The sequence below is a fragment of the Trachurus trachurus genome (assembly GCF_905171665.1).
Source record: "Trachurus trachurus genome assembly, chromosome: 21".
NCBI lineage: Eukaryota > Metazoa > Chordata > Actinopteri > Carangiformes > Carangidae > Trachurus > Trachurus trachurus.
Window position 1 is genome coordinate 30,933,098 of NC_139899.1, and position 144,179 is coordinate 31,077,276.

General features: G+C 42.0%; 7 protein-coding genes across 8 annotated transcripts in view; 2 read left to right on the plus strand and 5 right to left on the minus strand.

Annotated features, from left to right (window-relative positions):
• Nucleotides 1-7,355, plus strand: part of kcnh3 (potassium voltage-gated channel, subfamily H (eag-related), member 3) — a gene marked incomplete at its 3' end in the record, with an annotated part of 202,757 nt that extends 195,402 nt beyond the window's left edge. The window contains exons 12-16 of the mRNA XM_083996055.1: nt 348-613; nt 4,977-5,065; nt 5,193-5,245; nt 6,503-6,893; nt 7,324-7,355. Coding sequence (XP_083852181.1) covers nt 348-613; nt 4,977-5,065; nt 5,193-5,245; nt 6,503-6,893; nt 7,324-7,355 — 831 coding nt within the window. The remainder of the gene's footprint in view (nt 1-347; nt 614-4,976; nt 5,066-5,192; nt 5,246-6,502; nt 6,894-7,323) is intronic.
• Nucleotides 7,356-14,949: 7,594 nt separating this feature from the next.
• On the minus strand, nt 14,950-44,036 carry armc8 (armadillo repeat containing 8). The gene is made up of 22 exons (XM_083997048.1): nt 43,940-44,036; nt 39,219-39,295; nt 36,592-36,663; nt 34,078-34,220; nt 32,838-32,935; nt 32,186-32,278; nt 31,482-31,562; nt 30,846-30,921; nt 30,211-30,301; nt 29,750-29,810; nt 29,083-29,283; nt 26,723-26,818; nt 26,540-26,622; nt 25,822-25,903; nt 24,135-24,221; nt 23,903-23,995; nt 21,272-21,421; nt 20,334-20,429; nt 20,110-20,205; nt 19,746-19,818; nt 16,949-17,042; nt 14,950-15,878 (listed from the first exon to the last, which is right to left on the minus strand). The coding sequence occupies exons 1-22, from the start codon at nt 43,982-43,984 to the stop codon at nt 15,845-15,847; spliced, it is 2,022 nt and encodes a 673-aa protein (XP_083853174.1). The 5' UTR covers nt 43,985-44,036; the 3' UTR covers nt 14,950-15,844.
• Nucleotides 44,037-47,474: 3,438 nt separating this feature from the next.
• On the plus strand, nt 47,475-59,501 carry dbr1 (debranching RNA lariats 1). 2 transcript variants are annotated; one of them, XM_083997050.1, is made up of 10 exons: nt 47,475-47,684; nt 48,636-48,760; nt 48,856-48,936; nt 49,555-49,640; nt 50,862-51,086; nt 52,206-52,283; nt 53,441-53,586; nt 55,567-55,771; nt 56,838-57,384; nt 58,647-59,501. In XM_083997050.1, exons 1-10 carry the CDS (start codon nt 47,488-47,490, stop codon nt 58,649-58,651), a joined length of 1,695 nt encoding a protein of 564 aa, XP_083853176.1. In that variant the 5' UTR covers nt 47,475-47,487; the 3' UTR covers nt 58,652-59,501. The 2 variants fall into 2 exon arrangements, with proteins under 2 accessions (XP_083853176.1, XP_083853175.1); XM_083997049.1 differs by lacking the exon at nt 58,647-59,501 and having other exon boundaries at nt 56,838-57,441.
• A 4,708-nt stretch (nt 59,502-64,209) lies between these two features.
• On the minus strand, nt 64,210-72,109 carry rab5b (RAB5B, member RAS oncogene family; the record flags this gene model as incomplete). Its single annotated transcript, XM_083997069.1, has 5 exons — nt 64,210-64,783; nt 67,431-67,524; nt 69,251-69,373; nt 70,271-70,422; nt 71,944-72,109. 5 exons carry the CDS (start codon nt 72,107-72,109, stop codon nt 64,668-64,670), a joined length of 651 nt encoding a protein of 216 aa, XP_083853195.1. The 3' UTR covers nt 64,210-64,667.
• A 6,609-nt stretch (nt 72,110-78,718) lies between these two features.
• Nucleotides 78,719-89,712, minus strand: LOC311004859 (protein NLRC3-like; the record flags this gene model as incomplete). The annotated part of the gene is made up of 8 exons (XM_083997042.1): nt 78,719-79,287; nt 80,006-80,052; nt 85,181-85,354; nt 85,446-85,619; nt 85,733-87,524; nt 87,693-87,921; nt 88,082-88,160; nt 89,642-89,712. 8 exons carry the CDS (start codon nt 89,710-89,712, stop codon nt 78,719-78,721), a joined length of 3,135 nt encoding a protein of 1,044 aa, XP_083853168.1.
• A 21,188-nt stretch (nt 89,713-110,900) lies between these two features.
• On the minus strand, nt 110,901-120,258 carry LOC311004109 (protein NLRC3-like; the record flags this gene model as incomplete). The annotated part of the gene is made up of 7 exons (XM_083996056.1): nt 110,901-111,463; nt 112,713-112,759; nt 116,143-116,316; nt 116,408-116,581; nt 117,710-119,519; nt 119,789-120,017; nt 120,178-120,258. Coding segments are annotated over 7 exons (3,078 nt in total), but the record flags the coding sequence as incomplete, so codon positions are not given.
• A 17,694-nt stretch (nt 120,259-137,952) lies between these two features.
• Nucleotides 137,953-144,179, minus strand: part of LOC311004110 (NLR family CARD domain-containing protein 3-like) — a gene marked incomplete at both ends in the record, with an annotated part of 6,285 nt that continues 58 nt past the window's right edge. Inside the window, 7 exons of the mRNA XM_083996057.1 lie at nt 137,953-138,485; nt 140,635-140,681; nt 141,471-141,644; nt 141,736-141,909; nt 142,022-143,822; nt 143,995-144,024; nt 144,162-144,179. The exon at nt 144,162-144,179 is cut by the window's right edge and continues 58 nt beyond it. Coding sequence (XP_083852183.1) covers nt 137,953-138,485; nt 140,635-140,681; nt 141,471-141,644; nt 141,736-141,909; nt 142,022-143,822; nt 143,995-144,024; nt 144,162-144,179 — 2,777 coding nt within the window. The remainder of the gene's footprint in view (nt 138,486-140,634; nt 140,682-141,470; nt 141,645-141,735; nt 141,910-142,021; nt 143,823-143,994; nt 144,025-144,161) is intronic.

Below are 144,179 nucleotides of genomic sequence, written 5' to 3' on the forward strand. Positions count from 1 at the left end.
TTCACTTGAAATAAGTAGAAAAATCTGCCAGTGAAAGCAAGTTTTTTGTGTAATGTTGTAATAAGAAAGAAAAACTTGCTCCACTGTCAGATTTTTCTACTTATTGCAAGTGAAACTTGAAAGAAGTAAAAAGTGTCTTAAAAACAAGCTGCTTTTTAAATGTGATGAGTCTTATTTTAAGTATAATTAGATTTGTTTTGACTAGAAATGACATTTTGACTAGAAATAAGACAAATATTCTTGGTAAGATTTTGAGTTTTTGCAGTGAATCCTTATTTGTCACTGGCCCATATACAAATAGAAATAAAAAGTCTAATAAAAACTCTCTCTGTCTCTGTGTCTGTCAGGTGGACTGGGAGAGTAACGGCGGCCTGGTGAAGAAGCTGCCGTCGATCCGTGAGGACGAGGAGGGGGACGTGGAGGACCAGAACTCTGTGTCCCGGGCGCCCCGCTCCCCGCTGCGCCTCAGCCGCGGCCTCAACTCCCCGCTGCGCTCGCCGCTGCTCCCGCCACGCCCGTTCCGCGCCCCCGCCTCCTCCGAGCACGCGCGCCCCACCACGCTGCAGATCCCCGTGGTCAGCTTCTGCAGCGCGCCGCCCGAGCTCAGCCCCAGGTAGATAACACACACTATAACTCACATATCTTACCAAGAATATTTGTCTTATTTCTAGTCAAAATGTCATTTCTAGTCAAAACTAATCTCATTATACCTAAAATAAGACTCATCAAATAAAAAGTAGATTGTTTTTAGACACTTTTTACTTCTTTCAAGCAGATTTTCACTTGAAATAAGTAAAACAATTTGATAGTGGAGCAAGTTTTTCTTTCTTATTACATGCACAAAAAACTTAATTTCACTGGCAGATTTTTCTACTTATTTCAATTGAAAATTAGTTTGAAACAAGTGAAAATGATCTAAAAACAAGTTAAATTTTAGTTATAGGAGATAACACACTATAAACACTGCAACAACTCACATATCTCACCAAGAATATTTGTCTTATTTCTAGTCAAAACAAACCACTCATCAAATAAAAAGTAGCTCCTTCCTTCCTTCTTTCCCTTCGTCCTTCCTTCTTTCTTTCTTTCCTTCCTTCCTTCCTTCCTTCCTTCTTTCCCTTCGTCCTTCCTTCCTTTATTTTCTTCCTTCCTTCCTTCCTTCCTTCCTTCCTTCCTTCCTTCGTCCTTCCTTCCTTCCTTCTTCCTTTCTTTTCTTCCTTCCTTCCTTCTTTCCCTTCGTCCTTCCTTCCTTTATTTTCTTCCTTCTTTCCCTTCGTCCTTCCTTCTTTCTTTCTTTCCTTCCTTCCTTCCTTCCTTCCTTCTTTCCCTTCATCCTTCCTTCCTTCTTTCTTTTCTTCTTTCTTTCCCTTCGTCCTTCCTTCCTTGTTTCTTTTTTTCCTTACTTCCCTCCTTCCTTCCTTCCTTCCTTCCTTCCTTCCTTCCTTCCTTCCTTCCTTGCTTGTTTTTAGACACTTTTGACTTATTTCAAGTCCAATCACTCATATCTGTATTACACTGCAAAAACTCAATATCTCACCAAGAATATTTGTCTTATTTCTAGTCAAAATGTAATTTCTAGTCAAAACAAACCTCATTATACCTAAAATAAGCCTCATTACATAAAAAGCAGCTTGTTTTTAGACACTTTTTACTTCTTTCAAGTCTATTTTCACTTGAAATAAGTAGAAAAATCTGATAGTGGAGCAAGTTTTTCTTTCTTATTACAAGCACAAAAAACTTTCACTTTCACTGGCAGATTTTTCTACTTATTTCAAGTGAAAATTAGTTTGAAACAAGTGAAATGATAAGTTAATTTTTAGTTACAGTAGATAAGTAAGGGATAATGTATAGTTCGGAGGTTGTTATGGAGAAATAAACCCCGACAGGTTGTATGGAACCCCGACGCGAAGCGGAGGGGTTTCATTCAACATGAAGGGGTTTATTTCTCCATAACAACCGACCAACTGTACATTATCCCGCTTATTACACGGTTTACGAGTGAAATAATTAATTTGAAACATAATGTTGATCAAAATACGACTTTCATCGATTTAAAATTGCATTTAGCGAATCTGCAAGACGTACCGGTCACTTCCGCTGTTTTGCCGAGCCTCCTCCCGTTCGTGCATGTGAAGCCTTTGATAATCAATCAGTGGATCGATAGATTACCATACACGTGTTAAGATGTGTGTATTGTGTGTAGTCGTATCTGTCATAAACAAGAGATTAACTTTACTGTTTACGGGGTGCGTTTGTGTCGCGGAGCCGCGGTGCCAGCTGCACCGAGAGGAGAGGAGAGCTGACACCGGGTCAGAGGCTCTGATGCAGGTTTGGTTTCCAGCAGAGATGTGGAAGGAGCCTCCACTCTCCTTGTAACAGGTTACCAGTCATTTATCTAACATCGCTATTAGTCCGAAGCTGTTTAATGACGGTAAAAATGAAACACAAGGTAAATATCCTGCATAGTTTCTCTCTTCTGTGCTGCGCTGATCAGAGCGGCGTCCCTAGCAACGGTCTGTTATACTTGACGACGGTCATTATTCAGAAATAACAGACCGCAGAACGCAGCGCTGGACCAATCAGAGAGCAGCATTCAATAGAGCCGTGTAATAACACACTATAAACACTGCAACAACTCACATATCTCACCAAGAGTATTTATCTTATTTCTAGTCAAAACAAACCACTCATCAAATAAAAAGTAGCTCCTTCCTTCCTTCTTTCTTTCCTTCCTTCCTTCCTTCCTTCCTTCCTTCCTTCCTTCCTTCCTTCCTTCCTTCCTTCCTTCCTTCCTTCTTTCTTTCCCTTCGTCCTTCCTTCTTTCTTTCGTTCCTTCCTCCCTTCTTTCCCTTCGTCCTTCCTTCTTTCTTTCCTTCCTTCCTTCCTTCTTTCCCTTCGTCCTTCCTTCTTTCTTTCCTTCCTTCCTTCCTTCTTTCCCTTCGTCCTTGCTTCCTTTCTTTTCTCCCTTCCTTCCCTTCATCCTTCCTTACTTCTTTCTTTTCTTCCTTCTTTCCCTTCGTCCTTCCTTCCTTCTTTCTTTTCTTCCTTTCTTTTCTTCCTTCCTTCCCTTCGTCCTTCCTTCGTTCTTTCTTTTCTTCCTTCTTTCCCTGTCCTTCCTTCCTTCTTTCTTTCCCTTCGTCCTTCCTTCCTTTTCTTCCTTCCTTCCCTTCGTCCTTCCTTCCTTTATTTTCTTCCTTCTTTCCCTTCGTCCTTCCTTCTTTCTTTCTTTCCTTCCTTCCTTCCTTCCTTCTTTCCCTTCATCCTTCCTTCCTTCTTTCTTTTCTTCTTTCTTTCCCTTCGTCCTTCCTTCCTTGTTTCTTTTTTTCCTTACTTCCCTCCTTCCTTCCTTCCTTCCTTCCTTCCTTCCTTCCTTCCTTCCTTCCTTGCTTGTTTTTAGACACTTTTGACTTATTTCAAGTCCAATCACTCATATCTGTATTACACTGCAAAAACTCAATATCTCACCAAGAATATTTGTCTTATTTCTAGTCAAAATGTCATTTCTAGTCAAAACAAACCTCATTATACCTAAAATAAGCCTCATTACATAAAAAGCAGCTTGTTTTTAGACACTTTTTACTTCTTTCAAGTCTATTTTCACTTGAAATAAGTAGAAAAATCTGATAGTGGAGCAAGTTTTTCTTTCTTATTACAAGCACAAAAAACTTTCACTTTCACTGGCAGATTTTTCTACTTATTTCAAGTGAAAATTAGTTTGAAACAAGTGAAATGATAAGTTAATTTTTAGTTACAGTAGATAACACACTATAAACACTGCAACAACTCACATATCTCACCAAGAGCATTTATCTTATTTCTAGTCAAAACAAACCACTCATCAAATAAAAAGTAGCTCCTTCCTTCCTTCTTTCTTTCCTTCCTTCCTTCCTTCCTTCCTTCTTTCTTTCTTTCCCTTCGTCCTTCCTTCTTTCTTTCCTTCCTTCCTTCCTTCTTTCCCTTCGTCCTTCCTTCTTTCTTTCCTTCCTTCCTTCCTTCTTTCCCTTCGTCCTTGCTTCCTTTCTTTTCTCCCTTCCTTCCCTTCATCCTTCCTTACTTCTTTCTTTTCTTCCTTCTTTCCCTTCGTCCTTCCTTCCTTCTTTCTTTTCTTCCTTTCTTTTCTTCCTTCCTTCCCTTCGTCCTTCCTTCGTTCTTTCTTTTCTTCCTTCTTTCCCTGTCCTTCCTTCCTTCTTTCTTTCCCTTCGTCCTTCCTTCCTTTTCTTCCTTCCTTCCCTTCGTCCTTCCTTCCTTGTTTTTTTTCTTCCTTCCTTCACTTTGTCCTTCCTTCCTCCCTTCTTTCTTTCCTTCCTTCCCTCCTTCCTTCCTTCCATACTTGTTTTTTTGCTTCTTTCGATCATATTTTCACGCAAATAAGTAAAAAAAAATCTGATAGTGGAGCAAGTTTTTCTTTCTTATTACAAGCACAAAAAAGTGAAAATGATCTAAAAACAAGTTAATTTTTAGGTGATGAGTCTTATTTAAAGTGAAAAGAGTTTAGTTTTGACTAGAAATGAGACATTTGGACAAGAAATAAGACAAATATTCTTGGAAAGATTTTGAGTTTTTCTGAAGACACAATAATAAACTGTAAAAGCAGTAGGAAGCTGCTGCTGCTGCTCGACAACATAAAGTGTGGCGGCGGTGGCGATGCTGCAGCAGCAACAGCAGAGGTGTCGTCCGGTTGCCGTGGTAACCAGCAGATTACAGTGCAGCTGGATCGCACGGGGCCCGACGGAGGTTTTCACACCGCAGCAGAGTAAACACGTCCATGTGTGTGTGTGTCTCTCTCTGTGTGTGTATAGAGATTAATAACAGTCTATCTGCGGCGCAGCGGAGTGTGAACACAAGCTGCTGATGGATGGAAATACAGCACACACACACACACACACACACACACACACACACAGTTATTACCCTCCCTCCTCCTCCTCTGATTTACATTCTTTTTCCGTCCGTCCTTCTTCTTTCTTCCTGCACAGATTCGTGGACGGCATCGAGACCGACACCAACTCCACCTCGTCACAGAAGTTTGAGTTCAGTCCTGCAGCTCCGCCCTCGCCCTACCCAGGTAACACACACACACACACAGACACACACACAGACACACACACACACACACACACACACACACACAGTAATGTGTTGCCTCTCTGAGAAGAACAGAATCTGATGTGTGTTTGTCGTGTTGTGTTCAGGGACCAGGGAACACTCAGAGATCAAGCAGAGTGTGTCGAAGCTGACTGAGGAGGTGAGTCTGACATGATGATGATGATGATGATTGTTTATTGTTTTGGATCCACATTAGTCTAGACTGAGATGAAGACTCTTCCTCCTGGGGTCCACATTAAATCCAACAGAGACAATTAAAACATTACTGCATCTTCGCCAAAATAAAAGAATCCATGAAGTTGTTCATTTTCAAAGTCCCAGAATGGATAAAAAAAAGAAAGAGAAGAAATGGTTCAAACAAACAAAATCCATTAATAAATCCTCATTTAGTAACATTTTTGCTACTGAGATCCACCAAGATCCACAACCATTTAAAGACAACTAAACAACACACATATTTATACATTTTCCATAACATTTTGATATTCCCACAAGATCTGCACCTACTGTAACCGCTTTGAGAAAAATAAAATAAAATAAATGTATGTTAGGCTATATGCCAACATTTTTTTTCGTGTCTTGCCTCACTCCCGAGTCCATGACCAGCAGATAGACACCATCCTTTCGACTGTGCGTGCAGTAACAAGGGAGATAGAGCCGTATCGCCCGTAATTAGCTTAGCTCAAACACTGGAAGTGTATGGGTAGTGTTAGCCTGGATGGAGTCTATCTGCTGGTCATGGACTCGGGAGTGAGGCAAGACACGGAAAAAAAAAAAGTTGGCGTATCCCTTTAAATTTTCAGATTTTTATCAGATTACTTAAGCAATATAACGGTTACCAATAAAGACAATATGAAAAAGGGATACGCAATCAATTTCATGTAGTTTTATTCAACCCGAAATACATATTATCCAATAAAATACCTCACTGTGGAAGAAATAGTCCCACCTCTCCAGACGTTGGCTCCAAGTAGCTCTGCATCTCGTCTTTTCCTCTGTCACTGCTCAGTCCCCTCTACCATTGTTAAGGGGTGAAAGTTCACCTTAAATGTGAATTCAACTACTTTGGTCCATTTTTTAACATCGTAAAAACACCGACTACGGACTGCAACAGTCCGTTGTCATGGATACATGACAACAACTTCCATTCATACCAGTCATACGTGCCTGAGGCGGAGTGATAGCCTGCGCTGTGATAAGGCTTTAGAATAGTAGCCGTGGTATATGCTCAATATACCACGGTTAACAACCAATCAGATCGCCGGATTTCACCTTTTACGTTTTATAAATAATGATTAACTGTGTGTGTGTGTGTGTGTGTGTGTGTGTGTGTGTGTGTGTGTGTGTGTGTGTGTGTGTGTGTGTGTGTGTGTGTGTGTGTGTGTGTGTGTGTCAGATGACCAGTTTGTCCCGTCAGGTGTCTCAGCTCAGTGTGGAGCTGCAGGAGATGACTCGCCTCCTGAAGCCGCTGCTCCTCCTCCAGTCTCCTCCTCCTCCTCCTCCTCCTCAGCAGCAGCAGCAGCAGCAGCCAATCCTGATGAGCGTGATGACTCCGCCCCCCAGCGGTGACGTCATCACTCACCTGTTGTCATCATCGCCCCCCCCTCCTCCCCCACAGAGACCTGATGACGTCGTCCAGCCGTCCCTGTTGGACAGCGGAGACGCCGACGCCGCCGACCGGCCCGGCGGCCCCCCCCTCCCCCCCCCCCCCTCCCCCACACGCCCCACTCACCCGTCTCCCCCGGCGACCACAGCCCCCCCCGCCCCCCCCTCCTCCTCCTCCTCCAGTAACGGCATCTTCCTCCCCTCCTCCTCCCTTCCCTCCTCGCCTCCTCTCTCCTTCCCCATGTCTCTCTCCTCCGCCTCCTCCCTCTGCCACGGCCCCCACCCCAGCCGAGGCCTCCTCCCCCTTCTCCTCCCCCCACCTCCTCCTCCTCCTCCTCCTCCTCCCCCCTGCTCCTCCTCCCACTGCTCAGCTCCCCCGTCTCTCTCCTCCTCCCCCGGCGACTCCCATCACCATCACCACCATCACCACAACCACAACAACCACAACCATCACCACCACCACCAACAACGAGGGCTGAGGCTCTTCTCCTCCTCCTCCCCCCTCGCCCCTCCCCTCCTCCTCCCCCACCACCACCACCCGTCCATCACCACCTCCTCCTCCTGCTCCTCCTCCTCTCTGCCCGTGTCTCTGGACGTTGTCGGTGCACGGAGACGTGGAGCAGTGGGTGGGGAAGACGTCTTGACTCCCCCCCCCACCTGGTGCAGCAGCAGCAGCAGCAGTCGGCCGGTGGAGCTGGAGATGCAGGAGTGGAGGAGGGGGGGGAGAGGGGAGGAGGTGGAGGAGGAGGTGGGGGAGGGAGGGGGGAGTTCGTCCACAGAGCACATCAGCTTCATCGACGAGGAGGAGCCGACGGCGTTATGAAGCTGCACTGCAAAAACTCAAAGTCTTACCAAGAATAATTTGTCTTATTTCTAGTCAAAATGTCATTTCTAGTCAAAACTAATCTCATTCTACTTAAAGGGGACATATTATGCTCATTCCTGCTTCTTGACATGGTACCTTGATGTCTGAAAGTAATGTTAGTAACATGCTTTGGTCAGAAAAACCAAAAGATGTTGATGACAGAAAATGTTGACGTAATTGTCAAAACTTACATTTAAGGGGTTAGGAGGCACTCCAGATACGCAAATACACATACTAAAGCAATGAAAAAGTGAGTTTTGCATAATAGGCCTATGTCCCCTTTAAAATAAGACTTATCATTAAAAAGTAACTTGTTTTTAGACACTTTTTCCTTCTTTCAAGCATATTGTCACTTGAAATAAGTAGAAAAATCTGACAGTGGAGCAAATTTTCTACTTATTTCATGTGAAAATTAGTTTGAAACAAGTAAAAAATATCTAAAAACAAGTTCATTTCTAGGTGATGAGTCTTATTTTAAGTGGAAAGAGGTTACTGTAGTTTTGACTAAAATTGAGACATTTTGACAAGAAATAAGACAAATATTCTTGGAAAGATTTTGAGTTTTTGCAGTGTGACGGAGATGGAGACGGAGCGAGAGGACGCTGAGACCCGGGGGGAGGGGGGGATGAGACAGACACACCTGGACACATCTGGAGGAGGAGACGCAGCCGTCAGCAGAACTACAACAGCACAACTTGTCTTACAGTATCAACTCCTCCTCCTCCTCCTCTGTGACATGTCGTTTACCCAGAATGCACTGGGGCTGGGAATGTACAAACTCCTGGTTCAGTCTCAGTCACGTCACATCAGGTCACTTCGCCTGCTGAGCTGGTGGAGACTGAAACACACACACACAGAGACACACACGGATCATCAACGCTTTTCTTTTCTTTTTTAAAGGGACAGTTCAACATTAATTAGTTCCTCCTCTCACCATAATCCCTATAGTCACAGCAGTAGGTTCATCACCTTTAATTATCGGTGCATGTTGTTTTGAGATCAGCGGGGCAGAGCCGTGAGCTGCTCAGTGAACGGTACAGGTCCCCTGTCCCTCATCAAACTCATCAAATACACAATCCAACAACTCCACAACGCTCTGGTGGACAAGTTGTGACCTGCACATTCACCATTCTAGGAATGTAACATTATGACACATGAAGCAAATACAGTGGAAACCGCTTATAATGATCATGGATATAGTAATCAACCGCTTATATGGATCAAAAGATTTGGGATAGAATTATTTCTATACAAATGCGGTTTAAATAATTTGTTTATAGTAATCAAGAAATCCACTTATAGTGTTTTTGGTAATTTTATGAATGAAAACATGTGCAAAAACAATTTTAATTGTACTGTACGTGTATTTATTTTATTTCTTACTCCCATGATTCCTTGCTGGACGTCTGCTTCTGCTGCTAGCTAACGTGCTAGCTAACGTGTGTGCAGTTTATGTTCAGTAAAAAATAAGAAATAAGTGACCTGATCTGCACTACGGACAGACAGTAGGCCGACTGTTTTTTACTAAACTGCACAACAACGTTAAAGGCGACTGCCTATTTATAATTTTAACCAGAGTAAGCTCTACATTACTGTGCTGTATTGTGTACAGTATTTGAGTTATGTCTGCACACTGATTAAACTTACACGGTGCTTCTTGAAAAGCATTTGAAACGACTGCACCATGTTTGAAACATTAAATAAAACTCACTAAACTAAAGTAAATGCTGAAGCTCCGTTTCCTTACATTATTCTGATTGAAAAAAATGGCATGGCAAATGGCATTTAGACGATGTTCTGCATAAAAAATGAAGTGAAATAATAAAAAATCGGTTATAATAGTCAACCGCTTATAGTGCTCACATTGACTCTGGACCCACGTGATCACTATAAGTGGTTTCCACTGTTATCAGAACTACTTGCGCTTTTGAAATCCCTCCGCCCAGCAGCCGTGTCTGGAATGTAGTTCCGGCTGAATTTCCCTCTAAAACAACTCTGTCTGGTAACGTTGTGTTATTATCTCATAGCGTGGTGAATGTGCAGGTCACAACTTGTCCACCAGAGCGTTGTGGAGTTGTTGGATTGTGTATTTGATGAGTTTGATGAGGGACAGGTTGACCTGTACCGTTCACCTCCATTGTGTTCACTGAGCAGCTCGCCGCTCTGCCCCGCCCATCTCAAAACAACATGCACCGATAATTAAAGGTGATGAACCTGCAGCTATGACTATAGGGATTATGGTGAGAAGAGGATCTGACTAAATGTTGAACTATCCCCTTTAAACGTCCACATTTTCCCCTCCTCCCCTCCGTCAGACGAGTTCAGGTCGTGTGCCAAAGACTAAATGAAATAAAAAACAAACATATGGAAGAGGTCACACACACACACACACACAGAGCAGCAGCAGCACCGTCTCACCGTCATGACTGTTTACAACCAGCCTGCCAGATTGTAGAGCAAAACTCTCCCACTTCACCCTGAGCTTTAGCCATCAGCCATTCGTGCCTTTCTCCATGACAACGACGAAATACGACAACGACAAAGAGTTCATCACAGGAAAAAAAAAAAAAAAAAAAAGACAAAAGAAAAGAGAAAAGCATTTGGATCAAAAGCGACACAGAAGAGAAGCCATCGCCGTCACCGAGAGAGACAGAGACACTGGCACCTTGATCTCTAATAACGGAACTGAGTCTATTTATTTACTGAGGCATGATGATGATGATGATGATGTGTTTATTTATTTTTGTTGAAGCGATGATGATGAGGAAATATTTTTTTGCACGTTTGGGACAAAATACAAGTGTCACCTTCCTAACTCTTATGTAGCACACACACACACACACTGAGACACACACACAGGCAACAAACAGCCGCAGCAGCAGCAGCAGCCTACTGCAACTAACTCCTATAACGAAACGACTACAATACCCAGGCTGCATCACTTCGGAGGCCTCAGGACTTGTTGTTGTACAATGTTTTTCTTCTTCTTCTTCTTCTCTTTCTTCTCTTTCTTCTATTTCTTCTTCGTTGGTGCGGTGCTTGGTCAGGCGCCGTCACACCTGTAACATAGACACGTCACATCTCTGGTTTCTATTTTCTGCAGTGCTGCAAAAACTCAAATATCTTACCAAGAATATTTGTCTTATTTCTATAGTCAAAACAATCTCATTCTACTTCAAATAAGACTCATCACATTAAAAGCAGCTTGTTTTTAGACACTTTTTACTTCTTTCAAGGATATTTTCACTTGAAATAAGTAGAAAAATCTGATAGTGGAGCAAGTTTTTCTTTCTTATTACAAGCTCTGCTTTCACTGGCAGATTTTTCTACTTATTTCAAGTGAAAATGTGTTTGAAACAAGTGAAAATGATCTAAAAACAAGTTCATTTTTTAGGTGATGAGTCTTATTTAAAGTGGAAAGAGATTAGTTTTGACAAAAAATGAGACATTTTGACAAGAAATAAGACAAATATTCTTGGAAAGATTTTGAGTTTTTGCAGTGTGTAACAGAAGGAGGAGGAGGAGGAGGGGTCACGGAGCAGAGCTGCTGCCACCACGGCTCTGACCCTGGGAGGGGGTTTTACTCTGGGGTGGGGAGGGGGGGTGTTGGGGACATAAAGGGGTTTTAAATCAAATGCATGACACAGCTTTTTTTTCTGCATGAGGAATGTGCCTGCTTTTGAGCTGTCGAGGGGAGACGGGGGGCTGATGGGAGTCAGTCGACCCTCCTCCTGTTTGCCCCCCCCCCCCCATATCCCCCTGCCCCCCTCCCTCCTGGAGGCCGCTGGGTTTCAGATGTATTTTATTATTAACGACTGCTGTTACATAAGAACTTTACCAGGATTACAAACTGTACGACGAATAAAGAAGTGTTGTTTTCTAACATGTCAGACTCCTGTGCTGCTTCGTCTGAACCCAGAACTCAGACTCTGATCAGGTTGTGACTGTGTTTCCTGTAGAGCTGCAAAAATCTGATAATCAATCAATCAATCAATCAATCAATCAATCAATCAATCAATCAATCAATCAATCAATCAATCAATCACTGTATAATTGTTATTTTTCAAATGTGAGCATTTGATGCTTTACTGTATCACACAACCATGAGACTTTAGTCAAAACAAAAGTTTTGTTTGCTGTGAAATCGTAACAAGCATCTGTCTTTTACGGAAGAGCATTAGGGCCAACAACAGAGATTTTTTTTTTAAGATTCTGAGATAAAAAGTCAGCGTTTCTTAGATAAAAAATCAAGTTTTTTAGATAAAAAGTCTGAATTTCTTAGATAAAAAGTAAGAGTTTATGAGATAAAAAAAAAGTCAGAAATTCAGAGAGTTTTTTATCTCAGAATCTTAAAGGTGTTCAGAAAAGAAAATTGATTTTGATCCCATGCGTCTTAACATTAGTGTAGCCTAATAACTCATCTATCAGACGATGTAGCCCAAACTTTGTGCAAAATTCTATTTTTGCATAAATCCGGGGTGAAAGTGGGGTAGTTTCATCAGCCAATGATATCAAGATCCTTAATCTGTCAATCAAATGGCTACCGTCGTAGCGATATAAACGTCTGAGAAAAAACGGGAACCACCACCGACACAAAACTCTCCTCCTCCAGATCCCGACGGTCCATCACTCAGCCTAGCTAGCTAAGTTAGCAAGCTATAACGTAGCAAGCCTACTGGCTAACAGTTAGCTACGTTAGCTAAACACACTCGCGCGCACACACACGCCGAGCTGGACAACATCCAATCATATTCCTTCGAAACACTGTGTACCGCCCCAAACATTGAATATACTGTTGAATATCAGTAACGTTTGTCACAACACCAAAAAAATCGCTAGGTTTGTTGCTAGTCGCTGTTGACAAAAAAAAGTCGCCAGATTTGTCGCTAGTCGCTGTTGACAAAACAAAGTCGCCAGATTTAGCGAGAAAGTCGCCAAGTTCGCAACACTGAAACGGCCATTTCTGAACACGTTTAAAAAAATCTCTGTTGTTGGCCCTAATGCTCTTCCGTATTCTTAACGATTCAGCTTATAGCCAATCAATTCATCAATTTATCAATTAATCATAATTTTCAGCTTTATTTTCTCAAGGTTGTGAGAAATTACATCCTGGTTCTTGTAAAAAAAAAAATGTCAGTAACCCTTTAAATTACAGGCTGTTAATTATGTGATAATGTCAAGAAATACCAATTAATTGCGTCATTATGTCTAAAATAGCCTAGAATTAACGGTCAATTTCATCGTAATGTTGAGAAATATCGCCAAGAAATAGCGATTTATTGCAAGGAGTTATGTTATGAAAAACATGATATTACTATGAAATTGACCATTATTTCGTAGCTATTTCTAGACATTATCACGTAATAGTGTTAGTATTATTTCTGGCAGCCATCTTTGTTAGGGTTATCATACGGTGGCCTGAAGGGTTATCGTGTCCCCAGACCAGCCCCTCGCTTTATTGTGTCCCCACCAACACTTCCTGTTGTGTTTTTGTCAAACTGATGAAGCTGTTTTCTTTATTTGTTGCATGTTTGTGTGTTTTTGTCTTTAGCTGCAGTGAGTTGAACCTTCAGGGCCACCGTAGAAATCAGGAAACAGAATGAAACGAGTTACAAAATCTCTTTGTTAAAGGAAACAGTTTTGACTTCAGACTGTGAGAAGAGTTTCCTCAGCTGTGAGACTTGTTGCATCATTGTGAGACTGTAGTTTAAGCTGCTGACACATTACAACCTGTTTACATCAGTGCAACAAACCCCATCACCATGACTTGTGCACCAATCACCACCTGTTTAAAGGGATACGCCAACATTTTTTTTTCGTGTCTTGCCTCACTCCCGAGTCCATGACCAGCAGATAGACACCATCCTTTCGACTGTGCGTGCAGTAACCATGGAGATAGAGCCGTATCGCCCGTAATTAGCTTAGCTCAAACACTGGAAGTGTATAGGTAGTGTTAGCCTGCCTCCACCTAAAGTTGCTAATTAGCTTAGCTCAAACACTGGAAGTGTATGGGTAGTGTTAGCCTGCCTCCACCTAAAGTTGCTAATTAGCTTAGCTCAAACACTGGAAGTGTATGGGTAGTGTTAGCCTGCCTCCACCTAAAGTCATCAGAGAAACTCTTCAGCAACTCTAAACAGAAACCGGCGGGCCGATCTTCGTCTCAGAGCTGACAAAACTCTCCGGTAAGGCATCTTGAGCGGTCAAATGCCGCTAACGGGACGAGATCGGTCAAAACGGAGGGTTCAAGCAAAGACTGTTTGTTTTGGTTCAAGCTAGCTACATCGAGGGTAGGTTAGCTTCCTATTTCAAAGTAAAAGCACAAATTCTATCGTCATGGTTTTCTGTATGTAAAGGGCAACGGGTGTTTTATTTTGTGAAAGTAACCGGAAGTGCGTCGGTCACAACGGCTAGCTTGAGTAGCGCCGAATTCGTCCGAACAAAATTGTAAACAGCTGGTATTTAGACAAATTAACGACACACTGCTGATCTAAACGGCTACTTTCTCACCTAAACGTGTTTGAAATGTGGATAAAGTGATATATTTACAGAGTTTAGAGCTAAAATGAAATCAGCTTCTGACTGCTGATTTCAGCTCGGGTAGGAGGCAGGCTAACACTACCCATACACTTCCAGTGTTTGAGCTAAGCTAATTACGGGCGATACGGCTCTATGTCCATGGTTACTGCACGCACAGTCGAAAGGATGGTGTCTATCTGCTGGTCTTGGACTCGGGAGTGAGGCAAGACACGAGAAAAAAAACATGTTGGCGTATCCCTTTAAAACCACTGGATCAGAAAAATCTTCTTAATATAAAGGTGAAACAAAAGACACAACACAGGAGCTCCTTCTTCAGGTCTGCATATATTTTCAATGATAACATTCATTCTATCAGAGCTTCAGTAAGGTTTGAAATGTCAGGGAGCAACACTCTAGAAACTTCCTGCTGGGGGAGGAAGGAAGGAGAGGAAATAATACGACGGGAGGGGATGAAACACGACGTCGCACTCGGTTCACTTAGTGCTTTTAAAAAAAAAAAAAAAATCAAGTTAATTCCTCCTTTTCGTCGACTCCGGATGCTCCGCCCACTTTTCAAAAACACGTCAGAGGAGAGAAACCCAGGAGGAGCATGGGAAATTTTTTTAATCACATCCCTTTTTGAGAAACACATGGAGGAGGAGGAAGAGGAGGAAGGAGCTGCAGAGCGTCTTCTGATCTCTGGTGCTGTGTCTGGATCTACGGCTCCCATTGGGATCATAAAAGACGAGGGGGAGGAGAAAAGAAAACCAGAGGAACAACATCATCATCATCATCATCATCTCTCCTCCTCCTCCTCCTCCTCTTCCTCCTCCTCCTAAAACCATGTTCACAGTCAGAAACACACCGGGCTCATGGTCCAACACAGGATGAGTGGAAACAAACCAGGGTCAGAGGGTCAGAGGGGGGAAAATAAAAATCCAAAAATATATATTTATGTTTATATTTATATATATTTATATATTTACGAGGTATGTATCCACAAAAAAAAAAAAAGGAAAGAAAGAAAGAAAAGAAAAGAAAACACCCAAAATTTTCAAAATAGGCAGTCTGTGTTTTTTCCAAATGTGTCCTTTAACTCGCGACGCCGTCAGGAAACATTAATATTAATAATATCATTAGTTCAAAAAAAAAAGTGGGAAGCTTCGTCTCTCTTCTTCTTTTTCCTCTTCTTCTTCTTTGTGTCAAACCTCACAGTCCGGTTCTCTACGACCTGAAGCTCCAACGTCAGGAGTCCAAAAAAACAAAACAAAAAAAAAGGTGTCTGGCTGCTGCACTCAGAAAAACAAAATAATGAAATAAAATAAAAATCAACAACCTGAAATCACAAAGTCCCAAAAAAATAAAAAAAATAAAAATCACCTTGTCCTTTAAAAAAAAAAAAAAAATCTGCAGAAAAACCAAGTGAAACCTCCGAACCGTTGATTCCCCGTCGGCCACCGCCGGTCTGGAGCAAGGACAGCGTTCTGAGGCGGCGGTGGCAGCGGGAGGTGGAGGGGTGTGTGTGTGTGTGTGTGTGTGTGAGGGGGGGTGATAGTGGGAGGGGGAGGGGGAGGGGCCGGCCACACAGGTCCGAAAACAAAAAGGTGTCTTTGTGCAACAAAACCTCAAAAAAAAAAAAAAAAAAACCAGGAAACAGAAGTAGCCGGCGGCGGCGGTGACGGTGACGCGTTCCCTCCACACGATTGTTAGTTAGTCCGGCCGACTGCAGGAGAGGAGCGCTGCCCCCGCTGGTCACGCTAGGTACTGCTGCATCGCCGTCTTCGCCCTGACACACACACACACACACACACACATGGGGTCAGTCAGTTGAGCTGTAGCATCAGTGTGTGATGAACAGGGATATCGGTAGGGTTGCAAAATTCCTGTAATTTTCCATGGGAATTAACGGGAATATATGGGAATAAATCCAAAATGTACAAAATTGAAGGTTGGCCCTAAACAGGGAACTTAAATATAGTTGGGGAAAATATATTGAGGCATAATCTTGGCTAAAACAACCAGATTTAATGCAAGTGCACTTGAATATCTATATGCTATTCCTTTATTTTATATTATATGTTACTCAACATTCATGTTTTTGTTGTTCAGTAAAATAATTGATTGTTCATACAAGAATTACAACTTGATAAAGTTCTACTCACGAATAAATCTGTTGAAATGTCATGTTTTTTAATTAATTGTATTATTTTGCATGGATGTCTGCTTATGACAAAACAAAATATTTACATTTATGTTTGGATTAAGTTTGGATTGGATTAAGTTTGTTTAAATTACCCCCAATTTCCAATTAATTCCCATAAATTCCCATGGAAGGTTTCCAATTTGGAATATTTCCAAAATTCCCCAACTTAATATCCATGGAAAGTTTCTGGAAATTTACTGGAAATTATCCGTCCCTTTGCAACCCTAGATATCGGTAATTTTTAACATGGTTGTAATTACTGTCTGTGTGTAAATCAGGATTATTATAGTTCACTAAAACTAAAACTAGAACTAGCAGTGAAAACATAATCTAGTAAACTGAAATAAAAACGATAATTTTTCCAAAAACTAGAACTAAATGAAAACTCCAGGTTTGATGCTAAACTGCAGTAAAGTAAAGTTTCATCAGAAACAGTAACATCAGCTCAGTTGTAGTTTTCTTGTCGATGTCTAAAGCTGCAGGAAGAAAACACCACAGCTCAATATGGGACGACTTGGAGTACGACCAACAGGGAGATAAGAGTGAATGGGACCTGATGAGGACTTTTTTTGATGATGACCGGTGTGTGTGTGTGTGTGTGTGTGTGTGTGTGTGTGTGTGTGTGTGTGTGTGTGTGTGTGTGTGTGTCTCACCTGTCACTGAGGTTGGCGTCGGAGGACTGGGTGAGTTTGTGCAGGATGTCCACGAAGCCCATCTCCCTCAGCTTGTCCTGACGCTCCTGAGAACCTGCAACACGCAACGGAGCAGCATCGTAGCACGTGTTAGTTTAAAACAAACATAGTTTCACATGAAAATGGCTTCCATGCAACATGATGAAAGTCAGGGGTCCCTCTCTTCCCTTGAACTCATTTCCAGCTGCTTACAGTCTGACAGACGTGTGATCACACCAAACACTAACACATCCTCTGTCTCATTCATGCTGTGGAGAAGAGTTCTTATTTTGTACATTTAACCAGTTTGTTTCTGTTTATTCCTCCAGAAGTCTGATCTAAAGATGTGCAGTCACAGAAATCACAAACTACTCATTCTACTTCATTTCTACAGCTCCTTAAACTCTGGTCTGTGCAAACAGTGAGTGAAACTAAAAGATGAAATAATGGTGCGTTCCAGGCAACCCGTAACTCGCGTTTGTCCGATCTGGTACGAGTTCACGGGTCGGAAGTTTGACGGCCGTTCTGGTGCATTTTCACAGGTAACAGGTCGAAAAAACACGAGTTACGGGTCGCCTGCAACGCTACAAAGTCCTAAGTCGTGACTTGGGAGTCATTACTTACGAGTTCAAAAGCCTGCCTGGAACACACCATAACTAACAGTTTTCCCATTCATGCTTTAGAGCAGACCTGGGCATTTTACGGCCCATCTCAATCCGGCCCGCGACGTGCACAAAGAAAAAAAAAAAGAAAAGAAAGAAAATCCTCCATCATCTTATGTAAAGGCGAATGAGTAGGCCTACAATGACTCAGAACTGCTACAGTATATGACCCGATTGCTTTTATTACGTTTATTGATGCGCATTAATCAGCTGTTTGAAACAGTAACAGCCCCACTGGAGCAGTAGCGGCTGATCGGCTGCGCAGTCTCTTTCTCCGTCGGACACCGGAGCTCCGACGGAGGAGGGAGAGGAGCTGCTCTGGTGCAGGTTTTCTCCACAGCGGGCCGGTGTTTCACAACCCTCCGTCAGCCGAACCATGTCATAACCACTGACGGTTATAAAGCGCCATCACGGCACCTAATCATAACTTCCCAAACACTGAAATTCAGCAAACTATGATTAAAAGATTATAAATTTATATTAAAAAATATATATATTCTGGGAAAAGGTACAGAAAGAAATCAGTCATGTTTTATTTAGATGTGCTGTACAACTAAATATGGATTATATGCTATTGGGAAGGACCATAGACACACCCCATGAGGAAAATGATGACTATTTGCTCAGGGTGCTGCGTATAACTGCTCTAAAACAAATCACCAGAAACTGGCTTCAGAAAACCCTGCCAACAATAGAGAAATGGAGGGACACCATTCAAAAGGTACATCAAATGGAGTATGTAACATATCAAATGAGGGCTAACCTCAGAATATATGAGATAAGATGGGCCAAGTGGTCAACCTACTACAATTCATTTAACCATAATGTTGTTGTTGTAACTGTGATTATCCTGCTCATTATCAATGGCTACGCTTGTAATCAAATCTGTTATTTTCCACAGTTGGAATCATTTTCATGTTGGTGCTGTTCGTTACAGTAAAGCAGCAGCAAAGGAGTTGTGTGTTTCTTCATAAATAAAACTATACAAAACATATTGGCCTAATAATTTCTTCATTAAGTGATGCAGGTCTGTTAAAGTTTGGGGTTATCCTCAGAAATAGAACAGTCTCACTGAATCAGAACTGAAATATTCATGATAATATATAAGGTCTGTGAATATTATTCATTGATGCAGTCATTTACTTAATGCTCAGTAAGTTTTGATGATAGTAAAACAATCTGCCTTGAGTCCATATTTACATCATAATACAGTATGTTTCTTCAGTGATCTGTGCTGGATATAAATTGAAAATGCGATTACATCTATTATGGTCTGTCAAACAGCCGATTGTAAAGCAATATGTCCACCAATACAAATATATGTAGTTTAATATAATTCGGCAATAAATATTTAATGTTTCAATTCGATTTCGAATTGTGTGGCCCTCTGGAAAAAAAATAATTGCCCACCCCTGCTTTAGAGAAGTCTTCTTTTCCACTTTTTTTTTTTAAAGGGATAGTAGCGTTTTTCAAAAGTGTGGTTGTATGATCTACAAATAGCCCCTAAGTACTTTAATTGCAGTAGAAGACTCTCTGCACTCCTCCCGTTAGCAACGCCAGCCCATAATAGCCCTGCCTAGAGATTTACAACATACAGTGTTGTGAACAGACCCAAAGAAACGGCCTATTTTCACGGCCTAAAAGAGGTTTTACCTGAAAAAAATACACAGTTCCATTGTTCGCTATAATATAATTTTTTCCAGCCCCTCAAAGTGCAGGAAAAACACAGTTTTTATTTGGACCTAACCAACTCACGTATCCCTCCGCCCAGGGTTAGTGCCCGTCGATCAGCAGTTGGTTAGGTCCAAATAAAAACTGTGTTTTTCCTGCACTTTGAAGGGCTGGAAAAAATTATATTATAGCGAACAATAGAACTGTGTATTTTTTTTCAGGTAAAACCTCTTTTAGGCTGTGAAAATAGGCCGTTTCTTTGGGTCTGTTCACAACAATGTATGTTGTAAATCTCTGGGCAGGGCTATTATGGGCTGGCGTTGCTAACGGGAGGAGTGCAGAGAGTCTTCTACTGCAATTAAACTTTAAAAAAATGCTACTATCCCTTTAAAGGTGCAATCTAAATAAATAACTAATGGTTTTCTGCAGCCTTGTGTTCCTCTTACCGTCCTCCTCGTTCCAGATGAGGTTTGAGATGCAGAAGGTGGCGGCGAGCTGCAGTTTCACATTTGAATGCCCCTGAAGGAAGCAGAACACACACACACACACACACACACACACACACACACACACACACACACACACACACACACACACACACACACACACACACACACACACACACACACACACACACACACACACACACACACACACACACACACACACACACACACACACACACACACACACACACACACACACACACACACACACACACACACACACACACACACACTGGGTCAGTCCCATCATGTTGAACAGAAGCAGATGAACTACAGCGACGCTCCTTCCTCTCCTCCTCTGTACCATGTAGTATTTGATTTTCTGGAGCATGTCGTCGTTGGTCATGATCAGGTCCTTGGCCGTGTTGCCGTCGGCGATGTTGGCCAGGATGCACAGCGTCTGACGAGGTAAAGGTGAGTCGAGTTACATCACTGTTTTATCTACAGTGTGTGTGTGTGTGTGTGTGTGTGAAGGTGTGTGTGTGTGTGTGTGAAGGTGTGTGTGAAGGTGTGTGTGTGTGAGCTGACCTGCTCTTTGACCTCTATACTGTGCTCCGCCTCCAGGATGAGCGTCACCGCCTGCATGATCTGCTTCCCGTGAGAACTCATGATCTGGTCGATGTGCTGACGACAGGAAGAAGGAGAGACTCAGTGTGTGTGTGTGTGTGTGTGTGTGTGTGTGTGTGTGTTCAGACGTGTTGAGCAGGTGAAGACGGACCGAACAGTCAAGGTTGAGTTACTACAGTGAGTCTGTGGACACTTCATCAGCAGCACCTCTACACTCCAGTCCATTTTAAAGTGTTGGTGTTAAAGGGATAGTTCAACATTTTTGGCAAATTGGCCCATTGTCATAATCCCTATAGTCATAGCAGTAGGTTCGTTACCTTTAATTGTCGGTGCAAGTTATTTTTAGAACGGCGGAGCAGAGCCGTGAGCTGCTCAGAGCTACGCTACGGAGGCTCATTATGGGATTTCTTGGTTTCCCTCATCAAACTCATCAAATACACAATCCAACAACTCCACAACGCTCTGGTGGACAAGTTGTGACCTGCACATTCACCACGCTATGAGATAATAACACAACGTTACCACACAGAGTTGTTTTAGAGGTAAATTCATGCAAAACCGCTGATGCACGTTGCCTTCAGGGACAGTTTTTCATCAAGCAGTCTCTGTATTTCCCTCTAAAACAACTCTGTCTGGTAACGTTGTGTTATTATCTCATATAGGGATTATGGTAATGGTCCAATTTGCCAAAATGTTGAACTATCCCTTTAATTGGTTCAGTTCACTACAACAGCTGTGAGGATTTATCACCTCTCTGACAGTGTCAACAAAGAATATGAAACGGATTAGATGACATCAGATTATGAAGGTTGTACAGTGGCATCATGCAGAAGTTTGTGTGTGTGTGTGTGTGTGTGTGTGTGTGTGTGTGTGTGTGTGTGTGTGTGTGTGTGTCTCACCGGGCGCGTGGACAGCAGGTTACGCAGCAAACCGAGCGTCTTCATCAACACGTTGGTGTCGGGGTCGGACAGCAGCCGGAACAGCTGCTCTGTCCCCAAACACCGGACGATCTCCACCTTCACCTTCTGGTCGGCCTGGAACGCCATGTTCTACACACACACACACACACACACACACACACACACACACGCACAGACACAACCACACACATGTTTTTTTATGTAAAATAATCTGCAAAAACCAAACTGTATCTAAACTGTATCTGAGATGTCTTAAAGGATAATTTCCGTTTTTTACAACCTTATTTCTAGCATAAAATACAATCATTTTACTCACCCAAACAACTTTGGTGTCATTTGGAGTCGTTTTGACGAAATTATCCCCAGTGGACCGGCGCGTATATCCGTATAATGCGAGAACACAGGGCACGCAATGCAGCCTCTAAATAACACATTATCCACCGCAAAACTCGTTCATTTCGCCAATATTTAGTTATGATACACTAGTGCTGTTCCCCTCTGAGTCCGGGGTTAGCTGTTATCAACATCCGGGGTCTGTAGGTTGACCTACTGACCTCTGACCTGGATGATGTCATCTCTGAGCTTGTTGCTACGGCTAATGCTACGGTTCGTTTCTGCGTGTTTCCGACTTGTCAGAACAGAATGAGCAGCTGGATGAAGTTCAGCTTCCACAGGCTTCCTCTCCTCAACCTGGACTCACTAAAGCTCCGGCTAGTTGAGATAAAAATGGACCCGAATGCCGAAGCAGAATGATTATTATCAGAATGAGCCGCGCGGCGCTCAGAGATGACATCATCCAGGTCAGAGGTCAGTAGGTCAACCTACAGACCCCGGATGTTGATAACAGCTAACCCCGGACTCAGAGGGGAATAGCACTAGCCTATCAGAACTAAATATTGGTGAAATGAAGGAGTTTCTCTGCAGATAATGTGTTATTTAGAGGCTGCATTCTGCTGCCCTGTAGACTCCATTATGTAAGGGATAATGTATAGTTCGGAGGTTGTTATGGAGAAATAAACCCCGACAGGTTGTATGGAACCCCGACGCGAAGCGGAGGGGTTTCATTCAACATGAAGGGGTTTATTTCTCCATAACAACCGACCAACTGTACATTATCCCGCTTATTACACGGTTTACGAGTGAAATAATTAATTTGAAACATAATGTTGATCAAAATACGACTTTCATCGATTTAAAATTGCATTTAGCGAATCTGCAAGACGTACCGGTCACTTCCGCTGTTTTGCCGAGCCTCCTCCCGTTCGTGCATTTGAAGCCTTTGATAATCAATCAGTGGATCGATAGATTACCATACACGTGTTAAGATGTGTGTATTGTGTGTAGTCGTATCTGTCATAAACAAGCGATTAATTTCTACTGTTTACGGGGGCGTTTGTGTCGCGGAGCCGCGGTGCCACCGAGACGAGAGGAGAGCTGACACCGGGTCAGAGGCTCTGATGCAGGTTTGGTTTCCAGCAGCGATGTGGAAGGAGCCTCCACTCTCCTTGTAACAAGTTACCAGTCATTTATCTAACATCACTATTAGTCCGAAGCTGTTTAATGACGGTAAAAATGAAACACAAGGTAAATATCCTGCATAGTTTCTCTTTTCTGTACTGCGCTGATCAGAGCGGCTTCCCTAGCAACGGTCTGTTATACATGACGACGGTCATTATACAGAAATAACAGACCGCAGAACGCAGCGCTGGACCAATCAGAGAGCAGCATTCAATAGAGCCGTGTAATAAACGGATATACGCGCCTCTCGGCTGGAGCTCATTTCATCACAACGACTTGTAATGACACCAAAGTTATCTGGGGGAGGAAGTGATCGGATTTTATGCTAGAAATAAGGTCCAGATTGTAAAAAAAAAATGGTAATTATCCTTTAACCCTCCTCTTGTCCTTCTGGGTCAAATTGACCCAATCTGTTTCCTTCCTCCATCCTTCCTTCTTTCCACAATAATTTTTCCTTTCCTTCTTTCCTTCCTTCCCTTTGTCCTCATTTCTTCTTCCTTCCTCTTTTGATCCAATTGACCTGATCTGTTCCCTCCCTCCTTCTATCTTTCCTTCCTTTTCCCCTTCCTCTTTCCTCCCATCTTTCCCTTTGTCCTTCCTTCCTTCTTTCCCTTCGTCCTTCCTTCCTTCCCTCTTTCTTTCCTTCCTTCCTTCCCTTCGTCCTCCCTTCCTCCCTTCCTTCCTTCTCTCCCTTCGTCCTTTCTTCCTTCCTTCCTTCTCTCCCTTCGTCCTTTCTTCCTTCCTTCCTTCTTTCCCTTCGTCCGTCCTTCCTTCTTTTCTTCCTTCTTTCCCTTTGTCCTCCCTTCCTCTTTCCTCCCATCTTTCCCTTCGTTGTTCCTTCCTTCTTTCTTTCCTTCCTTCTTTCCCTTTGCCCTTCCTCCCTTCTTTCCTTCCTTCCTTCCTTCCTTCCTTCCTTCTTTCCTTCCTTCCTTCCTTCCTTCCTTCCTTCCTTCCTTCCTTCTTTCCTTCTTTCCCTTCCTTCCTTCCTTCCTTCCTTCCTTCTTTCTTTCCTTCCGTCCTTCCTTCCTTCCTTCCTCCCCCCCCCCCATGAGAACAACAGCAGAGTTAAACCAGTGGTTAAAACCCTCTCACCATCAGGGCCCAGATGCCGTTGACCCTCAGCGCTGGACTGTCGCTCTGGGTCAAACTGCATAGTAGCTCGATCACGCCCGACTCCAGGATCGGCTGCACACAAACACACAAACAAACAAACACACAATCAAATAAACACACAAAGCAACGAGCTGAGTGTAAAGCTGCAGGTTCCTTCGTGGCCACTAGGAGGCTGCGTGTTGCATTGATGAAGCTGAAGTCGCTGCCGTACCTCTTTGCTGGGGGAGAACTCCAGCAGCAGGTTGCATAGTGTAGACGAGGCCATGACCAGGACTTCATCAGGAGCGTTCTGCAGCAGCTACACACACACACACACACACACACACACACACACACACACACACACACACACACACACACACACACACACACACACACACACACACACACACACACACACACACACACACACACACACACACACACACACACACACACACACACACACACACACACACACACACACACACACACACACACACACACACACACACACACACACACACACACACGGTTAATGCTTTCATGTGCATTTTTTCTACAATCTGATTAAAATCATTCCAGCTGTGTTCACATGGAGCCAAACACTCTGATTAGAATCAGTTTAGAGTCCAAAACCGAATGAAAAAGCTCCGTATAAACACCTCAATTTGAATATTGCCTGTTTATTCTGGAATAAAAGGTGGAATAAACCTTTTCTTAAACCGAAATAAATGAAAACTGTGTCATCTAGACCAGTGGTTCTCAACTGGTGGGTCGGGACCCAAAAGTGGGTCGTGGACCCGTTCTGGATGGGTCGCGGACAGCTGGTCAAAAGAGTAAATAATATTTAATGCACATCTGATGTTGGACATGTCTTTTATTTTGAAAAATAACGTGGTTCTCCTCAGTTTCTTATTATTTGCTCTGAATGCAAATATATCAGTTTCTTATTAATGTGGCCTGAATGCAGTGAATCTTGTTTTGTTTTGTGGGTCTTTATTTTGTGCAATTTGATATTTATTCACTTTTGTGAACATGCTCTGAATGCATAGATGCATCAGAAGTCAAATATATCGTTTTGTTGGTCTCCATTTTGTGCAGTTTGATATTTCTTTATTCACTTCCGCACATGCAGTTGTCATGGTAACTCCTCAGTTTCATTCATGTGCTCTGAAATGCACTTTGCTCAATAAAGAGAAAAATTAGTTTTTAAAAGGCTTTAAAAAAAAATAATCTTGGTTTGAATTCTATAAAAGTGGGTCGCGACTTAATGACCATGGGAAGATGTGGAGCCCAGAGTGAGACAAATTGAGAACTCCTGCTTTAGAGTCCAAACCGAATTAATATGCTCCGTATAAACAGCTCAATTCGAATATTGCCTGTTTATTCTGGAATAAAAGGTGGAATAAACCTTTTCTTAAACCGAAAGAAATTAAAATTGTGTCATCTTGACGGTGAAACTGAACGTCATCTGGTTGTGTTCTTTCTGCTCCGTGTAGCGACGTTTCTTCACTTGTAAACGCTTGAATGAAAGAGTCAAAACAATGAACAACTAGTGTGTTAATCAGACCATATAGATCTGATCTGGGATCAGTTGCAGGATGTTTTGATTTCTAAAGTTCTCAACGGGCCTGAAAGTTAAAATCCCACCGGACCGGACCCGCAGGTGTTGAAGCCCGGACTCGACGCATCAAGCAGTTAATCAGAATAAATTCACTGTGACATGTCAGATTAGTACAAAACAGCAGAAGAAGCAGCTTCTCCTTATCCAATGAGCTCGTTGGGATTTAAATTTTCCAATCGACGTGTTCACATGACACAGTTTTATTCGGATCGATATTAATTCCTATTTTATTCTAATTATCTGTGTCCCAGTATCTTATCTTCATGTGGTGTCTCATGCTCTCTCCACTCACCTTCATGAGCGGTTTCCACACGGCGTGGTCGTGGAAGCTCGTCCTCAGCTGCTGCACCGACCGCGACAGACTGTGGAGACACCTGCACGGAAAAACACAGGAGAAAGGAGTAGTTAAAGGGATAGTTCACCCAAAATTGAAATTTCACTCATTATCTACTCACCCTCATGTGGACTAAGGGCTGGGAGAAGTTTCAGAGTCCTCCGTGGCTTCTCTGAGTTACAGGGGGTCTCGGCGTAGCAGTGCATGTCCATATAACGGTTGCAAATGGATACCAACTGTCTTCGTAACAAAAAAGACACACCAAAAAACATCCAAATACCTCCATGCTGCTCGTATGTCGGCTAATGTCCATAATGTCTATATTTCAAGCTTGTTTGTAGCGGAAGCTTCTCGAAGCTCCTCTTCCCGGTTCGTCCAATTTCGGGGCTTCAATACAAGACGGACATTACATACGAGCAGCATGGAGGTATTTGGATGTTTTTCGGTGTGTCTTTTTGTTAGGAAGACAGTTGGTATCCGTTTGCAACCGTTATATGGACATGCACTGCTACGCCGAGACCCCCTGTAACTCAGAGAAGCCACGGAGGACTCTGAAACTTCTCCCAGCCCTTAGTCCACATGAGGGGGAGGAGATAATGAGTGAAATTTCAATTTTGAGTGAACTATCCCTTTAAGTATAAATGTAATCATTTATTAGATTCACTCGACTTCGTACCTGACGGCGGCTAAACGGACTTTAATGCTGGATTCTGACAGGCCGCTGACTATCCTGTCCATCATGTTCTCTGTCTCTGTGATCTGAAGGAGACAACAACGTTAAACATGAAATTTAAAGAGGGTTCGATGATGAACTCCGTGATCGAGCTGCGAGCTGCAGCCGAGGTCGAGGACGCGTCACCTTTTTGCGGATGTCCTCGTCGTTGGAGCCCAGCGAGGCGTAGAGTTTGAAAGCAGCTTGTCGCAGCTCGTGTGCGTGTTTCAGGTCGTGGTCCAGCTGCACACACAGACAGACACACACACAGGAAGTCAAAAAAATACTGATTTGAAACATTATTTTTAAAGGTTTTTCTACTAATTGATCATGACCTGTTGTTCTTTAAACTCAGTGACATCATCTTGAGCTAAAAACAGCAACAACAAGCAGCTGAACAATCCAGCAAAAACTGAATTTACTCACAAATGTTAATAAATAAGTAATAAATTCACTTTGATGATCAAACATAAATAGCAGTGTTAGGCTGTTGGGCACATATTTAAATGTACTGGACTCTATTTTAACTTATTGTATTGACTTAAAGGTGGATGTGAAGCTACATGTGCACAGCTCCCTTAACATTACAACCCTCCTGCTGACCACACACACACACACTGAGGGTTATTATGATATAAAGCAGCAGAACAACACAGACTGAGCCTTTAATTGGCCTCGTTAAGAAAAATAACTCTGATTATTAACTTGACTGTAGGGATTAGTCACTTAGAATTAAATATATTTTTCTTAAATATCTTTAGGGCCCTATAAATTCCGTTTTATTTCTCCCAAATTAAGTTTTTTCAGTTTTTTACCTTTTATTCCTATTTTACTACCAGAAAGAGTGTGTTTTTAATGTTAATGACTAAAATGTTCACAAATTACATAGAAATGACTATAAATCTATTGAGGTAACAAACAAACAACACTTTTCCTCCAGACCGTAGGAACAAATACTGCATGTTGCAACCTAACACTGCTCTATAACGACTTCAGGCACCAACAAAATATTAATGCTTATGAGCTTTAAACTGTTTCCAGTAAAATAAATCATATTAGGCTTGTTTTTAGCTGGTCATTGCATGTATTTCTACTATTCCAGTCAACAGTCTGTCGTCAGAATTTGCAAAAACAACGGTTCAGCTGACCCTAACCCCAGACATACGTTCCTCTTCCACACAATTCAGTCAAATTATGTCAAATCAACGTTAAAAATAGATTCTGTTTTAATTCCGTGATCGGAAATCATAGGGTCCTATATATTTATTCTTTCATACACATGTTGGACCTTTACCTCAGGATAAACTTCAGTAGGGATGGGAACCTTTCACATTTGAATCGATACGGTACCGATACTCGGTACCTGGGAATCGGTACTGGTACTCAACGGTACCTGTTTTTGGTACTTTTTGTGCGTATGTGTGGTAATTAAAGTTATTTTGTCTATAAAAGTAGTCAAAATTCATATTAATATTTATTTATCAACAACATCACAACTCCTCAGCCTTTAAGAGTTTTTATGTTTTAGGGATGGTCAATGATTTTTTAATAATCAAATAGTCATTCAATGAAAAAAAATTTAAATAAATAATATCTTGTCTGAAAATATGTACGTTCCCTTGTTACTGTGGCAGAAGGAGAAACATGGAAATATCAGAAAGTTCTGTGTGAAACGCTGTAAAAAAAATAAATAAAAAAGAAACTGAGGAGCAGCACAAACTCTGCACGGTGCGACTGATGAGAAGCTACCGGAGAATATTCACGTATTTACGAGAGGAGATTTCGTCCGTGACAAGGACTTAAAGCAGAAGTAAGCGATCCGGCTGTTTTGGCTAATGCTGCGTTCCAGGCAGGCTTTTGAAACCGTAAATTACAGCTTCAAGTCACAACTTACGACTTTGTAGCGTTCCAGGCAACACACTCGTGTTTCTCCGACCTGTTTTACCTGTGAAAGTCACTATAACGGCCACTCGTAACTTCTGACCCGTGAACTCGTACCAGATTGAACTGGTATGACTTCACAGGTCGGAAAAACACGAGTTACGAGTTTCCTTGAACGCACCATAACGTCTTGTCAGCCGACGGAGTTAGCAGCCCCCGCCCTCGTCATGGATCTATTGGTCCTCGTCCCTACGTCACCACATTCACGCGCATCCCTTGGCTGCACACACAGAGAGGACTGCCCCTTTATGCCGTTCTCTCTCCTCATTGGATAAAACTTGTAGGATACGAGAAAAGTTTTCTCCTCGGCTCAGAGCAGAGCAGAGTGACTGACAGACCCGTGTTTCAGTCCAAACACTCTATGTAAGTGATTGCTGTCGGAAGATATAACTATTTAAGATTTATATTAACACAAATATATCACTTACTTCTGCTTTAATTGAACGGTACCGGTACGATTAAAAAAAAGTGCTGAATTCGGTACCCATCCCTAAACATCAGTAAAACAACATGACATGAGCATTGCCCCTCCCCCTCCCCCCTCTGACCCCTGACCCCTGACCCACCCTCTTGATGTCGGTGATGGCCGACACGGAGCTGGGGTACTTGAAGTAGTCGGCCAACATGGCCACCAGGTGGTCGGTGGTGCTGGCGATCCTCTGCAGCTCCACGTCGGGCTCCATCAGGTAGGCCAGCGTCTCCGCTCCCTCCACCCGCTCCTCCAGCAGGTGCTCCTTACTGCACATCCGCACCAGGCACGGCAGCGTCTGCAGCCATACCAACAAGACATACGTATATATACACTAGGGCTGGGACGATACGCTTTTCTACCGATTCGATTCTTCTACGATTCTTTTTGGATGGCGATTCGATTTAAATTGCGATTCTACGATATTGCCGATTCTCTCGATTTTTAGTCTTTAGCATTTTTAACATTTATCTGCACACAAATACTGTAGGAGCCTATAAATTAACATACTCCATTATAAAGTGAACTTAAACCCTTTTCAAAGCCTGTACTCTCTGTATGTAAAAAAGGCTAACAAATGCACATTGCACAATATTAAAAAATATTTTTAAAAAATTCCCTAAAAATCGTCAAAAAAGATATCGCCATATTTACCGTATGTGAATCGATTTTTTCTCCCACCCCTAATATACACGGTATAAATATAATATAATATAATATAATATAATAATGACAACATTACATCAGGCTGAAGTGTGTCTGACCTTTAGGACGATACAGCTGTCGTCCGTCCTGATGGCACCAGCTCGACACATGTACGTTAAACTGGGACAGAAGACGTTGCATTAGAGGAGAAGGTACACAGCTCTGTATAGATGTATAATAAACATATGGGATACAGCTCTGGAAAAAATTAAGAGACCACTTCAAAATGATCAGTTCCTCTAGTTTTACTATTCATAGGTATGTGTTTGAATTGGAAATAAAAATATTGTCATTTAGAGCGTTTATTTGCAGAAAATGGCAACTGGTCAAAATAACAAAAAAGTTCTGGTGTTTTCAGACCTTGTACAGTATAATGCAAAGAAAACAAGTTGATATTCATTTTAAAACAACACAACACTACTTTTTAAATTTAGGACGAGTTTAGAAATCAAAATTGGTGGAATAATCACAATTTTTAATTATTATCAATAATTCATGCTGGGTTTTTAAAGCGACTCACCATTTGGCTGCTGTTAGCTGCATTTCTATGGGTTGATCCCTTTGCATCATTCTGACAAATACCTGAGAGAGCAGCTCCCCTTCCACCAGCACTGGAGAGAGAGAGGGAGAGGGAGAGAGATGAAGAGGAGGAGGAGGAGGAGGAGCAAGAGGAAGAAGAGGAGCTGAATAAGGAGGAGGAAGAGGAGGAGGGAAAAAAGAAGGAGGAGGAGGAGGAGAAGAAGGAAGAGGAGGAGGAGGAAGAAGGAGAAGAAGGAGGAGGTGGAGGAGGAAGAGGAAGAAGGAGAAAAAGGTGGAAGAGGAAGAGGAAAAAAGGAGGAAGAGGAAGAGGAGGAGGAGGAAGAAGAGGAGGAGGAGGAGGAGGGAGAAGGAGGAAGAAGAGGAGGAGGGGGTGGAAGAAAAGGAGGAGGGAGAGGGAGGAAGAGGGGCAATAGGAAGAAGAGGAGCTGAATAAGGAGGAGGAAGAGGAGGAGGGAAAAAATAAGGAGGAGAAGGAGGAGGAAAAAAGGGGGAAGAGGAAGAGGAGGAGGAGGAAGAGGGGGAGGTGAAGGAGGAAGAGGAGGAGGAGGAGGAGGAAAAAGGGGGATGAGGGGGAGGAGAAGAAGGAGGAGAAGAAGGAGGAAGAGGAGGACTCACCATTCACCAGTGTCATGGAGACCTGAGTGTTCTCGTAGGCCAGGACAGAGAAACACTTTAACGCCTGCATCCGGACCTGGACACGACGGGAGAGGAGGAGAAACACATTTAATATAATATAATATAATATAATATAATATAATATAACATAACATAACATAACATAACATAATATAATATAATATAATATAATATAATATAACATATAATATAACATAATATAATATAATATAATATAATATAATATAATATAACTTAACATAACATAACATAATATAATATAATATAATATAACATAATATAATATAATATAATATAACATAACATAACATAACATAATATAATATAATATAACATAACATAATATAACATAACATATAATATAACATAATATAATATAATATAATATAATATAACATAACATAATATAATATAATATAACATAATATAATATAATATAATATAATATAACATAACATAACATAATATAATATAATATAATATAATATAATATAATATAATATAATATAACATAATATAATAGAATAGAATAGAATAGAATAGAATAGAATAGAATAGAATAGAATATAAACATATATAACATACAACAGTGTGAACTGTGTCTCAGTCCGGTACCTTGTATGAGGGGGAGATGAGCAGTGGGGCGATGTTCTGGATCGCTCCGTGGTTGAACAGAACCGTCTGGTGCTCCGGGGTCTGAGGACGACACAACACATCCTGTCAGCAACGAGATTAAAACCCTCCTCTTCCTCCTTTCCTTTCCTTCTCCTTTCCTTCTTTCCACAACCCCTTTTCCTTTCCTTCTTTCCTTCCTTCCCTTTGTCCTCATTTCTTCTTCCTTCCTCTTTTGATCCAGTTGACCTGATCTGTTCCCTATCTTTCCTTCCTTTTCCCCTTCCTCTTTCCTCCCATCTTTCCCTTTGTCCTTCCTTCCTTCTTTCCTTCCTTCCTTCCCTTCGTCTTTCCTTCTTTTCCTTCTTTCTTTTCTTCCTTCCTGTAATTTCCCAGCTTGGGATCGATCTATCTATCTATCTATCTATCTATCTATCTATCTATCTATCTATCTATCTATCTATCTATCTATCTATCTATCTATCTATCTATCTATCTTCTTTCTTTTCTTCCTTCCTTGACCCAGGAGGACAACAGGAGGGTTAAACGGTGGTCCGCTCCGGCTCCCAGAGCGCCCAGTGTGTGTGTTGGACTGACTCCACTGTGTGTGTGTTTTTGTGTGTGTGTGTGTGTGTGTGCGTGCGTGTGTGTGTGTGTGTGTGTGTGTGTGTGTGTGTGTGTGTGTGTGTGTGTGTACCAACAGATACCTTACAACAGTGGGAGAAGATCTGTGTGATGTACTCCTGTGTTCTCTGAGAGCGGCTCAGTAGAGACATTAGATGGGGGATCACAGTGGGGTCCTGAAAGAGTTAAACAACAACACATAAGAATCGCAATTCTCATAGGGTTAGGGTTAACCCTAATACGATTCAGATTTGATATAAAATGTCTCAAAATCGATTTTAAAAAATAAAACAATGAAACAAATTCTAAGGAAAATCCATTTCCTTAGAATTTAAAAGGCAGCATATTTAACTGCACTATTTTTTTTTTAAATAAAGAGACACTTTTAATTTTGTTACTTAAGCAATACTGTATGTGATATTGCTTTTATGCAACAGTTTCAACAATTCCATCTAAGCATAGATAAATGTTTAAAACTCAATAAATGTGAAAAAGACACTTCAGTCGTTCTGTCTTGCAAAGCAGACTGGAGTAGATCATGAGGATCCTTCCACACCAACAGACTGAAGCAGAAATCATTAGGAATCAAATCGTTTTGAATCGAAAATCCATTTTGAATCGTATAACCCCAAAAATCTGAATCGAATCTACGTAATCGTGAGATAGTAAAAGATTCCCACCCCTAACAAACACATGTGGTCTTTAATGTGTTTCTAAGAGAGGACGACAACGTACAGTGTAGAGCAGCTGCACGGGCGTGACGGGGCTGATGAAGACCGTTCTGAGGCATCGGAGACACGCTTCGATGAAGACCAGGTCTGGACACAACAGACCTGCGGACACACAGGACACAAGGAAGACAGCACCTTTACAGGACGGCTGAAAATAAATAAATTATGGCATTTATCCAACTATAACTGGACTATAACTGAAGTGCATGTTAACGTGTTAAAGTTCGATTCAGACCAGACTGAAACACCCAGATGATGAGATTGGAAACTGGTTTTCTTCTGCATGTGTTCACCTTAATCAGACTGGAACTGGACAATGCATGTGCGCACGCTTCACAACAGTAGAGCATTTCACACAGAGCAACCAGCGAGAAGATGTGTTTTATTAAAAAATGAAAATAATAAAGGAAGCCGGTGGACCGACCCGACCTGAGTCATTTATATATATTTTTAGTCAAGACCGGCGCATCTGGTCAGGAACTGAGAACTAGAAGTTATTTATATCTAGTTTTTAAAAAAAAGTAAACAGGAAAGTCGTCTATATTAAAGGGACAGTTCAACATTTAGTCAGCTCCTCCTATAATAATCATGTAACATTACGAAACAGAGTTGTTTTAGAGGTAAATGCAGCCAGAACTACATTCCAGACACGGCTGCTGCTGGGCGGAGGGATTTCAGAAGAGAAAGTAGTTCAGAGTATTTGCTTCATGTGTCGTAATGTTACATAATGTTACATGATTATCTCATAGTGTGGTGAATGTGCAGGTCACAACTTGTCCACCAGAGCGTTGTGGAGTTGTTGGATTGTGTATTTGATGAGTTTGATGAGGGACAGGGGGACACTGTACCGTTCACCTCCATTGTGTTCACTGAGCAGCTCATGTCTCTGCTCCGCCCATCTCAAAACAACATGCACCGATAATTAAAGGTGATGATGAACCTACTGCTGTGACTATATGTGGATTATGGTGAGAGGAGGATCTGACTAAATGTTGAACTGTCCCTTTAACCTGTTAAAACGACTCATATCTCCACCTAGTGTTGAGGAGGAGGAGGACATAACATGTTTCTGTTTATTATTCTATTTTCCCTGTTGCATGTAAACTGGGACGAGGACAGAGGAGAAGCTCAACTTGAACTATGAGCAGAGCTGGAGAATTTGCATGTGCATGTGTGTGTGTGTGTGTGTGTGTGTGTGTGTGTGTGTGTGTGTGTGTGTGTGTGTGTGTGTGTGTGTGTGTTACCTTGCAGCAGGGCGGGGATGATGTGACAGTCCACCAGGGACTTGATGTTGTTCTCGGTGCCCATGGCCAGGCTGCCCAGCACCACAGCACACTCGGTCCGCAGCTCCAGACTGGACGAGCTCTGCTGCAGCAGGTACAGTAACCTGTGGAGCCGGTACACACACACACACACACACACACACACACACACACACACACACACACACACACACAGATGCAAATGAGGCAAGGTCATTGCAAAGAGCCCAACAACATGCTATGTGCAGGCAACTTCATGTATTCACTGATAGAAGGTCAGAACACTGATGCATTAGTATATAACACACACATACAGTTCATCTTCATATTAATCAGGCTTGCAAAAGATCAATGCAAATGCTTGGTTTACTGAAAAAGGTTTCTCCCCTGATCAATCCCTCTGCTCACTTGACTTTGTATTATAGTTTTTTTTATTTCCATTTCCTATGAATTACTGCAATATTTTCTGGTCTGCAGCTTATCCAATTTACCTGAACAGATTACTGTTAATCCAGAAAAGACTTCTAAGAACCATCTGCAGCCCTCTTTATGAAATATTCAATATTGCCCATTCACAAACTTAATGTCTTCCACTCATGTTTGGTTGTGCATAAGTTTATCAACGGTAAGCAAAATCTTCCTGACACTTTTCTACATTTTTTTACTTTTTCATCTGACCTTCATTCATATTCAATAGTGGCAATCTTCATTTACCCTTCTGTCGAACATCTGGGCATCAATTTAATATCACATTTAGAGGTCCAAAACTCTGGAATGGTTTAGATGTGTTTCTGAGGTCAACATCATCTTTCACATCCTTTAGAAAGTTACTGAAAAAACACCTAAATGTCATAACCTTCAGTGTTATTTTCCTGTTAATGTTAGTTATGCATCCATCTTCCTTTTAGTTTTTCTATGTTGCACAGTACATTTTATTGTTTATCTTGATTTTTCTATGTTGTATTTCTAATTGTTTATCTTGAGTTTCATGTAATTCTTAGATGATGGGAGTGGAACTTCGTACAAGCCTTCCATGCTTCGTTCCCTCCTTGCACTGTTTTTTTAACTTGTGCTAAATAAATAAATCCTAAAAATCCTAAATCTATATGTATATGATGTATATATTTCTATACGGTGACACACGGAGCCTCAGAGAACAACACAACTTCTACACAACTCTGCATTGTGCCTCTTTCCCTCTCCTCTGTGTGTGTAACCAGATCACAGAGCTGCACTAGTTTATAGAAATCACTGTATATCAACAAGGTCAATGTCCACATCGCTGCAGCTGCAGGTCGGGGTTTTGTGTTGTGTTGTGTTGCTACGGAGATGCCCTGGACTACAAAATCATATGCTCTGGATGTAAATGGACCAACAAACATCATCATATTCAGATTGTTAAAGGGATGGTTCAACATTTTGTCAAATTGGCCCATTGCCATAATCCCTATAGTCATAGCAGTAGGTTTGTTACCTTTAATTGTCGGTGCAAGCTGTTTTTAGAACGGCGGAGCAGAGCTGTGAGCTGCTCAGAGCTACGCTACGGAGGCTCATTATGGGATTTCTTGGTTTCCCTCATCAAACTCATCAAACACACAATCCAACAACTCCACAACGCTCTGGTGGACAAGTTGTGAGCTGCACATTCACCACGCTATGAGATAATAACACAACGTTACCAGACAGAGTTGTTGTAGAGGGAAATTCATGTAAAACCGCTGATGCACGTTGCCTTCAGGGACAGTTTTTCATCAAGCAGTCTCTGTATTTCCCTCTAAAACAACTCTGTGTGGTAACATTGTGTTATTATCTCATAGAGTGGTGAATGTGCAGCTCACAACTTGTCCACCAGAGCGTTGTGGAGTTGTTGGATTGTGTATTTGATGAGTTTGATGAGGGAAACCAAGAAATCCCATAATGAGCCTCCGTAGCGTAGCTCTGAGCAGCTCGCGGCTCTGCTCCGCCGTTCTAAAAACAGCTTGCACCGACAATTAAAGGTAACGAACCTACTGCTATGACTATAGGGATTATGGCAATGAGCCAATTTGACAAAATGTTGAACTATCCCTTTAAGAGAAGGAGAAAAGCAGCTCCTATACAACTATCAGATGATGTTTTTTGCACATCGTCCAGCTGCACCAGGTTTGTCTCCTATGCTTCAACAAACTCTTTATATCGTGTACATATTCTTTTACGATAGTTTCTTCCTTATTTATATTTAACTATTATTCTATTTTTGTACTCGTGCTTATTTAACAATCTTTTTTTTTTTTTTTTGTTCTTTGCACAAATGGATCAGGTCAGATTCCTTTCAAGTGGAATAAAAGCAGCAGCAGCAGCAGCAGCAACAACACAGTCGTAGTAGAGGCTGAATTTAGCTTCACATAAGACTCCTGTGTACTGGAAATGTCATGTGACTCCCCAGAGTGAAGACTGGATGAAGACTGGATGAAGACTGGATGAAGACTGGAGAGGAGAGAGAGGGGGGGGGGGTACCTGGGCACGGCTCCGAGGACGATCAGATTGGCCTTCTGCTTGTTGTTTCCTATGACGGCGTTCTTCATGTCACTGTGGAGGCAGACACAGGGTCAAGGTCAGAGGTCAGAGGTCAATCTGACTAACTTCAGGTCTTGTTGTGAGCACTTCATCAGAAAACATGACACAAAATCCTGAGTTTTTCCAGCTAACTCAGGGCTCCAGACTCATGTTTTCCTACCAGGAGCACAGTGACCCCCCCTAACTTAATAATTTAGGAGCGCAAGCAGAACATTTTGGGGCGTAAATCAACTTGCAAGGCAAATATTCACATTTTCTTTCCATTCATGTATCAAATAATCATGTAAGATTACAATACAGAGTTGTTTTAGAGGCAAATACAGCCGGAACTACATTCCAGACATGGCTGCTGGGCGGAGGGATTTCAGAAGCGCAAAGTAGTTCAGAGTATTTGCTTCATGTGTCGTAATGTTACATGATTATACGTTATTATCTCATAGCGTGGTGAATGTGCAGCTCACAACTTGTCCACCAGAGCGTTGTGGAGTTGTTGGATTGTGTATTTGATGAGTTTGATGAAGGACATGGGACCTGTACCGTTCACTGAGCAGCTCATGTCTCTGCCCCGCCGATCTCAAAACAACATGCACCGATAATTAAAGGTGATGAACCTACTGCTATGACTATAGGGGTTATTATGGTGAGAGGAGGATCTGACTAAAATGTTGAACTGTCCCTTTAACATCTTTTCCACGACCACAGCATGCGTCTTCCCACATGGACGGACATGAGACTGCATCAGTTAAGTTGTTGTCAGCTGAAACATAATCATCTAATAATCATAATTATCCAATGGGAGCTCTTACTGTAGCTATTAGCTTAGTTAAATCCAATTGGTGACTTTTTTCTTTTCTTTTTTTTTGAACGGGCAGTGTATAATATAAGTTTATCTGATAGTAGTGGAAGTGTCCAGAGATCTGTGTGGTCAGCAGACAGACAGAGGTCAGACACACTGATGATGAGAGAGGTCACACACCACACACTTGGTTGTAGGGACACAGAAAGAGCCTGTTTGCTTGTGTTCACTAGGGATGTCACGATTATAGATTTTCTTGGTACGATTATGGTCAGAGAAATAATCACGATTATTATATTCAATAATTTTACAACAATATGAATGTGTAAAATCAAATATAGTCAAAATATATAATTGCATTACCAATTATATAAACAAATTATTAAAAGTATTATACGGTTTTTTTTTTTATCTTTTTTTTCTTACAAATGAGGCACTAACGTTTAAATTGTGTGTGAACAGATGTGAACAGACCCTAAGAAGCGGCCTATTTTCGTGGCCTAAAAGAGGTTTTACCTGAAAAAAAATACACATTTCCATTGTTCGCTGTAATATAATTTTTTCCAGCCCTTCAAAGTTCAGGAAAAACACAGTTTTTATTTGGACCTAACCAACTGCTGATCGGCGGGCGCTAACCCTGGGCGGAGGGATATGTGAGTTGGTTCGGTCCAAATAAAAACTGTGTTTTTCCTGCACTTTGAAGGGCTGGAAAAAAATATATTATAGCGAACAATGGAACTGTGTAATTTTTTTCAGGTAAAACCTCTTTCAGGCCGTGAAAATAGGCCGTTTCTTTGGGTCCATTCACAACACTGTTGTAAATCTCTGGGCAGGGCTATTATGGGCTGGCGTTGCTAACGGGAGGAGTGCAGAGAGTCTTCTACTGCAATTAAAGTACTTGGCTATTTGGAGATCATACAACCCCACTTTTTAAAAAATGCTACTATCCCTTTAATACCGTGATTAATTGTGAAAACAAGTGATGGTGACATCCCTGGTGTTTGCTGCATTTTCCGTTTTCCTCCCATGCAGCCTTTTCCCCCCGGCTCTGCTCTGCTCTGCAAGCGCCCCGGACGATATCAAATAGCAGGTGAGCGAGCGAGGCGAGTGGAAAAGTACAGCTGCAGCAGGCCGTCGAGTCAGTCAGTCAGTCAGTCAGTCAGTCAGGTGCTGCTGGGCCGGTGGAGCGGCCGTAACCAGAGCTACACTCCTCACAAGTTAAAAATAACGATGCAATAGTCAAGAGTCCAGGTCACTGCAGTTGAGACAGAGAGTGAGAGTCGTCGGATTGGGGAGGGGAAGGGGGGGTGGAGTCACACTGGACAGTCAAATGCATTTGGAGATGAAAGGCACTGCAACATGTAAACACAGAGGTCACAGCACCAATATCATGAGTAATGTTTTCTCCACAGTGTGTGATAGAAGTCAAAGAGCGAGAGATTCTATTAGGCGATCTATTCAACAACCTGTGAAAGACATTTTACAGCAACACCAGCTGGGGGGAAAAAGAGGAAGAGTGTGGCCTTTATTCAAATAAAGTATGTCAGTTTCCATCATAATAAAAAAAGAAAAAACAAATGTGTTGGAGTGAAACACAGCGACTGAATAAAGTCCACTCTCTGGCTCAGCTGCAAAAAGTTGTCAAGTTGTTAATATTTACTATAAAAAGAATCAGTGCAAAAGTCTGTGTATCTGCATTGAGGATAAAAAAAAGAGTGTGTACAGGTGAGTGTGTGTGTGTGTGTGTGTGTGTGTGTGTGTGTGAACTTACATGACTCCCTGCAGCACTTTCTGTGGGTCGGGGTCGAACAGTCTGTCAACATAATGGCGACTGGTGGCAGTGACCTCCTGTGTTGAGGACAAAGGGGACAGACAGACACATTATTAGAGACTAAAAACCACTAACACGACAATTTGCAAACTGGAGCGATCTGCACCTGGCAGAAAGACAGAGTAAATGTATACTTTATGACCTTTTATGATGAATAAAAAATACAGCATATTGCTACATACTCCTCTATAGTTAGGGTTATTATATCTACCTGGGATATCCAGATGACCAAATATTAGAGAAAAAACTGCAGATATTTGATAATTTAAAGGGACAACGAGGAGTTTTGGAAAAGCGAAGCGTTTTCACACTACATTTATGAGCCTCCGCACCGTGAAATTCTTTGACAGGCGCAAGACAGACTCATGTTTTCATTCATCAAGAATTAAAGTCAGAGGTTGGAAGACGATCACATACCGTCGTAGTTCCGACCATAAACGGAGATTCGGCGGCGTTATTCTCATGACTCGCCACAAAACCGAAAGTAAAGAAACGCTGGTCGGCTCGCCCAGCATTTCCACCACCACTAATAATAACAAAATAACCATAGAGACAAAACCATAGATTTATAGAAAATGGACCATTAACAAGTGGTAACGTAGATTCATCCACATTAACGTGAGACTTTTTTATAACCAAATAGAAACTCCTCGTTGTCCCTTTAAATGAGTTAAAGCAGAAGTAAGCGATCCGGTCGTTTTGGCTAATGCTGCGTTCCAGGCAGGCTTTTGAAACCGTAAATTACAGCTTCAAGTCACAACTTACGACTTTGTAGCGTTCCAGGCAACACACTCGTGTTTTTCCGACCTGTTTTACCTGTGAAAGTCACTATAACGGCCACTCGTAACTTCCGACCCGTGAACTCGTACCAGATCGAACTGGTACGACTTCACAGGTCGGAAAAACACGAGTTACAAGTTGCCTTGAACGCACCATAACTTCTTGTCAGCCGATGGAGTTAGCAGCCCCCGCCCTCGTCATGGATCTATTGGTCCTCGTCCCTACGTCACCACATTCAGGCGCATCCCTTGGCTGCACACACAGAGAGGACCGCCCCTTTATGCCGTTCTCTCTCCTCGTTGGATAAAACTTGTAGGATACAAGGAAAGTTTTCTCCTCGGCTCAGAGCAGAGCAGAGTGACTGAGAGACCCGTGTTTCAGACCAAACACTCTATGTAAGTGATTGCTGTGGGAAGATAGAACTATTTAAGACTTATATTAACACAAAAATATCGCTTACTTCTGCTTTAATCCTAGAGTTTTTAAATTGCTCGACACATACAGCAGCATCATCCATGGCACCAGGAGGATCCTTCAACAGCTGTTACATGTGGCGCCCGGCGGAGGCTGAATGTGACACCCGGGAAACTTTGTTTATATCACAGTCAGACGACTTTAACCAGAACCTTCCTTCCACATGGCCACAGAGAGGAGTGAACCCAACTCGACTGACTGACTACACGCTGCTGATACTACCGGCCCGCTGGCGCCAAAACACGGTGCTGGCGAGGCGCTCGGCACATTCTGAACCTGCATGGGAAACCAAACCACCACTCGGACATGTGCTCGTTGTGTTTAGCTTGAATGTGCATGGCAACACAGTGGCGGCATCATGCAAAAGATTGGGCCAATGTCTGTTAATGTGAACGGTTCAGCAAATGGAAGGTTAAACGATCTCCAAAAGACATGAAGTTGAACATGAAAACACTCTTTTTCAATGTTTTCAATGTAGTTTTCTATAGTTTTAGAGTGAAAAAGGGAAACAAAAGAAAGGGAAACCCAGGGGACTTGAGCTCTCAGATAACTTTGACCAAGGTATCAGACCAGATATTTACTATTTACACACTGGGATAGTTTCCAAAGGGGGTGCTAATAGCCACCCTACTACCGTAACTATGCAGGGGGGCCAAACCTTTGCTGAGGGACCTTTTCCTTTTAGATTAGATAGATTAATACTTGATTCATCCCTAAAGGGAAATTCACATTAGTTAGGCAGCTAAAAATGACACAAAACATGAACACAAAAACATGATAAGAAGTAGGCTATTGTATAACACAATTGCAGCAGGAACAAATGACCTCCTAAATGTTGTTTTGAAAATGTAAAAGATGAACAGGACAAAAATATAGTTTAAAATGTAAAGGGAATGTGTCATCTGTAACTTTATGCATTTTGGAAATCATTTCATCTTCCACTTGCTGAACTGTTCACAGTAACATTCATTTTAAACCAGGGGTGGACAAACTTTTGCATGATGCCACTGTAGCTACAGCACATAGCCTATATTATAACACAACTTGGACTTCTCATGATCAAAAAGGGGGGTAATTATGGTCTGTTCTGCAGCAGTGATCCTTCTGCATGGACCTGGCGTGGGGGCGTTTCACTACTAGTGTGATCCTGAGTAAGCTCGTTTCCTGCAGCCAGTTTGATGCCAACTTTGACCCAGATACACCTGTAGGCCTCCGTCACCTGATTGGGATAAATTAAAAACACCATACTAACTATTTCCTGGACTTTAAGCTGCTGACAGAGCTCGTTTCCATTGAGCGGCGTTAGCCATCGCTAGCTTCACCGTATGCTAACTAGTGGTTAGCTAGCAGCTAGCCGTAGCAACAGTGTAGTGTTTGCTACTGTCATTAATTGGCCAACTGCAGCGATGAGGAGCGAGTAAGTGATATTAAACAGCTGGAATATAAAGCTCGGTCCTGTAACTGTGTTTTTTCACTCTGCGTTTAGCGTTTTTTAAAAAGAAAACGTGTTTGGACTGTTTCAGTGGTGACAGCAGCACTGTCACTTAGCAGTTAGCTGCTAACTCATTCCGAATGTGACACTGACAGCTACTGGGGGCGCTCGGTTTTGTTCACTTTACACACCGACCGGGGCGGGCGGGCACTAATCCACTAACCCATTTTTGTTTAAAGGATAAAACAGCTTATTTTATAGTCTCAGTAAAAGTAGGTCCCAACTTGCAAGACAGTTGTTGGCAGTATGAACAATATACTTGTAATTTCCATTGAATGGAATCGGACAAAGAGCTATTATTACACTCATTATAATCCACCTAAATTGAAATAAAAAGGAAGCAATATGCACACACACGTTTCCTAGACATGCAAAAAATAAATGCTTCCTTTTTTTTCCTTGGGGGATTCAGCAACATTGTGTTTTTGTGGAAAAGCAGGACGCATTGATCGACAGAGACTCGCTCTGCTTTCCTTGTACTGCAAAAAAGATGGCATTCAATACCTATTTTCATGAAACTACAGGTGACAAATTGGCATTTTCCCATGACTTGTGAGATTACTACCAGTGGTGTAGTCTAATTTGTTGTAGTCGGTACACTGTTCACCTGTATCACATAGATCAGGCATGTCAAACTAATTTTAGTTCAGGGGCCACATACAGTGCAACTATAAACATTTCCCTTAGTTTTAGAGCAAAGACATACATCATTAAGATGTTTTACATTGAATAAACTATCATTTTACATCACATATTACGCACAACTTGAAATCTCTTGAGGAAAATGTGTGCAATTTCAACAACATTATGCCTCTAGACTCCTATGTAACTTTCTCACCCTGACATTGACTACAGTTATATAGTTTTGTTAGGTATAACGTTGGTGAATATTCTGATTCTGATTGTTTGATTTCTGTCGCTTGTTTCGACTCTCGACTGCAAAACTAGTTTACCCTTGGGTATCAATAAAGTAACCTGAACCTGAATAATAAGTAGTGAAATAATACTTGAGTGAAATATTGATGCATTTTAAGTGGGTATACCTCATAGACTGTATATAAAATATACCTGCATATCACATAGAATACACCACTGATTACTACGAAATGCATAACATATTTTAGAACTTGAAAACATCAAATCAGTGCTTCTTCTTTCTATTTAATTTAATTTTTTAAAATAATAATATATAAATGAAATAAAAGGAGATGCCTAACGTATTCACAACCACGCGCTTCTTCTCCCACATGTGTTTAGGAATACCGCCGTTATCTCTCCTCATTGGATAAAGGTTGTAGGATACAAGGAAAGTTTTCTCCTCGGCTTACAGCAGAGCAGAGTGACTGACAGACCCGTGTGTCGGAAGATATAACTATTTAAGACTTATATTAACACAAATATTCCACTTACTTCTGCTTTAATGCATTATAAGTGGGTATACCTGCACATCACATAGACTACACTGATTACTACAAAATGCATAACATATTTAGAGCTTGAAAACATCCAATCAGTGCTAATTATTTTTATTTTATCCTATTATTATTTTTAAATAATAATATATAAATTAATTAAAATGAGATGTCTAACATATTCATAACCACGCGTTTCCTCTCCCACATGTTTTTTTTTAAAGGAATGTACCCGCCCGCGCAAGGTCAGTCGGAGTATAAAACGTTCGCACCAGCAGCTACGTAGGCTTCACCACCACCACCGCTGCTACATGTTGCAAGCAAAAAAGCCCTGTGAAGTTGTTAGCTCGCAGGGCTAACAACAAGAACAACAGACAGAAACCTGCACAGTTTGACTGGTTTAAATCCCACCGGTGGGAGTCAAGTCAACGTGGCGTTTAAATCTCACACCGCGACACTTGTCTAGTTGTCTAGTAGGAAACCATGAGAGCAGCGACACTCACAGACAGCACACTGATGCGGAGAGGGGCCTCCAACAAGCACGCCATCTCTGGTCTCTTCCCCCGATCGAGCGCCCCAATCGGCGCAGCAGTCTGCAGACACTCCGCCCCCCGCGTCCCCCCCTCCAGAGCAGCTGTAGTGGAGAGAGCGGCTTTTAAAAAGAAAAAGATAAGGGGGGGAGAAAAAGAAAAAGAAAAAGAAAAGTAATAACAACTGCGGCTCGGTTTGCAGCTGCAGCAGCTCCGATAATAATAAAAAACAAAATAAAAACTGTTAATTATCTTTATCCTGTGTGCGTGGTGCTGAAGTGAAGTGAAGTGTCTCCACTAGCAGCAACAGCAGCAGATATTCAAAGAGAAACAACAGCGGCTAAGTTGACGCTGTCACAGACCGTGGATTTGTCAATGAGGTAAATTTTGTTTATAAATGTGACGTAGGTGAAGTCTCGATCAGGCTCAGATTCGACACAACAACTTGTCCCATGCAAACCACAGTAAAACAAATCCATTTTTAATCTGATTAATGGCGTTTTGCGAAAATTTTTCCCCCTTTTCACATTGGTATCAATGCCACCAGTGCACAATTATATTGATTATCGATTATGAGCACGTTCAGTTTACTTCAGGTGTGATTATTAATTTTCTGCACCACTGCACATTTTTGCACTATGCACTTTTCACTATGTATGGTTGTATGCTCCAACGGAATTTCGTTGTTATTTATGGCAATGACAAATAAATGATGATGATGATGATGATGATGATGATGATGATGATTTAAAATATGTATTTTTCAAAAACCATCTTCGCTGACATGTTTTCTATTATTGATTTCTAATTGTCACTATTATTCACATTAATATAGTACAAAAATAAATAAACAGCTTGAAGACAAGAAACAATAGCGTTTTTTTATTTTTACGATTTCTTTATTTTTTGTATTATTATTATTTAGCTACTCCGATTTATGTTGAATTAAAATGCCTAATATCAATCAGTGTATCAATTCGCACCTTATCTATTACTTAATAAATCCCCCTTTTTGTTTTTTTGCACTTTTGCACTGCACTTAATTTTCACCTGTATTGTGACAGTTTTTTTTTTTAATCCTCAAAAAAAAAAAGACTAAACAATGCGTAAACATGAATTAAAATGTATTTTATGTATTTTTTGTGTCGAATCTGCTGCCGGTGATCTCACAGCCGTTTTTACGTAAGGCTGTGACGCACGGCGCATGCGCAGTCACTGACAGACGCGAGGTGGGAAAATTCATTCTCTCGTGTCTTGTGCCGAAGCTGCAACGACGATATAAACATGCATTTCAGAAACGTTTTGTGAGTTTACAGCCTTTTAAAAACCCGGACACACACTCTCCAGTTCTTCATTCATCACCGTAAGTCCACAGTTTGTCCAACCTGTTGTGTTGTTTCCGTGTTTTAGGAGCAAGAGTTTCTATTTTCTAACACTGTTTGGTTAGCTTTAGCATTAGCTCGCTACCACTTTCTGTTCTGTTGCTGTTTGGTTTTAGCTGATAATAAGTTTCTGATAATAACGAGCTGTAACTAGAGCTAAATACACGGAGCAGACCACATATATACACAGGCCGTGTAGCTGGACTCACATGTGTCAGAAATGAGTCAATATAGTCAATAAAAAACTGCTCTGCTGTCTCAAGTTTTCAAAGCATCTCTGAATATTTAATGTGTTTAAAGTGATATCAGGTTAAGTTCATGTGCACCAGCCTCTCCATCCTCACTCAGTAACTCAACACAGAGAAAGTTTGTTCTTTCTACAGCTGCAGTTGAGTTATGTTTTCGTTTTATTTATTAAAATCCAGAAATTAATCTAATTGTCCATCACAGTTCCCCAGAATCTGTGTCTCATATCACGTTGAAAAAGATCTTATAAAATATTTATAAGTAAAATTTTGGGCATTAAAAGTAAAATAATCATTCATAATTACTTGGAAATCTGCAGAAGTATTGTGTTTGAGTTTCACAAGATATTAGTCACAGAAGAAAATGTAATTTCAAATGTCAAATGGTAAGGACCAAGTTCAAACAAATGTATTTCTGTGGTGGGTGTTAAAGGGATAGTTCACCCAAAATTCAAATTTCACTCATTATCTACTCACCCTCATGTCGACTAAGAGCTGTGAGAATTTTCAGAGTCCTCCGTCCCTTCTCTGAGTTACGGGGGGGTCCGTGCAGCAGTATTTGTCCATATAATGGTTGTCAATGGACACCAACTTTCTTCGTCCAAAAAGACACACCAAAAAACATCCAAATACCTCCATACTGCTCGTCTGTAATGTCCCTCTTGTATTGATGCCCCGACATGAGAAATTGTTCCACCGGTCAGTGCAAATCATGAGAGATTTGCACTGACACAGGAAGAGCAGTGAACTGAGACACTGGGAGCTTCCGCTACAAACAAGCTTAAAATATAGACTTATTAAATTTTTTTCGAAACAGTTTCTCGTGTCGGGGCTTCAATACAAGAGGGACATTACAGACGAGCAGTATGGAGGTATTTGGATGTTTTTTGGTGTGTCTTTTTGGACGAAGAAAGTTGGTGTCCATTGACAACCATTATATGGACAAATACTGCTGCGCGGACCCCCCTGTAACTCAGAGAAGGGACGGAGGACTCTGAAAATTTTCACAGCTCTTAGTTGACATGAGGGTGAGTAGATAATGAGTGAAATTTGAATTTTGGGTGAACTATCCCTTTAAGCGTAAGAGAAAGGTTGTCCAAATGTCTTCAGTTTTAGAGGGTAGATAAGAAAAAGTTGGCGAATTTATAAAGAAATATGTGATTAAAGGTATTGGCTGTGAATTTTATTTCATTTTTTATTTTTTATTTCTATATTGTTGGCTGTCAACTGGCATGTCATCTGATGTAAGTGTTCTTTTGTTTTAGGGAAAAAGCTGGTATTATATGTTTACTTCATCCTGCTCCTTTCAAATCCTAGGATTGGAGCAAATAATAAATGAAATGAAATTAAAACAGTTACCAATTAACACATTTATTACCTGGCATTTTGCAGCTCTGTCATGTATGAATTAGACTTTTTTTATTATAATTAACATCGCTGTAGATGTGCCTAAGTCAAGTCAACCTAAAACAGATTAGAAGAGGAAGGAGGTACATGCAAACAATAAAATTAGATAAAAATGTTGATAAAATATAGACAAGGACAATGTATAGTCGACAACAAACATTATAAAACACGTAACAGTCATGCAGAGCAAAACACAGACATAAAAAGCATGAACAGTAAGATAAAGACACATAAAACAGACTGACTCCATAAAAGCAGAGCGACAGTGAAAATATGATTGAGATGTTTTGATACTGATCAACGTACCCGATCCTGCAAAAAATGGGTCGACACACAAAGTTCAGGTGTCTGAATCATAACAGGAAGGAACAAATCTCTAGAAAATAGAAGATCACCAGTGTTTTTAGTCGTACAAACCAACAAAATCACTGCCGACTGTTTGATTTTGACTCTGCAGCTCCCCCCCGTCCCCCCGTGCAGCTGCAGCATGAAGATTGCGGTCGAGGGCTGTTGCCATGGCGAGCTGGACAAGATCTACGAGACCATCGGCTACCTGGAGAAGAAGGAAGGGGTGAAGGTGGACCTGCTGCTCTGCTGCGGAGACTTCCAGGCCGTCAGGAACGAGGGGGACATGAAGTGCATGGCGGTGCCGGCCAAGTACAGAACCATGCAGACCTTCTACAAGTCAGTTCTCCTCCTCGTTATCACGTTTAAAACTTTATAAAATATGAGTTAAAACATGTAAGGCGAGACACTACAGGCAAGAACACTGTTTTTGGGCTAGTTTTCTTCCTTAACATGTCTTCTTTCAGAAAAATCTAAAGATACGGTAGAAAATCCACATTAAGGTTTTTATTTTATTTCATTTTGTCTCTTTCGTCGGTAGATTTCTCCTAAATTCACTAAAAGTTAACATGCTACTTTGACATACGGTGCTGTGCTTGTTATTCTGACCCATGTCATATCAGGTATCATTGTAAAGCTCTCTCTCTCCTGAACAATGATGTAGGCTCCAAAAATTGTCATTTCCTTTGTATCCGCAACCAATCGTAAAAGTACGATTTACATTAACAATCTATGGAATTTTACAGTACAAGTCTTTAAAGGCCGTTTTCTCAGAATGGGTTTTTCCTCAGACTCTGAGCTTCAGACACCAAACCTTCCAGTTTTATTCCTGTCTATATTCTGAAGGTTTTTACAGAGGGGATTGTTGATATATCATTCACAGCCTCATTTATACAACATTTTATTCCTAAAAACAGGCTAAAATTAATTAATTAAAATTTTTTAGGGCTGGTGACAGTATTTTCTCATTTACAGAGTGATAAAAAGAGATATCCAAAATCCTCCTCTGTAAAAACTTCTGACTCTAATATGTAAACAATATAAAACAAGAATTTTGAAAGTAGCTTCATCCATTGTTCAGATTTCTGTTCTGGAAATATATGCAAATTAGCGCATATTTCATCAGATATTGCCTCATTTACATATTTAAACATAAAATTTGACAAAACTTGTAATACAAAAAATAAGTGTCTTAATGTGAGTGATAAACTTGGGAAGTTTCATGCTGATATCTGTTAGTTGAATTTTTTACCCTATTCACCTGTAGTGTCCCACCTCTCTCCGCTGCAGATACTACTCTGGAGAGAAGAAGGCTCCGGTCCTCACCATCTTCATCGGAGGAAACCACGAGGCCTCCAACCACCTGCAGGAGCTTCCCTACGGAGGCTGGGTGGCCCCCAACATTTACTATCTAGGTAGATACACGCAGATGTTTCACTCTGCCTGTTAATTTGTTTTCTGTTGTTATCACCAGGCCTGACTTCACCACCATGTGTCCTCCTCTCCTCAGGTTACGCTGGAGTCATCCGCTACAAAGGGATCAGGATCGGTGGCCTGTCGGGGATCTTCAAATCACACGACTACAGAAAAGGTTGAGTTTTATCACGGCCTGAATGGTTTAAATCATCAAATCAGATTAAATTAAACACAACCTGCAGTGTGTTTTAGGGATGTCACGATTATATTATTATTTTTTTGGTACGATTATTGTCAGAGAAATAATCACGGTATTGCGATTATCACGATTATTATGCATTAATTAATTTCACAACACTACTCATGTGTAAAATCAAATATAGTTAAAATATACATTACTAATTATAAAATATTTTAAATATCTATTAAAATATGACCAATTATTAATCCGCCAGGGGAAGTGTTTTGAAATATTCAAGTCATTAATTGTCATCTACTATACCAAATGTCTAAGTTCATTTTAATCTTTTTTTTTTTATTACAAATGACACTCTAGCATTTAAACTCCTACCAATTCAGTGCTACATTAGGTAAATGGACCAGTTCTGTGCATTTACTTTAACATTGGCGCCACATCTGCCGACACAGTTCATACATAATCTTTTTTTGGAAAGTGAAGGTATTTAGGAATCTTTGCGATCAATTAATTGTGGCGTTTAATACCGCGATTAATTGTGAAAACAAGTAATTGTGACATCCCTAGTGTGTTTATAAGGACTGTGTGCTCTCTCAGGTCACTACGAGTTCCCTCCATACAACCCTGACACTCTTCGCAGCGTCTATCACATCCGAAACATCGAGGTGTTCAAACTAAAACAGGTAAATATCAGCTTGTTGTTCTATGTTTTAAGCAAAGAACAGATCATTACCAGAACATTTACAAAACTTGTTCAAACTGGAGGAAGGGGACAACAGACTGAAGCTTGAGTTTAAACATACATTTGCAAGGCTAAAAAGCTTAAAACAAATGTGTATTTCTGTTGCAGGTGTAAAACTGTGGCATTCACAAAGCAAGGAATTCAAAAGTTGTACAAGTATGTCTCAGTTTAAGAAAATGTTTAAAAAAGAAAGAGAAAAGGAAGGGGAAAAAAAGTAAAGATAGATAGACGAGTGGTGTCCACTGCTATTTTGTTTGTTTTCTTGTCACTACTATGTTTCATAATCTTTAATATTTTGAAATAGAGAATAATATTGGTGTTGAAGTAAGCCAATGTAATTATAACAACAGAGAGGGACAGGTTCTATAAGTTTTTCTTCATCCTGCTCCTTTTCATTCATGGTGACTATGTTTTGTATGTAAATATGTGCAACCATGTGTAGAATGTACACCATGAATGGAATAAATCAAAATGAAAAATGAAAATGAGTTATCTATGGCAGGGGTTCTCAACTATAGTCTCACTCTTGGACCCACATTTTCCCATGGTCATTAAGTCGCGACCCACTTTTATACAATTCAAACCGAGATTTATTTTTTTTAAGCCTTTAAAAACTCATTTTGCCCTTTATTGAGCAAAGTGCATTTCAGAGCACATGAATGAAACTGAGGAGGACCATGACAACTGCATGTACGGAAGTGAATAAAAAAATATCAAACTGCACAAAATGGAGACCAACAAAACGATATATTTGACTTCTAATGCATCTCTGCATTCAGAGCATATTCACAAAAGTGAATAAATATCAAATTGCACAAAATAAAGACCCACAAAACAAAACAAGACTCACTGCATTCAGGCCACATTAATAAGAAACTGATATCTTTGCATTCAGAGCAAATGGAGCAAATAATAAGAAACTGAGGAGGACCATTACAACTGCATGTGTTCACGTGTCTCGTGCCTTTCAAAATAAGTTATTTTACAAAAATAAAAGACATGTCCAACATCAGATGTGCATTAAATATTCTTTACTTTTTTGACCAGCTGTCATCCAGAACGGGTCCGCGACCCACTTTTGGGTCCCGACCCACCAGTTGAGAACCACTGATCTATGGAATAACTATAGATATTAATTCATAAACGTGTATTTTCCTCTCAGATCCAGATGCCCGTGGACATCTTCATGAGCCACGACTGGCCTCGGGGGATCTACTACTACGGCAGCACGGGGGAGCTGCTGCGGAAGAAGAAGTTCCTGCGTCAGGAGGTGGAGTCGAACACTCTGGGAAGTCCTGCAGCCGAGGAGCTGCTGGCCCACCTGCAGCCCAGCTACTGGTTCTCTGCTCACCTGCACGTCAAGTTTGCTGCCGTCATGCAGCATCCGGTGAGAATGGCAGCTGGGATTTTTTACTGCTGGTGTCAATTTAAGCCGCTGGTTTTCAGAGTTTTAAAGAGGAACAATTCAAGTCTGGTATGGCAAAAAACGCGACTAAAATTGATGCAAAACCAGAGTTACACCATGGCTACCCGGCGCTAGGGATAGTCACAACGCTAAAGTATGGGGGCAATTCTTTCAACCACAAAAAACAATCTAATGTTCTATTTGACTCTAATTGAATTACAGATATCTGCAACACATTTCCATTCTGGCTTTTAAAGGAGAATTCCGGTCATTTTTGACCCCTAAATGCATTTCTGTCATGCACAACTACGTTCTTCCTATCCGCAATTGTCATTTCAGATCCACAACTATGTTCTTCCGAGGACAAATGACATCACTTTTGCCATTCATGTGTATGGGGGTTTGTCATTACAGATATCTACAATTCAGTTGCAGATACAGATATCCATCTGTGAATTACGGATATCTGTAACTGAATTACGACTAGTACTAATTCCAGTTTGAGATATCTACAATTTGATTCTGACTAGTCATAATTCCAGTTCAAGATATCTTTAATTCACCTCAATTAAACATATCTGCTGTACATGTCCCTTTTCAGATATCTGTAATTAAATTAAGTTTTGACTATTCAAAATTACGTTGTAGATATCTGTAAATGGCATTATGACTAGTCATAATTCAGTTACAGATATCCATAATTCACATAGCGGATATCTGCAACTGAATTATAGATATCTGTAATGACAAACCCCAAACACATGAATGGTTAAAGTGACGTCATTTGTCCTATAGGAAGAACGTAGTTGTGGATCTGAAATGTTCTTTTTGACGAGGCAACACTGAATTACAGATATCTTGAATGAAAAATCCAACTATTCGAAATGTAATTACGACTAGTCAGAAAGACTAAAAGGGAGGGAACACTGGACTTTATCTCCAGCTATCAGACATGTTTCATTTATTTAACCATCACTATTACTCCAAAGCTGTTTAATTGAGGTAAAAAAAATTGCATAGTTCCTCTTTAACAAGTCTGGGTTAAAGTTTTCTTGTATACAAATGTTTTCCCACCACCTGAGTGAATCCTCTTCTCTTCAGCCTAAAGGTAAAGCTGCTCCACGTGTGACCAAGTTCCTGTCTCTGGATAAATGTTTGCCCTACAGGGAGTTCTTACAGGTGAGAGGATGTTTAGTTTGTTTACATCTGGGATTAAAGGATAATTACCGTAAAAAAGGGTTATTTTTCATTTTTCCAGCCTCTTTAATCATTGCTATTGTCTTGGAAGTTACATGTACAAAAAAATTAAACACAGAGCTAAAAAAACAACAAAAAAAACAACAAAAAATCTGTTCTCTAAAATTTTCTTGGTTTGATTAAAATATTTTTAAAAAAGGCGATCACATTTTAACAAAGAAAGAAAGAGGGTGTTGTAGATCTCTTTCTGTAGAAACTACTGCTGTCCTGTCACTGCTGCTGCTCTGTCTCAGGCTGGGTATAAAACGATAAATTAAAGGGGAATTACCGTTTTTTTTAACAATCTGGACCTTATTTCTAGCATAAAATCTGATCATTTCCTCACCCAGATAACTTTGGTGTCATTACAAGTGGTTGTGATGAAATGAGCTCCAGCCGAGAGCCGCATATATCCGTATAATGGAGTCTACAGGGCAGCAGAATGCAGCCTCTAAATAACACATTATCTGCAGAGAAACTCCTTCATTTCACCAATATTTAGTTGTGATAGGCTAGTGCTATTCCCCTCTGAGTCCGGGGTTAGCTGTTATCAACATCCGGGGTCTGTAGGTTGACCTACTGACCTCTGACCTGGGTGATGTCATCTCTGAGCGCTGCACGGCTCATTCTGATAATAATCATTCTGCTTCGGCATTCGGGTCCATTTTCATCTCAACTAGCCGGAGCTTTAGTGAGTCCAGGTTGAGGAGAGGAAGCCTGTGGAAGCTGAACTTCATCCAGCTGCTCATTTTGTTCTGACAAGTCGGAAACACGCAGAAACAAACAGTAGCATTAGCGGTAGCAACAAGCTCAGAGATGACATCATCCAGGTCAGAGGTCAGTAGGTCAACCTACAGACCCCGGATGTTGATAACAGCTAACCCCGGACTCAGAGGGGAATAGCACTAGCTATATTTCACCTTTCCGTTTTATATTCAGATTTTACCAATAAACCTTGACAAATATTACACACTGGACCTTTAATGCTTGACGCATGATGTCATGCCAGGTGTAAACGGGATGAGAGATAAAACTCTAGTTGAAGGTGAAGCGACAACAGCAGTGATACAAACACTTTGTTGTTGTTGTTGTTGTTGCAGATTGTGGACGTTCCAGAGAGACCGGGTTCGTCCGAGGGTCTGGAGTACGACCCGGAGTGGCTCGCCATCCTCAAAGCCACGAACCGGCTACAGAGGACGACCGCCCACCCCTGGAACCCGCCGGAGAACAACGGCCTCCACGAACGGTACAGAGACAGTGCTGTTAGTTTTAAAGGGATACGCCAACTTTTTTTTTTTTTACGTGTCTTGCCTCACTCCCGAGTCCATGACCAGCAGATAGACACCATCCTTTCGACTGTGCGTGCAGTAACAAGGGAGATAGAGCCGTATCGCCCGTAATTAGCTTAGCTCAAACACTGGAAGTGTATGGGTAGTGTTAGCCTGCCTCCTACCCGAGCCTAAATCAGCAGTCAGAAGCTGATTTCATTTCAGCTCTAAACTCTGTAAATATATCACTTTATCCACATTTCAAACATGTTTAGGTGAGAAAGTAGCCGTTTAGATCAGCAGTGTGTCGTTAATTTGTCTAAATACCAGCTGTTTACAATTTTGTTCGGACGAATTCGGCGCTACTCAAGCTAGCCGTTGTGACCAACGCACTTCCGGTTACTTTCACAAAATAAAACACCCGTTGCCCTTTACATAGAGAAAACCATGACGATAGAATTTGTGCTTTTACTTTGAAACAGGAAGCTAACCTACCCTCGATGTAGCTAGCTTGAACCAAAATAAACCGTCTTTGCTTGAACCCTCCGTTTTGACCGATCTCGTCCCGTTAGCGGCATTTGACCGCTCAAGATGCCTTACCGGAGAGTTTTGTCAGCTCTGAGACGAAGATCGGCCCGCCGGTTTCCGTTTAGAGTTGCTGAAGAGTTTCTCTGATGACTTTAGGTGGAGGCAGGCTAACACTACCCATACACTTCCAGTGTTTGAGCTAAGCTAATTACGGGTGATACGGCTCTATCTCCCTTGTTACTGCACGCACAGTTGAAAGGATGGTGTCTATCTGCTGGTCATGGACTCGGGAGTGAGGCAAGACACGAAGAAGAAAAAATGTTGGCGTATCCCTTTAATGCACGGTTACTTTTTATTAAATTGGGACTCGTCATGTGCAAAAGTTTGGGCGCCTCCTCACCCGGCGGTCAGTACCTTTTAATTACCTCCTTGCAGATATCACAGCTTTGCACAACGCTTTTTATAGCAGCTCAGATTCTTGCTATTCTTGATTTCTTTCTTTTTATTTTTTTAGGAATTTTTAGCTTCTCTTCCCCACAGATGATTTCAGGTCAGGGGGGATATTTTTAGTCTTGTCCTGCTCACACAGCATTTTTAAGATCTACACACACACACACACACACTCAGATTGTCAGTGATGCTCAGGCTCAGGGGACCGGGGGGGTTGTTACTAAAGTTTCCTGTGGAGTGAATTCTTTGGCCTGTTTTTGGATCATTGTCCTGTTGTAGGAGACTTCAGGACACGTGCATCCGAAATGTACTGATTTTTACAGGAATATATATTTGAGACATAATAGAAAGGCAAAATATTTCCACCTGCACATTTAACAGTTGGTTAAATAGTTGGGATAGTTCAACATTTTGGCAAATTGGCCCATTGCCATAATCCCTATCATTTTAGCAGTAGGTTCGTTACCTTTAATTGTCGGTGCAAGCTATTTTTAGAACCGCGGAGCAGAGCCGTGAGCTGCTCAGAGCTACGCTACGGAGGCTCATTATGGGATTTCTTGGTTTCTCTTCATCAAACTCATCAAATACACAATCCAACAACTCCACAACGCTCTGGTGGACAAGTTGTGACCTGCACATTCACCACGCTATGAGATAATAACACAACGTTACCACACAGAGTTGTTTTAGAGGGAAATTCATGCAAAACAGCTGATGCACGTTGCCTTCAGGGACAGTTTTTCATCAAGCAGTCTCTGAATTTATGGCAATGGGCCAATTTGCAAAAATGTTGAACTATCCCTTTAACCCACTGAAAGGAGGACACCGTCAGTTATTTGATTGTTCCTGTTGCTTGTAAACTGGTACGAGGACAGAACTTTTAGGTTTCTCTTTTCTTCTGGTTGTGATAATCTTGTAGCTGTGGATGTTTGATTCACTGAAACATGTTGACGTGGTCGTTGTGGTCGTTGTCGTTGCAGGTGGGACTTCAGAGCGTCAGAGGCGGACATGATGCAGGTGGTGGAGGACGTCAGCGGAGAGCTCGCCATCCCGGACAACTTCACCCGCACCGTGACGCCCTACGACCCCGGCCGGCCGCAGCCCCACGCCGCGCCCAGCTGCAGCACCAACCCCCAGACCACCGAGCTCTGCGCCACCTTCGGCCTCACCGACATCTACGCCCAGGTAGGGATCCAATATGATGTCACCATTACCATTACTTGTTTTCACAATTAATCACGGTATTAAACGGCACAATTAATTGTTAATCGTAAGGATTCCCAAATACCGTCACTTTCCAAAAAAAGATTATGTTGGAACCGTATCGGCAGATGTGGTGCCAAAGTAAAGATAAATACATGCACAGATACTGGTCCATTTATCTAAAGTAACACTGAATTGGTAGGAATTTAAATGTTACTGTGTCGTTTGTATTGTAAAAAAAATGATTAAAATAAACTTAAACATTTGGTATACATGACAATTAATTAGGCTACTTAAATATTTCAAACACTTCCCCCGGGGCATTAATAACTGGACCTATATTAGAGGGATAGTTCACCCAAAATTGAAATTTCACTCATTATCTACTCCCCCTCATGTGGACTAGGGGCTGGGAGAAGTTTCAGAGTCCTCCGTGGCTTCTCTGAGTTACAGGGGGTCTCGGCGTAGCAGTGCATGTCCATATGACGGTTGCAAATGGATACCAACTGTCTTCGTAACAAAAAGACACACCAAAAAACATCCAAATACCTCAAAATTTGGATGAACCGGGAAGAGGAGCTTCGAGAAGCTTCCGCTACAAAACAAGCTTGAAATATAGACTTATTTAATTTTTTTCGGAACAATTTCGCATTTCGGGGCTTCAATACAAGACGGACATTACATACGAGCAGCATGGAGGTATTTGGATGTTTTTTGGTGTGTCTTTTTGTGACGAAGACAGTTGGTATCCATTTGCAACCGTTATATGGACATGCACTGCTACGCCGAGACCCCCTGTAACTCAGAGAAGCCACGGAGGACTCTGAAACTTCTCCCAGCCCTTAGTCCACATGAGGAGGAGGAGTTAATGAGTGAATGAAATTTCAATTTTGGGTGAACTATCCCTTTTAAGAGATTAGTAATGTAACTATATTTTGACCATATTTGATTTTACACATTCATAGCGTTGTGAAATGTATTGATGCATAATAATAATCGTGATAATCGTTAATACTGTGATTATTTCTCTGACAATCATCGTACCAAGGAGGGCGTCGACGGGCCGAGGACGGTTCAGGGCGGCGGCGGCTTGGAGGACGAGGACGAGGACGGGAACAGCGTGGGGAGCGCGGACGAGCCCAGCGAGTATCCGACCGACACCTCGGGACTGTCGAGCTCGTTCAACCCGGACGAGATCACGATAGAGGACGAGTGGGAGGAGGAGGAGGGAGAGGAGGGGAAGACGAAAACAGAGGCGAAGACAGAGAAGATCTCCACGCCGAGTCCTCTGGTTCTGCCCGAGCCCAAATGCGACGACGCCTCGACGCCGCCGACGACTCGCCTTTCCCTCCCCATGAACCTCCCTCCTCCCGCCCACTCCACCCCGGCCGCTCCGGCTCGCTCAGAAAGCCCGGGACTCTGCTGCGAGGGCGGAGACGAGGGCGAGGGCGAGGACGCCTCGGCCGCCGCAGCACGCATCCTGAAACGCACCAGCGACGAGGCCAGTAACCCCGGCAGCAGAGGCCCCACCCCCCGGATCAAACGCCGTAACCAGGTCATCTACACGGCGGCGGCGGACGACGACGACGAGGAGTGTGAGGATTAATTATTTAGTCTGTGTTGTTCATTTGTAAAAAACCAAAAAGTCGACATTTAAAGGGGAATTGCCGTTTTTTTTTTTTTTAACAATCTGGACCTTATTTCTAGCATAAAATACGATCATTTCCTCACCCAGATAACTCTGGTGTCATTAAGCTGCGTTCACACCGGACCTTTTGTTTTTCGAACGAGCGACGAGTTTACATTTTAAGTGAATGCAAACGAGCGATTGAGCGTTTAACAGGGATGCAAACAGCGCGCCGAAAAGCGAAACTCGCTTTTTTCATGACCAATTAGGTGACTTGTGTGAATCGTTCAGATCCGAAGAGTTTTTGTTTTTGGGAGGGGGGGGGGGGGTCTCAGCGTCTCAGCGTCTCAGCTGGGGTCAGTAAAATGTTTTTCTAACAGGCTGACAGTGACAATCACGTGAAACTGAGGCGAACTCATTCATGGTCTCTGATTATACTGATAACAGCCGACCTCCAATGTAGACGCGCGACGTGCGCGCTCATTAAAAGCGGCGCGTATCCGCGTGCAGTCGGTGCGACGGCGACGCTGTTTTTTCCCCCGTGCATGTCATGGATGTATTATATTAACGGTGCATGTCCGTGGAGCTGTGCACCGGAGCTCTGCCCCGTTTCAGAGGTGAAGGAAGCCTTAAAGACGTCGCCTCCGCGATGTGGAATGTGTTCAATTAAAGTGAAACTAACACATTATAGGCCTATATGTCCATTGCACACTGAATGAAACATCCCATGTCTTTATTTATTCAGTTTATTTTAATAGTAATAATTATGACTAACTTTCAGTGAAGACCTAAAAATCAGTATCTCCAAAATGGAAATATTGCAAAGGTTTTTTTTTTTTTAAGCATTTTTAATATAGAAATGTTGAGCCTTCTGAAAACTATGTCCATCTATATGCACTCAATACTTAGTTGGGGAAATTGACTTTTCCGTGATATTGTAATGTACTTATTTGTTAATGGTGAGCGCTCCCCCCCCCCCCCCCCGGAAATTCCTCTCTTTTTTGGTCCTGACCCGTTTGCATCCCTGTATTTAGAGGCTGCATTCTGCTGCCCAGTAGACTCCATTATACGGATATACGCGGCTCTCGGCTGCAGCTCATTTCATCACAACCACTTGTAATGACACCAAAGTTATCTGGGTGAGGAAATTATCGGATTTTATGCTAGAAATAAGGTCCAGATTGTAAAAAAAAACGGTAATTCCCCTTTAATTTATCGTTTTATATCCAGCCTGAGACAGAGCAGCAGCAGTGACAGGACAGCAGTAGTTTCTACAGAAAGATATCTACAACACCCTCTTTCTTTCTTTGTTAAAATGTGATCGCCTTTTTTTTTAAATATTTTAATCAAACCAAGAAAATTTTAGAGAACAGATTTTTTGTTGTTTTTTTGTTTTTTTTTAGCTCTGTGTTTAATTTTTTTGTACATGTAACTTCCAAGACAATAGCAATGATTAAAGAGGCTGGAAAAATGAAAAATAACCCTTTTTTTTTTTTAAGAAATGAATAAATGCCATCACACACACACACATCATTGTACAGCCACATGGCAAAAAAAAAAAAAAAAACAACACTTCAAAAGGACTAATAATAAAAATGTGGCTGTTTGTTAATAAAGTCTTTTGTTTCACTTATCTGAGGCAAGTGAAAGAAAAGCAATCAGCGTCCTGCCGTTCACAGCTTTATTGACACGTACAAACTGAAGGTGCTGATGGGAAATCAAGTCTGAACACAGAACGGACTGTGATCAACGAAGAAGGAGGAAGTGAATGCAGTTTATTTTATGTTATGAGCTTCTTGAATACCTATTGAAAATGTGTGTTTTACTCTCCAAACAGTCCAATTTGAGACCCTCAATTAGTTCACTATGTTTTGATCTAAATGTCTTGATTATGTGGTAGTTCAGGTTATTTGACAAGAGGTTGTGTGAGGTTCTTCTACTTGTTGTGTCCCTGTGCTGCTGTGGATGAAGCAGCTTTAAAAAAAAAGATGTGTTTTAATCACCTTTTTAAAAAGACATTCCCACAGAAAATAACCCAATATTACTTTAAATGTTTTATTTGAATCAGTTTCATTCATGGATTTATCTTGCGGCCAAACAACCCTTTACTTCTTTGGAACTACATTTTCTCAGCCGTTGAACTACTGTATTCCTACGCACAAGCGAAACTAGGTGCGGTGCATGATGACCGTTTCAGCGCCGGAGCAAACACGGTAGTTAAACGGCTGAAAATGTGGTTTCAAAGTAATAATTAAAAAATGAAATACAAAGCGATAAATTAAGTGTAGATGACTAACTAACCGTTAACTATCACGACGATCATCCGCCGTTGGACGTAAGTAAAGCGCAGCAGGTGCACTTGTCCATTGTGATGCGGCAGCAGTAGAGAAAATATAGTTCCAAATCAAAGGGTATGTCAGCAAGATAAAGAGATTTAAAAACTGTTATGATTCATCTTCTAGAGCATTTTCTTAGCTTTATCTTGTCGACAAACACCACTTTACATTGGAACTATATTTTTGTCAACCGCCACCGTATTACTACGCACAATCGTATCAACAGTTAGCGCCGTAGTTGCAGCTGTGTCTAAAGCTGTATTAGCTACAGTAGCTGAACAGTTGAGGAAAATATTGTGCTAAAGGAAAATGCTGCTTCACAGCGGGAGAAAGCGGCTAAAATATTCGAAATAAAGTTTTTCATCGCTTTTATGTTGCCGTCAAAAGTATTTGACTGTGGAACTACATTTTCTCAACCGCTAACCGTATTACTACGCACAAGCACCGAGCTCAAACAGTGGATCCGCGGAGTAATATATAGAGTTAGTTGAAATGTAGTTTCAAAGTAAAAGTCTTGTCTAACTGCAAGATAAAGCAGTGACATTTTTCAAAATAAAGCAATAGTCAAACTGTAAAAACATTAACTTCTTCAGGGTTCCTACGCAAGTATGGAAAGTATGGAATAATATGGAATTTGATTTTATACATTTCCAGGTGTTGAAAAGTATGGAAAATGGAAATATATTTATCTTAATACTTATTCAGTCTTATTCACATTTTGTATGCGCTATTGTAGGCTACCTAGCTACAATCTCCTGGAAATTATTTGGTTTCATAATGGCATACACATTCAGAATAATGAAAACAAATGATTAATTGCATGATTTATTAACATGATACACAGCTACTTACTCAAATGTCACAATTTTTTCTTTTTACTGAGACGCTGCAAAAACTCAAAATCTTTCCAAGGATATTTGTCTTGTTTCTTGTCAAAATGTCTCATTTCTAGTCAAAACTAATCTCTTTCCACTTAAAATAATCACCTAAAAATTAACTTGTTTTTAGATCATTTTCACTTGTTTCAAACTAATTTTCACTTGAAATAAGTAGAAAAATCTGCCAGTGAAAAGAAGTTTTTTTGTGCTCGTAATAAGAAAGAAAAACTTGCTTCACTATCAGATTTTTCTACTTATTTCAAGTGAAAATCTGCTCGAAAGAAGTAAAAAGTGTCTAAAAACAAGCTGCTTTTTAATGTGATGAGTCTTATTTTAAGTATAACGAGATTTGTTTTGACTAGAAATGACATTTTGACTAGAAATAAGACAAATATTCTTGGTAAGATTTTGAGTTTTTTGCAGTGAAAGTCCAGAAATTAGGGTCTGGAAAAAGTATGGAATTTGGAAATTTAAAATGTGTAGGAACCCTGCTTCTTTTTCTGTGGGCTTTTTTTTTTTTAAGTGGTTAAAACATGTTTTAACGGACGACATCATCCACAGCTTCAAATGCTCGGCTTCTACTTCAGGTAATAGGTTACGCACCTCATACAGTTCACTAAACAACCTGATCTAACGTGTGGTGAATGATGAAAATAAAAATAGAACAAAGATTTTTTTTTTTTTTTTTCCTGAACACCAATATTTGTTTTTAAATCAATCAAGATTTATAACATTGATCAGAAGAATCCCTTTAGAACGACGATCCACTCCAGGTTCACAGGTCGTGTGCTCTGCTTAAAGTCGACATCATCCACTTTTCATTAAAATCAAGACAGTAAATATATAACAACATAGTACAGTGTATTCAACAAGATCTCTCTACATCCATACAACAGCACAGCCTAACGACATGGGGGGCAGCGAGGGGGGCAGAGGGGGGGTGAGCAGGGTTATTATCATTATTATTATTGGTTCGTCATGGTTACATACAAGCGGATGATGTCAGAGGTGGTTGTTCGTTTCTGCACGCTGCCTATACAAAGCACAGCACACACAAAGTTAGAGAGAATAAGCCCCAAACATGAGTCACACAGAAAGAAAAACTGGGAAATAGGCACTTCTGTTTTTTGTTTTTTTTGTTTTTTCTTCCTTCCTTTCATCAAATTCATTTCATTCTTTCCTCATTTTCTTTCAAAACCAAACACACACACACACAACTCTTTGTTTTTAAGAGCATCAGATTTTCTTCTCAGCCTCGGGACAAAGGGACACACGACAGACAGGTGGACACTCTGGTATCTTCTGGTATCCCCTCAGTGTTTTATTTATTTATCTGGGCCGTCACTCACTGTAGTAGCTAATAATAATAATAATAATAAATGAAAATATTAAGATTAGGTGCTCTGCTCAGTATGTTATTTGATGCATCATTATTCTACTTTCTTTGGGTTTTTAAGGGGGATGCTTTCTCTGCTACACACATGCAATTAGTTTACAGCTAACTGGTTCCTGCTCATACATACATAAGCAATATTTAATTAAAAGTCCTGTGGCTTCATAATAACACTTCATACTCTCTCTATAATCTCTATAATTCATGTTGTTGCTACAGCCTGCGACGCTATAACCATGTTTCCTCATTAGCAACTTAAAGATAGAGATAGAGAAAGCCACTGGGATCAAACCTCTGATGCAAAGAAGAGCCGAAGAGTCCAAACAAAAAAAACGTTAAATCACAACCTTTTTTTTTTTCTTTTTTTTCTTTTTGTTAAGTTTAATAATCGGAGTGAGTGGGGGACGAGTGTCACTACGACCAGCAGCCGCCATGATGATGACGATGATGATAATAAAACACTGGATAATAAATACGCACAAACCGACTTATTATGATGCACTGCAAAAACTCAAATATCTTACCAAGAATATTTGTCTTATTTCTAGTCAAAACAAATCTCATTCTACTTAAAATAAGACTCATCACATTAAAAAGTAGCTTGTTTTTAGATAATCTTTTACTTCTTTCAATCAGATTTTCACTTGAAATCATCTAATAGCGGGGCAAGTTTTCCTTTCTTATTACTTATTATCTTAGTATTGGCAGATTTTTCTACTTATTTCAAGTGAAAATGTGTTTGAAACAAGTGAAAATGATCTAAAAACAAGTTAATTTTTAGGCTTTGAGCCTTATTTAAGTGGAAAGAGATTAGTTTTGACTAGAAATTAGACATTTTGACAAGAAATGAGACAAATGTTCTTGAAAATATTGAGTTTTTGCATGAGCTGAGGATCTGAAGAGATGTTGGGTCAGGCAGGACAGGACAGGAGGGGTCAGGGGTCATTCCAGGGCTACGACAGGTGGCGTTATTATTCACAGCAGGATTTGATCGATTGGAGACGAAGACGAGGAGGAGACGAGGAGGAGGCAAGCAGGCGCAAACTCTGACGAGGAGGAGGAGGAGAAGACGAAGAAAGCAGCCACAGCCGGACTGGCCTCTTTATGTGAAACCTTGTGTTTTTCCTTTTTTTTTTTTAATCTCCCCCTTCGCTCTGTTCCCGTCTCAGTCGCTCTTGTGCTGCTGCTGCTGCTCAGTTTGTGCGTCGTTTGTTACACAATCAACCGGGGCTGTGACTGACTGACTGACTGACTGACTGAATGAAAAAACGCTGCAAGGCAAAGTGAAAACGAAAGAAAGAAAATTCACAATTTAGTGCTAAATACTACAACAGGCCGCCGTCCGTCGCTCCTCTCTTCTTCACTGACATAGTTCAGTAGTTTTAAGCCAAAAAAGGGGTCAACGTTGAACAAATTGTAACAGCAGCAAACTCAACTGATTTTGTATCCTCAACATGTCCTGAATGAGGTAAAAAAAAAAGCCCAGAAGAATCCCATTAGGGGAAAGTTTCAAAAAAAGACCCAAATATATCCCATTCATACGCCTATTCATTATTTTTCTCACGTGAATAGGGTAAAATTTTTAACCTTTAGATATCTCCATGAAAATTACCGAGTTGATTACTTACATTAAGACAAACAAAAAATGTATTACAAGTTTTTTGGAAATTCTTTGTTAACATGAGCAAATTTGCATAGATTTGCATAAATTCCACCGTTTTGACGGCACATGTAAAGGTGCTGTGGTGGTACCAGCATGAAAATTGGAATGAGTTGACTCCATCGGTCAACCGACAAGAAACCACTTTAAATTTCAAGATGACTGCAATTTTTCAAGAATCCGTCGCTGTGGGAAGCGCTCGTTTTACATGGTAGCCTATAAGCTAACCCTAGCTCATTAAAGCTACAGTTGGTAAGCTGACGTGAAAGTGAAAGTAAACTCCGTGACTGGGTCTGAAATTTCAAGACATTACACAGGTCCCTTTATGAACCTCTGGACTCAACTCATTCCAATTTTCATGCCGGTACCACCACAGCACCTTTATGTGCTGTCAAAACGGTGGAATTTATGCAAATTTGATCATGTTAACAAAGAATTTCAAAAAACTTGTAATACATTTTTTTGTTTTTCTTAATGTAAGTAATCAACTCAGTAATTTTCATGGAGATATCTAAAGGTAAAAATTTTTTCCCTATTCACATGAGAAAAATAATGAATAGGCGAATGAATGGGATATATTTGGGTCTTTTTCTAAACTTTCCCCTAATGGGATTCTTCTGGGTTTTTTTTCCCTCACTCAGTCAGGACATGTTGAGGATACAAAATCAGTTGAGTTTGCTTCTGTTGCAATTTGTTCAACCTTTTCTCATAATAAAATGACTGGACTAACACTGAACTTCCTCCAGATGCAGAAATCCTCTGCTTCATCTTCTCTGTTTTTCCTCTTCATTCTCTCCTTCCTTCTTGATTTTTCGGACCAGAGGATGAACGGAGGATGTAGGTCGGTCAGTCGTTGGTTGTTTGTTCGGTTGGAGGACACGGAGGATGGTCGACGGGCTGCGTTGGTGGTGTTGGTGGTGTTGTGGTGTTGTTGTGGATGGTGGGACACTGGTGGGAGTTTAGGGGGGAGTGGGAGTGGAGGTCTTAGTTCCCGCCGCAGCAGGCTCGGGTGGAGTGGGCGTCCGGGTCCTGCAGGTTGACGCCCCGATGTCGCGCTGCGTGTGTCGGGTTCTGGGTGTCTGTTTTTGGCATCTTTTTTGCTGCGGTAACAAGAAAAAGGGAAATAATTAAAGGGATAGTTTGAGATTTTGGAAAATTGGCCCATTGCTATAATCCCCTATAGTCATATCAGTAGGTTCGTTACCTTTAATTGTCGGTGCAAGCTGTTTTTAGAACGGCGGAGCAGAGCCGCAAACTCATGGGATTTCTTGGTTTCCCTCATCAAACTCATCAAATACACAATCCAACAACTCCACAACGCTCTGGTGGACAAGTTGTGACCTGCACATTCACCACGCTATGAGATAATAACACAACGTTACCAGACAGAGTTGTTTTAGAGGGAAATTCATGCAAAACCGCTGATGCGTGTTGCCTTCAGGGACAGTTTTTCATCAACAGTCTCTGTATTTCCCTCTAAAACAACTCTGTGTGGTAACGTTGTGTTATTATCTCATAGCGTGGTGAATGTGCAGCTCACAACTTGTCCACCAGAGCGTTGTGGAGTTGTTGGATTGTGTATTTGATGAGTTTGATGAGGGAAACCAAGAAATCCCATAATGAGCCTCCGTAGCGTAGCTCTGAGCAGCTCACGGCTCTGCTCCGCCGTTCTAAAAACAGCTTGCACCGACAATTAAAGGTAACGAACCTACTGCTATGACTATAGGGATTATGGCAATGGGCCAATTTGCCCAAATGTTGAATTATCCCTTTAAACATATCATTCTTTACTTTAACAATGAAGTATTTCTATCTCTATGTTACATAAATATCTAATTATTTCTAATGTAAATGTCTTGATATTGTAAAGAAATCATTATATACATGTATCCACATAAAGGCAGACAGGGAATATTTAAAATGTCATTATATAATTGAATTATTTCCGAAAACAAAACACTGAAGTGTGAAAATCAGTATCTGATTGTGAACAGCAGAAGCTGCACTTAATTAAATGACTTCTATCATTAAGAATGACCGTATGTGACTCAATAATAAACAGATGTGGTTCATATCATCTTTGAGGCATCTATTATTATATAAATATCTAACTATATTTTGGATAAATGTATTGATACTGTTAGGAAGTCATTCTGTTCTCCACATTACGGCCGACAATGAAGAATCTAAATCTGCTCATCTGACAGAATTATATAAGAAGACGAGACATTTAAGTGTGAAAATCAATGCGAGCAGCTGCGTCGTCGTCGGGCGCCTCGTGACCCGTCATGTGTCTGAGCGACGGCCTGAAGCCTCCTCATGACGGACGGACAGCAGTCACACAGCGTCAGACTGAACACACAATGACTCGACAACAATGAGCCACAGTGAACCGAGCTTCAGCTTCAGCCTCGAGTACGTTATGATGCACAAAATTAAAATATCCGACGGTTCAGACTCGTGTCACAAAGAATAATAGAACATTGTTTAGATCCACATGTATAGTCATGGATACAGGAACCAGACTTTTATTCTGAAGTGAAGGAATTCATCAGAAAATATACATTTTAAAGGGATAGTTCAACATTTTGGCAAATTCTCCTCTCACCATAATGCCTATAGTCATAGCAGTAGGTGGTAACGCTTTATGATAAGTACACACTATTAATCATTAGTTAAAGCAGAAGTAAGTGATCCGGTCGTTTTGGCTAATGCTGCGTTCCAGGCAGGCTTTTGAAACCGTAAATTACAGCTTCAAGTCACAACTTACGACTTTGTAGCGTTCCAGGCAACCCACTCGTGTTTTTCCGACCTGTTTTACCGGTGAAAGTCACTATAACGGCCACTCGTAACTTCTGACCCGTGAACTCGTACCAGATCGAACTGGTACCACTTCACAGGTCGGAAAAACACGAGTTACGGGTTGCCTTGAACGCACCATAACGTCTTGTCAGCCGACGGAGTTAGCAGCCCCCGCCCTCGTCATGGATCTATTGGTCCTCGTCCCTATGTCACCACATTCACGCGCATCCCTTGGCTGCACACACAGCCCTTCATGCCGTTCTCTCTCCTCATTGGATAAAACTTGTAGGATACAAGGAAAGTTTTCTCCTGGGCTCAGAGCAGAGCAGAGTGACTGACAGACCCGTGTTTCAGACCAAACACTCTATGTAAGTGATTGCTGTCGGAAGATAGAACTATTTAAGACTTATATTAACACAAAAATATCGCTTACTTCTGCTTTAAGCATTAATAAATACTGAATTCTTCATTTATAGTGTGTAGTTTATAAATACAGTTAGTGCTTATCAATGATGAGTAAAACATTTTTAACTGTGTTTATAAACTACATACTAATATTCATGTGTTATAAATGATGAATTCAGTATTAAATGCTTAACTAATGCTTAATAGTGTGAACTTATTATATATAAAGCGTTAACAAGTAGGTTCATTACCTTTAATTATCGGTGCATGTTGTGCACCGACAATTAAAGGTAATGAACCTACTGCTATGATGACTATATATAGGGATTATGGTGAACTATCCCTTTAAAGAACATGTCCGTCTCTCTTTAGCCAAAACTCCTCATATCTCACGTGTGAATTCTTGGATTGAATCAGAAATATATACAATTCTGTTTCTCAACGAGCTGTTTGTTGTGTGTCGATCCTAATCTGACTCTCTCCTTCAAAATAAAAGCCTGCAGGGCGTTTCCTTCCTGTTGTCTAGTGGCGATGACTCACCAATGGCCAGGAAGAGCTCGTTGACGTTCATGGCCGTCTTAGCGGAGGTCTCCATGAACAGCAGGCCGGTGTCTTCAGCGTACGTCTGGGCTTCCTGCACACACACACACACACACACACACACACACACACACACACACACACACACACACACACACACACACACACACAACCACACATGAAACGTTTCTGATGTGCTGATAAAACTCTCAGTTCCCACAGTGCAGCAGATAAAGGCTCATGTTGTTCACCGATGACACTTGAACGCACCATCGTCAGGCGACTCATGAGGACGTTCTCTCCGGGTTTTAAAGGGATAATTCAACATTTTGGCAAATTGGCCCATTGCCATAATCCCTATAGTCATAGCAGTAGGTTTGTTACCTTTAATTGTCAGTGCAAGCTGTTTTTAGAACGGTGGAGCAGAGAGGCGAGCTGCTCAGAGCTACGCTACGGAGGCTCATTATGGGATTTCTTGGTTTCCCTTCATCAAACTCATCAAATACACAATCCAACAACTCCACAACGCTCTGGTGGACAAGTTGTGACCTGCACATTCACCACGCTATGAGATAATAACACAACGTTACCACACAGAGTTGTTTTAGAGGGAAATGCAGAGACTGTTTGATGAAAAACTGTCCCTGAAGGCAACGTGCATCAGTGGTTTTACATGAATTTCCCTCTAAAACAACTCTGTGTGGTAACGTTGTGTTATTATCTCATAGCGTGGTGAATGTGCAGGTCACAACTTGTCCACCAGAGCGTTGTGGAGTTGTTGGATTGTGTATTTGATGAGTTTGATGAGGGAAACCAAGAAATCCCATAATGAGCCTCCGTAGCGTAGCTCTGAGCAGCTCACGGCTCTGCTCCGCCGTTCTAAAAATAGCTTGCACCGACAATTAAAGGTAACGAACCTACTGCTATGACTATAGGGATTATGGCAATGGGCCAGTTTGCCAAAATGTTGAACTATCCCTTTAAATTCAAAAAAAGATAATAAAAAAAAACGTATTTGATGTGTTGAAGCACGAGTCTGATCTCAGCTGTGTTAATCAGCTCCATCTGCTGCTCACTGCTCCGACCAGACCCGCACATGACTGTGGTTACCCATAGCAACCACAGTCCCCATAATAATACTAATAATGAACTGGGTCAATCGTATCAAACTGTTGTTCCCCGTCTCCAGATCATAACGCCGTCATTTACTGACACACACACACAGGATTACACTATCTTCCTCTTTTAAACTGATGAGGTCATCACCTGAACCACATCTGGTTTTATAGGAAGATTATAAAATAAAACCACAGCTGGGATCAAACATTAAACATTATCCCACAAAAACTGATTTATAAACTGAGTTAAAATATTCCTGTTGTGTTGTTTAGGAGTGAATATGAACATGTTTTCTTTGCATTATTATTATTATTCAAGGTCTGAAAAGACTTGAGATTTTCTGTTATTTTGACCAGAGCAAATAAAAGCTTAATAGTAGTAATAATAGTCTTTTATTACAGTTTTGGGAGAAATGTTGTCAGTAGTTAATAGTTAATATATAATAGTTAATATGTTCATTTTACTCAAACACAGTAAAAACCAGAGAAACTCATTTTTTCCTGCAGCTGTATAATATAATAATGGGGAAAGAAATTCACCTTCTCACCTTAATTAACAAACGGATCAATTAACTGAGATACAGACAGTCTGCTTTTAAGGATCTAACAGGTTAATAACTTTGCTCTAACTGCATCATCTCTTTAAAAGATGCTCTGTTGCCTCCCTGCAGAGGTGAGTTAATGATGACATCATCACGTTACCTCATACTCCACTAGTCTCTTCTCGGCCAGGTCGGCCTTGTTCCCGGCCAGAGCGATGACGATGTTGGGACTGGCCTGTCGCTGCAGCTCCTTCACCCAGGCCTTGGCCCGCTCAAAGGTCTCCTACACACACACACACACACACACACACACACACAGACACACACACACACACACACACACACACACACACGTTAACACCAGGCGGAGGCGACAGAGGTCACGGCTGCTGTGTGTGAACAATACACACGATACAGTGACGGCACAAGCTGATATTCATATTAATGTCAGATTATTAGTTGTGTGAAATGATCACCAATCTTTTATTTATGTTTTATTTAGGTATTATTATTTATTTATTTCTGTTTGCTTTTTAAATTTTACATAGGTAAATATTCTCTTTTTCTTATTTTTATATACTTCCCTCCACCCCCCACTATATATATATATATATATATATATATATACACAGTATAAGTTACTTTATTTATAGTCAGTTGCCAAAGTACAGAGGCTCATGGGATTTCTTGGTTTCCCTCATCAAACTCATCAAATACACAATCCAACAACTCCACAACGCTCTGGTGGACAAGTTGTGACCTGCACATTCACCACGCTATGAGATAATAACACAACGTTACAGAGACTGTTGATGAAAAACTGTCCCTGAAGGCAACGCGCATCAGTGGTTTTGCATGAATTTCCCTCTAAAACAACTCTGTGTGGTAACGTTGTGTTATTATCTCATAGCGTGGTGAATGTGCAGCTCACAACTTGTCCACCAGAGCGTTGTGGAGTTGTTGGATTGTGTCTTTGATGAGTTTGATGAGGGAAACCAAGAAATCCCATAATGAGCCTCCGTAGCGTAGCTCTGAGCAACTCACGGCTCTGCTCCGCCGTTCTAAAAACACATTGCACCGACAATTAAAGGTAACAAACCTACTGCTATGACTATAGGGATTATGGCAATGGGCCAATTTGACAAAATGTTGAAGAAACATTGTGTGTCTGGTCTCGTACCGGCTTGGTGATGTCGAAGACCACGATGGCGGCCTGAGCTCCTCTGTAGTACATGGGCGCCAGACTGTGGTAGCGCTCCTGACCCGCCGTGTCCCAGATCTCAAACTTCACCGTGGTGTCGTCCAGACACACGGACTGGGCCAGGAAGGCAGCTGCACACACACACACACACACACACACACACACACACACACACACACACACACACACACACACACACACACTGCGTTATCAACACTGAACACAATCGACTACGGTAATACATTTATAATAATCATGTATTATAGATTCAGATGAATTAGCTCCTTCACCAGCTGCAACATTAACTCATTAATCTTCAACTAATTATCACTCAGTATTGATGAATCTGTCAGCTCCCTACTCTATTAATCAATTAGTTCATAATAATAAACGACGTTCACTTCACTGTCTGTGGGACAAAACTATCCTGACTAAGCAGCTGAAACCATCGTAGATATTCACATAGCGGATATCTGCAACTGAACTGTAGATATCTGTGATGACAAACCCCAAACACATGAATGGCAAAAGTGACGTCATTTGTCCAATAGGAAGAACGTAGTTGCAGATATCAGATTCTTTTTGACGAGGCAAAACTGAATTACAGATACCTGCAATACACATCCAGTCTGGCTTTTAAAGGGATACGCCAACATTTTTTTTTTTCGTGTCTTGCCTCCCTCCCGAGTCCATGACCAGCAGATAGACACCATCCTTTCCACTGTGCGTGCAGTAACAAGGGAGATAGAGCCGTATCGCCAGTAATTAGCTTAGCTCAAACACTGGAAGTGTATGGGTAGTGTTAGCCTGCCTCCACCTAAAGTCATCAGAGAAACTCTTCAGCAACTCTAAACGGAAACCGGCGGGCCGATCTTCGTCTCAGAGCTGACAAAACTCTCCGGTAAGGCATCTTGAGCGGTCAAATGCCGGTAACGGGACGAGATCGGTCAAAACGGAGGGTTCAAGCAAAGACGGTTTATTTTGGTTCAAGCTAGCTACATCAGGGTAGGTTAGCTTCCTATTTCAAAGTAAAAGCACAAATTCTATCGTCATGGTTTTCTGTATATAAAGGGAAACGGGTGTTTTATTTTGTGAAAGTAACCGAAGTGCGTTGGTCACAACGGCTAGCTTGAGTAGCGCCAAATTCGTCCCAACAAAACTGTAAACAGCTGGTATTTAGACAAATTAACGACACACTGCTGATCTAAACGGCTACTTTCTCACCTAAACATGTTTGAAATGTGGATAAAGTGATATATTTACAGAGTTTAGAGATAAAATGAAATCAGCTTCTGACTGCTGGTTTCAGCTCAGGTAGGAGGCAGGCTAACACTACCTATACACTTCCAGTAGATTAAATATGTTCATTTTGTCTTCTCAAGTATATTAGTTATATTTTTCTTGTGTTCAGACAATTGAAATCAAGAGTGATGTTACCTGCTTGACAGTTTCATATAGACTTCCAGTGTTTGAGCTAAGCTAATTACGGGCGATACGGCTCTATCTCCATGGTTACTGCACGCACAGTTGAAAGGTGTCTATCTGCTGGTCATGGACTCGGGAGTGAGGCAAGACACGGAAAAAAAAATGTTGGCTTATGGTTTCCTATAGCAACCATCCATCCATCCATCCTCCCTCGTCTCTCCTCTCACCTCCGATAGTCGTCTCCTGGAACTCGTCGAACTGTCCCTTGACGAAGCGCAGCACCAGGCTGGACTTGCCCACGGCCATGTCGCCCAGCAGAACCAGTTTGAACTGGCAGATCTTGGTCTGGGGCAGCGTGCCGTTGGTGCGGCCGCCGCTCCCTCTGGAGCTCATACCGGCGGCTGTGGGGGGGTGAGGGGGCTGGGGGGGGGCTGGGCCTCCTCCTCCTCCTCCGGGGGGCGGGGGGGGGAAGTCAGTCAGTCAGTCACAGAGTCGTCCAACGCAGTCGAGCCTCGCTGACCACGTCTTCACCTTCTCCGTGGTTTTATCTGCACAGGGAGGAAGTGAGAGACGACATCATTCACAGCTAGTGACGTCACGTTAATAGATTTTTTGGTACGATTATTGTCAGAGAAATAATCACGGTATCACGATTATCATGATTATTATGCATTAATTAATTTCACAACATATGAATGTGTAAAATCAAATACAGTCAAAATATAATTACATTACTAAATTTTACACAAATATTTTAAAGCAGAAGTAAGCGATCCGGTCGTTTTGGCTAATGCTGCGTTCCAGGCAGGCTTTTGAAACCGTAAATTACAGCTTCAAGTCACAACTTACGACTTTGTAGCGTTCCAGGCAACCCACTCGTGTTTTTCCGACCTGTTTTACCTGTGAAAGTCACTATAACGGCCACTCGTAACTTCTGACCCGTGAACTCGTACCAGATCGAACTGGTACGACTTCACAGGTCGGAAAAACACGAGTTACGGGCTGCCTTGAACGCACCATAACGTCTTGTCAGCAGATGGAGTTAGCAGCCCCCGCCCTCGTCATGGATCTATTGGTCCTCGTCCCTACGTCACCACATTCAGGCGCATCCCTTGGCTGCACACACAGAGAGGACCGCCCCTTTATGCCGTTCTCTCTCCTCATTGGATAAAACTTGTAGGATACAAGGAAAGTTTTCTCCTGGGCTCAGAGCAGAGCAGAGTGACTGACAGACCCGTGTTTCAGACCAAACACTCTATAGAAGTGATTGCTGTCGGACGATATAACTATTTAAGACTTATATTAACATAAATATTCTGCTTACTTCTGCTTTAATTAATTTCACAACATAAGCCGGTGCATATTCTCATTTGTCCACGTCATAGTGTCTCAAAGGAATTCTAAATCGAAAGCAGCTGGACTTGGTTATTTGTCTAGGAAGACGTTTCACTTCTCATCCAAGAGGCTTCATCAGTTCATTTTCGCATCTGACCAGGCTGAGACTGGTCTCCACACCAGATAGTTGGACCAGTTCATTGGAAAGCGGCGGTATTTAGGAATCTTTACGATTCATTAACTGTGGCGTTTAATACCGAGTAAGTACCAAGTAATGGTGACATCCCGATTCCCTACCTCCAACGCAGTCGGGCCTCGCTGACCACGTCTTCACCTTCTTTACCTTCGTCTTCTTCTTCTTCTCGCCGTGGTTTTATCTGCACAAGGAGGAAGTGAGAGATGACATCATTCACAGCAGACAGCCCCCCCTCCACCCCCCCCCCAGTGGATCCAGTCTGAAGATCAGTCCTGCAGGTTTTTATCTGGACACAACAGTAGTGAGTGACCTGTGGACCGGGGCTAACAGAGATCAAATCAAAACACTCATCTGACGTCACACAGTGGAAATCTATGGCAACAACTACAACAACAATGAACTGTTGGAGTGAATCACAGAAAAATAAACAGAAAACGCACAGTTTGTGTCAGTGAACTCAACACGTTTGACTCTAGGGCCTGGTGGTGGGTAGAATAAAACATCTAAATAAAGCAGAATATCTCACAGACAGAAGAAATTGATTGATTAATCAGTGAAATAATCAATCAAAATGTATCAATAGTGATTAGACTTGTTAGTTACAGCCTGAAAAACAACACAACTTTTAACATTTAACTATAAAAGCGATAGATAGATACAATGAGGAGCGGATCATTACAGAACAAGATTTGTGTTTAGTATTTTGATAAACTCACCGACAGAGCTGCTTCTCTACATCTCTAAAACTAATTACTACTAAGAAATTAACTGATTAATGAGGCCTACTGGTTAGACTTGTTAGTTTAGTTACAGCCAGAAAAACAACACAACGTCCATATAACCATAACAACTATGAGGAGGAGGAGTGGCTCATTATAATACAACATTTGTGTTTAGTATTTATAGGCTACGTCTCAATCTAAAACTATGTCAAGCCTCCATATTGGACAACAACACTGACAATGACGGTTTGTCCCTGAATGCCTCATCGTCTCACACACACACACACACACACACACACACACACACACATAGATCCAGTGTCAGTGGATCCATAACAGCAGGATGATGATGATGATGATGATGATGGTGGTGGTTTGGTGGTGAGTTCACGGACCCCTCCTAACAATGGTTGAATTAATTAATAGGCTACATGCAATTGTGTGTGTGTGTGTGTGTGTGTGTGTGTGTGTGTGTGTGTGTGTGTGTGTGTGTGTGTGTGTGTGTGTGTGTGTGTGTGTGTGTGTGTGCAGCCTGCATGGTGAGCAGTGTGTGATGCTGCGGCTCGGACTGATGTGTGTCTGTCTGAGGATCATCACTGCACCAAAACACCACACACACACACACACACACACACACAGAGAGACACACACACCGTGCAGCAAGGTGCGGACTCGGACTCGGATCAGCTGATCTCTCTCTCCCGTTAACGCACCGTTATCAGATCAGCAACCCTCGTCGTCGTTAACACACACACACACACACACACACACACCGATCGACGACACTGGATCTTTCTCTCTCTCTCTTTTTTTTTTTTGCTAAAGCTCTAAATTTCGACGCTCCGGTCAAACACCTAAACGCCCCTCCTGCCCGGTCGGTCTCGTGCCGTTACCGGGAGGAAACACACACCCTAGTATTTACCGTGTGTGTGTGTGTGTCGGTCGGCGGCTCCGGGGGTCGCAGCAGCCTCTGAAACTGTGTGAGTGTTGACAATCTGACGACCATCAGCTGTGGAGGAAAAACGTTAACACACTTCCTGTTCCTGAGGCGCATGCGCAGAAGCTTCCGCAGCGTCACAGCCGCAGAGTGACGTCAGAGCTGCTGACCGATGGACCGACCTGAGAGCAGACAGGCTGTCACAAATATGTTATCACAAATAAAATCAAAGAAGTATCCCTTAAACTCGTCCATCGTATCTATCCCTCCAATTTATTTATGCAAAGATATAAAAAAGACATTAATGAACTCTTTTCAACATCTTTTCTGGTCATGTCCTCATCTGCAGTCCTTTTGGAAAAATGTAACTACTTTTATCCGTCAACATTTCGACCAAAACTTTGCTTTGGACAATCAAAATGTATTGATTGGTTTCTTTTCAGTCACGGCTTCTCAATTAATTAAACCAATATTATATAATCAATTTGATATTATTTTTTAGCCAAAGCTCATATTCACAACCGCAAATTTACAAATCAAATACTTTGCACTCACCGTTTCAGAAACGAAATCAAACAATACATCAACCTAATTAGTCAATCTGAAAATAAGAAAGCCATCAAGACCATAGCACTATTCTCTCCGTTTCCACGTTTTTGAATAGACCTCTGTTTGCCTAACATATCCTTTGTCTTCTCCTGCCTGTCATGATACTATGTAACTGAACCTGTTGACATTATTCCTTTTTTATTTGTAACCCCCTCATCCTTCATTTCACATTGTAGCCTATGTCTTAACTAATAATTCTTCAATAAAAAAAAAGCCTATCACAGAGGGATAAATAAAAAAAAATTAAAAATAAAGAGCATACTAGCTGTGTTTAGGGTTACACCTGGAAGTTCACTCATTGTTCCTTTCATGAAAGTGTAGAGAACAATACAATATGATAAATAATAAATATATTTTATGATTGGAAAGGAGCAGGAAGAAGAATATAACTCTTATTTATGTCTGACCCTAACTTAAAGGTCCAGTGTGTAATAATTGTCAAGGTTTATTGTTAAAATCTGAATATCCTACCCATTAATATATTTGTACAAGTGTATAATCGCTATAAAATAAAATCTGTTTGGTTTTCGTAGCCTTATAATTCTTCTTTTATATATGTAGATAGATAGATAGATAGATAGATAGATAGATAGATAGATAGATAGATAGATAGATAGATAGATAGATAGATAGATAGATAGATAGATAGATAGATAGATAGACAGACAGACTTTATTGATCCCAAGCTGGGAAATGACAGTGCAGCAGCAGCTTTACACAGACACACAGTGACGATGACAACATATAGTATAAGAATATAAAGAGTAAGAATATAAAGAACAAACTATACATAATAAAATATTAAAATATAAAGAACAAACTATACATAATAAAATAGCAATAAAATAACATGTGATGTATAAAAGGGTCTTGCTTTCGAGAGCCCAACGCCTACACCCTTGATTACCTCAACAAAAAACAAAACAACCCATATAAATTAATAAACTTACAAGACCAAAACAACTCGAAACTTTAACATCCAGTCAAATGTCCAATGTATATTTTCTAATTTGTTTTTTCTTTGTAAATGAAAAATATCTGTACAACCCTTCAAATCGTTCTGTTGAGTTTTACTTGGACAACAGAAGCCTCCTGTGACTCCTGAGCAGGTTTATGGACCCGGAAACATCTCGAGTGTTGTAAGGTCAGGGCAGTTTTCATATTTTGTTTATCTACTTTGAATAGACACTGATGTAGACACACAAAAAGTACAATACAATGATGCAAAATGTCCACAAAATTATAGCCAATATATTGGACAGAGGTGAACAATCTGATCATCAGTATCTAAATACATCTGACCTCATTACTTTTTTAATTTATTTATAATATTGCATTTTTCTTGTGTTTTTTCTTCCTTTCATTGGTGTCTGCTGCTGCAATATTGGGAAACGTCCCCATCATGGGATGAATAAAGTAACATCCTATCTTATCTTATTATATAATGGTAAAATGTCACTTATTACACACAGAGAGGTGAGGCAGAATCTGATCCTTACTGTATTTTCACAGCTTTATTCATGATCATACATGAATGAATCATTCTGTAAAGTGTTGCTGCTGTTAAACTGAATGTATATCTAAAGGTAGGACTTTATATTGTGCATCTTAAACATTATTAGTTTCGTCCTCCTGGCGGCGGGAGGCGGTTATGGTTATGGTTAGGGTTAGGGTTACTTAAATCGGAGAAATGGGAGGTTGGACTAATGGATGCAAAAATATAGAAATGGGAAGTTGGAGAAAGTTGGAGGTAAGTCCACAGACCAGGATGTAGTTGCATGTCCCTGAGTATCTGCACGTGTGCATATGGCTGTACGGTACTCAAGGTCTGCAATTTAACCCACTGGGAATGTATTACATTTTCAGGAGGGTTCCTGAAAATGTAATACATTCCCAATAATGTAATAATGTATTTACATTATCAGTAAAAATGTTATTACAATATCAGTCAGGACATTTTATTACATTATTGGTGGAGTTATTACATTATTGGGTTCTATTACATTTTCGATTGAGTCAAGTGCAAATTTCATTACATTTTCAGGCGTTATTACATTTTCAGGAAATTATTACATTATAGGGTGCTGCAAGGCTCCGTTCACGAACGTCCGCGAGCAGCGGTTGAGTGCATCTCTGCTTGTGCCATAAAAGCTATAGGCTATAGAGAAATTAAAGATACGTAAAGTCTTTCAAAATTTCTTTAAGAAAAAAAAAAAAATTAAAATAAGACAAACAGACCTATAATCCTATAGGACTGAATAAGTCCATGGTTTTACAGTGTATAGTTTCTATAATGTTCACTTTTTGTTGACAGTTTAATTATTGATTCTGATGAACTGAAGTTCATTTATATTTTTCCACTTTAAAACCGTAGAAAACTAAAATAATACACTGATATTGATACTAACTTTATATCTTCAGGCTCAGACTTTGCTGCAGCAGCCGTGGGTTTGAATCCAACCTGCATGAAATTTCCTCTATTCATCTTTAATAGTTTATACATACACAAATAATCAACAAATAACAAATAAACACCCTCAGAGTTGCAAAGATCAAAGATACATCTCAATAAAGTAGAATATGATGGAGGTCATGAACCAGACTGAGAGACGAGGCTCAGGAAACTTCTGCAGCTGTTTGGAGTTCATTAGGTTACAGTCGTGAACTCTCCCCACTGTATTATAGTTTCTTGATTTACTGAATTTTAAGTTTTCATTACAATTAAAAGAAATAAAGACATGAAATATTTCAGTCTGTGTGTTTTGAATCTGTATAATACATGATGTGTTTCACTGTTTGAATTGAAGTAAACTAACTGACATACATTAACTTTTCCACTTTGTTTCAGTTGAAACCTTTATTTATTTATTTTGACAGTCAGAACGACACGGTGCTCTTCATGTAGCTCAGGCCGACATTTCAAAATAAGAGTCTGCAGTGAAACCACCTTCGTCCTGAAAGTAGCCTGATACCTTTTATCATAACATCGAAATCATTCAGAGAAACAATAACAGTCAGCAGCAGCAGAACAATAATAAGTGATTTTTCTGTTACCATGACGCTGATGAGTTCATTATTAAACTGTGTTCATCTCTGTCCTGTGAAGACGACGTGAGTGAGAGACAGAGACAGACGTGTAGAGACTGAACTGTCTGTTCAACACAGAGAGAAGGTTTCTGTGACAGGAGGAGACTCTGCTTCACTCAACACAGACTCACTGAGGAATCAGGATAGAGTCTAAACCCAGGATACAGAGGTTGAGTGAAGGTGGTGTTGAAGGTGTAGAGGCGGATCAGTGAGTCAGAGGAGACTCTGTAGAAGGACAGAGAGCCAGCAGGACAGTCCACATACACTGCTACTCTGTTAGAGACAGAGGAGGAGGAGGAGGAGGAGGAGGAGGAGGAGGAGGAGGAGGAGGAGGAGGAGGTGGTGATATGTGTCTCTCTGCTATTGTGATAGACACTGTAACCATAATCATAGCAGTACAGACTCCAGGACTGATCGTTCCTTCCAAACCAACAGTCTCCACTGTTTCCTTTCCTGCTGATTCCTCTGTAACTCACTGATATATCAACCTCTCCTCTCCTCTCGACCTCCCAGTAGCAGCGACCAGTCAGACCAGTTGAACACAGCAGCTGAGACCACCGGTCAAATCTGTCTGGATGATCAGGATATGACTGATGCTCCTTAACACATGTTGCCTTCCTGTTGTTGTCAGACAGTTTGATCTTTGTGTTCACTGTGTTTGTGTCGATTGTGAGTGGACAGGAATCTGATGGAGAGAACAAGACACAGCTGCAGTTATTGATCATGTGATCAGTTATTGACAGTTTGATGAAGACTCATGAGGTCAGTGATGTGACAGTGTGAAGATGGTTGAATGTGCTGCTTTGTTTCCAGTAGGGATGCACATTTTGAATTTTTTTTCTGACCGATAACCGACGCTCGTTAACCGATTATTAACCGTTAACCGATAAGATTACGACGCTGGCGGCGTGCGCTGTGACAGCTGATCAGTGCCACATCCACTCTGCTCTGTCTCAGCTGATCGCTCATATGGAGGTTAGATCGTCCAGTGTAGAACTGTTTTAGTTACAAAGTGCAGCCAAACACCAGACTGAAGGAGCAGCAGAGCTCCTCTGTGGAGCTGCAGGAGAGCTGCATCAGTGTCCTCTTTTATTTAGTTTTTTCAGCGCCGTTGTTACAGGTGATGCACATCTATGTCTGTGTAGCTACATTTATGGTCTGACCTTCCTTCATGGGGGCTGCTGCACATACTGTCAGTCCTCCTGTGGAACTTTTTACCGCGAAATATGACTGAAGACACGTGGAAATCTGCACGTGTCGACACGCCCCCATGAGTTGACGACAAGGAGCTAATAAAAAAAAAGATAGTATTAATCGGTCAAAGTTCTTGTTATCGGTTAACGGTTAAACGGTTCAACATGTGCATCCCTCGTTTCCATGAATCAAAGTAAAAACAGACTTACACTTCCTCAGACCTGGTGTCAACCATGGGACTCCAGCAGGCTCCACCCTGAAAGGAGGAGGGGGGTCAGAGCAGCACCTTCTCTGTCAGCATGCACACATGGACATTACATGGCTCTCACACACACACTGTTTTATCACTGTGTTCACATGGAGGCTGGTATGTATGGACAGTGTTGGGTATAGTTACTTTTGAAAGTAGTTAATTAAGTTACAACGTTACCGTCAATTAAAAGTAATCAGTTACGTTACTGCGTTACTTATGAATAAAAGTAACGCGTTAGAGTACTCATGCGTTACCAAAAATTAAAAGCCTTTTGCAGCGCGCCTCGCACATGATGCAACTTAGCCTAACTGACAGACACACAGCCTCTTTTAAATGCACGTCCTGACGAATAACATCAGTCATCCAACCAAATTAACTCTACAGGATAATAACAATAACAGGAAAGACAGTCAGAAATATGCCACATGGCGGGTTTTTTTTTTTTTTTTGATCGCCGAACTGATCAAAATTCAGGAATTGCCGTGAATCCCTCTCAGCAGCTTCACTGCTCGATCTGTCTGTCAGTTTGAACGGAGGACTCACGTGTGGAGAGGAGGGAGGCTGGCGAGACGTGAACTTCCAACCTTGTGTGTAATAAAAGTAAAAAAAAAAAAATGCGGTTGAATGTACTGGTATCACACTGCTGCTACGGCAGCTATGGAGTAGAGATCCGGGCTGGACCGGGGGAGAACTGGGCTGCCGCTCGCCGAGAGGGAGCTGCTGAAAGCGGGCGAGCACTGAGAGCCGAGCTGCTTGTTGCTGCTGGAGAAGCAGGTCCGTACGTGGAGCTGGTCCATGATAATGGGCCCTTAAATTGGATGTGGATTTTTTTGCGGTCGATAGAAGCTTATCACCAACGCAGAGTGTGCATTTTACCGTTATGCTCTTGTCCTTTTCGCCGGCGAATTGAAACGCACGCGCGCACACACATACATAGGTAACGTACTGTAGGTCAGCAGGGCACAGACGCATCACAGCGCTGCACCTCGGCTGACACATCCGCAGGTTGCACACAGTAGTCTGTCTGACAAAAAGCAGGCTGCAGTCGGGATTTTCTTTTCCTTATCCGGCGAAAAGTAACGGATTACTTTTTTAAAAAAATAACTAAGTTACTGATTGCTCAACTCACGAAACTAACGCGTTACGTTACACGTTACACGAAAAAAGTAATTAAAGTACTATAACGCGTTACTTTGTAACGCGTTACCCACAACACTGTGTATGGATGAACACTGAGCACAGAGAAGAAGGAGCTGGAGTCTTTATCTAGTGATGATACAGAGCAGGAGGAGACCAGGAGGAAACACTTCATCATGTCTTTTCTCCATGTGATGTCACTGCAGTGTGAGACACACACTTTCACTCTCTGACTCTCAAGCTGCACAAACACACGTCACAGCAAAGAAGATGGAGACACAACAGGTGGAGCTGACCAGCCCAGATATCCCACAATGCACCAGGAAAGAAGAAGAGTGCAGCTGTGAACAGTGGATGGTTTCAGTGTCTGATGAGGAAGGAAACACACTAACACGTTTGTTAGAGCTCAGTGAAACACACAGTGAGTTTAGTGAGAAACACTGAGTGTGAACACAACTTGTGTTTGTTTGAAGAAGACTCCCCAGGAAGCTGAAGAATGAGGCTGTGAGCAGGTTTCCACAGGAGCCACAGCAGCAGTGAGTGGATGAAGGAGCTCTAATAGAAACCATCTGATCACAGTGACAGGACGGATCAGGATCTCATGATCAATGACTCTGTTCTTCTCTGCTCTTCACACAGATCAGCTGCAACACACTGACTCACTGAGATCAGTCACATCATGTGGAATAAAGCAGCCGTCCTCAGGACCAGTCCTGAGCTCCATCAAACCTGTCCACACATTTTGACTGGACTTGAAGTCAGAGTCCAGAGGAAGCAGAGAAACTGTAGAGCAGAGAGAAGCAGGCTCAGCTCAGAGCACATGGACTCAGACAGGAAGTGAAGCTCCAGCTGCTGGAGACTTTCATTAAAGCCCCAGTATGCGATTTATTTGGCTTTTTATTAGCAAAAATCTAATATTGCTTTCATAAATACGTATTTCACTGAAGTGGAATCACACCCGCATACAAACGAAAGCTTTCTCGTACCTTAGAATGAGTTGTTACAAATCGTTACAAATATACAAGGGGGGGTGCACGGAACCGAGGCGGCCATGTTGCATCGCCATTTTTTACGTTCAGTGTCAGCGTGTCTGTAGGTAACCACGGAAACTCACCAGAGCTGTCGGCTCGGGGAGAAAGTTTTCCAGGTAGCGCCTGTTAAAACTGTCACCACTGTGTAGTGTGAGGAAGGACGGAGGCACTGGTGTTGCATTCAGGTGCAGTCAGACACCTGAATGACGCCGTCGGCAAACCAACTGGATGTCATTTTACTCGACGAGAGAAAGACGGTAAAACGTGGGTCAGGTAAACAATACGACATCACCATGACAACATATTGTCACGCCTGTATTGTTTTGCGTTGTGCTGGCGGACCACTTCTTTACATAGAAGATTGTTTATCCTGTTAAATGCAGCGTCTGTTGTCTGTCTGACGTCTGCCCGAGTTCACGTAAACGCAACATCAAGGATACGTTCCGATATGCAACCACACCGCTAGATGGGGGTAAATCCTACATACTGGGGCTTTAAGGAGCCGCTTTGTGGCTTCATCTGATCTGGAGTCAGACGTGTTGGAGCAGCACACCAAGGTTATTATCGTTAACGAAAATTAACGAAATGACGAAAACTAGAATTGAAAAAACATTTTCGTTAACTGAAATAAATAAAAACTATAATCAAATGAAAAAACGATAACTAACTGAAACTGTATTGTGTGTTTACAAAACTAACTAAAACGTATTGAAATTATAGATGAAATTCCCTTCGTTTTCGTCTTTGTCAATTTCGGATTAATATGAAATCGATTCAGGTTATTTCACTCGAGCAATTTTACGTGAGCTGGCACCTCACGGTCTGTCACTTCCCGTGACCAAACGTCCCTTAGAAAGACACTCGGGGTTATGCTTGCAGCACTCTATGGTTGAAATGTGTGTGTGCGATGTTTATCCTCGTATTGATTAAACCAGACGTGGTCCAACACGCGTGCTGAAGCCCGAATCAGACGCGGCCAGACTCGGTCCAAGCCCGCGCGACCGATTAGGTTGACCTGACAGGCCCGTTGAGAACTGAAATGTAGCAGCCCATACATACAGATCTGTGAACATCTGGGAGCTCAGAAGAACAGACAAGCTGCCCACTCCCAGAGAGCAGAAACTAACTAACTAAAACTAGCAAACCCGCTCTAATAACTAATTAAAACTAACTGAATTAGAGAAAAAGAAGTCAAAACTAAATAAAACTAAACTATAATTAAAAATCCAAAACTATTATAACCTTGCAGCACACACACAGTCTGAAAACAGCTGTTTGACCACACACACATTCAGCCACAAACACTGATTATTACACTGTTCACTACACTCACTGTCTTCTGATTGACAGCTCCAGGCCTCTGGACAGTGAGGACATCTGGATGTCACACTGTGACTGACTGTCTCCTCAACACAACAACACATCTCATCAGGACAAGACCAGGATCTCAGAGAGACTGAGCTGATTATTGATCATCAATATCTGACCAGACAGAGACCTGATGGTGCCGCCTGGTTTCTGTCTCTTATTTCCTCCTTGGTTGGAGACGCTGGGAGACGAATGTCTCTGAGCAGTGGACATGCTTTGATTCTTGTTGCTGTGTTGTTATTAGTGTGTCCACTAGGGTTGTTCGGTATACCGGTACTAGATTGGTACCAGGGTACTGAGGCATTTAAAAAGGTACTATACTGCGCTTAGATGGGACCGGTACTTTCATTTTGCGCCGCCGGCAGCGGTGACGTCGCCGCGTGAAGTCGCCGCATTGTAATTTGAAACGAGGCGAGCGAGTGAGCCAGCCACAAACGAAGCAAGGTGCTTTTTTTTTTATTACCGTTACAGCGCCACCTGTCCATGTGCCTGTGTTTGTGTGTGCGCCGCGCGTGCGAGAGAGACTCTCTCTCTCTCTCTCTCTCTCTCTCTCTCTCTCTCTCAAGAGCGCTACGCGGAGATTAATTAACGGAACGATATCGCGTTGATGGAAGAAAAAAGAGTCAATTTGTGGCTTGGTCTTGATTCTGTGACGCTGCACCACACATTGGTCTACATCAGGTCTACATATGGGAAACAATAGGTGTGTGTTTGAGTGTTTTCAGACCTCAAATAATGCAGTTGATATTCATTTTTAAACAGACCACTAATGATTTAATTTAGAGTTCAGATTAATATAGATGGAAATTTCTATTTTAATCCTGCAGCAGATTGTTTATTGATTTACTGATTATTTAGCTACTGATACTATTGATTTACTGATTATTTAGCTACTGATACATATAGTTCTAAGATTTTCTATTAAAATAAAGTAAATAGTGAAATTTTTTGTGTTCTCTTTTTATTTGGAAAAGTACCGAAAAGTATCTAAAAGTATTGAAAATATTGGTATCGTGACAACACTAGTGTCCACACTCTACAGGTGTCTACAGTCTCTGGGACTGTTCAGGTCAAACACTCTGTTGGTTCAGGAGCAGTTCAACCAGCTGCAGCTGAAATGTTTCCTGATACACTCTGAAATAAAGTCTGATCCAAACATCTGGAGAGACTCAGAGCACAGCTGCCAACAGCTGCTTTCATCACTGACATCTCTTCTCCTGAATATGACACAGTGAGTCATGATGAGACACTGAAGTCATCATGAGGAGAAACTCCTGATCCCAGTAGTTCATCACTGTGACTGATGAAAGCTGCACCGCTCATGTTTGAAACACTCTGAGATTTTGGCTTCAGTATAAACTGTTATGGGACGAGTCAGACTGAGACAGAGGACGTCAGTGGAGTGGGCGGAGCTTCACTGTGGCCTACACCACCTCTGGATATGGTCTGAGTGATGGGATCTGATGTCATCAATGCATGGATTACCTGAGACAGATGTTACCAGGTGTGAACAGGTGTGAACGGGACCATAGAAAATGTTCCAGCTCCTCCTCCTCTATCAGACAGTGTGTGTGGCTGCAGCAGCCTCTCCATACCTGAGAGAGTCCAGTCTCCAGTCTGGATCCTCCAGTCCAGCAGACAGCAGCTTCTCTCCTGAGGCTCCTGGATGGTTGTAGCTCAGGTCCAGCTCTCTCAGATGGGAGGGGTTGGAGCTCAGAGCTGAGGCCAGAGAAGCACAGCCTTCCTCTGTGACCAGACATCCTGACAGACTGAACACACACAACAACACACAGGAACCCTCTGTCAACACCTGCTGCTGTGTTCAAGTGGCATCAGATAAACAGCTGGATGAATCCTCACCTGAGAGTCTCCAGTCTACAGTGTGGACTCTCCAGTCCACCAGACAGCAGCTTCACTCCTGAGTCCTGCAGGTTGTTGTTACTCAGGTCCAGGTGTCTCAGACTAGAGGACAGGGAGCTGAGGACTGAGGACAGAGCTTCACAGCTTCTCTCTGAGAGGTTACAGCTGCTCAGTCTGAAGAGATGATCATGAGGAATTAAAGAAGAAAGGAATTTATTATCTGTCCTGTTGAAAGACAGAAGGGTTTTTATATAATGATGAATAAATCCAACTATCTCTACAATTACAGAGCTTTGTTGGAGGCTTTGACCACTGGCAGCAGCCTCAGAAGAACTTCCTCTGAAGCAGAGTATTTCTTCAGGTCAAACTCGTCCAGATCTTCTCCTGATGACAGTAAGATGAAGCCCAGAGCCGACCACTGAGCAGGAGACAGTTCATCTGTGGAGAGACTTCCGTATCTCAGGGACCGTTGGATCCTCTCCACTAAAGAACGATCATTCAGTTCATTCAGACAGTGGAACAGGTTGATGCTTTTCTCTGCAGAAGGAGTCTCTTCAATCTTCTCCTTGATGTACTGGACTGTTTTCTGATTGGACCATGAGCCACTTCCTGTCTGTGACATCAGACCTCGTAGGAGATTCTGATTGGTCTTCAGTGAAAGACCCAGGAGGAAGCGGAGGAACAAGTCCAGGTGTCCATTTGGACTCTGTAAGGCCTCGTCCACAGCGCTCTGGTAGAGGTTTGTCTCTGCAGATTTGACTCCTGTTGTTTCAGTCTTCTTGGAGGTTGTTTGTTGTTGTGACATCAGGTTGAGTCCAGAGTTGATGAAGGTCAGATGGACATGAAGAGCAGCCAGAAACTCCTGAACACTCAGATGGACGAAGCAGAACACCTTGTCCTGGTACAGGCCTCTCTCCTCTTTAAAGATCTGTGTGAACACTCCTGAGTACACTGAGGCTGCTCTGATATCGATGCCACACTCTGTCAGGTCTGATTCATAGAAGATCAGGTTTCCTTCCTTCTGCAGCTGCTCAAAAGCCAGTTTTCCCAGAGACTCAATCATCTCCCTGCTCTCTGGACTCCAGTGTGGATCTGTCTCAGCTCCTCCATCATACTTGACCTTCTTCAGTTTTAGATGAACCACCAGGAAGTGGATGTACATCTCAGTCAGGGTCTTGGGCAGCTCTCCTCCCTCTCTGGTCTTCAACAGCTCCTCCAGAACTGTAGCAGTGATCCAGCAGAAGACTGGGATGTGGCACATGATGTGGAGGCTTTGTGATCTCTTGATGTGGGAGATGATCTTTCTGGCCTGCTCCTCATCTCTGAACCTCTTCCTGAAGTACTCCTCCTTCTGTGGGTCAGTGAACCCTCTGACCTCTGTCACCATGTCAACACACTGAGGAGGGATCTGATTGGCTGCTGCAGGTCGTGTGGTTATCCAGAGGTGAGCAGAGGGAAGCAGGTTCCCCCTGATGAGGTTGGTCAGCAGCACGTTGACTGAGGTGGACTCTGTCACATCAGTCAGGATCTCAGTGTTGTGGAAGTCCAGAGGAAGTCGACACTCGTCCAGACCGTCAAAGATGAAGACGACCTGGAACTGATCAAACCTGCAGATTCCTGCTTCTTTGGTTTCAGAGAAGAAGTGATGAACAAGTTCCACCAAGCTGAACTTTCTCTCTTTCAGCACATTCAGCTCTCTGAAGGTGAAGGGAAATGTGAAGTGTATGTCCTGGTTGTCTTTGTCTTCAGCCCAGTCCAGAGTGAACTTCTGTGTTAAGACTGTTTTCCCAATGCCAGCCACTCCCTTTGTCATTACTCTTCTGATTGGTCGGTCTCTTCCAGGTGGGGCTTTAAAGATGTCTTCTCGTCTGATGGTTGTTTCTGGTCTGTCTGGTTTCCTGGACGCTGTTTCAATCTGTCTGACCTCATGTTCATCATTGACTCCTCCAGCCCCTCCCTCTGTGATGTAGAGCTCTGTGTAGATCTGGTTCAGAAGGGTTTGGTGTCCTGCTTTAGAGATCCCCTCAAACACACACTCAAACTTCTTCCTCAGGGCAGATTTGAGTTTACGTCCACAAACTGGAGCAAAATATTCAGAATGAAAACACAAGAAATTAGATCAATAAGAGAATATAACATTTTAATTCTTCTAAATAATGACTATGTGAACATGTTTCCCTCCATGTGTTGATGTCAGTGAACGTCTCATTTGTCCATCATGTTGAATCTTTAGAGAAATCCTCTTACTGCTCTGCAGACGCTCAGCCAGCTCCTCCTGCTTCATCCTCCTCAGGAAGTTCACTGTGATCTTCACTAATGCCTCTCTGCTGCTGCTCCTCTGCTCTTCATCCTCACCATCCAACACCTCCTCATCCTCCCTCTGGCTCCCTGAGCATTCTGGGTAATCTGGACTCAGAGCCTTGTGGATCTTCTTCAGCTCGTTCTTGACAAAAGTGACCATGTTCTCCTCCAGCAGCTGGAACAGAAACTCTATGAGTGACAGCATCAAACTAAAACCATGGAGCCAAACATCAGATCCATGTTGGACAGACTGACAATCCACTGGTGTCAAAGTGCAGCATGGAGATGATGGTGAACACAACAGATGTGACAGCAGCTGTTGGACATGTCCTCACCATAAATATGGAGTCCAGGTGTGTTTGATGCTGCTGGGCAGACTGACCACTGGGAACCTCTGAGCTCTGCTGGTCCACTCTGTGGAGGAATCAGTGTCAAGTGAACATCAGGACAGAGAGATAATACAAGATGGACTTTATATGTCCCCTGAGGACGTTCACAACAGACACAGACACTTTGGTTTCAGACCTGGTCCAACAACACGTCGTACAAACTGGTTCTTTTCTACAATAACCTGAGTCTGACTGTCAGTTACAGCTTACATCTGATCAGCTGATCCACGTTCTCCTTTAAAGGTAATGAACCGTTCATTTGACTGGTCGCTCTTTAGAGACAGACAGCTGGGTTCAGAAGAGTCTGGTCTCTGCTGCTGGATCCTGAAACAACAACACACAACTCATGTTTGACAGTTTTAGGTTTTCAAAAGAATTCTCTGCAAAGTTATTTTAAGGGTTACAAATGTGAATGAGTTCCTTTTCCTACATTTTGTAACAATGGGCCTCATTCACCAATATCTCTTTAAGTTCATTCATCTTCTCTACAGCTCATCCTCACTAGGGTGGAGGGTGAGCTGGAGCCTTTCTCAGCTGACTTTGGGCAGGAGGCGGGGTTCACCCTGGACAGGTCACCAGTCTATCACAGGGCCAACATATACACACACACATTCACACCTATGGGTGATTTAGAGTCACCAGTTCACCTGCATGTCTTTGGTCTGTGGGAGGAAGCTGGAGAGAACCCACACATGCACGGGGAGAACATGCAAACTCTATGTCAGATTCATGAACGTGTTGTTAAATCCAGAATGCCAGAGAAGGTGAGTTGAGAAGGAAAGTTAAAATGTCCAAACAAAAATCTACAGGGAGCGTCGGACTCCAAACATAGAAAGAACTTTAGTGCTGAAGTGGAGCGACTGCTGCAGGAAGTGAACAAAAAGCTGCTGTTATATTTAGTAGCGTCAGCAGTGGACGTGTAACGGATGTGCACTCACTCCACCCATAAAAGACGTGCTAACCAACTTGCCAAGCGGTTGTCAACCTCTTGGCGAAGAGGTTAGCATTGTCGCCTCCGGTGCGGGAGGTCGTGGGATCGAACCCCACCTAGGGCAGGCCGTGAGAAACACAACGCAGAGGGTCAGATCGACATCGGCTACAGACGCAATAACAGAAAGAAAGATGCATGGGATGCTGTCAGTCATTCACTGAACGTGTGTCTGAGTTATAACTCAGTTTTTAATGAGAGTCATTGAAATGTGACTCCACAGGAAGAACGTTCAACAGAAACTCAAAACCTTTGAAATGTAGTTTTGTCTTACATCTGATCAGCTGATCCACGTCCTCCTTTAAAGTTAACGATGAAGCCCTTTGAGTCGTTGCTCTTTAAAGACAGACAGCTGGGTCCAGGAGAGTCTGGTCTCTGCTGCTGGATCCTGAAACAACAACACAACTGATGAATGTGCATGTTGGAGAAAAACTGATGAGAAATATCTTAAATCTTTTAATAAACACAACAACTGACTTTTAGAGAGAAAAGTCTTTCTGACTGTTTTAAACTCTGACCTTTGACCTGTGGTCTGGCTTTTGGTTTTAGGGGGAGGGGCTCCCTCCTCTCTGTCCTCACACTGATCCATGCTGCTGAGCTCACATCCACATCAGCCCACACACACTTTGCAGCTTCACCTGCAGAGGAAACACACATCATTCATCTGCACACCAGCCAGTGGCGGCCGGTCAATAGGGGGCGCTAGGGCGCCGCCAACATCTAAATTTCAGGAAAAAAGTGTCGACACAGTAAACATAAATAACATAATAAAAAGTAATTACCATATCTGTTCAGTGTTCACTCATACAATGGGTTTTACTTTGAAATTTGTAAGCCTTTCCATTCCATATTGGGTTTATTCTGGGTTGTTTCATACATTTCAATAGCGAGGGGCGCCGGCCAAATGAGTGTGTGGTAGGCTTAAAGCAGAAGTAAGTGATATATTTGTGTTAATATAAGTCTTAAATAGTTGTATCTTCCGACAGCAATCACTTACATAGAGTGTTTGGTCTGAAACACGGGTCTCTCAGTCACTCTGCTCTGCTCTGAGCCGAGGAGAAAACATTTATCGTATCCTACAGTTTTTATCCAATGAGGAGAGAGAACGGCATGCAGGGCTGTGTGTGCAGCCAAGGGATGCGCGTGAATGTGGCGACGTGGGGACGAGGACTGTTATGTTGCGTTCAAGGCGGCCCGTAACTCGTGTTTTTCTGACCTGTGAAGTCGTACCAGTTCGATCTGGTACGAGTTCACGGGTCAGAAGTTACGAGTGGCCGTTATAGTGACTTTCACAGGTAAAACAGGTCGGAAAAACACGAGTGGGTTACCTGGAACGCTACAAAGTCTTAAGTTGTGACTTGAAGCTGTAATTTACGGTTTCAAAAGCCTACCTGGAACGCAGCATTAGCCAAAACGACCGGATCGCTTACTTCTGCTTTAACTTTTGGCTTCCATGTGACTTCATGCTGGTCTCTAATTGGTTACTTAAAGATTCTCCTCCGGGCGCAGCTCTCCGCGCCCGTGGCCAATCAGCGCGTTTGGGTCATTTTTTCATCCAATCGGATTGATTCATGATACCTGAACTGTCAATCAAAGTCACTCCCCTGGCAGCGGAGACGTGCCTGTCACTCAAACAGCTACAGACGCACCCGCGTGCACACGGAGCAGACAGACAACAACAACAAGACAATGGCTGCCGCAGCAAAAGAAAAATCTGTTGTTTCTTTATGAAATAATCCTTTCATGAGGCATTCACTGGAGTAAAAAAAAAAAGGATAAAAGAGTTTGAATCGGAGCAACCTGACTTAAAAATCCAGCAGCAGGCAAGTGACCGTGGACGGAGTTACACGACGCTTCTCCCGTCTGTGTCATGCCAAACACAGTTGGCTGGATGTGAAGTCAGCAATGCTCATATCTTATTTATCTGACACCGCCCCCCCCCCCCCCCCCCCCCCCCCCCCCCCCCCCCCCCCCCAATTTATTTTAGCACCAGCCGCCACTGACAGCAGCTCACATGTCCATCATGTCTCCAGCTGCTCCTCCACTGATTGGCTCTTCTCCTCTGCTTCATATCAGTGTCAGTTGAATGCAGTCACACAGCAGTGAGGAAGAGGAAGCTGCCATCAGCTGCTCTACTTCTACTATCAGTCCACTAGATGGCGTCATGAAGCTGCAGTGAAGTGAAGAGCAGCCCAGCAACATGAACCATGGACCACTGTTTCCATCCACTGACACACACAAGGACTGAGATCCACTGAGTTGATGTGACACAGTCTCTGTGTGGACAGCGTCCCTGTAGAAAACCACTGGACCAAACAAGCTACACACACAACAACTGGGCCTCGACTTATTTCACCTCACAGCTCCACTATCACAACATTCAGTCATTTCACTCACACTGGAAATTCAAAGAGAGAAAAAACACTCTCCAGGTGCCACTGACACTTATTGTCTCTGTCCGTCCATTCATCGTCTGCTCCATCAAATGTCACAAAATAGCCTACAGAGAAATGATGCGTTCAAGTTCCTCTCAGTCTGAGGCCACATCTTCAAATGTCTCGTTTTGTCACAGCAACAATCAAAGAGACTAAAATATTCAGTTTACAGTCAAATCAAACAGAGAAAACAAGGAAATCTTCAGTTTTTGAGGCTGAAAACGGAAAATATCTGCTTGAAAAATGTTGATTGAACAACTGTTGCAGCTCTAAAACATTCTCCACAACAATGTGTAACCACAGACATGAATGGTGAGGACACAGAGACAGTGTCCAGCTGCTCCTCTTCTAATAGATTTAAATGAGTCAGTGAGCTGATGTAACCTACAGAGTCACAGGACAAACATGCTGTGGTTTCATCTTTAATCGTGTGTTTATGAGCTCATCAGGTGTTTTTAATCTACAACCTGCAGCTGCAAAGTGACCAGTAGCTTCACCTGTCAGGTACATGAGCTGCAGTACAAGCAGGAAGTAGCACAACAAGGAAATACTCAAGGAGAGTACAAGTACCTCACAACTGTGCTGCACTAAATGTACTCAGTTACTGTGAAGAACCTGATGCTGAACATTGATCAACACTGGAAAATCAATCATCAATAAAAGAAACTGTCAGTATTGATCAGAGATGGGCAGTAACAGCTTCTGCTCTTATTCCAGCGCTTCTACCCACAACATCCACACAACATGGAGGACACGGTTCTGTCGGTCCAGACTTTACAGTTACAGCTCTGACTCAGCTACAGTAACATTATAATAACACAACAACAACAACAACACAACAACACTTTGAAGGGCAGAGAACTCAGGTAACGACAGGTGTTAACAAGGAAAACATTCAGACTGTTCACCTTACCTTCACACGATGAAATAAACTGCGACACAACCGCTGGGTAAAAGTAAACAATGAAAGTTGCCTCACCTGTTTGACATGAGGACGAGGTCTTACCTGGACAAACCTGCTCTACTGCTCTTTGCTCCATTTCTCTCTCTCTCTCTCTCTCTCTCTCTCTCTCTCAGTTGATAAACTAAACAAGTGTAACCCTGCTCCATGAGCACGTTGCGGGTTAAAGATTCATTCTTCATAAAACATTTTTTTTTAAAAGACAGGACTGTTCACCTTACCTTCACACGACGAAATAAACTGCGACACAACCGCTGAGTCAAAGGTCAACCTGTTGGACGTGACGCTGTTCTCTTCCCTGGAATAATTAACCTGCTTCGCTGGACTTTGCTCCAAGAAATAAAATCCAAAGTGAACAAAGAACATTTATCACACACACAACATTAACGTAAAGGTGAACTGAACCAGATACTATGACAATTATCTGTCACTGACATGAAACACTCAGAGGAGAACTTTGAATGAATCAGGTGATAATTATTATTATAAACAGTTATTGGTAGTCTAACAGCTATAATAGTGCTGTGATGTCACTTATTGTCCAGCAGGGGGTTTACTGTAATACGTAGCCTAGATACATCAGGAGGAAACCACTGAAGTGAAATAGAGAGCCTCAGCGGAAGCAGGAAGTAACGTTGCCATGGGAACTCAATTCGTAAAAAACCTCCATGTGAGTGAACGGGAGTCAAAATTTTATTTCATGATCCGATAAAATTGTGCCATGAGAAAAAAATACAACCTCTACCTGTTTAAAACATCACGTTTCATGAAGAGAAACCAGCAGTTTGTTGTAAAACTATTGTAAAATAAAACTGTAACCAATAGAATCCGTAACCAGAAAGACTCCAGGTGGCGTAGTGACGTCACCACATGGCGTCCTTCCTTTCCCGTGTCAGTTGGTGACATATTTTTTGTGGGACACCAGATCTGTAGTCCGTAGAGCGTCTTCACACTAAATATATTCTTCTGTTGCCGTTTTACGACAAACTGCTGATTTTTTTGGCATGAAAGTTGATGTTTTAAGTAGGTTAAGGTCATATATTTTTCTCAAGACACAATCACGGAATACATTTTTTTGACTCCCGTTCACCTACATGGAGATTTTTTCCCGAATTGAGGTCCTATGGCGAGCTTCACTTCCGCTTCTGCTTAGGCTACCTATAACCAAGTCTGACTGATCTCCAAGGTTTCAGAGAGATGGAGAATGTGTGAGCGATGGAAACTCCACATACACACAGCAAGAGATGAAGTGAAGACATTAACCACAGAGTGGGAGAGGAGGCGAGACTTACCGGCACGGGTCCAAATACTGGACCCGGTGAGGTGGTGTCCGGTAAGCTCGCTGGTTGTCAGCTGTCAGGGATTTTCCCACGCTGTCAGACGCAGTTGGATCAAAGTGTGGGACAAAGTGCAGCTTAAAAACAGGATTCAGTGACTAGAAATCCTATGAGCGGTTAAAAACAACTAGAGGAGGTAAGCAACTATAAAACAGAGTAAAAAAGCGTCTGTATTTTGTTTGTTTTTCAAGTCGCAGAGGGAGAGCTCAGTTGTCAGCGTAGGCAGTCACTGCAAAAACTCAAAATCTTTCCAAGAATATTTGTCTTATTTCTTGTCAAAATGTCTCATTTCTAGTCAAAACTAATCTCTTTCCACTTAAAATAAGACTCATCATCTAAAAAATTAACTTGTTTTTAGATCATTTTCATTTGTTTCAAACAATTTGTCACTTGAAATAAGAAGAAAAATCTGAAGTTGAAGTTTTTTGTGCCACTTTCAGATTTTACTACTTATTTCAAGTGAAGATATGCTTGAGATGCTTAAGATGTAAAAAAAAAAAAAAGTGTCTAAAAACAAGCTACTTTTTAATATTATGAGTCTTATTTTAAGTATGATGACATTAGTTTTGACTAGAAACAAGACACATATTCTTGGTGAGATGTTGAGTTTTTGCAGTGAGTCACTGACGCCATCTTGCTACCTGTCTGTCATACTTCCATCACTATTTTCTCGTTTTCCACCGTTTGAGGTTTGACTGCTCATGAATGACATGTTAGTAGAGTATAAACCCAGTAGAGCTCTGAGATCTACTGACTCAGGTCAGATAGTGGAGCTCAGAGTTCAGACCAGACATGGTGAAGCAGCATTTAGCTGTGATGCTGCACACAACTGGAACAAACTACCAGCAGAACTGAGATCAGCTCCAACTGTTAACACTTTTAAATCCAGGTTAAAAACATTTCTCTTTTCATGTGCTTATAGCTGAGCTCTTTTAAGAACTTTAAATTTTATCTATTTTCTTTTATTTTACATTTTTACTCTTGCTTTTAACTCTGTTTTCAGTGTTTTGTTTGTTTTTATTCTGTTTTCATGCTTCTCTTTTTTTTTCTAAATGTTTTGTCTTTATGTAAAGCACATTGAGTTGCCTTGGTATGAAATGTGCTATATAAATAAAGATGCCTTGCGTGCCTTGCTCCTATTTTAATGACGCTAACACTCACTATGAATGACCAGGTGAGGTCACAGGTGAATGAGAAGGTGTTGTTGACCTCACCTGAAGTATCTGACAAACACACACACACACACACAGTGGTTTAATATAATAATAATATAAAATGTGTAAAAATAAATATTCCATTTGATAGGCTATAGAACTAAAACCTGTACAGTTAATAAAATGTTTTCCTTTAGTCACTATTGTATTACAGTACTAGTGTGTTTAATTGTGTGATTATGTAATGTGAGTATGGCCATAAAGAGAAGAGCTTTATGACTGTGTACTAACAGTCCTGTCTCTGCTCCCCAAAGACTTTCAAACAACATTAATTAAAACTCATTTTTGTAATTATTATTTTTCTCATGTGGACATTTCCCATATGTGATAGAGAACAATTTGATTTGTCATTTGTGAAGAACAAAAAGAAAGAAACTGTGGAACATGAAGTCAGTTATTGTGCTGAATTTTCATTTTATTTTATTTTTCATAAAGCATATGTTAACTAACTAGTAGCTTGTGACTTCATTTCCTCACTGTGTTTATCACTCACCTAACCCTCCTATTACGAGCCCAGTCTTTCCTGGTCCATAGCTTCATATCCTGTGACACTTAACGGGACACATTCTGAATGAAATACTGAGGGGGACTTCATTGTGTTGAGCCATTTTTGATAATAACATTTTATATATCCCATATTCCTTTAGTGTTGTTTTTGGTGTTATTAAATATTGTCCTATTCTATAGAGCTTTATAGTAGCCTATTGGTTCTGATACTTACATTTATTTTCTGCCTCTTTAGTTCTTTGTTGAATAAATTCTCTGTAGAGTGTATTTGTCTTTTGACAGGTGTTTCCTAATCCCTTCATGATCCATGGTACATCTATATAGGCTACTTTAGTTTGCTGCTTTGTTGTTTCACTGGACACTTTTTGTTTAATAATGATGTGAATATTCTTAAAATGTTCCATATACATGATTGTCAATATCGTTTTCATTATAAACTGTTAACAAGTCATTCCTAAACACATTCATGTTTTCCTCTGTCCTCACTCTGCTGTAATGTGTTTTATTTATTTATTTATCTGGCTGCTGTCTTGTAGGCTACTTGCTGCTGTAACAGAGTTAAGGAGTTAGTAATTCCACTAACTGTAATTCTGTTATTATGGAAGCTGCACTACACTTAGTTTATTATTATTATTTATCTGCCTGTTACAATATGAAGTCGTTCACTCCTTTATTTATTATTTATTAATTATGATCTATGAGTTAGAAGCTCTTATTTTGAAACGCCACACTAACGAGCCCCTGCAGACTTAGCGGGTTGACCCGTTTCTAGGCAACAGTCTGCTGTCGGAGAGTCGTGGTAGGTTGACTTGTACTGAGCTCCGTTAATATAACTTTCTATTTGAGGGTTAAAGGTGACTTTATTGATCATACATGTGAAGATCTGCTCCAGACAACAACTGCTGATGTTCTGTGATGATGCTGAGTGAGAGACATGACAAGTTCATTGATACGGAAAAGCTTTTCACTCACTTTGATAGCTTCATGTTAGCTTGTGGCTAATCCTAGCAGCGTGACTGTTGAACAGGCAGAGAGTGTTGTGAAGTTTATTTTGTTCCAGTTAAAGTGTGTGTGTGTGTGTGTGTTATCCTGAGCTGTGACTGTGAAGCCTGATGCAGAGATTATTTCTCCTCTTTTCATTAGCAGATGTAAATAAAGTCTGATGGGAGTCTGACAGTGACGGTCCTTGTCCTCTGTGAAACTACACGACGACGCATGAGAAAGCACTGAACCGCTACGCTGCCATCAACTGTAACAACTGGTAGGTGCTCACTGAGCTCAGAGATTCATAGTCCACTCACCGGCTTGTTTTCTGTGTCATTGGTGAATATGTGGTCCGTTAAAGGGATAGTTCACCCAAAATTCAAATTTCACTCATTATCTACTCACCCTCATGTCGACTAAGGGCTGGGAGAATTGTCAGAGTCCTCCGTGGCTTCTCTGAGTTACATTGGGGCTCCGTGCAGCAGTATTTGTCCATATAATGGTTATGAATGGACACCACTTTTCTTCGTCCAAAAAGACACACCAAAAAACATCAAAATACCTCCGTCTGTAATGTCCCTCTTGTATTGAAGCCCCGACATGAGAAATTGTTCAGAATTTTTTTTTAATAAGTCTATGTTTTAAGCTTGTTTGTAGCGGAAGCTCCCAGCACGGCTCTTCCTGGTCCGTCCAAATCTCGCGTGATTTGCATTGACACCCAGTTCACGGCTCTGCAGAGCAACACTGGTAGCCTGACAAGCCAGACTATATCATTAAAATGTATAGTCTGGCAACGACCGGTAGACCTCGGCTCAATCCAGGGGGCGGGATGAAGGCTGTCTTTCAAACTGCCTCTGCACGCAATAGGGTAGCGCTACGACCAATCAGAGCAAAGAGCAGGATGACGTAGTCAGAGCGACGGAAATACATCAGGGTGAGCTGGATGCCAACGCCGTGAAAAACCGTCTTTGCTAAAACGAAAAGAAGAAGGAGAAGAAGTGAAGTGGTGATGGAGACCCATGATGGAGACTGACGATTGTTGTCGATTGTGCAACAAAAATCTTAGGATAGCTGGTGTATTAGTACACGCTACAAGTTTGTTTGACAAGCAAAAGAAACCGCAGAGTATATCAGAGAGACTTCAGCATGTTGGAGTGGCGGTTGCAAATAGACCAGGAAAGTCCAAACGGGTTTGTCATCAGTGTGTCAACATGCTATCAAGACTTGAAAGAGACCTGCCTGTGTATTGGAGATGGGTGGAAGGCGACAAGAACGACGAAGCCTCCTCAGACGCAACCACGACATCTTCGGACAAAAGAGACCGCGAACCTACTCCGTCGAAAACACCGAGGAAGCTGAAAAAGTTTTGCCGCAACCCTGCAAGTAACGTTACAGGAGGAGTTAATGTTCGACGGAGTATTACTGAGGTAAGTTAGCCTAGAAATCTAGACGCATCCTATACATTTTAATGATATAGTCTGGCTTGTCAGGCTAGGGATAAGTTTTATGTGGTGTTAAATTTTATTTAAACGATGTGTTACAGTACAGAACTGCCTGACCTCGGTTACAGACATGTTGTCTAACGTTATTTATAACGTTATCTTCGGCTCCTTAGCTAACGTAACGTTAGAAATCTTGATTTGTTGAGGTGGGCTAGCTTGTCTACTCGAGTATTTTGCGTTCAAGACAACTCGGAAGTCGGAAAAAAACGAGCTCCGAGTTGTAAAAAATGAATTGAACGGCGTCGAACTCGGAAATTACAGGTCGGGAACTCGGGTATCATATCAGAGCTCCGAGTTTCCGACTTGACGTCACGACAACATCAAAACATGGCAGCCCTCATCTTAAATGGTTAGAATTTAGACATTTTATGTTATTTGTTGAGGTTTGAATGCATATTTTTGTGTAATATTGCAGTAGCCTATATGAAATACGTTTATATTAAGCTGTGATTGTTGTATGGTGTGAAATTGTGTTCCTCGTATGTGACGTAAATAACGTTTAACTGTTATCAAGGCTGTAACATTATATGTGCACTCATCTGCAGCGTCTCCTCTCCTCTAAAATAAACATAATTTACTGCTGCATTTATTTTTCGTATTCAGCTATGAGCCACAATATGCCAAACTCCTTCAGGTATCCATGTTTTTTTCTTCCGAGTTCCTGCAGCGTGAACGCAATGATGTCGGAAGTCGGAAATTTCCGAGTTGGAAATCCCGACCTCCGAGTTGTTATGAACGCAGTTGCCACTTGTGGTCATGTTTTGATGTGATGTAGTGTGATATAGTAGCCTGACAAGCCATACTGCCCCCCCCCCGCCCCCTCCCCTCACCAGAGACTGCCCTCATCAACCCCTGCTAACATTTCCATATTCCGCACATTCTGTGACAAACTGTAAACTGTTTTCTTGTCTGTAACAACATCTATTGCACGTCTGTCCGTCCTGGGTGAGGGATCCCTCCTCTGTTGCTCACCCTGAGGTTTCTCCTGTTTTTCCCTGTTAAAAGGGTTTCCATGGAGTTTTTCCTCAGTCGATGTGAGGGTCTAAGGACAGAGGATGTTGCTACGATGCCATGTAAAGCCCTTTGAGACAAACTGTTTGTAAAAACGGGCTATACAAATAAAATTGCCTTGCCTTGCCTTGCCTTGCCTTTAGGGTACGTTTAGATTTCAAGGCTAGTGATATAGCTTATTCTTGCTCATGCTCCCCATTAACTATCATGTTAACAAAATGTCAAATCTTTTTTTTTTTTTTGAAAATCAAAACTATTTCCCATTAAAACTTAATGTATTATCTTTCAGGCCGTCACCAATCCGAAGGTGTGTGACCCAGAAGAGGCTCTTATGATGAAACACATCAACAACAGAAGATGGAAAGCGGCAGCCAAGTCAATTATGAACCACAAAGACCTGTCCAAAGAAGTGAGAATCATCTTCCTTTCACTCGTTGAGAGGGAGTGCAAGACACTATGCAACCCCAACAACAAGTTCATGTTATGGAGGTCGTCGCCAGAGGACCTCAAGTCCTTTTCATTTGCCAGCCTTGAATCAGACCTTCAGCGTCTGTCACCAGTACTGTTGTCTGTCTTTGCAACCACCTCCAACCACTCCCGTCCTGTCACCTGTGCTGCTGCAGCGATAGCATTGAGAGCAAGACAACCACGTCTGTCAGCATTTTCACATTACATAAACAGTATTCTGCAGTATGGGGGTGCAAAAAAGGCAGTTTTTGATCGGCTAAGCAAACTTGCTATTACAACTGCTCACTCTAACGCAATAGGCAAGCAAAAGGAGCTATCAAACTCCCATAGAGCTGGTCTTTCAAAGTTAAAGGTGGACAACGAAGCATTTCTGAACCTGGAAGCTGAGCGTCATGACACAGTCAGACTTGAAGAGGATGAAACATTGCAAGAGCCCACAAGTGAGTCTGGGACATTACTCAACAATGTCTTCAGGTGCTTGGAAGAACTTCAGTTGTCAGGTGAGATATAATACACACACACAAACATCGTTTCATTAATATGTGTGGGGAGGTGTTTTTTGTGTCTTCATGTAGGTATATTTGTTGCATCCCAACAGAGGAGGTGGCTGAAAGCAGTGCTGAGGACCAGGTTCCTGAAAACGAAGATGTGAGGATCCTATCCCTGCCATTGCCGGAGCAACAGCCAACTACACCACCTACATATTCGATAATATTCGACAATTTGGATTTTTTCATGCATGCGCACCACCAGTCCACCCTCCGCAGTAACAGATCCATTCACTGGATCCATCACATGGCTGTGCAGGACCGGATCCCTACATATCACCTCTCCGACAACAAACCACTTGTGGATCTTCTTCAGTACGACCTGAGTATGTCGCTCCCTTGCCTGGAGACACAATCGCATATGCGAAGAGAATTCATTGTCCTTGGTAGCCGAATCCTAACAAAGTATCTTGATGTTTTCAAACCATTCTCCAACGTTGTGGTGCATCACATGCCACATAAATACACTGAAGAAATGACACAGCGTTCAACTGATGTAAGAATTGAAAGTAATATTCAATTAATGTCTCTACTAACCTCTAACCGTTAGTGTAGTAAATTAAATTTGTTTCTATTTTTCTGATTACAGTACCCATTGGGACTGCTGTTCAAAGACGAAAACAAAACCGGTGACTTGTCAGAGGTACTTCAACACATTCAGCACAAGTAAGTAACAAGTAGGGCAACACCATTTTTGTGTTCTCTGTATATGTATCATTGGGCCAGCCATGTAGCCTATATTTCTAGACATACTCTAGTGGTACCAGCCATGGCCTACTGCTTTTAATGCTTACCAGATATGCAGAATGAGGGCAGGGAGGTGGTCAAACATTGCTGTCTCCTCCACATCCATAGATTGAATTCCCTAGAGCAAGGCACTTAAGCCATCGCTGCCCTCAGCTCTGGGGTTCTGTGTTTCACCTCAATTTGTGCTGTATATATCAGTGTAACTAATTGACAGATGAGTTAAATACAGAGACCCAATTGGCTTCATGGGATAAATGAGTGTACATGTATATCGCTGAATATTGTTTGTAAAACTATCTCTGTCTTCACTACAGTTATGTTCCAAAAGGCCCTGACGGTGTGTCAACAACGTTGGTCGGAGGTGACCGGCTCACTGAAGCAAATTGCAGAAATATACAGTGGGCATTTGCAGATGGAGCCACCAAGGAGGAGAGGCTGGAAGGTATGGTGTTCAAGTTCGAGGACTGGCATGCCATTAGGGTTTTATTTGAAGTAAGTAATCCATCACAACAAATTAACATCATATGTACATCAATTGTTAATTGCAGTTAGTTATTTTACTTGAGACTTTCTGTCCTGGAACAGTACTGTGCTGTGCTGCACTGTATTGCAAGCTGACTTCTCTATCAATTTTGTTTTAACTTTCCTTTGTTTTTGATTGTAGATCCACTTTAAAGTTTTCTTCAGTGTCAAGTCTGGCAAGGACCATGGGACACTCTGTTCCAACATGACAAAGTTGAGGTACATCTGCCGTATTGATAATATGACTTAATGATTTTTTTTTGTCAACTTCTGGTCACTCAGCCAGCATTAAGTGCATGCTTCCTAATGTTAGGTTAGTTTATTGGTCTCCACCAGGGAGAAATTTGTTGCGGAGACAGGGAACATGTTGCATAGCCTACATAAAAAACACATACAGTACAAAAAGAACATCAAGTTAAAAGACTGGTGGAGTAAACAGACCACTGGACAATCCTGCACATGCAGCAAGCCGACGTGAACGTCGTTCACATGCATCCACACCGCTACTCTAACTATAATCATAAATATACATTCATATCAGCATCACATAACCTCAAGCATACATTAATCCATTCACTCACATATATCCATAGTTTGACTCATAATACATTCATTTCCATATACACATAGCCTATGTTCGTATACATATACAGAAACATCACAATAATTTCCTGCTGTTGAGAAGCTTGGTTGATACAGGCACAAAGGAATGTTTGTATCGATTGTGCCTGCACAAAGGAAGCCTATATCTCTTTCCAGAGTTCAGGAGAGTATATTCACTATTCAGCACATGAGAACTATCTGTTAAAATGGCATTTGCCAGCAGTTTTGACAAGGCTTGAGATTTCAGCTCTAGATTTAACAGTTAAATTACCAAACCAGCTGGTGATACCATAGCGGAGTATTGACTCAATTGCTGCTCTATAAAAAATGTGTTAATGTATACATTATTGAATTTGTTGACAATGTTTTCTACAGTTTTACCCGTGCATAAAATCCTGTCGCCATGGACATCTGGATACTTGATGAATTTATACTCTCTGTTGTGGGATTGGAAATGCACTTTTGCCATCATGAAAAACAGAGTCATTCCCTGGTTCTATGAATTGACTAGTATGGTATGATCTTATGAATTCTGCATTATATTTTTATATTTTGAGAGGTGATTGCACGTGCACATGTGAGTATATGCATGCATGCTTGTGTGGGTGTGTATGTGTGTGTACACCAAGGCCCATGTGAGAGACACTGATGCACAGAAGAGGATTTTCAAATTGAGTTTTGAATTTTATATGCATGTGTCACAGGTGCAGCAATGCCAAGCAGGGTCCCAGTGGTGCCTACAATGCCTACAAGCACTTTTTCACGACCGACACAACTGCACTGTTCCTGGCGGCTGCCATGGAGCAATTCGGGCTGCAGGATGTATCAGGTAAAGGTGTTATTAAATAGGACTGTGCTGTCACACTTTGTTGGGAAGTGAGTAGATGAGTGGATTGTTATGTTTCACTTGTTTGTCTCAAATTTTCTTTTGTGTGATTTAGAAATGCCGGATTCCTTTGTTCCGGAGCACATTGCATCAGGATCACCCGAAGTAAGGAGAGCCTGGTTGCATGAAAAAACGTCTGAGGTGGTGGATAAGTGCATCATGCTTGGGGATGTGCCCGAGGCTGTGGCCGGTGTCTGCGAAGCTTCTGTGACATCGACTCAGAAGAAACAGTTTCCTTGTCGGGCCCAGGGATGTCCACAGATTTTCACTTATCTCAAAGCCAGAGACAACCACGAGCTTAAAAAACATCACATGGACCGGTTTTCCCAAACACTGCCTGAACAAACACCACCTTCCAACCGTGACTACAAACACGAACACACCTTGGCACGGCTCAGCTTTGGGTTTTTTCTTATGGACATGTTAGATGCTGTGAAAGAGGGTGATGGCGAGAGACTTATGAGGCTGTACAAGGTTGCTCTCCTGTACTACAAAGCCTATGCACATGGCCACTATGCCTACAGTACATTTCTTCTGACACTGCAGGTCAATGCTTCTCTGTCCCCTCGGATGGCGCACAGCGTGACCTGGAACAGGTTTTGGAGCACCAGAGGAGGGAAGGGTGGCAACATTCCTCTAGATCTTCATCTGGAACACCTTAATAATTTCCTGAAATCTTTTCTGAAGGGTTTGGGTCCAAACCTTTCCGAAGCAGCAGCACGCCGGATCAGTCAGTCCATCGGTGTTCTGAGAGAAATGATGGAGAAGGTGGATGAGGAATTGTGTGTCAGAAATCCAGCTGGCACGCATCGTTCCGAGCAGCAGGAAATTGATGTGATGACCCTGGTCGGTGTTTTCAGGGAAGGGCAGTTGTTTTCAGAAATACCTGGTCGACAATTTAATGCCTTTCCTCGCTTTGAGAAGAACCTCTTGGGAAAAATTCAACACAAAGAGCTTTGGCTGTGGATGAAAGCGAAACTGAAGGAGTGGAGAAATCTCCAAATTTGAGGGACATGTTTGTGCATTTTAAGTTTGTCTCTAGAGACCTTGTAAATACTCTGTAGATATCAAACTTTAAGTTAATTGCATATTTACTTAAATTGATTGCATACCCACCATGTTCAGTATGGTTATATATGAATTCCCCTTCATTGCTTTGGATTGTAATGTTAATAAAAAAAACCCACAAAAGTTTGAAATATATCTCCATTTTTATTTAAACATGCAGTCATTTGAAAACACTTGAGGGACTATTAAATCAGAAACATCAATGACGGTCTGAAAGTTTCAGAGGTGAAAGCCCCAGAGGTGAAAGCCCAGATTCTGAACTGCTGCATGCTGATAGGCTGTTTTGATCATCAGTGTCTTCATCAAAGTAACCCAGGTAATATGGGTCTGCCACCAAGAAGTCTTCACGAGGCAGATCAACCTCAGTGTATTGAAAATCCTCAAAAACTTCAAAAAAAATTTTGAGAATTTCCTGTGCATGCATTTTACTAAACACAGGGAGATTGTCCATAATGTAAGTCAGATCAAATATCTCTCTGCAGTGCTCCAGTACACAACTGATTAGCTCATCACTGAAACCGGTACAATTTGTGCTGTTAGTGTACAGATGTGTCTCCTGAACTAAGCTGATCTTGTACTTGCACAAAAGATCCCTAATCAAAACTTTGTCACCCTCAGTAACTTCCCTGCTTTTGACAGGGACCTGAATCTCCTTTTTTGACAGTTCATATTCTGGAGTTGCCACATCACAACCTGTAGAGGCACATGAACAAACAGAATGACAGTATGTGCAGCACAAATGCCCTGGCTCAACATTGTCAGTGTGCCTTTCAAAGTGTGAGAATAGAGCTTTCCGAAAGCAGCTATTGATGCTTTGGTCTAGTAATGTTTTCACTCCCTGTTCCATTCTTGTGTGCTGCTTTCTGTAAACAATAGCATGTGATTGAGACCCATCTCTCCCAGCCCTCCCAACCTCCTGTAGAATGGCCTCAACATCCTCCGGTACACCATACATAACAACATGGGATATCTTTTGGAAGTTTAATCCCATTCCAAGAGCTGTTGTTGCCACCACAACTCTGCACAAACCATCTCCAGCTAATGAAGTCAGTACTCTATTTTTGTTATGGGGAAGGGTCTGGCTATGAAACATTCCAATCATTAAATTTTCTGCCCTGTGCTCTGGATCCCTATCAACCCAACAGTCATCACCAAGTTCTGCTTTAAGGTAACAGAAGACCTTGCCAACAGTCATTAATGTCCGACAGTAAATTATTACTGGCGTCATGATGGGCCCACGCTCTTTCAGTTCCTTCACAATCCAGTCCAGGCAGTCAAGACTATGGGAAGACACAGTAGTAACTCCAAGTCTGATGTTTTTCCGGTTTGGGCTTATGGTGACTTGAGTGGCATTCTCTAAATGCAGCTGTCTCTTGATAATGGCTCTGGAATCAAGGTCTGCTGTTGCAGTCAAGGCCAAAATAGGTGTACCTGAAAGACAAAAGAAAATGCATACATACCTAAATAAACTGCCATACAAATTTTCAAAGTGCTACACTGAAAAGATGTAAATAATGTAACACAGAAATTTCTGTAAATGATTGGTTGTAGGCTGTGTAAGTTAGTAATAAATATTCTCAGCCAAGATTTGAGTGTAACTCTAGCACAGTGTCAAGTGTGTGTGGGAAAAAAAAAGGCATCTTAAGCGGGAGGGGGAACAGAAAAACAAGATGGAGTCTGTCTTGAGGTGTGGGGAAAGGGAGCTCCTGACAACTAACAAGAAGCATCAGAGCCTTTTAAACATGCCACATAGACCTTTATATTCTTCCAGACAATGGGCTGAAGACAGAATCAGGGCCTGGGTCACGTGAGGGGCAGCTGTTACCTACAGGTTGCAGTGGACCAGCTGCCCACTGCTCTTGGTTGATGTGTCTGTTCACTCACTGGGTAACCAGTGTGTGCTCTGTGCTTGTGTACTTGTAGCTAAATATATGTAAAAACAAAAAAAATTACTCACCTTGTTTGACGATGGATCGAAGTTCACCCAGCTTGGCAAAACACTCTCTGAAGGCCTTCTCCCCTTTACCAGCCTTTCCCCTGATGGAAAAATCAGAGTAAATTTTAATGATAAAATAATCATTGTGCCAACATAAATGACTATATCAATATGGCAATGCATTCAACATGACAAATCAGTTAGGTTTGATCAATCTATCCATCAACACTACTGCCCATCCCTGTGATCCTAATTTATCAGCTACTTATGTGTTTAACACATAATAGGGCCATGTGTAAACAGGGTTTCTGCTGGTACCAGCAAATCTTATTTAATGTCTATTAATGCCCTTTTAATGACATTTCAAACTTATTTAATGTCCACGACTAACTGCAAATGCTATACATGTGCATATACATACGCACAGATGAAATATCCATATCCATATTAAATGTAAACATACTAATAAGAGCACTCTTGCAAAAAAAGAAAAAGAAATGGCACTTGGCTTAGCCTGACAAGCCATACTATGTCTAGATTTCTAGGCTAGAAGTAGCTTACAATTAATATGAAAAGAACAAATGTTGTCTTTATTGCTCTTGCCTGGATGCTGCTGCATGACTCCGGTCATGTTACTGTATATTAAGTTACTAATATTGCAGTAGTAGGCTACTAGCGTTTAGCTCGGCTAGCCACTTAGCTAAAGTAAACTGGCTTTACATTCAGTTCACATTACTTCTAAATAATATACTTTATTGCTATAACTTTGTTTACTATTATATCTTACCATTTGTAAATCAGATGTGCCTCATCCACCACGATTCCAAGGAGGTCATCCTGGAAGACTCTGGAGGCTAACATGTCACGCCATTGTTTTTGCAGGAGCCAGGCTTCAGGACTACCAAATAACAACTGACAATGGCCACTTCGAATTTCATCCGTCTTGTCAACACTTAGTTGCATGGCCTTTAGTCCGAATTTCGTAGCCTCTTTCACCTGGTCCTCCATAAGGGCGATCAGTGGCGACACAACCACCACCAGTGGGTTTTCACTCAGTCCCATTTTTTTCGCTACCAGCGGAGCAAGCTGGTAGATTAAACTTTTCCCATATCCCGTCGGCAAAACACCAAATACATCCTTCTTCGAAATGAATGACTTCAGCGCCGTTTCTTGCTCAACTTTTAAAGAAAATGACAAGTTTAATTCTTTCAAAGTTGATGCCAACGCCGATTCAAACGATTCCTTTGCCAAAGAAGCCATCTTGTCATGTTTTTCACCGTCGCAAGTATGTCGTCATCGCATTAAGCCCGCCCAACGACTCTCTAAACAGATAGAGCGCTGTGATTGGTGAACACAATCGGTGTTCGAGACTCAACAAGTTCCTATGGCTCGTTTCTAGACCCACCTACGGAGCAAATATTTTTGCTGCCGCTAGGGGGCGTCTAGATTTCTAGGCTACAACACTGGGAGATTCCACTACAAACATGCTTAAAACATTTAATTTTTTTTCGGAACAATTTCTCATGTTGGGGCTTCAGTACAAGAGGGACATTACAGACGAGCTATGTGGAGGTATTTGGATGTTTTTTGGTGTGTCTTTTTGGACAAAGAAAAGTGAGCTCTGTTCTCAACCGTCATATGGACATGCAGTGCTGCACGGAGCCCCGCTGTAACTCAGAGAAGCCACGGAGGACTCTGAAACTTCTCCCAGCCCTTAGTCCACATGAGGGGGAGGAGATAATGAGTGAAATTTGAATTTTGGGTGAACTATCCCATTAAGGCGGCACAATGGGCTGTGATTCTGCTGGGTCCAGTGGTTTTTGGATATAGGCTCATGCTGAACGTTGTATTGATAAACTCATCAGTAATTCTGTGCTTATTGGGATTTAGCAGATCAGTGTTTAATAGATAACGTTTTGCTTCATTGTTGAAAACCACTTTGCTGTGGAGCCGTGGTTCTGCTGGAGTTCTTCCTGTCTCTGCCAAATCAGAAACGAGAGGTTTAATCAGCAAAACTTCAAACTCTTTTAGAACAAAAAACACATTGATCACATAATTTTGTCTCTAGTCTTTGGTTTAGAATTAAAAACCAGATACATCTACATGAATTTGGTTTCTGGTTTCAAAATAAAATAACAATAACAGGAATTTTCAAAAACCAAAACGGCACCATTTTTAATTGTTTATTAATTTCTTGATTGTGACATCAATGGTGTCATATTTTCTTGTAGTTTTAAAATAAATCACATACTTGTGTTTTTAAATGATAATAAATGATGGATTATGTGATGAGATTCAGACCTGAAACAGTGAACATTTAACACTCACCTGTTCATATTATTATCAATGTAACGTAGTACTACCTAACAACCACAAGGGGTCAGGGCATGAACATGAGTGAACACTCATATGAAAGTGGTGTGTTCAGGTAGAAGGTCACATGAGCAGGCTGGACTGCAGGCTCACTTCACTGTGTTTCAGAGTTGACTGGTTTCTGGCTCTAGTCTGAGCAACGTGACTGGGAACACAGTCAGTCCACTGTTGAAGAACCATAATAACTGTAACCTACAGACTAGGGATGTGCACGGTTACCCGAGTACTCGAGTACCTGAGTAGGCACCTGCTACTCGGTTATGAATTATTACCCGGTTAATTTAGGATTAAAAAAATGGCATGTTAGAGCGCAGTCTAGCGTCGGATCAAACTACATTATCATGCCATGGTTCGGCTTTTTGTAGTGTTAAACAGTTTCGGATCAAGCAACGTGATATTTTGCTGGGTAAAAGCGTTTTTGGATCGAGCCTCGGACTTTCAAACCTTTTACAATAATCTGTGGTGGTTCCCTCGGCGTAAACCGTCGGGAGGAAGACGACAGGTGTCATCAAGTCTGTTAGAAAATATGCTTTCAGTTTACAAATATTCTGAAACCTTCCCAGTTATTTCCTGAGACAATGCGAGGCAGAGAGGACCGAAGGCACCAAAATGTAGTGTGGACTAATAAATAAGCATGATAATAATAATGATTAAAAAAAAAAAAAAAAAAAGTTTTCTCCTCCGAGGCAGCCGCAGCATAAATGCACTTCGCTCAGAGCGAGCGCATGCAGCGCATTCATGCAGCGGCACAAAGATGCACATATGCCCCATATGTGCATCTTAAACTCCAGTCTCTACTTTTATTAATAAAACAGACCTATAGGACTGAATAAGTCCATGTTTCTATAATGTTCTTTTTGTTGACAGTTTAATTATTGATTCTGATGAACTGAAGTTCATTTATATTTTTTCACTTTAAAACTGTAGAAAACTAAAATAATACACTGATATTGATTAAAATATTGAAAAAGAGTGTTTCATGTTTAACTTTATGTCTTCTTGAGATCGTTGATGATGATGATGCCACTGTAGCTACAGGCTCAGACTTTGCTGCAGCAGCCGTGGGTTTGAATCCAACCTGTATGAAATTTCCTCTATTTATCTTTAATAGTTCATACATATACAAATAATCAACAAATAACAAATAAACACCCTCAGAGTTGCAAAGATCAAAGATACATCTCAATATGATGGAGGTCATGAACCAGACTGAGAGACAAGGCTCAGGAAACTTCTGCAGGTGTTTGGAGTTCATTAGGTTACAGTTGTGAACTTTCCCACTGTATTATAGTTTCTTGATTTACTGAATTTTAGGTTTTCATTACAATTAAAAGAAATAAAGACACAAAATATTTCAGTCTGTGTGTTTTGAATCTGTATAATACATGATGTGTTTCACTGTTTGAATTGAACTAAACTAACTGACATACATTAACTTTTCCACGATATTCTGATTTATTGATTAAAGCAGAAGTGAGTGATCCGGTCGTTTTCGCTAATGCTGCGTTCCAGGCAGGCTTTTGAAATCGTAAATTACAGCTTCAAGTCACAACTTACGACTTTGTAGCGTTTCAGGCAACCCACTCGTGTTTTTCCGACCTGTTTTACCGGTGAAAGTCACTATAACGGCCACTCGTAACTTCCGACCGGTGAACTCGTACCAGATCGAACTGGTACCACTTCACGGTCGGAAAAATACGAGTTTCCTTGAACGCACCATAACAGTCCTCGTCGCTACGTCGCCACATTCACGGCGTCCCTTGGCTGCACACACAGCCCTGCATGCCGTTCTCTCTCCTCATTGGATAAAAACTGTAGGATACGATAAATGTTTTCTCCTGGGCTCAGAGCAGAGCAGAGTGACTGACAGACCGGTGTTTCAGTCCAAACACTCTATGTAAGTGATTGCTGTCGGAAGATATAACTATTTAAGACTTATATTAACACAAATATATCACTCACTTCTGCTTTAATGCCCCTGAACATGACATGAGAGTCTACTAAAGAAGAAAAGGAAAAACAAAAATGTAACAAAAGCAAAGAGGAAAAAAGACAAAACAGAAACCAAGTTTATTCTCTCTCTTCACTGTCTGAATAAAAGCAGAAATCATTAGAGTTCATTTAGCAGCAGTTTGTTACGTTAAAGTCTGAACATCTTGGGGAGAGTCCACCACAACACCTGCACTATATATATATATAAATATAATATATAATACACTTATGATGTAACTAACACCTTCATGACAGAGTCCACAGTGAGTTTCAGTGTTATTCTGGTTCATGTTGCCGTGACAACATGTAAATAATGACACAGACGTGAACTTTGTTTCAGTTGAAACCTTTATTTATTTATTTATTTTAACAGTCAGAACGACACGGTGCTCTTCATGTAGCTCAGGCCGACTTTTCAAAATAAGAGTCTGCAGTGAAACCACCTTCGTCCTGAAAGTAGCCTGATACCTTTTATCATAACATCGAAATCATTCAGAGAAACAATAACAGTCAGCAGCAGCAGAATAATAATAAGTGATTTTTCTGTTACCATGACGCTGATGAGGTCATTATTAAACTGTGTTCATCTCTGTCCTGTGAAGACGACGTGACAGACGTGTAGAGACTGAACTGTCTGTTCAACAGAGAGAAGGTTTCTGTGACAGGAGGAGACTCTGCTTCACTCAACACAGACTCACTGAGGAACCAGGACTGTAGAACCAGAACCCAGGATACAGAGGTTGAGTGAAGGTGGTGTTGAAGGTGTAGAGGTGGATCAGTGAGTCAGAGGAGACTCTGTAGAAGGACAGAGAGCCAGCAGGACAGTCCACATACACTGCTACTCTGTTAGAGACAGAGGAGGAGGAGGAGGAGGAGGAGGAGGAGGAGGAGGAGGAGGAGGTGATGTATGTCTCTCTGTTATTGTGCCAGACGTAGTAACCAACAACATCAGAGCAGTCCAGACTCCAGGACTGATCGTTCATTCCAAACCAACAGTCTCTACTGTTTCCTTTCCTGCTGATTCCTCTGTAACTCACTGATATAAAAACGTCTCCTCTCCACTCGACCTCCCAGTAGCAGCGACCAGTCAGACCAGTTGAACACAGCAGCTGATGATGAAGGTCAAATCTGTCTGGATGATCAGGATATGACTGATGCTCCTTCACACGTGTTGCCTTCCTGTTGTTGTCAGACAGTTTGATGTTTGTGTTCACTGTGTTTGTGTCGATTGTGAGTGGACAGGAATCTGATGGAGAGAACAAGACACAGCTGCAGTTATTGATCATTGATCAGTTATTGACAGTTTGATGAAAACTCATGAGGTCAGTGATGTGACAGTGTGAAGATGGTTGAATGTGCTGCTTTGTTTCCAGTAGGGATGCACATTTTGAATTTTTTTTCTGACCGGTAACCGACGCTCGTTAACCGATTATTAACCGTTAACCGATAAGATTACAACGCTCCATTTTTTTTTTTTGCCATTAAAGGGGCAGTTCAACATTTTGGCAAATTGGCCCATTGCCATAATCCCTATAGTCATAGCAGTAGGTTCGTTACCTTTAATTGTTGGTGCAAGCTGTTTTTAGAACGGCGGAGCAGAGCCGTGAGCTGCTCAGAGCTACGCTACGGAGGTTCATTATGGGATTTCTTGGTTGGTTTCTTGGAGTCTGCTCAGGGTTCTAAAACAACTCTGTCTGGTAACGTTGTGTTATTATCTCATAGCGTGGTGAATGTGCAGGTCACAACTTGTCCACCAGAGCGTTTTGGAGTTTTGGGATTTTGTATTTGATGAGTTTGATGAGGGAAACCAAGAAATCCCATAATGAGCCTCCGTAGCGTAGCTCTGAGCAGCTCACGGCTCTGCTCCGCCGTTCTAAAAACAGCTTGCACCGACAATTAAAGGTAACAAACCTACTGCTATGACTATAGGGGTTATGGCAATGGGCCAATTTGACTAAATGTTGAACTATCCCTTTAAATACACACGTGCGCTGTGACAGCTGATCAGTGCCACATCCACTCTGCTCTGTCTCAGCTGATCACTCATATGGAGGTTAGATCGTCCAATGTAGAACTGTTTTAGTTACAAAGTGCAGCCAAACACCAGACTGAAGGAGCAGCAGAGCTCCTCTGTGGAGCTGCAGGAGAGCTGCATCAGCCTCCTCTGTTATTTCATTTTTTTCATTTTTTTCAGCGCTGTTGTTACAAATGATTCACATCTGTGTCTGTGTAGCTACATTTATGGTCTGACCTTCCTTCATGGGGGCTGCTGCACATACTGTCAGTCCTCCTGTGGAACTTTTTACCGCAAAATATGACTGAAGGCACGTGGAAATCTACACGTGTCGACACGCCCCCATGAGTTGACGACAAGGAGCTAATAAAATAAATAACTGATAGTATTAATCGGTCAAAGTTCTTGTTATCGGTTAACGGTTAAACGGTTCAACATGTGCATCCCTCGTTTCCATGAATCAAAGTAAAAACAGACTTACACTTCCTCAGACCTGGTGTCAACCATGGGACTCCAGCAGGCTCCACCCTGAAAGGAGGAGGGGGGTCAGAGCAGCACCTTCTCTGTCAGCATGCACACATGGACATTACATGGCTCTCACACACACACTGTTTTATCACTGTGTTCACATGGAGGCTGGTATGTATGGATGAACACTGAGCACAGAGAAGAAGGAGCTGGAGTCTTTATCTAGTGATGATACAGAGCAGGAGGAGACGAGGAGGAAACACTTCATCATGTCTTTTCTCCATGTGATGTCACTGCAGTGTGAGACACACACTTTCACTCTCTGACTCTCAAGCTGCACAAACACACGTCACAGCAAAGAAGATGAAGACACAACAGGTGGAGCTGACCAGCCCAGATATCCCACAATGCACCAGGAAAGAAGAAGAGTGCAGCTGTGAACAGTGGATGGTTTCAGTGTTTGATGAGGAAGGAAACACACTCAACACGTTTGTTAGAGCTCAGTGAAACACACAGTGAGTTTAGTGAGAAACACTGAGTGTGAACACAACTTGTGTTTGTTTGAAGAAAACTCCACAGGAAGCTGAAGAATGAGGCTGTGAGCAGGTTTCCACAGGAGCCACAGCAGCAGTGAGTGGATGAAGGAGCTCTAATAGAAACCATCTGATCACAGTGACAGGACGGATCAGGATCTCATGATCAATGACTCTGTTCTTCTCTGCTCTTCACACAGATCAGCTGCAACACACTGACCCACTGAGATCAGTCACATCATGTGGAATAAAGCAGCCGTCCTCAGGACCAGTCCTGAGCTCCATCAAACCTGTCCACACATTTTGACTGGACTTGAAGTCAGAGTCCAGAGGAAGCAGAGAAACTGTAGAGCAGAGAGAAGCAGGCTCAGCTCAGAGCACATGGACTCAGACAGGAAGTGAAGCTCCAGCTGCTGGAGACTTTCATTAAGGAGCCACTTTGTGGCTTCATCTGATCTGGAGTCAGCACACACACAGTCTGAAAACAGCTGTTTGATCACACACACATTCAGCCACAAACAGTGGTGGACAGTAACGGAGTAAAGTACATATCCAGAGGATTTGGTACTTATTACTCTTACTTGAATACATTTCCAAGACAAATATTTTTACTTTTACTCAAGTTAATTTCTAGGAAGGCTGAAAAGTACTCGATACTTTCAGGTCTGCTCTTTTTTTTTTTCTAAAATACTATTGGACAGAAACTGTGTTTGTCAAAGAAGGAAACCCTAACCCCTAAAAGCAAGCACATCAGTGCAGGTGGTTTCAAAGAGTTCATTCTCAGAAACAAGAGTTAAAGCAGAAGTAAGGTGAATGTTTGTGTTAATATAAGTCTTAAATAGTTCTATCTTCCGACAGCAATCACTTACATAGAGTGTTTGGTCTGAAACACGGGTCTGTCAGTCACTCTGCTCTGCTCTGAGCCGAGGAGAAAACTTTCCTTGTATCCTACAACCTTTATCCAATGAGGAGAGAGAACAGCATAAAGGGGCGGTCCTCTCTGTGTGTGCAGCCAAGGGACGAGGGCGGGTCACTGTGTGACGTAGGGACGAGGGCGGGGACTGCTAACTCCATCGGCTGACAGGAAGTTAGCCAAAACCACCGGATCACTTACTTCTGCTTTAAAAGGTACTTAAATTCATTTAGAAAAAAATATTGTAATACATTGATGTGAAAAATAAGAAATTTACTCTTACTCTGACTTTTACTTTAAGTAAATTTAAAAGCATGTACTTTTGGATACTTAAGTACCTTTAAAAGCAAGTACTTTTTTACTCTTACTCGATGAACATGTCGACTGAGCTACTTTTACTTGTAACGGAGTAAATTTTGACCAGTAGTATTTGTACTAGGGATGCACATGTTGAACCGTTTAACCGTTAACCGATAACAAGAACTTTGACCGATTAATACTATCGGTTATTTTTTATTATTATTATTAGCTCCTTATGTCGTCAACTCATGGGGGCTTGTCGACACGGGTTAGCAGAGTTCACTGCCTTCAGTCATATTTCGCAGCAAAAAGTTACACAGGAGGACTGACAGTATGTGCAGCAGCCCCCATGAAGGAAGGTCAGACCATAAATGTAGCTACACAGACATAGATGTGCATCATCTGTAACTACGGCGCTGAGAAAAAAAAAAGAGGACGAGGACGTGGACGTGGCTGCTCTCCAGCCTGTTCACCTGCAGCTGCAGCTCCACAGAGGAGCTCTGCTGTTCCTTCAGTCTGGTGTTTGGCTGCACTTTGTATAAAAACAGTTCTACATTGGACGATCTAACCTCCATATGAGCGATCAGCTGAGACAGAGCAGAGGGGATGTGGCACTGATCAGCTGTCACAGCGCACGTGTGTATTTAACAGCAAAAAAAAAAAAAAAAATTATCCGTGCGCCGCAAGCATCTTAATCTTATCGGTTAACGAGCGTCGGTTATCGATCAGAATTCTTTTTCAAAATGTGCATCCCTAATTTGTACTCTTACTCAAGTACTGGGGTCGAGTACTCTGTCCATCTCTGACCACAAACACTGATTATTACACTGTTCACTACACTCACTTTCTTCTGATGGACAGCTCCAGGCCTCTGGACGGTGAGGACATCTGGATGTCACACTGTGATTTACTGTCTCCTCAACACAACAACACATCTCATCAGGACAAGACCAGGATCTCAGAGAGACTGAGCTGATTATTGATCATCAATATCTGACCAGACAGAGACCTGATGGTGCCGCCTGGTTTCTGTCTCTTATTTCCTCCTTGGTTGGAGACGCTGGGAGACGAATGTCTCTGAGCAGTGGACATGCTTTGATTCTTGTTGCTGTGTTGTTGTTAGTGTGTCCACACTCAACAGGTGTCTACAGTCTCTGGGACTGTTCAGGTCAAACACTCTGTTGGTTCAGGAGCAGTTCAACCAGCTGCAGCTGAAATGTTTCCTGATACACTCTGAAATAAAGTCTGATCCAAACATCTGGAGAGACTCAGAGCACAGCTGCCAACAGCTGCTTTCATCACGGACATCTCTCCTCCTGAATATGACACAGTGAGTCATGATGAGACACTGAAGTCATCATGAGGAGAAACTCCTGATCCCAGTAGTTCATCACTGTGACTGATGAAAGCTGCACAGCTCATGTTTGAAACACTCTGAGATTTTGGCTTCAGTATAAACTGTGTTGGGACGAGTCAGACTGAGACAGAGGATGTCAGTGGAGTGGGCAGAGCTTCACTGTGGCCTACACCACCTCTGGATATGGTCTGAGTGATGGGATCTGATGTCATCAATGCATGGATCACCTGAGACAGATGTTAATACCAGGTGTGACCAGGTGTGAATGGGGCCATAGAAAATGTTCCAGCTCCTCCTCCTCTATCAGACAGTGTGTGTGGCTGCAGCAGCCTCTCCATACCTGAGAGAGTCCAGTCTCCAGTCTGGATCCTCCAGTCCAGCAGACAGCAGCTTCACTCCTGAGGCTCCTGGATGGTTGTAGCTCAGGTCCAGCTCTCTCAGATGGGAGGGGTTGGAGCTCAGAGCTGAGGCCAGAGAAGCACAGCCTTCCTCTGTGACCAGACATCCTGACAGGCTGAACACACACAACAACACACAGGAACCCTCTGTCAACACCTGCTTCTGTGATCAACTGGCATCAGATAAACAGCTGGAGGGATCCTCACCTGAGAGTCTCCAGTCTACAGTGTGGACTCTCCAGTCCACCAGACAGCAGCTTCACTCCTGAGTCCTGCAGGTTGTTGTTACTCAGGTCCAGGTGTCTCAGACTAGAGGACTGGGAGCTGAGGACTGAGGACAGAGCTTCACAGCTTCTCTCTGAGAGGTTACAGCCGCTTAGTCTGTAGAGATGATCATGAGGAATTAAAGAAGAAAGGAATTTATTTTCTGTCCTGTTGAAAAGGTTAGGTTACTTTGTTGGTCTCCACCAGGGAGGAATTTGTCCCAGAGATAAGGAGCGGTTGCAGCACATACAGTAAAAACAACATACAGTATAAACAACATACAGTTAAACGTACATCAGATTGAAGACTAGTCGAGTAAACACAGACCAACACTGGACAATCGCACTCGTACAGTAGACCAGGGATTCCCAGCGTGTGGTGTGCAAGTCGCCGCTAGGGGGTGCGCGACATGAAAAGGGTGAAGGTGGTAAGGTGTTATATTTTACAAATATCTTTCCCGCTTCTGGTGTGCACACAAACTCTTTACTTTCAATATAGACACGCGTCATGTGCGATCACAACACAACGCTGTAACGGTGCGCTTGTCTTTTTCGTGCACGTGTGTGTTAGACCCTGATTCTCCCTTGGTGTCTCCACTACTGTTTCCCAAGGAGCTCTGCCCGTTTGAAAGGGGAAGGGAGTCTGTATGTGGAACGATTTTGCCTCCTAGATGTAGAATGTGTATTATAGAAGAGAAACACACATTTCAGGATCACAGCCTGTATCATTAGAACAGACATGTGACCTGGACATGTCACCAGCTGGTGATACCATACTGGAGTACTGACTCATTGTTGCTCTATACAAAATTAACATAATGTTTTTGCAAACTCCAAACACTCTGAGCCTACGTAAGATATAGAGACACTGATGAATATTGGCACAGACATTGGCCACCTGTGTGCTCAAGCTCAAGTCGCTGTCAATGAAGACTCCAAGGTACTCCACAATGTGTTGGCCATGGATGGCCACTGGGCTTTGATCACCCACTGATGTAGGATCGAGCAGCATCTCAACAGTTTTGGTCGTCTTAATATGCAGCAAGTGGGCATCACACACGCAGATTGGTGAACACTTAAATTAGTATGTTTCACTATGTCACTATGGCAACACTTGTGCTGCGATTCTTGGTGAAGGCAAACTGACATTTATCAAGCACTGGTTCCACAGCCGTTCAAAGTTTCCCTATCATAAAGACAGTGTTTTTATATAATGATGAATAAATCCAACTATCTCTACACTTACAGAGCTTTGTTAGAGGCTTTGACCACTGGCAGCAACCTCAGAAGAGTCTCCTCTGAAGCAGAGTATTTCTTCAGGTCAAACTTGTCCAGATCTTCTTCTGATGACAGTAAGATGAAGACCAGAGCCGACCACTGACCAGGAGACAGTTCATCTGTGGAGAGAAGTCCTGATCTCAGGTACCATTGGATCAGCTCCACTAGAGAACGATCATTCAGCTCATTCAGACAGTGGAACAGGTTGATGCTTTTCTCTGCAGAGGGAGTCTCTTCGATCTTCTTCGTGATGTACTGGACTGTTTCCTGATTGGACCGTGAGTCACTTCCTGTCTGTGTCATAAGACCTCGTAGGAGATTCTGATTGGTCTCCAGTGAAAGACCCAGGAGGAAGCGGAGGAACAAGTCCAGGTGTCCATTTGGACTCTGTAAGGCCTCGTCCACAGCGCTCTGGTAGAAGTTTGTCTCTGCAGATTTGACTCTTGTTGTTTCAGTCTTCTTGGAGGTTGTTTGTTGTTGTGACATCAGGTTGAGTCCAGAGTTGGTGAAGGTCAGATGGACATGAAGAGCAGCCAGAAACTCCTGAACACTCAGATGGACGAAGCAGAACACCTGGTTCTGGTACAGGCCTCTCTCCTCTTTAAAGATCTGTGTGAACACTCCTGAGTACAATGAGGCTGCTCTGATATCGATGCCACACTCTGTCAGGTCTGATTCATAGAAGATCAGGTTTCCTTTCTGCAGCTGCTCAAAAGCCAGTTTTCCCAGAGACTCAATCATCTTCCTGCTCTCTGGACTCCAGTGTTGATCTGTCTCAGCTCCTCCATCATACTTGACCTTGTTCAGTTTTAGATGAACCACCAGGAAGTGGATGTACATCTCAGTCAGGGTCTTGGGCAGCTCTCCTCCCTCTCTGGTCTCCAACAGCTCCTCCAGAACTGTAGCAGTGATCCAGCAGAAGACTGGGATGTGGCACATGATGTGGAGGCTTCGTGATGTCTTGATGTGGGAGATGATCTTTCTGGCCTGCTCCTCATCTCTGAACCTCTTCTTGAAGTACTCCTCCTTCTGTGGGTCAGTGAACCCTCTGACCTCTGTCACCATGTCAACACACTGAGGAGGGATCTGATTGGCTGCTGCAGGTCGTGTGGTTATCCAGAGGCGAGCAGAGGGAAGCAGCTTCCCCCTGATGAGGTTGATCAGCAGCACGTTGACTGAGGTGGACTCTGTCACATCAGTCAGGATCTCAGTGCTGTGGAAGTCCATAGGAAGTCGACACTCGTCCAGACCGTCAAAGATGAAGACAACCTGGAACTGATCAAACCTGCAGATTCCCGCTTCTTTGGTTTCAGAGAAGAAGTGATGAACAAGTTCCACCAAGCTGAACTTTTCCTCTTTCAGCACATTCAGCTCTCTGAAGGTGAAGGGAAATGTGAAGTGTATGTCCTGGTTGGTTTTGTCTTCAGCCCAGTCCAGAGTGAACTTCTGTGTTAAGACTGTTTTCCCAATGCCAGCCACTCCCTTTGTCATCACTGTTCTGATTGGTCGGTCTCTTCCTGGTGGAGCTTTAAAGATGTCTTCTTGTCTGATGGTTGTTTCTGGTCTGTCTGGTTTCCTGGACGCTGTTTCAATCTGTCTGACCTCATGTTCATCATTGACCCCTCCAGCCCCTCCCTCTGTGATGTAGAGCTCTGTGTAGATCTGCTTCAGAAGAGTTTGGTGTCCTGCTTTAGAGATCCCCTCAAACACACACTGGAACTTCTCCTTCAGGGCAGATTTGAGTTTACGTCCACAAACTGAAACAGGAGCAAAATATTCTGAATGAAAACACAAGATATAAGATCAATAAGAAAATATAACATTTTAATTCCTCTAAATAACAACTATGAACATGTTTCCCTCCATGTGTTGATGTCAGTGAACGTCTCATTTGTGGTATGAATGAATAATGGTTGCTGTACACGCTTTGGGTATTGGGTAACAATAGAAAAACGCTATATAAATGTCATCCATTATTATTATTATTATTATTATTATTATTATTATTATTATTCATTATGTTGAATCTTTACAGAAATCCTCTTACTGCTCTGCAGACGCTCAGCCAGCTCCTCCTGCTTCATCCTCCTCAGGAAGTTCACTGTGATCTTCACTAATGCCTCTCTGCTGCTCCTCCTCTGCTCTTCATCCTCACCGTCCAACACCTCCTCATCCTCCCTCTGACTCCCTGAGCATTCTGGGTAATCTGGACTCAGAGCCTTGTGGATCTTCTTCAGCTCGTTCTTGACAAAAGTGACCATGTTCTCCTCCAGCAGCTGGAACAGAAACTCTATGAGTGACAGCATCAAACTAAAACCATGGAGCCAAACATCAGATCCATGTTGGACAGACTGACAATCCACTGGTGTCAAAGTGCAGCATGGAGATGATGGTGAACACAACAGATGTAACAGCAGCTGTTGGACATGTCCTCACCATAAATATGGAGTCCAGGTGTGTTTGATGCTGCTGGGCAGACTGACCACTGGGAACCTCTGAGCTCTCCTGGTCCACTCTGTGGAGGAATCAGTGTCAAGTCAACATCAGGACAGAGAGATAACACAAGATGGACTTTATACGTCCCCTGAGGACGTTCACAACAGACACAGACACTTTTGGACACCTGGTCCAACAACACGTCGTACAAACTGGTTCTTTTCTACAATAACCTGAGTCTGACTGTCAGTTACAGCTTACATCCAATCAGCTGATCCACGTCCTCCTTTAAAGGTAATGAACCAGTCCTTTGACCGGTCGCTCTTTAAAGACAGACAGCTGGGTTCAGGAGAGTCTGGTCTCTGCTGCTGGATCCTGAAACAACAACACAACTCATGTTTGACACTTTTAGGTTTTCAAAAGAATTCTCTGCAAAGTTATTTTAAGGGTTACAAATGTGAATGAGTTCCTTTTCCTACATTTTGTAACAATGGGCCTCATTCACCAATATCTCTTTAAGTTCATTCATCTTCTATACAGCTCATCCTCACTAGGGTGGAGGGTGAGCTGGAGCCTTTCTCAGCTGACTTTGGGCAGGAGGCGGGGTTCACCCTGGACAGGTCACCAGTCTATCACAGGGCCAACATATACACACACACACATTCACACCTATGGGCAATTTAGAGTCACCAGTTAACCTGCATGTCTTTGGTCTGTGGGAGGAAGCTGGAGAGAACCCACACATGCACAGGGAGAACATGCAAACTCTACGTCAGATTCATGAACGTGTTCTTAAATCAAGAATGCCAGAGAAGGTGAGTTGACGACTGCTGCAGGAAGTGAACAAAAAGCAGCTGTTATATTTAGTAGCGTCAGCAGTGGATGTAATAACAGAAAAAAAGATGCATGGGATGCTGTCAGTCATTCACTGAACGTGTGTCTGAGTTATAACTCAGTTTTTATGGAGAATCATTGAAATGTGACTCCACAGGAAGAACGTTCAACAGAAACTCAAAACCTTTGAAATGTAGTTTTGTCTCTTACATCTGATCAGCTGATCCACGTCCTCCTTTAAAGTTAACGAGAATGTCCTTTGAGTCGTTGCTCTTTAAGGACAGACAGCTGTGTTCAGGAGAGTCTGGTCTCTGCTGCTGGATCCTGAAACAACAACACAACTGATAAATGTGCATGTTGGAGAAAAAATGATGAGAAATATCTTCAGTCTTTTAATAAACACAACAACTGACTTTTGGAGAGAAAAGTCTTTCTGACTGTTTTAAATTCTGACCTTTGACCTGTGGTCCTGCGTTTACGTCCCCCACACAGTTTCTTAGGGGGAGGGGCTCCTTCCTCTCTGTCCTCACACTGATCCATGCTGCTGAGTTCACATCCACATCAGCTCACACACACTTTGTAGCTTCACCTGCAGAGGAAACACACATCATTCATCTGCACAGCAGCTCACATGTCCATCATGTCTCCAGCTGCTCCTCCACTGATTGGCTCTTCTCCTCTGCTTCATATCAGTGTCAGCTGAATGCAGTCACACAGCAGTGAGGAAGAGGAAGCTGCCATCAGCTGCTGTACTTCTACTATCAGTCCACTAGATGGCGTCATGAAGCTGCAGCCCAGCAACATGATCCATGGACCACTGTTTCCATCCACTGACACACACAAGGACTGAGATCCACTGAGTTGATGTGACACAGTCTCTGTGTGGACAGCGTCCCTGTAGAAAACCACTGGACCAAACAAGCTACACACACAACAACTGGGCCTCCACTTATTTCACCTCACAGCTCCACTATCACAGCATTCAGTCATTTCACTCACACTGGAAATTCAAAGAGAGAAAAACACTCTCCAGCTGCCACTGACACGTATTGTCTCTGTCCATCCATTCATCATCTGCTCCATCAAATGTCACAAAATACAGACAAATGATGCGTTCAAGTTCCTCTCAGTCTGAGGCCACGTCTTCAAATGTCTCGTTTTGTCACAGCAACAATCAAAGAGACAAAAATATTCAGTTTACAGTCAAATCAAACAGAGAAAACAAGGAAATCTTCAGTTTTTGAGGCTGAAAATTGAAAGTTTCTGCTTGAAAAATGTTGATTGAACAACTGTTGCAGCTCTAAAACATTCTCCACAACAATATTAATGATTTGTGTCCAATAATCAATAACCCAGAGTGTTAGCTGTGTGTAACCACAGACATGAATGGTGAGGACACAGAGACAGTGTCCAGCTGCTCCTCTTCTCATAGATTTAAATGAGTCAGTGAGCTGATGTAACCTACAGAGTCACAGGACAAACATGCTGTGGTTTCATCTTTAATCCTGTGTTTCTGAGCTCATCAGGTGTTTTTAATCTACAACCTGCAGCTGCAAAGTGACCAGTAGCTTCACCTGTCAGGTACATGAGCTGCAGTACAAGCAGGAAGTGGCACAACAAGGAAATACTCAAGGAGAGTACAAGTACCTCACAAACTGTACTGCACTAAATGTACTCAGTTACTGTGAAGAACCTGATGCTGAACATTGATCAACACTGGAAAATCAATCATCAATAAAGAAACTGTCAGTATTGATCAGTGATATAGGCAGTAACAGCTTCTGCTCTTATTCCAGCGCTTCTACCCACAACATCCACACAACATGGAGGACACGGTTCTACCGACAACATCCACACAACATGGAGGACACGGTTCTACCGACAACATCCACACAACATGGAGGACACGGTTCTGTCGGTCCAGACTTTACAGTTACAGCTCTGACTCAGCTACAGTAACATTATAATAACACAACAACAACAACAACAACACAACAACACTTTGAAGGGCAGAGAACTCAGGTAACGACAGGTGTTAACGAGGAAAACATTCAGACTGTTCACCTTACCTTCACACGACGAAATAAACTGCGACACAACCGCTGGGTGAAAGTGGAAGTAAACTTTAAACAGGAAGTGGGGGAGGGGATGTCACTTCTGTAATCTGAGTAGAGAGACTGGTGTTTTCACTACTGCTGTTTATTTCTAATACTGAACCATAAACAGTTAAAATACTAATGATAATATTGATCTTCAGTCCGCCGCTTGTCAGAAGAACATGTGTGTTCGGGGAAATAAACTGCGACACAACCGCTGGGTAAAAATAAACTATGAAAGTTGCCTCACCTGTTTGACATGAGGGCGAGGTCTTACCTGGACAAACCTGCTCTACTGCTCTTTGCTCCATTTCTCTCTCTCTCTCTCTCTCTCTCTCTCTCTCTCTCTCTCTCAGTTGATAAACTAAACAAGTGTAACACTGCTCCATGAGCACGTTGCGGGTTAAAGATTCATTCTTCATAAAACATTTTTTTTTTTAAAGACAGGACTGTTCACCTTACCTTCACACGACGAAATAAACTGCGACACAACCGCTGAGTCAAAGGTTAACTTTAACACTTTGAACTGTGACTCACCTGTTCGTCATGATGTTATCTTATCTGGATTAATTACCTTCTGCTGCTTTGCACTCACCTGTTGGACGTGACGCTGTTCTCTTCCCTGGAATAATTAACCTGCTTCGCTGGACTTTGCTCCAAGAAATAAAATCTAAAGTGAACAAAGAACATTTATCACACACACAACATTAACATAAAGGTGAACTGAACCAGATACTATGACAATTATCTGTCACTGACATGAAACACTCAGTGGAGAACTTTGAATGAATCAGGTGATAATTATTATTATAAACAGTTATTGGTAGTCTAACAGCTATAATAGTGCTGTGATGTCACTTATTGTCCAGCAGGGGGTTTACTGTAATACGTAGCCTAGATACATCAGGAGGAAACCACTGAAGTGAAATAGAGAGCCTCAGCGGAAGCAGGAAGTAACGTTGCCATGGGAACTCAATTCGTAAAAAACCTCCATGTAAGTGAACGGGAGTCAAAATTTTATTTCATGATCCGATAAAATTGTGCCATGAGAAAAAAATACAACCTCTACCTGTTTAAAACATCACGTTTCATGAAGAGAAACCAGCAGTTTGTTGTAAAACTATTGTAAAATAAAACTGTAACCAATAGAATCTGTAACCAGAAAGACTCCAGGTGGCGTAGTGACGTCACCATGGCAACCACATGGCGTCCTTCCTTTCCCGTGTCAGTTGGTGACGTATTTTTTGTGGGACACCAGATCTGTAGTCCGTAGAGCGTCTTCACACTAAATACATTCTTCTGTTGCCGTTTTACGACAAACTGCTGATTTTTTTTTGGCATGAAACGTGATGTTTTAAGTAGGTTAAGGTCATATATTTTTCTCATGACACAATCACGAAATAAAACTTTGACCCCCTGTACATGGAGATTTTTTCCGAATTGAGGTCCCACGGCGAGCTTCACTTCTGCTTCCGCTTAGGCTCTGTATAACCAAGTCTGACTGATCTCCAAGGTTTCAGAGAGATGGAGAATGTGTGAGCAATGGAAACTCCACATACACACAGCAAGAGATGAAGTGAAGACATAAACCACACCTCTCATAGAAGAACCTCAGAGAGGTAAGGAAGAATGAATCGGGGAGAGGAGGCGAGACTTAATACTGGACCCGGTGAGGTGGTTGGGTGTCCGGTAAGCTCGCTGGTTGTTAGCTGTCAGGGATTTTCCCACGCTGGATCAAAGTGTGGGACAAAGTGCATCTTAAAAACAGGATTCAGTGACTAGAAATCCTATGAGCGGTTAAAAACAACTAGAGGAGGTAAGCAACTATAAAACAGAGTAAAAAGCGTTTGTATTTTGTTTGTTTTTTTAAGTCGCAGGGGGAGAGCTCAGTTGTCAGTGCAAAAACTCAAAATCTTTCCAAGAATATTTGTCTTATTACTTGTCAAAATGTCTCATTTCTAGTCAAAACTAATCTCTTTCCACTTTAAATAAGACTCATCATCTAAAAATTAACTTGTTTTTAGATAATTTTCATTTGTTTCAAACAATTTGTCACTTGAAATAAGTTGAAAAATCTGCCGGTGAAAGCAAGTTTTTTGTGCCACTTTCAGATTTTTCTACTTATTTCAAGTGAAAATCTGCTTGAAAGATGTAAAAAGTGTCTAAAAACAAGCTACTTTTAATATGATGAGTCTTATTTTAAGTATGATGAGATTAGTTTTGACTAGAAACAAAACACATAGGATTCTTGGTGAGATGTTGAGTTTTTGCAGTGAGTCACTGACGCCATCTTGCTACCTGTCTGTCATACTTCCATCACTATTTTCTCATTTTCCACCGTTTGAGGTTTGACTTGCTCCTATTTTAATGACGCTAACACTCACTATGAATGACCAGGTGAGGTCACAGGTGAGTGAGAAGGTGTTGCTGACCTCACCTGAAGTATCTGACAAACACACACACAGTGGTTTAATATAATCTTAATGTGACACTCATGTGTTTGTGTTTGTGTGTGTCTGTTGTGTAACTGTGATAATCAACAGTTGACAGTGACAAACAGCTGGCGGCCATTTTGACCGTTTCTGAGCTGCTGCAGAGCGATGTCCTGACGTCAGAGCTTTGTGTGGTGTAGTTCAACAGGTTCAGGTGAGATTCTGCCTCATGTGACGTCAGCGCCCCCTACTGTCATAAACCTGCACCTGCATCACAGAGCAAAGGAGGAAAGGCACAGGATTATGGGTAATGGTCACATCAACAGAGGATTTGCTTTGAGGTAAAGAGTGAGAAGAACTCTGTAAAGAATAAGAGAATGACCTGGAGTGTCATTCTTCAGAGACGTTTCACTGCTTCACATTTTTACAATCTTTAGTGAACAATATCCACTATTTCGTTTTCTTCAGTGGCTGTGAGGAACATGGAGCTGTGCTTCCTATCAGAGATCATTGCAGTCCTCACATGGAAATGGATCAGGGAGTTTTTCTGCCACTTTTTCCTCCAACACTTACAAAACATTGATTAAAGCTGTGAACGATCATCCATGTCGTCCTTTTTAATGTTACTGTAACCCAGTAGATGATTGGCTCTAATTATATGAATATATATGATATAATAATATTGTTTGTTTACCTCAACATTCATTTATTTTAGGCAGCAGAAAGCTCTTATCGTCCCCACAGAAACATGTACATGACCTACAGTTACTATTGTTGTGCATTAAAGGAAGATTTAAGGCATTGACAACCTGTTATGAGCTATGATATATTGTGTGGATGCTGAACTAATTGTATTGTGTTGGTGTGTGTGTATTTCTTGCACTGATAATGTGCATTATAGACGGAGAACCTGCTAAATATGTTCTAGCAAAAGCAATGTTGTGAATTTAAAAACTGAAGTGTTTGATTTGTGTTTTTACTGTTTCACAGTTGATAACTTAAAGGATTTGTTTAATGGTTAAAAAGAGATTAAACAAAATGAATCATATTTCATGGTTAAAAGTAAAACAAAAAGTATTGTAATTCATGGAAAACAGCTAAAATCATCACATTACATGGCAGAAAAAACTCAAATAATTTATGGTTGTTTTAAAATGTGTAAAAATAAATATTCCATTTGATAGGCTATAGAACTAAAACCAAATCTTTTCCTTTAGTCACTATTGTATTACAGTACTAGTGTGTTTAATTGTGTGATTATGTGATTTGAGTATGGCCATAAAGAGAAGATGACTATGTTGTAACAGTCCTGTCTCTGTTCCACAAAGACTTTCAAACAACATTAATTAAAACTCATTTTTGTAATTATTATTTTTCTCATGTGGACATTTCCCATATGTGATAGAGAACAATTTGATTTGTCATTTGTGAAGAACAAAAAGAAAGAAACACAAAGTTATTGTGCTGAATTTTCATTTTATCTTTATTTTTCATAAAGCATATGTTAACTCCATAGTAGCTTGTGACTTTGTTTCCTCATTGTGTTTATCACTCACCTAACCCTCCTATTACGAGCCCAGTCTTTCCTGGTCCATATAGCTTCATATCCTGTGACATTCTGAATGAAATACTGACGGGAACTTCATTGTGTTGAGACATTTTTGATAATAACATTTTATATATCCCATATTCCTTTAGTGTTGTTTTTGGTGTTATTAAATATTGTCCTATTCTATAGAGCTTTATAGTATTGGTTCTGATACTTACATTTATTTTCTGCCTCTTTAGTTCTTTGTTGAATAAATTCTCTGTAGAGTGTATTTGTCTTTTGACAGGCGTTTCCTAATCCCTTCATGATCCATGGTCCATCTATAGAGGCTACTTTAGTTTGCTGCTTTGTTGTTTCACTGGACACTTTTTGTTTAATAATGATGTGAATATTTTTAAAATGTTCCATATACATTGTCAATATCGTTTTCATTATAAACTGTTTACAAGTCATTCCTAAACACATTGATGCTTTCCTCTGTCCTCACTCTGCTGTAATGTGTTTTATTTATTTATCTGGCTGCTTTGTCTTGTACTTGCTGCTGTAACAGAGTTAAGGAGTTAGTAATTCCACTATTCTGTTATTATGGAAGCTGCACTACACTTAGTTTATTATTATTATTTATCTGCCTGTTACAATATAAAGTCGTTCACTCCTTTATTTATTATTTATTAATTATGATCTATGAGTTAGAAGCTCTTATTTTGAAACGGCGCACTAACGAGCCCCTGCAGACTTGGCGGGTTGACCCGTTTCTAGGCAACAGTCTGCTGTGGGAGTCTCGTGGTAGGTTGACTTGTACTGAGCTCCGTTAATATAACTTTCTATTTGAGGGTTAAAGGTGACTTTATTGATCATACATGTGAAGATCTGCTCCAGACAACAACTGCTGATGTTCTGTGATGATGCTGAGTGAGATACATGACAAGTTCATTGATACGGAAAAGCTTTTCACTAACTTTGATAGCTTCATGTTAGCTTGTGGCTACCTAGCAGCCTGACTGTTTAACAGGCAGAGAGTGTTGTGAAGTTTATTTTGTGTGTGTGTGTGTGTGTGTGTGTGTGTGTGTGTGTGTGTGTGTGTGTGTGTGTGTGTGTGTGTGTGTGTGTGTGTGTGTTATCCTGAGCTGTGACTGTGAAGCCTGATGCAGAGATTATTTCTCCTCTTTTCATTAGCAGATGACGTAAATAAAGTCTGATGGGAGTCTGACAGTGACGGTCCTTGTCCTCTGTGAAACTACACGACGACGCATGAGAAAGCACTGAACCGCTACACTGCCATCAACTGTAACAACTAGTAGGTGCTCACTGAGCTCAGAGATTCATTGTCCACTCACTGGCTTCTGTGTCATTGGTGAATATGTGGTCCGTTAAAGGGATAGGTCACCCAAAATTCAAATTTCACTCATTATCTACTCGCCCTCATGTCGACTAAGAGCTGGGAGAATTGTCAGAGTCCTCTGTGGCTTCTCTGAGTTACATCGGGGCTCCATGCAGCAGTATTTGTCCATATAATGGTTATGAATGGAGCTCACTTTTCTTCGTCCAAAAAGACACACCAAAAAACATCCAAATACCTCCATACTGCTCGTCTGTAATGTCCCTCTTGTACTGAAGCCCCGACATGAGAAATTGTTCCGAAAAAAAAATTAAATAAGTATATGTTTTAAGCTTGTTTGTAGCGGAAGCTCCCAGCACTGCTCTTCCTGGTCCATCCAAATCTCGCGTGATTTGCATTGACACCCAGTTCACGGCTCCGCAAATTGCGCGAGATTCTGGCAGAGCAACACTGGGAGCTTCCGCTACAAACAAGCTTAAAGGGACAGTATGTGAGATTTACCCCCATCTAGCGGTGCGGTTGCATGTCGGCACGTATTCTTGCTGTTGCGTTTACGTAAACTCGGGCAGAAGTCAGAAAAACAACACACGCTGCATGTATCAGGATAAACAAGCCTCTATGTAAACAAACGGTCCGCCAGCACGAGGCAAAACAATACAGGCGTGACAATATGTTGTCATGGTGATGTCGTATTGTTTACCTGACCCACGTTTTACCGGCTTTCTCTCGTCGAGTAAAATAACATCCAGTTGGTTTGCCGACGGCGTCACTCACGGCGTCATTCAGGTGTCTGACTGCACCTGAAGGCAACACCAGTGCCTCCGTCCTTCCTCACACTAGCTACACGGTGGTGACAGTTTTAACAGGCGCTGTCTGGAAAACTTTCTCCCCGAGCCGAGAAGCTCCGGCGGCCCGAGTTTGAGGTTACTTACAGCCACGGTGACACTGAACGTAAAACATGGCGATTCAACATGGCAGAGAAGGTTCGGTGAACCCCCCCCTGTATGTTTGTAACGACTTGTAACATCTCATTCTAAGGTACGAGAAAGCGCTCGTTTGTTTGCGGGCGCGATTCCACTTCAGTGAAATACGTATTTATGAAAGCGATATTTGATTTTTGTCAATAAAAAGCCAATAAAGTCCCATACTGTCCCTTTAAAACATAGACTTATTTAATTTTTTTCGGAACAATTTCTCATGTCGGGGCTTCAATACAAGAGGGACATTACAGACGAGCAGTATGGAGGTATTTGGATGTTTTTTGGTGTGTCTTTTTGGACGAAGAAAAGTGAGCTCCGTTCTCAACCGTCATATGGACATACAGTGCTGCACGGAGCCCCGCTGTAACTCAGAGAAGCCACGGAGGACTCTGAAACTTCTCCCAGCCCTTAGTCCACATGAGGGGGAGCAGATAATGAATGAAATTTGAATTTTGGGTGAACTATCCCTTTAAGGCGGCACAATGGGCTGTGATTCTGCTGGGTCCAGTTGTTTTTGCTTCATTGTTGAAAACCACTTTGCTGTGGAGCCGTGGTTCTGCTGGAGTTCTTCCTGTCTCTGCCAAATCAGAAATGAGAGGTTTCATTAGCAAAACTTCAAACTCTTTTAGAACAAAAAACACATTGATCACATAATTTTGTCTCTAGTCTTTGGTTTAGAATTAAAAACCAGATACATCTACATGAATTTGGTTTCTGATTTCAAAATAAAATAACAATAACAGGAATTTCCAAAAACCAAAAAGGCACCATTTTTAATTGTTTATTAATTTCTTGATTGTGACATCAATGGTGTCATATTATCTTGTATTTTTAAAATAAATCACATACTTGTGTTTTTAAATGATAATAAATGATGGATTATCTGATGAGACCTGAAACAGTGAACATTTAACACTCACCTGTTCATATCATCAATGTAACGCAGTGCCACCTAACAACCACAAGGGGTCAGGGCATGAACTTATCTGTCCTGTAGCTTTTACAGTGTTGAAAGAAAAGTCAATTAAATTGCTGTTAAAAGCAGGAGGTCAGCTTGTGGAAACATCAGTGTGCTTCACCATGGTCTGACTGGAGTTTTCTTCACTAACAGCTTCTCCTTCATCGATGCTGACGACCTGTGAGCTCCATGAAGGCTCATGACAGAGGCTCATCACAGCTGCTGCTGCTACATCACATGCTGTCCACCTGGATTCATCAGCCAGCACATCTCCCCATGTGTCACAGCTGATCTACAGGGATTCAGGCAGCGTTCACACAGACTCTACACAAAGGTCAGAGACAGTCACATCCACCAACACTGATACACAACTCTGAGTATTGATCTATTAGTATTAAGTTTATTAAGTTACCAAGATGGTCAGCTACACAGCTGATGGGTTTCTAAGACTGAAATGGTCTGGGTATCATCAGATAATTCATATTTGTTATTTTTATAAAGGAAAAAACCTGTAAATCTGCTGTTTCAAAATGAAAATGGAAAAAACCTTTTGGCATCAGAATAGAAAAAACAAAAACTTTCAAATGGTCCATCTTTGGTGTTTGACAGTTTCTTTTATTCAGCTTTTATTTCGATTCTTTCACTCTTGATGTCCTCTTCCTGTGTGTGCACTGAGCTACTGTCTCAATGAGAATGTAGATGAGACACCATATCTTAATGAGAGTACCTGAATAAATAAAGGTTCAATAAAAAATGAAATGAAATGAAAGGAATAATTATAAAGATTCTTTTTTTTTCTTCTTCTTCTTTTTTTGGATTTTCTTTCTTTCTGTTAATTAAACAAAAACCAAATTGACCAAATGATTTTGTTTCTAGTCTTTGGTTTAGAATTAAAAATCAGATACACCCATATGAATATCGTTTCTGGTTTCATAATAAATACTTATAAAAAGATTTTAAAAGAAAAACAAAACAAAGAGGCCGCATTTGCAATTGAATTTCATCGCTTGATTGTGGCATCAAAAATATCTTATTCTCTTTTGGTTTGAAAGTAAATCACAGACTTATGTTTATTAGAGATACATTTTTCATTTAGTCAAGAAACAAAAAACAAATTGACACATGACTTCATTTCTAGTCTTTGGTTTATAATGATGTTTTTAAATGATAATAAATGATGTATTATGTGATGAGATTCAGACCTGAAACAGTGAACATTTAACACTCACCTGTTCATATTATTATCAATGTAACGTGGTACTAACTAACAACCACAAGGGGTCAGGGCATGAACATGAATGAACACTCATGAAAGTGGTGTGTTCAGGTAGAAGGTCACATGACCAGGCTGGACTGCAGGCTCACTTCACTGTGTTTCAGAGTTCAGTGGTTTCTGGCTCTAGTCTGAGCAACATGACTGGGAACACAGTCAGTCCACTGTTGAATAACCATAATAACTGTAACCTACAGACTACATGAGTATAGTAGTTACAGGAGAAGCTTATGGGTTAAGGTAGGAGCCAGCCAATCATCTTCAATCAAACACTACGACTAGTATCATATATTGCTGTGACGACAGGACGTTTGATCTGCAGAGGAAAGGATGTAAGGAGCCAATAGAGCAGCAGAGAGAGGTGAGTTCACTATTCACTACTATTAATGATGCACAGTAGAGTCTGTTGCAGAGCAGCGTCCATGTCAGAGATTAGAAGAGTTTTTATTACAACTATCAGAGCTGCTCGCCTGTCACATTCACTGAAAAAGCTGCTGACTTTCGGGGTGACCTCCGTGTTATGTGGCCCACTGAATATGGCAGTAGTGGAACTCCCATCATGCCTCTGGGCTGAGCCAACGGCGTTCTGGATTTGATGCTGCGTGTTCATGAATGCTATGCTAGTGGATTAAATGGATGAGTAATGAGACTTTTACAGGAACCACATGGGGCTTTGAACCATGAATTTTCATTAGTGACAACACTGTCAAACAACAAAGATAATGTTCAGTAAAGTCAGATGTGTTAAACTTACAGTCATTGATGTTGTGCTTCATTTGTTTTAATCATAATAAGGAATCAGTGTTTAGTTGAAACTGTTTCCATTTTTACTAACAGGTGAATATTGTATGTAACGGACTACAACTCGTCAGATGAAATTAGTACGAGAGCCTTACTTTCTGACCTCTTTATGTTGACATGTATATTCACACAGTTCGTCTGCTAACAGTTCTATAGTTACGTATATATTTCCTGAATCATTGTGTAGACTTCAGTCTGTTTTTCACTGTTCTCCACAGTTATATGCTACTGTCTGGATTAGAGGTAAGTATTATAAACTTTTTTATCTTAATCTTTCCTTTATTGTCCACAGTGTGGAAATGTGTCTTTGGTTTCACCACATAAAATCACACAATAACACGCATTAAATAAATAACATGTCATTCAATACACAAAGAAAGAGTAAAAAGGTGCTAAAATGCTCATAATCTGGAGTTGGTCCCCGGGCGCTGCACCGTGGCTGCCCACTGCTCCTCAGGGATGGGTTAAATGCAGAGAAAGAATTTCACTGTACTAGCTGTATATGTGACAAATAAAGTACCTTTACCTTTACCTTTACCCTGGAGATGACCACCAGGGAGCAATCAAAATGCAGAGCCTGGCACAAACACAGAGAAGGCAGAATAACAGGCACATCCTTCCACCGTTTGTGCACAGCTGGAGAGCCTACAGATAGTTACACTCAAAATATTATGAAGTACAATCAACAGGATTTACAAGCACCAGCCATACTCTGGGGGAGGGACATGGAGGACAGAGCAAGGAAATATTACACAGACGAAATGAAGAAACATCACACAAATTTCTTTGCCAGAACCTCTGGTCTTGTTGTTCGCCCAGACCACTTATATCTAGGTGCATTGCCTGATGGAGTTGTGAACTGTGTATGTTGTGGGAGGGGAACCCTGGAGATTAAGTGCCCATATAAATACAGAGAGGGACTAACTGGATGCAGCGAAGACTCACAGTTCTGCCTGGACACAAATGGAAAGCTGAAGAGGAACCATCCGTACTATTCTCAGGTCCAGCTGCAGATTTTCGTGTGTGATGTCTCCTACAGTGACTTTGTAGTCTGGACTAAACAGAACATGGTCATCAATCGAATTATGAGAGATGATGACTTGCTACTGAGAGCCGTGCCCAAGGCTGAACAACTCTTCCTTGACCATCTTCTGCCAGAGCTATTGACCCGGAGCATGGATCCCAGCCTCCAAGATGAACACACATTGTACTGTCTGCACTGCAACAGGCCAGACTACGGAAAGATAATTCACTGTGCAAAGTGCAAAAGTCGCTTCCACTACAAGTGTGTCCAGATTAAAAGAAGGTCGTGTAAGTGGCTTTGCGAGCAGTGCAGGATCTAAAAGGCTGAAGAGGCCCACATGGACATGATGTAAATGGTTAAAAGCATCTCACAGTTAAACTTGCAAACTGACATGTTAACAACTTACTAGTACACACACACTCTACTATAACACATGCAAATCTATTTCTGTCTATCTATCTGTATATATTCAATACACATTTTATTCTGTTCTATTCTTCCACCCTAAATATTGTGTTCATTTGAAAGGAATTGTTTGTAAAAATGAAAAAGTAGTTTCTGTACAATTTAAATCATAATTTATTCATGCATCAGATGTCATTCAATTCATTGTTAAAGGGTGTTGTGGACTTTTATTTAAACCTTTTCTCTTACTGTTGAAGTCAAAGTTCATTTGTCACACCATAACATACACAGAGGACTTGTGTCAACTTTAGTAAAACAATTCAACAATTAAAACACTAAGGGCCGGATTTACTAAAGGTTTGCGTGTATTAAAACGTGTGCAAACGTGATTGCACACGCAAACACATGTGGAACCTGATCTACTAACCGGACGCACCGAGGATTGCGTCCCTCACACGGGCAAAATAGCACGTGCGATCCATTTAGCGTGTTTGCCTTGATGAATATGTAAATATGGGCGTTTCAGCCAGAACGTGCTAAATACTGGGAGGAGTAGATGCAAATAGATTTATTTAGCGCGTGCAATGTGATTTACCAAACCAGGAAGAGATTGCGGTGGCTGTTTTTGCGTCTTTATTCACCACGTCTGAAAACCATGTACTAACTGATACACCTTTGCCAAAACGTATGCGTTTATTGATTTGATACCTGTCAGAGGCCCATGATCTTACATCTCTGCATTTCCTCACGTCTGGGTAATTCTGTAATAGTTTTTCAGCCGTGTTAAAAGTCTTTTACGCGCTTTTACGCGCTGTTACGCACGGGGCACGTCTGTCCTGCAGTGCGCTCCTCTCCTCTCCTCTCCTTTCCTCTCCTCTCACCTGGCTGCTCAGCTCCGTCTCTCAGTCCCGGTCCCGGACTGAGACACGTCACCGCTGCCTTCACCCGTCTTTGATCCCTCTGGTCAATGGTCAGAGCGTTTAGATCCGTGTGTCCCACCTGAGCTCTCTATTAATCCACTCGATCATGGGCGGCACACACACACACACATATTATAGGTGCGTGATTGTCGCTGCAGCTGCTGCCTGTTCGTCACTATATGACGAGTTGGGCCCTGTAGCGATTTGTGTTTATTTATCTAAACAGAGCGCGAGAGAGATGAACACACATGCTGTCATTGTATGCATCGGATCAAATGTCATGTCATGTTCTGTCCCTTCGTCCGTCCAGCTCTCTGTCCACACTCTCCATGGCGGAAACGATTACACGCGCAAAACCCTCATTTACATATTGCGGTTTGCACGTGTTTTCATTTAGCGGGTTACTCTTAGTAGATCAGCTGTTTTGCGTGCACTAACCAAACTCGCAATATTATAGCGGGTGCAAACAATATAGCGCCCGCTATCTGGGATCTTAGTAAATCCGGCCCTAAGCAGTAGATTCAACTAATGTGGTAATAAAACCAGGCACTTTCTTTTTCACATTGTGAATGATTAGCTGCATCTATCTTTTGGGCACTACACTTTGGCAAAGATTTGTTAATGCTCCGCAAACCATCACCATATCGTCCAGTAGGATAATATTTTGAAGGTTTTCCATCGACCTATGACTCGTTCCACATGTATTCTCACATCTGACAGGCTTCTTGATGTGTCAACTTCATAAGCAGAGAGCTGTTTCTGTTTCTTTGCTGTTATTTCTTTGTCAGAAACACGACCTCCCCAACCTGACGACAAAAAAGAAATTGCTCCTGCTGGTGTTATACCAATTAAATATTTAACTGTGTTGTGGTGTTTATAGTTCGACCATGTCTGTGCTCGAGCAGTGAGATTCTTAGGTCTCTCAATAAAAATCTCTGTACAGTCAATAATACAGTGGCATTGCCTATATTTTCTCTTAAAACATTTTGGCATTTTCCTAAGTACACACTCCCTGGATGGCCATTTGATTATTGGTTTTAATGTCTGTGCCATTATGGGGAGCCATTTTCTTAAAATACTGGAGATGACAGTTTCTCTTACACTAAATCTAAAGGCAATGTCCCTGTCTCTTAGGCCCAAGCGCAGCTTCATCAAAACTACTAACAAGTGATCTTCCAAGTTTAAAGTTCCATACATCATCACTACACTATCTTTCAGTTTTGAGAGCAACCACTCAAAAATGATAGTGGTCAGTCCAGTATAGAAAAGGAGCAGTTGAGCTTTGACTCTGATTGAGTTGAAAGAAAATCTCCTGCTGTGCCTCCTTCAGCTGCTCGTTCTCCTCTTTGAGTGCACAAAAATAGGGTCCCTGGCCTAACAAGCATGTGTGAAACTCTTACGTGTACAAATCGGCTCTTGATGCTCCGAGTCTGTTGTTGGTTCCGTGGTGAAGGACTGTTGAGCTGCTGTGAGAGAGCTTGTTGTGTCAGCCAGACAGGTATGTAGGTGGGGAGAGGACATGCAGCTTGTTTCAGCCCTCTTTCTTCTCCTATTTAACCTAAAACCAAAACACATAGAAATATTTGTTAAGATATCCTAACACTCTTGGTAAGGAAAAATGATGGCAAAAAAGTGAGAAGGGTAACGTTAAAGCAGATATCAGTGGAATGTTTTTGTTAATATAAGTCCTAAATAGTCCTATTTTCCGTCAGCAATCACTTACATGAAGTGTTTCAGCCTAAACACGAGTCTCTCCGTCACTCTGCTCTGCTGTAACCCGAGGAGAAAATTTTCCTTGTGGGATACAAGTGTTATCCAATGAGGAGAGAGAACGGCATGAAGGGCTGTGTGTGCAGCCAAGGGATGCGCGTGAATGTGGTGACGTAGCACGAGGACCAATTGATGCCTGACAAGGGCGGGGGCTGCTAACTCATGGTGCGTTCAAAGAAACTCGTACTTTGTGTTTTTCCTTCCTGTGAAGTCATACCAGTTCGATCTGGTACGAGTTCACGGGTCGGAAGTTACGAGTGGCCGTTATAGGGAACTTTCACAGACAACAGGATGGTAAAAACACGAGCTACGGGTTACCTGGAACGCTACCAAGTCGTAGTTGTGACTTGAAGCTGTAACTTACGGTTTCAAAAGCCTGCCTTGAACGCAGCATTAGCCGAAACGGCCGTGAAGCTGATATCTGCTTTAACTGTCCAATTTCTTGGCCGCATCCACACACTGACTTTGCCTACTGTAACAGAACAATGGGGGGACAAAGTCTGGATTTTCTGCATCCATGCTTGACTCTCCTTTAAGACGGTTTATTAAACATGTGGTCAGTCACGGTGCAGAGATGTCGCAAATATGACCAGCGTGGGGGCAATCTGGTTTGTTTACATGATAGCTTCCGAGTTAGCAGTTAGCTGTTGCTAATCGTTGACTGCTAACTTGGGTCAACACGGCACGAAATAGCGGGGATGCCCATTGCTGCCGTAACCTACTTATCCTCACTGACTACATGTTTGTGTGTGATAAACAGTGGAGAAAACCTTACCTGATATGAAATGAGCACTGCAGAGCCGAGAATTTCTGATGATTTCATCGGTCCAGTCTGTCCGTTTTATTGCTTGCAACCATAGACGTCTTCGATTTGCCTCAAATGGCGTCTTCGACGACAGAATACGGTAAAAATGAAGCTGGTTATCTTTCTTTGCAATTCGGTTTTGACATCCAACGGCACAACAGGACATTTCCCCTCTTTTTTCTCTCTATTCTTTCCGACTGTACCTCCGTGTGTATTTGCTGCTTACTTCCGCTATTTTTCTGCCATTTTTAGACCACTCTTGCTAAGAGTGGTCTATATGTTTGTTTATTTATTTACTGATTCTTTTTTAAATCACGTTGTTGTTTATTTCACATCAGATTATTTACATTCATGGATTAAATCATTTGATTTTTTTAAACTCTTCTCAGTGATTCTCATAAACTTCTTCTTGTTTTTCAGGTCCCAGTGATTTTCCTGTTGTCATGACGCTGATGAGTTCATTATTAAACTGTATTCATCTCTGTCCAGTGAAAACGATGTGAGTGAGAGACAGACACAGACGTGTAGAGACTGAACTGTCTGTTCAACAGTGAGAAGGTTTCTGTGACAGGAGGAGACTCTGCTTCACTCAACACAGAGACACTGAGGAACCAGAACTGGACCAGAATCCAAAGCCAGGATACAGAGGTTGAGTGAAGGTGGTGTTGAAGGTGTAGATGTGGATCAGTGAGTCAGAGGAGACTCTGTAGAAGGACAGAGAGCCAGCAGGACAGTCCACATACACTGCTACTCTGTTAGAGACACAGGAGGAGGAGGAGGTATGTGTCTCTCTGCTATTGTGCCTGACGTGGTAACCAACAACATCAGAGCAGTCCAGACTCCAGGACTGATCGTTCATTCCAAACCAACAGTCTCTACTGCCTCCTTTCCTTCTGATTCCTCTGTAACTCACTGATATATCAACCATTCCTCTCCACTCGACCTCCCAGTAGCAGCGACCAGTCAGACCAGTTGAACACAGCAGCTGAGGACACTCGTCAAATCTGTCTGGATGATCAGGATATGACTGATGCTTCTCCACACGTGTTGCCTTCCTGTTGTTGTCAGACAGTTTGATCTTTGTGTTCACTGTGTTTGTGTCGATTGTGAGTGGACAGGAATCTGATGGAGAGAACAAGACACAGCTGCAGTTATTGATCATTGATCAGTTATTGACAGTTTGATGAAAACTCATGAGGTCAGGGATGTGACAGTGTGAAGATGGTTGAATGTGCTGCTTTGTTTCCATTACGGATGAACATTTTGAAATTTTTTTCTGACTGATAACCGACGCTCGTTAACCGATTATTAACCGTTAACCAATAAGATTACGACGCTCCAATTATTATTTTTTTTGCCATTAAAGGGATAGTTAAACATTTTGACAAATTGGCCCATTGCCATAACCCCTATAGTCATAGAAGTAGGTTCATTACCTTTAATTGTCGGTGCAAGCTATTTTTAGAATGGCGGAGCAGAGCCGTGAGCTGCTCAGAGCTACGCTACGGAGGCTCATGGGATTTCTTGGTTTCCCTCATCAAACTCATCAAATACACAATCCAACAACTCCACACCGCTCTGGTGGACAAGTTGTGACCTGCACATTCACCACGCTATGAGATAATAACAGAACGTTACCAGACAGAGTTGTTTTAGAGGGAAATACAGAGACTGCTTGATGAAAAACTGTCCCTGAATGCAACGCGCATCAGCGGTTTTGCATGAATTTCCCTCTAAAACAACTCTGTGTGGTAACGTTGTGTTATTATCTCATAGTGTGGTGAATGTGCAGGTCACAACTTGTCCACCAGAGCGTTGTGGAGTTGTTGGATTGTGTATATGATGAGTTTGATGAGGGAAACCAAGAAATCCCAGCCTCCGTAGCGTAGCTCTGAGCAGCTCACGGCTCTGCTCCGCTGTTCTAAAAATATCTTGCACCGACAATTAAAGGTAACGAACCTACTGCTATGACGATAGGGATTATGGCAATGGGCCAATTTGACAAAATGTTGAACTATCCCTTTAAATGCACACGTGCTCTGTCTCAGCTGATCGCTCATATGGAGGTTAGATCGTCCATTGTTGAACTGTTTTATACAAAGTGCAGCCAAACACCACACTGAAGGAACAGCAGAGCTCCTCTGTGGAGCTGCAGGAGAGCTGCATCGGCATCCTCTTTTATTAATTTTTTTCATTGTTTTTCAGCGCCGTTGTTACAGGTGATGCACATCTATGTCTGTGTAGCCGGCACGTGCAGAGGGGGGGCGGAGGGTGCTGAAGCACCTGCCCCTTGGCTCCTTGATGCCCAAAGTGCCCTTTTGTCGGGGCTATTTTTTTTTTTTGCGTGTGTATGTGTGTTTGTGTGAAGGCCTGTCAGTAGCCCTTCAAGAATAACATTTAACAAATAGTAATAATTTTTTATTTATTTCTAAATGAAATGAAAGGCTCAATTTGGTCACATCATGCACCAAGACGTGCCCCGACGTGCCCCCGCTGCAGCTAGAGACGGGCTCGGCGCCAAAATCCGACAGATCACATGTTACAGCAACAATATTGCATTTACGCTATGAAACGGGAGTGGTGACGGACTGGCCATAGGGGGATGTGGGCAAATGCCACAACGGTCGGACCGAGGTGACTGCGACCGCTGCGTGAAGATGCAGTCCTGCTGATGTGATCAAGATAAAAGTCGGTTGGGGCATGCTGTTTTATCGCCGGCAACCTCTTAACGACGGTAGTCACTTTGTAACATTATGACTGATAGCTCACCTGGTAAAGCATGTACCTTAGTAAGCAGAACCATTCTCTAGTAGGGGTTTGAATCTCAGCAAAGACGGTACATTTAGTTAATGTGTTTTCTTTTCTCATCATCATTATGATCATATATATATATATATACATATACGTGTATATGTATATGTATATATATATATATATATATAGTTTTTATGCCTTTTTTTTTGAGCACCTGCCCCTCCAAAGGTCTCTGCACGGGCCTGCTGTGTAGCTACATTTATGATCTGATTTTCCTTCATGGCAGCTGCTGCACATACTGTCAGTCCTCCTGTGAAACTTTTTACTGCGAAATATGATTGAAGGCACGTGGAAATCTGCACGTGTCGACACGCCCCCATGAGTTGTCAACATAAGGAGATGATAATTAAATAAATAAATAACTGATAGTATTAATCGGTCAAAGCTCTTGTTAATGGTTAAAAGGTTAAACATGTGCATCCCTCGTTTCCATGAATCAAAGTAAAAACAGACTTACACTTCCTCAGACCTGGTGTCAACCATGGGACTCCAGCAGGCTCCACCCTGAAAGGAGGAGGGGGGTCAGAGCAGCACCTTCTCTGGCAGCATGCACACATGGACATTACATGGCTCTCACACACACTGTTTTATCACTGTGTTCACATGGAGGCTTGTATGTATGGATGAACACTAAGAAGGAGCTGGAGTCTTTATCTAATGATGATACAGAACAGGAGGAGATGAGGAGGAAATACTTCATCTTGTTGCTGTGTTGTTATTAGTGTGTCCACACTCAACAGGTGTCTACAGTCTCTGGGACTGTTCAGGTCAAACACTCTGTTGGTTCAGGAGCAGTTCAACCAGCTGCAGCTGAAATGTTTCCTGATACACTCTGAAATAAAGTCTGATCCAAACATCTGGAGAGACTCAGAGCACAGCTGCCAACAGCTGCTTTCATCACTGACATCTCTTCTCCTGAATATGACAGAGTGAGTCATGATGAGACACTGAAGTCGTCATGAGGAGAAACTCCGGATCCCAGTAGTTCATCACTGTGACTGATGAAAGCTGCACAGCTCATGTTTGAAACACTCTGAGATTTTGGCTTCAGTATAAACTGTGTTGGGACGAGTCAGACTGAGACAGAGGACGTCAGTGGAGTGGGCGGAGCTTCACTGTGGCCTACACCACCTGTGGATATGGTCTGAGTGATGGGATCTGATGTCATCAATGCCTGGATCACCTGAGACAGATGTTAATACCAGGTGTGACCAGGTGAACGGGCCATAGAAGATGTTCCAGCTCCTCCTCCTCTATCAGACAGTGAGTGTGGCTGCAGCAGCCTCTCCATACCTGAGAGAGTCCAGTCTCCAGTCTGGATCCTCCAGTCCAGCAGACAGCAGCTCCACTCCTGAGGCTCCTGGATGATTGTAGCTCAGGTCCAGCTCTCTCAGATGGGAGGGGTTGGAGCTCAGAGCTGAGGCCAGAGAAGCACAGCCTTCCTCTGTGACAAGACATCCTGACAGACTGAACACACACAACAACACACAGGGACCCTCTGTCAACACCTGCTGCTGTGTTCAAGTGGCATCAGATAAACAGCTGGATGGATCCTCACCTGAGAGTCTCCAGTCTACAGTGTGGACTCTCCAGTCCACCAGACAGCAGCTTCACTCCTGAGTCCTGCAGGTCGTTGTTACTCAGGTCCAGGTGTCTCAGATTAAAAGACGGGGAGCTGAGGACTGAGGACAGAGCTTCACAGCTTCTTTCTGAGAGGTTACAGCTGCTCAGTCTGAAGAAATGATCATGAGGAATTAAAGAATAAAGGAGTTTATTTTCTGTCCTGTTGAAAAGACAGAAGGGTTTTTATGTAATGATGAATGAATCCAACTATCTCTACTTACAAAGCTTTGTTAGAGGCTTTGACCACTGGCAGCAGCCTCAGAAGAGCCTCCTCTGAAGCAAAGTATTTCCTCAGGTCAAACATGTTCAGATCTTCTTCTGATGACAGTAAGATGAAAACCAGAGCCGACCATTGACCAGGAGACAGTTTATATGTGGAGAGATCTCCTGAGCTCAGGAACCGTTGGATCCTCTCCACTAGAGAACGATCATTCAGTTCATTCAGACAGTGGAACAGGTTGATGCTTTTCTCTGCAGAGCGAGTCTCTTCAATCTTCTTCGTGATGTACTGGACTGTTTCCTGATTGGACCGTGAGTCACTTCCTGTCTGAGTCATCAGACCTCGTAGGAGATTCTGATTGGTCTTCAGTGAAAGACCCAGGAGGAAGCGGAGGAACAAGTCCAGGTGTCCATTTGGACTCTGTAAGGCCTCGTCCACAGCGCTCTGGTAGAAGTTTCTCTCTGCAGATTTGACTCCTGTTGTTTCAGTCTTCTTGGAGGTTGTTTGTTGCTGTGACATCAGGTTGAGTCCAGAGTTGATGAAGGTCAGATGGACATGAAGAGCAGCCAGAAACTCCTGAACACTCAGATGGACGAAGCAGAACATCTTGTCCTGGTACAGGCCTCTCTCCTCTTTAAAGATCTGTGTGAACACTCCTGAGTACACTGAGGCTGCTCTGATATCGATGCCACACTCTGTCAGGTCTGATTCATAGAAGATCAGGTTTCCTTTCTGCAGCTGCTCAAAAGCCAGTTTTCCCAGAGTCTCAATCATCCTCCTGCTCTCTGGACTCCAGTGTGGATCTGTCTCAGCTCCTCCATCGTACTTGGCCTTCTTCAGTTTTAGATGAACCACCAGGAAGTGGATGTACATCTCAGTCAGGGTCTTGGGCAGCTCTCCTCCCTCTCTGGTCTTCAACAGCTCCTCCAGAACTGTAGCAGTGATCCAGCAGAAGATTGGGATGTGGCACATGATGTGGAGGCTTCGTGATGTCTTGATGTGGGAGATGATCCCTCTGGCCTGCTCCTCATCTCTGAACCTCTTCCTGAAGTACTCCTCCTTCTGTGGGTCAGTGAACCCTCTGACCTCTGTCACCATGTCAACACAGTAAGGAGGGATCTGATTGGCTGCTGCAGGTCGTGTGGTTATCCAGAGGCGAGCAGAGGGAAGCAGTGTCCCACTGATGAGGTTGGTCAGCAGCACGTTGACTGAGGTGGACTCTGTCACATCAGTCAGGATCTCAGTATTGTGGAAGTCCAGAGGAAGTCGACACTCGTCCAGACCGTCAAAGATGAAGACGACCTGGAACTGATCAAACCTGCAGATTCCTGCTTCTTTGGTTTCAGAGAAGAAGTGATGAACAAGTTCCACCAAGCTGAACTTTCTCTCTTTCAGCCCATTCAGCTCTCTGAAGGTGAAGGGAAATGTGAAGTGTATGTCCTGGTTGGTTTTGTCTTCAGCCCAGTCCAGAGTGAACTTCTGTGTTAAGACTGTTTTCCCAATGCCAGCCACTCCCTTTGTCATTACTCTTCTGATAGGTCGGTCTCTTCCAGGTGGGGCTTTAAAGATGTCTCCTTGTCTGATGGTTGTTTCTGGTCTGTCTGGTTTCCTGGACACTGTTTCAATCTGTCTGACCTCATGTTCGTCATTGACTCCTCCAGCCCCTCCCTCTGTGATGTAGAGCTCTGTGTAGATCTGGTTCAGAAGGGTTTGGTGTCCTGCTTTAGCGATGCCCTCAAACACACACTGGAACTTCTCCTTCAGCTTGTTTTTGAGTTTAGGCTGGCATTTGTAAAGAGCTTCTGAATGAATAAACAACAGGTAATAGGACAGTAAGGTAAAGGTCCTCGTAACAACAGGTCATAGTAAATGAATGTAAACACACAGAAATATTTGAATCTAGAGTCATGTAGTCATGGTGATGACTAGAACCGTGAATTGTGACATTCCCTCACAAAAGGTGCTGAACTTTACCTGCTGCTGCTGCTGCTGACGGGTCTTGTCCTGTTGGAGGAAAGGGAATCATTAATCATGAGGAGTAGCAGGACCAACCCAGTTGACTTTGTCCTCTGTGTGGAAATAGTTACAAAGCCAAGAGATTTAACAAAGGTAAAACACTGGCTGCACTTTCCATGACTGACCTTCATTAATTCCAATCT

Excerpts from the sequence above, each read along its gene's own strand:
- armc8 (XM_083997048.1), bottom strand. The coding sequence starts at position 43,984 with ATGGCGTGCTTGTTGGAGGCCCCTCTCCGCATCAGTGTGCTGTCT. Across the intron at positions 39,296-43,939 it reads TCCGCATCAGTGTGCTGTCT|GAGGTCACTGCCACCAGTCG; the intron begins GTGAGTGTCGCT and ends TCCTCAACACAG. Across the intron at positions 32,936-34,077 it reads CATCCCCGCCCTGCTGCAAG|GTCTGTTGTGTCCAGACCTG; the intron begins GTAACACACACA and ends GTGTGTCCGCAG.
- dbr1 (XM_083997049.1), top strand. The coding sequence starts at position 47,488 with ATGAAGATTGCGGTCGAGGGCTGTTGCCATGGCGAGCTGGACAAGATC. Across the intron at positions 49,641-50,861 it reads AGGTGTTCAAACTAAAACAG|ATCCAGATGCCCGTGGACAT; the intron begins GTAAATATCAGC and ends TTTTCCTCTCAG. Across the intron at positions 51,087-52,205 it reads CTGCCGTCATGCAGCATCCG|CCTAAAGGTAAAGCTGCTCC; the intron begins GTGAGAATGGCA and ends TCTTCTCTTCAG.